We start from the raw sequence: 144,179 nt of genomic DNA on the forward strand, positions 1-144,179 counted from the left end.
TGCTGCACTGTCAGAGAGTCAGTACTGAGGGAGTGCTGCACTGTCAGAGGGTCAGTACTGAGGGAGTGCTGCACTGTCAGAGGGCCAGTACTGAGGGAGTGCTGCACTGTCAGAGAGTCAGTACTGAGGGACTGCTGCACTGTCGGAGGGTCAGTACTGAGGGAGTGCTGCACTGTCAGAGTCAGTACTGAGGGAGTGCTGCACTGTCAGAGGGTCAGTACTGAGGGAGGACTGCACTGTCAGAGGGACAGTACTGAGGAAGTGCTGCACTGTCGGAGGGTCAGTACTGAGGGAGTGCTGCACTGTCAGAGGGTCAGTACTGAGGGAGGGCTGCACTGTCAGAGGGTCAGTACTGAGGGAGTGCTGCACTGTCAGAGGGTCAGTACTGAGGGAGTGCTGCACTGTCAGAGGGACAGTACTGAGGAAGTGCTGCACTGTCGGAGGGTCAGTACTGAGGGAGTGCTGCACTGTCGGAGGGTCAGTACTGAGGGAGGGCTGCACTGTCAGAGGGTCAGTACTGAGCGAGCGCTGCACTGTCAGAGCGGTAGTACTGAGGGAGTGCTGCACTGTCGGAGGGTCAGTACTGAGGGAGCGCTGCACTGTCAGAGCGGTAGTACTGAGGGAGTGCTGCACTGTCGGAGGGTCAGTACTGAGGGAGTGCTGCACTGTCAGAGGGGCAGTACTGAGGGAGTGCTGCACTGTCAGAGTGTCAGTACTGAGGGAGTGCTGCACTGTCAGAGGGTCAGTACTGAGGGAGGGCTGCACTGTCAGAGGGACAGTACTGAGGAAGTGCTGCACTGTCGGAGGGTCAGTACTGAGGGAGTGCTGCACTGTCGGAGGGTCAGTACTGAGGGAGGGCTGCACTGTCAGAGGGTCAGTACTGAGGGAGCGCTGCACTGTCGGAGGGTCAGTACTGAGGGAGCGCTGCACTGTCAGAGGGGTAGTACTGAGGGAGTGCTGCACTGTCGGAGGGTCAGTACTGAGGGAGCGCTGCACTGTCAGAGCGGTAGTACTGAGGGAGTGCTGCACTGTTGGAGGGTCAGTACTGAGCGAGTGCTGCACTGTTGGGGGGTGTGTACTGAGGGAGTGCTGCACCGTCGGAGGGTCAGTACTGTGGGAGGGCTGCACTGTCAGAGGGTCAGTACTGAGGGAGCGCTGCACTGTCGGAGGGTCAGTACTGAGGGAGCGCTGCACTGTTGGATGAGCTGTCTTTTGGATGAGATGGTAAACCAAGGCCCCATCTGCCCTCTTAGGTCGACGTAAAGATCCCACGGCCACTCTTGGAATAAGAGCAGGGTTTTCTCCCCCAGTGTCTTACTCCCATATTTATCCGTTAACCAACATCTAAAAACAGATTCGGCAGCTTCTGTGGAGAGAGAAGCAGAGTTAACATTTAAGGTCAGTGACCTTTCATCAGAACAGGCAAAGATTAGAAATGTAATAGGTTTTCAGCCAATAAAGTGGGGGTGCGGCAAAGGAGAAGAAATGGGAAGGTGTTGATAGGACAGAGGGTCACAGAGAATAACTGACAAGGAGATCATGGAGAAAAGGCAAAGGGTGTGTTAATGGTGTGGTGAAAGACAAATCGTGAGTGCAGAGAGGGTGTTAATTGACAGAATAATGAACAGCCCTGGCCAAAAGCATAAACATAAAAAAAAACATGGTAAAAAAAGAAAAGAATGATGATACAAACTAAAATAAAATAAAAATATAAATAAAAAAGGGGTGCCTGTCATGCTCTGAAATTATTAAACTCAGTGTTCAGTCCGGCAGGCTGTAGTGTGCTAAATCGGTAAATGAGATGCTGTTCCTCGAACTTGCGTTGATGTTCACTGGAACACTGCAGCAATCCCAGGACAGAGATGAGAGCAGGGCGGGGTGTGGGGGAGGGCGGGGGGGGGTGTTGAAATGGCCAGCAACCGGAGCTCTGGGTCATGTTTTCGGACTGAGCGGAGGTGTTCCGCAAAACGGTCACCCAGTTTCAGATTTCCAGCATCTGCAGTATTTTGCTTTTATCGAAAAGCAGATTATCTGTTCATCATCTCAATTCTCTTTGTGGAATCTTGCTGTGCACAAATTGGGTGCCGTGTTTCCTACATTGCAACAGTGGCTACACTTCAAATGTACTTTATTAATAATGAAGCCCTTTGAGATGTCCTGAGATGGTGAAAGACTCTATAGGAATGGTGTTTCTCAATCCAACATCACCTGGTTGTTTCTTGATTCACTCAAGGGTGAACAATAGACTGGGAACAAATTCAACTTGTCAGCATTTGAAAAAAAAACATAATTTGAAATGTATTCTTTTCAGGTCCAGTTTGCTCAGGGCAATGAATTCATTCTAGAATAAATTTCATTCCAGAAAGAAATTTCTCATGCAGCAGAATCAATACAAATTCCTTTGGGATTGATCGGTCCTTTTGGCACTGAGCGCATAGGGCTGTGGCCTTGAATATCTTCAGAGTGTTTCTGAAACTCGGTGAACTTTAGGTGGGACCTGCAGAAAGTAAATATTTGCATGTGACAAGTCATTGTGTGTTGATGAGATTAGGGTTAATCATTTACTGCAATAGGTCTTGGAGCCAATCCCTTGAATCAGATTGAGGTCTTTTGATGACACCGTCAGGAAGATATGACAATCGAAGATAGTTGTCTTCTTCAGAATAGAAAGTTGAGTTACCCCCTTGTCATTTGGTCTTGGTACTTGAAGCAGATAGTGAGTTGATAAAAGAGTGTCGACGGATGTTGTCTTTGTGGACTTCCTGAAGGTATTTGATGAGGATCCACACAAGAGATGATGAGCAAATGTTAGGAATTAGAAAGACCTTTCTGAGCTTCTCAAGCCTGCTCCATCATTCTATTAGCTCATGGCTGACCTGCACAACTCCATATACCCACCTCTGCCGTGTCCTTGCCCACTCACTCAACCTGTCTATATCCATTTACATCTCATTGCTTCCTTCTCACTGCTCAATTTCCCAAATTTGTATCGTCAGCAAACTTGGATACATTTCACTCAGTCCCCTCATCTAGGTCATTAATATAGATTGTAAATAGCTGAGGCCCAAGTACTGATCCTTGCAGTACCCCTCTAGCTACAGCCTGCCAACCCAAAAATGATCCATTTATTTCTGTGCTCTGTTTTCTGTCCATTATCCAATAATCAATGTTAATATATTACCTCCATTCCCATGAGCCCTAACCTCTTATCGAATGCTTTTTGAAAATCCAAATACACTACATCCACTGGTTCCCCATTACCTATCCTGTTACTTACAACCTAAAAAACTCTTAACAGATTTGTCAAACATGATTTCCCTTTTTGAAGTCAGTGTGGACTTTGTCTAATTATATTATAATTCTCTAAGTGCTCTGTTTCCATGTCCCTAATAATAGATTCTAATATCTTCCCTACTACTGATGTCAGGCTAACATAGTTTCCCCTTTTCTATCTTCCTCCTTTCTTAAATAGCGAGGTTATGTTTGCTACCTTCCAATCCTCTGGGATTGTTCTAGAAACAAGGAAATTCTGGAAGATCAAAATAAATGCATCCAATATCACTGCAGCTAGCTCTTTTCAAACCCTCGGATGCAGGCCACCAGGTTCAGAGGATTTGTCGACTTATAGTCCCATTAATTTCTCCAGTTTATTTCTTTACAAATACTGGTTTCTTTAAGTTCTTTATTCTCGCTATACCCTTGGTTTCCCCACTATTTCCAGAATTATTTTGTGTCTTCTACTGTGAAGACAGAGGGCTGGATTTTCCCTCTGGGGGTGGGAAACAGGAGTCGAGACTGTTTCCAAGTCCTGAACCTGTCCCCAGGAGGAAACTGTCACTCATTGGGATTTTCATGGAGGCACCTGCTTAACTGGCATGGAGACAGATTCCCTGTCCCATTAAGGGTGGCAGGTGGGCTCTCGAAGCTAGAGAGCAAGTCAGAGACCTTCCAGCTTGAGAACAGCAGCAGTCTGCAATGGATGGTAAGTAACTGAGAGGGTGCTTCAACATGGAGGTGCCCTCTTACCAACATTTTTAGAACTTTAAATTAAAAAATGCTTCCTGCAGCCAGGACAGCACTGTGGGGGGACGGGGGAATCCCTCCACAGGGCGGCCTGTAGCTGCACCCGCACCTAGGTAGGCAAGGAGGGCCTCTAGACCTGCCTGGAGTGCTGGGTGCACACCACCGGTGCGTGAAACTAGAGGCTAACTGGAAAATTCTGGTCGGCCTCTTTTAATTAGAATTAAAAAGGCCCTCAATGTGCCTAATCGGTACCTGCCACATGGGGGCGGGTGGCACTGTGGGTCCCAATCCCGCAATCACTGAAATGGCCGTGCCAGGAATGAGTTCGGGAAACCAGCACACTGGCCGGCACCGTTATTTTCAAGCCCTGTCCACCTCTGTACCCAGCCCTGGTGGGGCCCGAAAATCCTGCCCGGAGTATTTGATTAATGTCTCTGCCATTTCCTTATTCGACATTACAATTTCTGCTCCGAAGGAGCCACACTTGCTTTTGCTAATCTCGCCCTTTTTAATTCCTTTCTGTGGTGCAGTGCTGTCCAAAACTGAACGTGTCCTCCAGATGACCTCAAGGCTCTGTACAACTGAAGCATCACTTCCTCATTTTGTATTTGAGATAAAGAACAACTTCCTATTTCCCTTTTTTTTTTGCACCTATGCAGTATGATGAACAGCTGAGGCCCCAGGACATATCACGCATCATATTCCACCAATCAGAGAACAATCCCTTTACCCGTACTTCCTGTCTACTACCTCCCAACCAATCACTGACACGTCACGAGGTTACCTCCAATAGTCTCATTTTTGCGAATAATCTCTTGTGTTTGTCAGCTGGACTGGGTATACAGGGCATCATTCAAAGATGATTTAGGATTCAGAAATATAGTAAACAGTGAGCAGGGCAGAGACAGGCTGGTGAAATAGGCAGTCACGTGGAAGACGATATTTAGCACTGAGAAATATGAATTGCACTTCAGAAAGAAGAATGAGGAGAGGCAATATAAACTAAATGATGGAATTCTAAATGGGGTGCAGGAACTGACAGACCTGGGGGTGTTCTCTGAAGGTGGCAGGACAGTTTGAAAAGGCTGTTAAAATAGCAATGTGGGCTCCTTGGCTTTATAAATAGAGTATAAAAGCAAGGAAGTTATGTTAAATCTTTATAAATCACTGGTTAGGCCCAGTTGGAGTATTGTGTCCAGTTCCGGGCACCACATTTTAGGAAGGATGTCAAGGCCTTGGAGAGGGTGCGGAGGGAGATTTACCACCAAGATACCAGGGATGAGGGACTTCAGTTATGTGGAGAGACTGGAGAAGCTGGGATTGTTCTCCTTACAGCAGGGAACGTTAAGAGGAGATTTAGTAAAGGCATTCAAAATTATGGCAGGTTAGTCAGTAACCAGAAGACACAGATTTAAGATAATTGGTAAAAGAACCAGAGGGCAGATGGGGAGGTTTTTTTTTACACAGTGAGTTGTTGTGATCTGGAACGCGCTGCCTGAAAGGGCGGTGGAAGCAGATTCAATAATAACTTTCAAAAGGGAATTGGAGAAATACTTGAAAAGGAAAAATTTGCAGAGCAATGAGGAAAGAGCAGGAGAGAGTGGGATTAATTGAATAGCTCTTTCAAATTCTACCCGTAGTGTATCCGCTGCTGTATTTGTGTCTTTTATCTAAGATGTTGCTGCCCACCATATTTTCCAATTTCCCTGTCCTTTTTGAAGACCCTATAACCAGGACGACTTTGCTCCAATTCATGCCCAGCCACATTGTTCATGGGATGTGGGTGTCACTGGCGAGGCCAGCGGTTATTGCCCATCCCCACTTGGCCTTGAGGTGGTGGTGAGCTGCCTTCTTGTATCACTGCAGTCCATGTGGTGTGGGTAGAACCATAGAAAAAGTTTGGCGCAGAAGGAGGCCATTCAGCCCATTGTGTCCGTGCCGGCTGAAAAACTAGCCGCTCAATCTAATCCCACCTTCCAGCATCTGGTCCGTAGCCTTGCCGGTTACAGCACTTCAGGTGCATAACCTGGTACCTTTTAAAAGAATTGACGGTTTCTGCCTCCACCACCGTTTCTGCCAGTGAATTCCAGACACCCACCACCCTCTGGGTGAAAAAGTTCTTCCTCATGTTCCCTCTAATCCTTCTACCAATCACCTTAAATCTGTGCCCTCTGGTAGTTGACCTCTCCGCTAGGGGTACACCCACAGTGCTGTTAGGAAGGGAGTTCCAGAATTTTGACCCAGTGACAGTGAAGGAACGGCGATATAGTTCCAAGTCAGGATGGTGTGTGACTTGGAGGGGAACTTGTAGGTGGTGGTGTTCCCTTGCATCTGCTGCCCTTGTCCTTCTAGGTGGTAGAGGTCGGGGGTTTGGAAGGTGCTGTCGATGAATATTATTGCCCTTTAAGCTGAATTTGTGCTTCCCAACACATTTTATTTCTTATGCATTTATGCTCAGAACTCTTATTTTGGTAACTGTCTCCACTGTGTCCATATGTATTATGAATCAGGTGTTTTGCACACCTTTTGACCTATCGTACACAATAGTCACTGATGATGTTTGGTAAACTCTTACATTGGCAACTTAAGACGTAATTTTTTAACACTCCTGCTTTATGAATAACATGTCTTTTACTATTACTGGCTGCAACTAGTTCCCGTTTTATTTATATCGCCTTTATCTCTTATTGTACTTTGACCTTTGTTCCGACTTCTCTCTTATCTTTAGGTTATTTTTATGACCACCAGGAAACTCCCCTTTCTTTATTGGTTTAATATCCTCTTGAAAGCCCTATTTATCCTTCCTGCCAGGACCTTGGCCCCAGCCCAGTTCATGTACAGCCTGTCAGAGTGGTACCACTCCCTCCTGTGCCAGTGTACCTTGGCTGCCTCATTCTCCCATGCCTTCCAGCCATGCATTCACATTCCTGATCTGGTTGTCCCTGTGCCAATTGGCGTGTAGCTCAGGTTACCCTTGAGGGCCTGCTTTTTAATTTAGCTCCCGATATTCTCTCAGCAGGACGTTCTTGCTGTTCTTTCCATGTCATTAATTGTGTGATAACAACTGGATCTTCCCCCTCCCTTTCCAGGTACCTCTCCAGCCTCTTTGATACTGTGGACAATGGAAGGTCAATGGATGTTATTTATATGGATTTCCAGGAGGCAGTTGATAAAGTCCCTCAAAAGCGACTGTTCACTAAAGGTGAAGCTGATTGAATTGAAGGCAAATTATTGACCTGTTTAGGAAAATGGCTGAGCGACAGGAGACAGAAAGTACGGATAATGGGCAGGTACTCTAATTGGCAAAATGTAACTCATGATGTTCCGCAAGGATCTGTCTTGGGGCCTCAACTATTCACCGTATTTATTAACGAGTTGGATGATGGAATAGAAAGCCAAATATTCAGATTTGCTGACACAGAAATAGGCGGCATTGTAAACAGTGTAGATGGAAGCAAAGATATATTAATAGATTAAGTGAATGAGCAGTGCAGGCAAATGTGGGTTCATCCACTGTGGGTATTTTCTAAAGGCTGTAAAGCTCAAAACTGTGCAGGTTCAACGAGACTTGGGTGGGGGCGGTCCAAGTACACAGATCATTAAAATGTCATGAACAGGTACAGAAAATAATCTAAAAGGCTAATGGAATGCTGCCCTTTATTTCTCGAGGACTAGAATACAAGGGGGTAGAAGTCCTGCTTCAGTTATACAAAGCCCTGGTTAGACCACACCTGGAGTTACTGGGAGCAGTTCTGGGCCCCACACCTTAGGAAGGATGTATTGGCCTTGGAGGGAGTGCAGTGTAGATTTACCAGAATGATACCTGGGCTCCGAGGGTTAAATTATGAGGAGAGGTTACACAAACTAGTGTTGTATTCCCTGGAATTTAGAAGGTTAAGGGGTGATTTGATTCAGGTTTCACAATATTAACTGATAAGGTAGATAGAGAGAAACCATTCCTGCTGTTTGGAGAGAGTAGGACTAGGAGACATAGTCTAAAAATTAGAGCCAGACCTTTCAAGAGTGAAATTAGAAAAAAGACTTCTGTACACAAAGGGTGGTAGAAGTTTGGAACTCTCTTTTGCAAATGAAAATTGATGCTTGTTAATTTTAAAACTGAACCATAGAATAATTACGGCACAGAAGGAGGCTATTCTGCCCATCATGTCCGTGCCGACCACAAAATCTAACCACCCAATCTATTCCCACTTTCCAGTACATGGTCCATAGCCTTGCCGGTTACAGCATTTCAGGTACATGTCCAGGTACCTTTTAAAAGAATTGAGGGTTTCTGCCTCCACCACTGATCCTGGCGGTGAATTACAGACACCCCCTACCCTCTGGATGAAAAAGCTTTTCCTCATGTCCCCTCTAATCCTTCTTCCAATCACCTTAAATCTGTGCCCCCTGGTAATTGACCTCTCTGCTGGGGAAAACAGGTCCTTCCTGTCTACTCTATCCAGGCCCCTCATAATTTTGTACACCTCAATTACGTCACCCCCTCAGCCTCCTCCGTTCTAAGGAAAACAACCCTAGCCAATCCAATCATTCCTCATAGCTGCAACTTTCAAGCCCTGGCAACATTCTTGTAAATCTCCTCTGTACTCTCTCCAGAGCAATTATGTCCTTTCTGTAATATGGTGACCAGAACTGCACGCAATACTCCAGCTGTGGCCTAACCAACGTTTTATACAGTTCCAGCATTACATCCCTGCTTTTGTATTCTATACCTCGGCCAATAAAGGAAAGCATTCCCTATGCCTTCTTCACCCTCTATCTACCTGTCCTGCCATCTTCAGGGACCTGTGGACATGCACTCCAAAGTCTCTCACTTCTTCTACCCCTCTCAATATCCCATTTATTGTGTATTCCCTCGCTTTATTTGCCCTCACACTTCTCTGGATTGAATTCCATTTGCCACTTTTCCGCCCACTCAACCAAACCATTGATATCATTCTGGAGTCTACGGCTATCCTCTTCACTATCAACTACACAGCCAATTTTTGTGTCATCTGCAAATTTCCCAATCATGCCTCCCACATTTAAGTCCAAATCATTAATATATACCACAAACAGCAAGGGACCCAACACTGAGCCCTGTGGAATGCCACTGGAAACAGTTTTCCATTTGCAAAAACTTCCATCGACCACTACCCTTTGTTTCCTGGCCCTGAGCCAATTCTGGATCCAACCTGCCACATTCCCCTGTATCCCATGGGCTTTCATTTTACTGACCAGTCTGCCATGTGGGACCTTATCAAATGCCTTACTAAAATCCATGTAGACCACATCCACTGCACTACCCTCATCAATCATTCTTGTTACTTCCTCAAAAAACTCAATTAAGTTAGTAATACATGACCTTCCCTTAACAAATCCATGCTGACTATCCCTGATTAATCCGTACCTGTCTAAGTGGCAGTTAATCCTGTCCCTCAGAATAGATTCTAACAAATTACCCACCACCGAGGTCAGATTGACTGCCCTATAATTATTTGGCCGATCACTCGCACCCTTTTTAAACAATGGTACAACGTTCGCAGACCTCCAAACGTCTGGTACCTCGCCTGTATCTAGTGAGGATTCGGAGATGATCCTCAGCGCATCCGCTATTTCTTTTAATGGCTTCCTTTAACAGCCTGGGATACAATCCATCTGGCCCTGGTGATTTATCCACTTTCAAGGATGTCAGACCCTCTAGTACTTCTTCTCTCATTATGCTTATCGTATCTAATATTTCACACTCCTCCTCTTTAACTACAATGTCTGCATCAACCCTCTCCTTTGTGAGATTGATAGATCTTTTTAAACCAATAGTATTAAGGGATGTAGGGCAAAATGGGTAAATGGAATTAGGTCACAGATCAGACATGATCTCATTGAGGAACAGGCTAGAGGGGCTGAATGGCCTACTCCTGTTCTTATGTTCCTATATCGCTTACCCTGACATAGGCTGGGATTTTATGGCTCCGAAGTGGAGAGTATTGGAGCTGGGGGAGGGGGTTGGGGGTGTAAAATTGAATTGCATTTTGTGTGCCCATTTGAATTTTTGGAGGAGTACAGGGGCCATGGGTCATTAGAGCCCCGGCAGGTACTTCAGAGCAGCAACAGGGCAGCAGCTGAGGTCATTGGGAGTTCACCTGCACAGGGAGGATGGTGCAGCGTGGAGGAGGGGGAGTTGATGAGCCAGGGATCTGGGGCTGAATCTCCATTGTGCCATCAAGTATGGGGGTTAAACGAGAGGGGGCTGAGAGGGGGGGAGGGACGTGGGCAGTGTTGAGGAAGCAACTGGCCCTTCAGTTCCCATGTGCCATGGGTGTCGTCCATTCAGGAGGCAGGTCCTCTAGTGAGGAGGACCTGAGAGGGAGGGAGGTGCGGGCGCATGGATCTGGTCAGCAGCAACCTCAAGGCCACCTGCTGGGACAAACATTGATGTGGAAATGGCAGAAGGCCACATTAGTGACCTCGTCGCCCTCTCCCAATGGCAAGTCCACACTGCTGACCGGGTGTCTTCTGAGACTGCTGGGCAGTTGGCCACAGGCTGCTGGGTAGGCTAGCCTTAGGTAGCACATCCGACCATGTCAACTGATGATGTGGCTGCCACACCAGTCCCTGCCTCCAGCTGGTGAATGGTCAGTAACCCCGCCTGCCATTAATTGGCCAGCTGGCGCAGGATTGCTCTAAGGGGATCGGGACGGGGAGCCCGAGCATCACCCACACCGGTCCCGCGTTCCCCTCTTCGCTGGGTCACGTAAAATCCTGGCTGTAATGTGGAGGCAATATACCATTCCTGGAATCTTGATCGTAACCGTGGAGATTACTCTGTATCCTCCTAATTACCCATTACCCTATACAACCTTTTTATTCAGCTCGTCTCCCACCCTGGACAGCCTCCTGCTCCACATTACTATTCTGGTCATCATCCCCTCAGCCTTCTTTCTTAACCCTGTTGGAATGGAACCAACATCTTCTGGACCTCCTTCTCTACCTCCCCTATGTTAATTTATGGGCGGCACAGTGGCGCAGTGGTTAGCACCGCAGCCTCACAGCTCCAGCGACCCGGGTTCAATTCTGGGTACTGCCTGTGTGGAGTTTGCAAGTTCTCCCTGTGTCTGTGTGGGTTTCCTCCGGGTGCTCTGGTTTCCTCCCACATGCCAAAGACTTGCAGGTTGATAGGTAAATTGGCCATTATAAATTGTCACTAGTATAGGTAGGTGGTAGGGAAATATAGGGACAGGTGGGGATGTTTGGTAGGAATATGGGATTAGTGTAGGATTAGTATAAATGGGTGGTTGATGTTCGGCACAGACTCGGTGGGCCGAAGGGCCTGTTTCAGTGCTGTATCGCTAAACTAAAAAACTAAAACTATTGTATATCAATTGTGTTTAATTATATGTTGGACATTAATTGGGGTTTCTCTTGAGCGCATATAAAGAGACACTTACTGAAACTGTGGTGTGGTTGAGTTAGGAGGTGTATGTTTGTAATGTTTCACTCTGTAAAGAAATGTCAGACTGAGTAAAGATTGGCTCCAGTACTATCCTTCACCAACTGGCTGTTTGGAATATAATACTTACGTATCCCCCTTCCCCTGGTTGTGACAGTCACACACTCCTCTTGCTGCCAGTGACAACCACATCACATGAAAGAATAAAAAAAAATACACTTTACTTAAACTAATCTCCTCTGTAGGTCATGACGCCATTTCTCCCTCAGTACTGACCCTCTGACAGTGCATCACTCCCTCAGTACTGACCCTCTGATAGTGCAGCACTCCCTCAGTACTGAACCTCTGACAGTGCATCACTCCCTCAGTACTGACCCTCCGACAGTGCATCACTCCCTCAGTACTGACCCTCTGATAGTGCAGCACTCCCTCAGTACTGACCCTCTGATAGTGCAGCACTCCCTCAGTACTGACCCTCTGACAGTGCATCACTCCCTCAGTACTGACCCTCTGACAGTGCATCACTCCCTCAGTACTGACCCTCTGATAGTGCAGCACTCCCTCAGTACTGACCCTCTGACAGTGCATCACTCCATCAGTACTGACCCTCCGACAGTGCAACACTCCATCAGTACTGACCCTCTGATAGTGCAGCACTCCCTCAGTACTGTCCCTCTGACAGTGCAGCACTCCCTCAGTACTGACCCTCTGATAGTGCAGCACTCCCTCAGTACTGACCCTCTGACAGTGCAGCACTCCCTCAGTACTGACCCTCCGACAGTGCAACACTCCCTCAGTACTGACCCTCTGACAGTGCAGCACTCCCTCTGTGCTGACCCTCTGACAGTGCAACACTCCATCAGTACTGACCCTCCGACAGTGCAACACTCCCTCAGTACTGACCCTCAGACAGTGCAACACTCCCTCAGTACTGACCCTCTGACAGTGCAGCACTCCCTCAGTACTGACCCTCTGACAGTGCAGCACTCCCTCAGTACTGACCCTCTGACAGTGCAGCACTCCCTCAGTACTGAGCCTCCGACAGTGCAGCACTCCCTCAGTACTGACCCTCTGACAATGCAGCACTCCCTCAGTACTGATCCGCCAACAATGCAACACTCCCTCAGTACTGACCCGCCAACAATGCAACACTCCCTCAGTACTGACCCTCCAACAGTGCAGCACTCCCTCAGTACTGACCCTCCGACAGTGCAGCAATCCCTCAGTACTGACCCGCCAACAATGCAACACTCCCTCAGTACTGACCCACCAACAGTGCAGCACTCCCTCAGTACTGACCCTCAGACAGTGCAACACTCCCTCAGTACTGACCCTCCGACAGTGCAGCAATCCCTCAGTACTGACCCGCCAACAATGCAACACTCCCTCAGTAATGACCCTCCAACAATACGACACTCCCTCAGTACTGACCCTCCAACAGTGCAGCACTCCCCCAGTACTGACCCTCAGACAGTGCAACACTCCCTCAGTAATGATCCTCCAACAGTGCAGCAATCCCTCAGTACTGACCCTCCAACAGTGCAGCAATCCCTCAGTACTGACCCTCCAACAGTGCAACACTCCCTCAGTACTGACCCTCCGACAGTGCAGCACTCCATCTGTACTGAGCCTCCGACAGTGCAACACTCCCTCAGTACTGACCGACAGGGCAACACTCTCTCAGTACTGACCCTCCGACAGTGCAGCAATCCCTCAGTACTGACCAACAGTGCAGCACTCCCTCAGTACTGACCCGCCAACAATGCAACACTCCCTCAATACTGACCCTCCAACAGTGCAACACTCCCTCAGTACTGACCCTCCGTCAGTGCAGCACTCCCTCAGTACTGAGCCTCCGACAGTGCTGCACTCCTTCAGTACTGACCCTCCGACAGTGTAGCACTCCCTCAGTAATGACCCTCCAACAGTGCAGCAATCCCTCAGTACTGACCCTCAGACAGTGCAACACTCCCTCAGTACTGACCCTCCAACAGTGCAGCAATCCCTCAGTACTGACCCTCCAACAGTGCAACACTCCCTCAGTACTGATCCTCCGACAGTGCAGCACTCCCTCAGTACTGACCCTCAGACAGTGCAGCACTCCCTCAGTACTGAGCCTCCGATAGTGCAGCACTCCTTCAGTACTGACCCTCCGACAGTGTAGCACTCCCTCAGTAATGACCCTCCAACAGTGCAGCAATCCCTCAGTACTGACCCTCCAACAGTGCAGCACTCCCTCAGTAATGACCCTCCAAAAGTGCTGCAATCCCTCAGTACTGACCCTCCAACAGTGCAACACTCCCTCAGTACTGGCCCTCCGACAGTGCAGCACTCCCTCAGTACTGACCCTCAGACAGTGCAGCACTCCCTCAGTACTGACCCTCAGAGAGTGCAGCACTCCCTCAGAACTGACCCTCCAACAGTGCAACACTCCCTCAGTACTGACCCTCCGACAGTGCAGCACTCCCTCAGTACTGACCCTCAGACAGTGCAGCACTCCCTCAGTACTGACCCTCAGAGAGTGCAGCACTCCCTCAGAACTGACCCTCCAACAGTGCAACACTCCCTCAGTACTGACCCTCCGACAGTGCAGCACTCCCTCAGTACTGACCCTCAGACAGTGCAGCACTCCCTCAGTACTGACCCTCAGACAGTGCAGCACTCCCTCAGAACTGACCCTCCAACAGTGCAACACTCCCTCAGTACTGACCCTCTGACAGTGCAACACTCCCTCAGTACTGACCCTCTGACAGTGCAACACTCCCTCAGTACTGACCCTCCAACAGTGCAACACTCCCTCAGTACTGACCCTCCGTCAGTGCAGCACTCCCTCAGTACTGAGCCTCCGACAGTATAGCACTCCTTCAGTACTGACCCTCCGACAGTGCAGCACTCCCTCAGTACTGAGCCTCCGACTGTGCAGCACTCCCTCAGTCCTGACCCTCTTACAGTGCAGCACTCCCTCAGTACTGACCCTCAGACAGTGCAAGACCCTCTCAGTACTGACCCTCCGACAGTGCAGCACTCCCTCAGTACTGACCCTCTGACAATGCAGCACTCCCTCAGTACTGATCCGCCAACAATGCAACACTCCCTCAGTACTGACCCGCCAACAATGCAACACTCCCTCAGTACTGACCCTCCAACAGTGCAGCACTCCCTCAGTACTGACCCTCCGACAGTGCAGCAATCCCTCAGTACTGACCCGCCAACAATGCAACACTCCCTCAGTACTGACCCACCAACAGTGCAGCACTCCCTCAGTACTGACCCTCAGACAGTGCAACACTCCCTCAGTACTGACCCTCCGACAGTGCAGCAATCCCTCAGTACTGACCCGCCAACAATGCAACACTCCCTCAGTAATGACCCTCCAACAATACGACACTCCCTCAGTACTGACCCTCCAACAGTGCAGCACTCCCCCAGTACTGACCCTCAGACAGTGCAACACTCCCTCAGTAATGATCCTCCAACAGTGCAGCAATCCCTCAGTACTGACCCTCCAACAGTGCAGCAATCCCTCAGTACTGACCCTCCAACAGTGCAACACTCCCTCAGTACTGACCCTCCGACAGTGCAGCACTCCATCTGTACTGAGCCTCCGACAGTGCAACACTCCCTCAGTACTGACCCTCCGACAGGGCAACACTCTCTCAGTACTGACCCTCCGACAGTGCAGCAATCCCTCAGTACTGACCAACAGTGCAGCACTCCCTCAGTACTGACCCGCCAACAATGCAACACTCCCTCAATACTGACCCTCCAACAGTGCAACACTCCCTCAGTACTGACCCTCCGTCAGTGCAGCACTCCCTCAGTACTGAGCCTCCGACAGTGCTGCACTCCTTCAGTCCTGACCCTCCGACAGTGTAGCACTCCCTCAGTAATGACCCTCCAACAGTGCAGCAATCCCTCAGTACTGACCCTCAGACAGTGCAACACTCCCTCAGTACTGACCCTCCAACAGTGCAGCAATCCCTCAGTACTGACCCTCCAACAGTGCAACACTCCCTCAGTACTGATCCTCCGACAGTGCAGCACTCCCTCAGTACTGACCCTCAGACAGTGCAGCACTCCCTCAGTACTGAGCCTCCGACAGTGCAGCACTCCTTCAGTACTGACCCTCCGACAGTGTAGCACTCCCTCAGTAATGACCCTCCAACAGTGCAGCAATCCCTCAGTACTGACCCTCCAACAGTGCAGCACTCCCTCAGTAATGACCCTCCAAAAGTGCTGCAATCCCTCAGTACTGACCCTCCAACAGTGCAACACTCCCTCAGTACTGACCCTCCGACAGTGCAGCACTCCCTCAGTACTGACCCTCAGACAGTGCAGCACTCCCTCAGTACTGACCCTCAGAGAGTGCAGCACTCCCTCAGAACTGACCCTCCAACAGTGCAACACTCCCTCAGTACTGACCCTCCGACAGTGCAGCACTCCCTCAGTACTGACCCTCAGACAGTGCAGCACTCCCTCAGTACTGACCCTCAGAGAGTGCAGCACTCCCTCAGAACTGACCCTCCAACAGTGCAGCACTCCCTCAGTACTGACCCTCAGACAGTGCAGCACTCCCTCAGTACTGACCCTCAGACAGTGCAGCACTCCCTCAGAACTGACCCTCCAACAGTGCAACACTCCCTCAGTACTGACCCTCTGACAGTGCAACACTCCCTCAGTACTGACCCTCCAACAGTGCAACACTCCCTCAGTACTGACCCTCCGTCAGTGCAGCACTCCCTCAGTACTGAGCCTCCGACAGTATAGCACTCCTTCAGTACTGACCCTCCGACAGTGCAGCACTCCCTCAGTACTGAGCCTCCGACTGTGCAGCACTCCCTCAGTCCTGACCCTCTTACAGTGCAGCACTCCCTCAGTACTGACCCTCAGACAGTGCAAGACCCTCTCAGTACTGACCCTCCAACAGTGCAACACTCCCTCAGTACTGACCCTCTGTCAGTGCAGCACTCCCTCAGTACTGACCCTCAGACAGTGCAACACTCTCTCAGTACTGACCCTCCAACAGTGCAACACTCCCTCAGTACTGACCCTCTGTCAGTGCAGCACTCCCTCAGTACTGACCCTCAGACAGTGCAACACTCTCTCAGTACTGACCCTCCAACAGTGCAACACTCCCTCAGTACTGACCCTCTCAGTGCAGCACTCCGTCAGTACTGAGCCTCCGACAGTGTAGCACTCCTTCAGTACTGACCCTCCGACAGTGCAGCACTCCCTCAGTACTGACCCTCCAACAGTGCAACACTCCATCAGTACTGACCCTCTGACAGTGCAGCACTCTGTCAGTACTGACCCTCAGACAGTGCAACACTCCCTCAATCCTGAGCCTCCGACAGTGCAACACTCCCTCAGTACTGACCCTCAGACAGTGCAACACTCCGTCAGTACTGACCCTCCAACAGTGCAACACTCCCTCAGTACTGACCCTCTGACAGTGCAGCACTCCGTCAGTACTGAGCCTCCGACAGTGCAGCACTCCCTCAGTACTGACCCTCTGACAGTGCAGCACTCCGTCAGTACTGAGCCTCCGACAGTGCAGCACTCCCTCAGTACTGACCCTCTGACACTGGGATGTGAACCCATAATGGAGGTGAGGGGGGAGTGTGTTACTGTCTGAGCCATGGCTGAAGTTACCTGACGAGTAAGAAACGAACCAGAACCTTCAGTGAAAACTGTAAACATTTATTAATTTTTTTTTACTCGTTTTATTTTTCCACACGGTACAAGGTCAAAATGTCTAATACAAGTCTCGAACCATCACCTAAGAAAGCACAGGACACGTGAATATACGGTATAATATAAATACATATCTTTTATATCTTTTCTTTCCTTCTAAAAAAACCGCAAACTGCTAATAATGGAAGGGCTAACCTCACTCCACAACAGCACAAATGGTCAGGATCAGAGAGGAATGAACAGGAATCACTCAGCCTTGCCCATTAACAACACGAGGGGGAAAATTAAAGAATGTTTCCTCTCCCTCCCCTAACACACTCATTGGAAACTCTTCTTCCACTTTAAGAGAGGGGAGAGAGAGAGAGGGAAGGGGGGGAGAGAGTGAGGGAAGGGGAGGGAGAAAGAGAGTTAGATAAGGGGAGGGAAGGGGAAAGGGGGAGAAGGGGAGAGAAAAAGAGGGTCACTCCCTCAGTGACAGTGTGAATTTCAAATGTTGAGTTGATGAGGGAGGGCACCCGGTCCTCATCTCCCTCCCCCACACTCTCATTTCAAGCCTTATTGTGGGCCAAAGGCTGGAGGGTCAGGGGTGAAAGTTCCTGCCAACTAAATCAAAACAAATCTACAAAAGAATAGAATTACCTGTCTGTACATGTCGAATTAGGAGACTCACACCTTCTCAATGTTTTAAAAATAAAAAAAATACACATTTTTTTAAAAGCTTATTCACTATTAATAGTGTAGTTTAATATCTACGTTCATGATGCAAAGTTTTGACACAAAAAAACCAGAGTAATGATAAAATGTGACAGTGAAGTTCTGGGCTGGTCAATATTTACAGATGGAGGAATAAGTCAACAGTTTCTGGGGGAATTCTTTCTGCGTGAATCAGATTTACATTGCCAGTGTCAGTCAGGATTTTCAGGTCAATGAGCCCAAATATAAAACACTGCAGCACCACAAGACGATGTATCTTCTGTTAATACACTTGTACGTCACCTTAAACATTAATCAAAGCAGCCAATTCCTTTATAACACTGTACAGTTCAGTGTAGTGCTGCTGCACTAGGGCCACATACAGCCCGACTTCCCCATGAGGTTGATGCCAGTGCAATTTCCATAGTATGCAAATACCTTCTCTCTCTCTCTCTCTCTCTCTCTGTGCGTGGATCTGAATGGTACCCTGTTCACACCAACTGTGAGCTGGATCAATGCCCGCTCCTCACCATCTCCCAGCAAATTTCCACTTGCTCCTGCATTGACCCTTTAATCTATCAGGTCCTCAATGCCCATCTCCAGACCCGAAACCCACTCAAGGTCGACAGAGAAAACTATAGTCCACCAACAAAAGATCTTCCAGATGTCTGACCACTCTGTGCCCAAGAGAATTACTGGGGAGGGGATTTTCACTGTAAGAGATTTCACCCGGACATGTTGGTGTTATGACCCAATGTGTGTGCTGAGCAAACTTGGTTTGGTAATCCATATTTAACCCTCTGAAAGTAACATATTTTTACAAGCGGTCAAACTAAAAAAAAACCCAAGTCAAAAATAGTTTTTAATACTTTCTCGTGCCCTTGTGAAATGTTCTCTGAAGCTGATTCAGCTGTGCAAAGATGAATGCATGGAGTGCAGAGATATGTAGAGGTCAGAGTCATGCTGTGTTATTAAACGCGGGAGTCAGGGTTGGAGTGAACTCAGGTGCGTGAGATCATGGAATGAGCCTGAGGTGGGGTAGGAGTTGGTGGGAATCTCTGGCAGTCAACACCCTATGACGATGGAGAGGGATTGGGATCGGGATCAGGAGGGCCCCTCCTCCCCCTCTTCCAGGCTCACTGGGATCGGCAACCCTGATTGGTTGGTATTCCTGGAGATTTTATCACATGACCTCCCAACACACCCAGTCAAATCGCCTTCCTTCCCCATCCCCCATCTGTGATAGTTTTAGAACTTATAAACAGATGTGTCGGAAGAAAATGAAGAAACACATCATTTCGTTATCAGAGTTGTCTTCACTTTTTAGCTAACTCACTGCTCACAACTGCGGAATCCTGTCTGTTTAATCATTCACTTGTCAGTTTGACAGTGTTAATATAAACAACTGGAGCTCTGAGGCAGACTCCCCACTGTCTCACTGATCTAACTGCCAAAATGACCCAATATTACAAGATGAGTAGCCACAGCCCCACCTTGTGCTTAGCCTGGAGTCTGAGGACTTGAGCAGAATATAACTCGTGGTGGTGTGAAATATTTATGCTCTGTTCACTGGGACTGAAATGAAATGAAAGTCAATCAGGAAGAATATGCTCTCCTTTGTCTCTGCAGTTCCTCTTCCCTCCTACAATCTCCAGACTAAAGCAATGCAGCAAACCAGTCATAAAGACTCCTCCTCGTCCTCCTCCACTCCCCCCGGCACCACTGCCAGCCTTGGTATTATCGTGCACTGTGACCCCTCACTTTGGTTGCTCGTTAACAAAAATTGATAATATTCATTCTGGCTGTGTCTAGACAGCTTGTGTATCAGCTGCATGCAATACTGGAGGGTGTGGACAGGTTGTGTTGGTGAAGGATGGAGGTGAGAGCAAAATTGGGTGCGTCTCGGTGTGATATCCCAGAGGGTTATGGCATTGCTTTCAATAACCGTCCCAGAATGACTGGATAACTTTATTTTCATACATTCTTGGGATGTCAGCGTCACTGCAGTTGCCCTTCTCTAATTGTGCTTGAGAAGGTGGTGGTGAGCTGCCTTCTTTAATATAACTGAGGGACTTGCTAGGCCATTTCAGAGGGCAGTTAAGAGGCAACCACATTGTTGTGGGTCTGGAGTCACATGTAGGTCAAATTAGGTAAGGGCAGCAGGGCTGAACTCATTCAGCTAATAGGTTAGGAATGGAGATTCATGTTTGGAGGCAACTGGAGAAGGGGAAGGGGTGTATTCCATCTTCAGCCAGTGCACAGAATGAGCTGTAGCAGGGCTGTATTAACCAGATGACCAACAGGCACCCTGGGCTGGTCTGCAAAGTGGGGCTAGCCTGTCTGACGGTCTAACGTGGATGCGAAGATGAATGAATGTTTTGGAAGTTTTGCTCGATTCTCTTGAGGCGAATCCGCGGGTGTTAGCCGTGAACCTCCCTCTCAGGAGAACAGTTGGCTGTTTTTTAAAAGCATGCTCTCGGGGTGAGGGTGTCATTGGCAAGGCTGGCATTCACTCCCCATCCCTAGTTGCTCCTCAAGAAGGTGGGGGTGGGTTTACTCTTTGAGTCGTTAAGTAGAGATTGTGAGAGTGTGGAAGGGGCCAGAACCAATGGGTTTAATTGGTGATCACTGTTGTCCAAAAGACAAAATCAGCTCCCACTGTCCAAAGACTCACCTTCTAATATTAAACCTCAAAAGCCATTCCCTTCTGTCCGGATTACTGTTAGACGGGGTGTTGGGGGGGAGACTGTGGGAGTCGGGGGAGGGGCAGGAACAATTTGGTAATTTTAACTAGGTGTCAGGATGGAACCAATACACGTACTCTCATCCACCCACTTTCTGTTCTGCACAGACAAGTAATTTAAAACAAAAATAAAATAAATGTTTGGATACCGGCCAATGATTTGAGTGGGATGAGCTCAATCTGCAGAACTATTAAACCCGTTGTTACAACAAATGCAGTGTGTACGAGAGAGCGAGAGAGAGAGAGAGACTGAGGGTGTCTTAACTCTATCCTGACTTGTATATCCAGTGATACAGACTAGAAGCACTGTGTGTGCTGCAACATCTACAACACATCGCAACAGAATGATAAAGCCGATAACAAGGGTATTACAGATTGAAAAATAGGCTTCATACAAAAAAAGAACAAGGGTTAGAAAATCTTCATTGGATGCCCTACAACATTGATACTGAAATCAGTATTGTTATATACACAATGAGTGTAGTTAAAAAAAGCCACAGGTACAATGTCAAATTATTTCTTTCACCACGCACGCACGCACACACACACGCACACAAAAAAACTTAAAACATTGTGCAACATATTTTTTTTAAAGTTTTTTGTAAATCTATCAACTGCAAGTCATTCATAAAACAGCCCCTGTTGCTAAAACCCCAGTGCACCTCTCTGCAATGGGACTACACTAATAATGGGTGGTTTGGTCCAGTGCGTCGTGGGTGAGGCCCCTCCCCTTGACAGCTGGGAGAGGGAGGGAAGGGGCAGGGGGAGAGAGGATGGGGTGGGGGGGAAACAGTGGATGGAGGGGAGAGGTGGGAGGAGGGGAAGGGGAGAGGGAGGGGAGGGGAAGGGGCAGGGGGAGAGTGGAGCGGGTGGGGGGGAACAGTGAGTGGAGGGGAGAGTGGGAGGAGGGGAAGGGGCAGGGGGAGAGTGGAGGGGCTGGGGGGGGGAACAGTGAGTAGAGGGGAGAGGTGGGAGGACGGGAAGGGGAGAAGGAGGGGAGCAGACACCTCTAATGCAACAGTGTTTTGAACTGAATTCCTGTTCCTTGAATATTTCACCCCCAAAAATTAAAAAAAAACGTAGGGAGGTGGTATCGGGGGCCCGATGCTTCATCTCCCTATCACATCACTGAGGCAATCGGGCCGCCTCGACCTGCTACCAGCTCTTGAAGATCTGTACATCAGAATAATGCGTTGAAGTTTATGAGGGGGAACAAGAGGGGGAAGAGGGGAATTGAGCAGGATCACCTTAATGTTGGAAAGACACCCAACGTCTTCTCACACAGTTTAGAAAGCAAGATCTAGCCTTCAGATTGGAGTGAACAGTGTTTGAAACACTTGCTAGTGATTGCTTGAACAAGATACGCAGGTTAGTTGCTTCCATTGTTTTATTTACTGTGACCACTGAAGAATTAGCCATTGAGTTCAGACCTAGGGTCTAGAGTGAGCACTGCTTTTGTGAATGGGCGGGGTATCTGGTCCTAGAAAGGCTAGAGTTTATGGCAAAAAAAAAAGCACAATTTTAGTCTCTCATAGAGAGCTTACATAGCAGTCTCTATTATTATCTGTGTGGGTTTTCCTACATCATTTCCTGCAGTCCCATTGGGACTGAGTGGAACTGTGGCCTCAGCATCCAAAGCTAGGTCTTTTGGTTTCCTTCCTTCTCCCTTGGGTGCAGTAAGCATCTTTATCCGCTGGAGGAGGGAGAACAGAGAGGCAGGAGGATTAGAACTGATAACAACAAAAGACAGACAAGTTCACAGCACATAGGAACAGGAGGAGGCAGCAAGTAATTAAGAAGGCCAATGGTTTGTTAGCTTCTATTGCAGGAGGATTTGAGTACAGGAGTAGTGAAGTCTTGCTTCAATTGTATAGAACCTTAGTTGGACCGCACCTGCAGTACTGTGCGCATTTTTTGTCCCCTTACCTTAGGAGGGATATTATTGCCATAGAGGGAGTGCAACGAAGATTCACCAGTCTTGTTCCCGGGATGGTGGGACTGTTCTATGAAGAGAGATTGGGGAAACTGGGCCTGTATTCTCTAGGGTTTCGAAGAATGAGAGGTGATCTCATTGAAACCTACAAAATACTTAAAGGGATAGACAGGGTAGATGCAAGTAAGATGTTTCCCCTGGTTGGGGAGTCTAGAACCAGGGGACACAATTTCAAAACAAGGGGGAAGCCACTTAGGACCGAGATGAGGAGAAATGTCTTTACTCAGAGGGTTGTGAATCTTTAGAATTCTCTACTCCAGAGGGCTGTGGAAGCTCAGTCATTGAATATGTTTAAAGTAGAGATTGACAGATTTCTAAATATCAATCACATAAGGGGATCTGAGGATAGTGTGGGAAAAGGCATTGAAGTGGATGATCAGCCATGATCATATTGAATGGTGGGGCGGGCTCGATGGGCTGAATGGCCTACTCCTGCTCCTATGTTTCCTATTCAGCCCCTCCAGACTGTCCCACCGTTCAATTAGATCATGGTTAATCTGCATCTTAACCTCATCTCCGAGCACTGGTTCCATATCCCTTTAATCCCCTTTAACTAATGAAAATCTGTCAATCTCAGTTTCAAAATTTTCAACTGACCCCCAGCCTCAACAGCTTTTTGGGGGAGAGAGTTCCAGATTCCCACTCCCCTTTGTGTGAAGAAGTGCTTCCTGACATCACCCCTGAACGGCCCGAATCCAGTTTTAAGGTTCTGCCCCCTTGTTCTGGACTCCCCCAACCAGAGGAAATAGTTCCTCTCTATCGACCCGATCAACTCCTTTAATCATCTTAAACATCTCAATTAGATCACCCCTTAAGCTTCCATATTCAAGAGTGTTGGTGACATAAGTATGGAATTATACAATCTGAAAGGTACTACACAAATGCAATTTCTTTCTTTCGTGCATAGGATGCAGAAAAAAATCTCCCTGAACACAGCATCCCAAGTGGAGCCTAGTTACAGCTCCAAATAGCTATAAGATAACTTCCAATCCTTTGTACAGCGGCCCTTTTGAGATAAAGGCCAACATTCCATTAGTCTTTTAAATTATTGTTCGTACATGTTCACTAGCCTTTACTGATTTCTGAACCTAAATCCCGAAATCTTTCTGCACACCAACAGTCCCTCACTTCTCATCATTTAGTGAATACTCTGATCTGTCTTTCTGAGGTCCGAAATGGATGACCTCAGACATTCCCACAATGAACGCTATCTGAGCATAGATCTGGGCCCAGATGTTGGGAGGGTCTCCTTTCCCCAGACAGTAGTGGGCCTCTGGAAAGTGTCAACTCTGCCTTCAACAGGGAGCTGGACTGGTTCCTCACTGGGGCAGAGGACACATCATATAGAGGCTAAGAAAGTGCTGCAAATACTCAGCAGGTCACTGACCTGAAACGTTAACTCTGCTTCTCTCTCCACAGATGCTGCCAGACCTGCTGAGTACTTCCAGCATTTCTTGTTTTTATTTCAGATTTCCAGCATCCGCAGTATTTTGCTTTTACCATATAGAAGCTAAGTGTTTTTATGGATAACTCTATATCTGTGGGATCTCCTGGACTGGTTTTGATCACCTGAAGGGGTTGGAAAGGAATGTTTTTCCATTATTTGCCTCTCCCAGGAGATTACATAGGGGCAGTGGGGGAGGTGGTGTTTATTGGTGAGGGGGAGGCTGGATGACGGATGTTTAGTCACAACAGAGGTGTTCAAAAGCATGCATAGTTTTAATAAACTGTTTCCAGTGGCAGGAGGGTCGGTAACCAGAGGACACAGATTTAAAATAATTCGCAAAAGAATCACAGGGGAGATGAGGAGATTGTTTTTTACACAGTGAGTTGTTGTGATCTGGAACGCGCTGCCTGACAGGGCGGTGGAAGCAGATTCAATAGTAACTTTCAAAAGGGAATTGGATAAATACTTAAAAGGAAAACCTTTGCACTGTTATGGGGAAAGAGCAGGGAGAGTGGGACTAATTGGATAGCCCCTTCAAAGAGCTAGCACAAGCACAATAGGCTGAATGGCCTCCTTCTGTGCTGTAAGATTGTGGGATGCCCCAGCCATTATGAAGTGTGGGACAGGCTTGATGGACCAGATAGTCTTTTTATGGCAATCATTTTTGTATGTTTGTATCTTTAGAAGAATATATTAATAGGATTAGATTAGTCGGGGTGAGGGGAGGCTCTAATGAAACATAAACAACAGCATAGACCAGTGGGGCCGAATGGCCTGTTTCTGTGCTGCAGATTCTATACAATTCTAAAATCCCAAAAGATGTTTCCATTGGGTTCCATTCTATCACCAGGTGGGAACCTTGTCCTCAGGGAATAAAAATCTAGCATCCATTAAAAGCTTACCTCAATTATTGGCCCATCTGAATGAATAATCTTGACAACCACTACCAGTGGGATGCATATCATGGAGGAAAGAGCCAACATCCAGCCCAATCCTTCTGCCCAGTCAGGGTACTTGTATATTTTGTTGTAGGTCAGTGGTGTGTACTTGGCAAGGGAGAAGATAAAACAGGCCTACATGGGAAAGAGCAAAAGAACAGTTTGTTAAAAACACTCTGGTGTTACCAAGTCAACAATCGCTAGGCAATGGATCTAAGTTAACCACATGCCATCAAACTGCTCCACCCCATCAGCTCTCCATTCTGGAGATCAGAAAGTTTGGGTCTGAATGGGCACGTTCTTGGATTCCTGATATAAGGGTATGAGCCCTGGGCTACAGCAGTGCAGTATTTAGCTCCCTGAATTGATGATTAACCAGAGGACACAGATTCGAGATAATCGGCAAAAGAACCAGAGGGGAGACGAGGAGAATTTCTTTTACACAGTGAGTTGTTGTGATCTGGAACGCGCTGCCTGAAAGGGCGGTGGAAGCAGATTCAATAGTAACTTTCAAAAGGGAATTGGAGAAATACTTGAAGGGGAAAAATTTACACGGCTATGGGGAAAGACAAGGGGAGTGGGACTAATTGGATAGCTCTTTCAAAGAGCCGGCACAGACACGATGGGCTGAATGGCCTCCTTTTGTGCTGAAAAGCTTCTAGGAGAACATGAGTTAAAAAATCCCACCGTGACAGTTTGAGAACTTCAGCTCAGTTAAAAGTAAAATATGGAAATTAAAATCTAGTATCGCAAAGCTTATTGGGTTGTTGTAAAAACCCAATTGGTTCACTAATGTCCTTACCCAGTCTGGACCAACATGTAACTCCAGTCCCACACCAGCATGATTGATTTTTAGAAGTTCTGGCAAGCCACTCAGTTGTAATTGGGCAACAAATGCCAGCCTTGCCAGTGATGAACACATACCGAGAATGAATAACAGAACAAAAATCTCTTTGTTGACTATTTTAACAGTCCCAACAGCTTTAAAATGATTTGCTTATAAACAGCCTAAAGAATTGGGCCAGTTCACCAGTACCAGCACAAGGAGGGTAATCCTTAATCAAAAGAGTCATATTGTATATTTGAGACCACATCTCGAATACTGTATGCAGTTTTGGTCTCCTTATTTAAGGAAGGACGTAAATGCATTGGAGGAGGTTCAGAGGAGGTTTACTATCTGGAATGAGCGGGTTGTCTTATGAGGAAAGGTTGGACAGACTGGGCATGTTTTCACTGGAGTTTAGAAGAGTGAGGGGAGACTTGATTGAAGTTTATAAGATCCTGAACGGTCTTGACAAGGTGGATGTGGAAAGGATGTTTCCTCTTGTGGGGGAGTCCAGAACTAGGGGAAACAGTTTTAAAATTAGGGGTCGCCCATTTAGGACAAAGATGAGGAGAAATTTTTTCTCTCTGAGGGTTGTGTGACTTTGGAACTCTCTGTCTCAGAAGGTGGTGGAGGCGGGGTCATTAAATATTTTTAAGGCGGAGGTGGATAGATTCTTGTTAGGCAAGGGAATCAAAGGTTACCGGGAGTAGATGGGAGTGTGGAATTCGAGACACAAACAGATCAGCCATGATCTTACTGAATGGCGAGCAGGCTCGAAGGGCCGAATGGCCTACTTCTGCTCGTATGCTTGTAAGTGAGAAATGCTACTATTAATCCATCCAGGCAGGAACAGCACGGGGTAGAAACAAAGTAAATCTACCTCTACACTGTCCCCATCAAACACTCCCAGCGCAGGTACAGTACGGGGGTTAGATACAGAGTAAAGCTCCTTTACTGTGTCTGAACCTCAGTCTAGGGAAGCCCCTCGGCTGCCTCGATGTAAACTATTTCCAGTGATGAGGTAGTTTCTGGGCAAAAGTGAGTCATGTTGTGTTGCGAAGCCAACATTAACTCAAAACTGGATTGAAATGGATCCAAATTCATTTCTTATGGGACCAGCAATCTGGCCTGGTTTAACACCCAGAGCTCGAGTCCCACTTCAGGGCTTCAGCATAAAAATCAAAGCTGACACTCACACAGTGCGGTACGGAGGCAGTGCTGCACCGTCAGAGGTGCCGTCTTTCGGATGAGATGTTAAACCAAGGCCCCGTCTGCCTCCTCAGTGAATGTAAAAGATCCCATGACCCTATTTGGAAGATGAGCAGGGGAGTTCTCCCCGGTGTCCTGCTCAGTATTTATCCCTTAACCAACATCACATAAACAGATGATCTGCTTCTTTTCACAATGCTGTCTGTTGGATCTTGCTATGTGCCAATTGGCTGTTGCGTTTCTTATGTTACAGTAGTGACTACACTTCAAAAGTACTTCATTAGCTGTAAAACGCTTTGGAACATGCTGAGGACGGGAAAGACACTATCAAAATGCAAGTTCCATCTTTCTTTCTGGCACTGCTTTCAGGCGATTGATCAGTGAAGGATTGAGTTGCTGGACTCACCATGCACAGTAGTGGAGTGATCACTGTCCAGCTCCACTTCATCCAAATCCCTGGCCTGTAGCCAATCATGTCTTCGATTGCATCATAGAAATTATCAGCTCCTGTTGTGGTTTGAAAGGAGTTATGTTATTAAACTGTGAGACAAGGGATAAGGTTACACACACTGCTTCAACCTCCCATTGCCTGAGCACCAGTGTCCACTGTCTGTTCTGGTAGCAGACACTGGAGGCCTCCCTCAGTCCATCACCACAAACCCTCTGACCAACACAGTCGGCAAAAGTTCAAACAACAATAGCTTGCATTTATACCCCTGTCCCTATTTAGTTTCCTTCTTCTTGGCTGGTTTCAGTTTTACTCTAAATTTTTCTCTTGCTTTTGCTTTCAGACAGCAGCTGTTCATCATTCTGCCATTCGCACCTCCTCGAGACACATCTTTTGTTTTTTTACTTGCCCTATTACCCCTCCCTTTGGTCTTGTACCACCAACTCTTTTGTCATTTACTCTCTCCTGCCCTGCACCCTATCACAGACCTACCATTTTGTTCTTCTTCCCATTCCGCCCCCCCCCCCCCTTCACTTGCTTAAAACCTATTACATTTCTAACTTTTCCCAGTTCTGATAAAAGGTCACAGACCTGAAACGAGCTGGATTTCCTGCTACAGGGAGGCTGCCTCCATTGAGATGGTGGTCTCTGCATGTGGTGGGGGGGCCAGCACACTGGCGGCTGAATGCAGGCTGCAAAATGGTCCCTAATTCTGGCCTTAAACATCTTTATTGGCTGCCCACTTCCATGGGGAAATTCCCTGGTGGGAGGAATGCGTCAGGGAGCCATCCTGAAGTGGCTGCCCCCATTTTCCAGACCCCTCTTGTGACCTCCTCTGTGTGACTGCTCTTCCTGCGTGCACACCTGTGTCCGAGTCTAGAGACCCATGGATCAAATGGAAGCCTGGCTGGCTTTACCCTGCCACTAGTCTAGGGATCACGGAGAACAGGTGCAGGGGCTGAAAACCCTGATCCAGATCCATGAACAGATAGAGCCTGGGATCTTCCTGGACAGTATCACAGTGGGCAGGAGATTTACCCACTGAGCCATTTGGGGAGCAGATACGTTGAAATCGAACACTGAAATTCAGCAGCCAAAAGCTGCTCGATTTATAGATTATCCAGGCAGTCCATATTAGATAATAAACTGCAGCATGCAGAGTCTCTGTTTTCATGCTAAATAGGGATGCCCCCCTCTGTGGGGAGTGTATTCTAGGAAATCCTGGGAATACCCTTCATGATCATACAATCCGCAAAATGAGACACAGACACAGTGGGATCTTTGGGCAGATTCACTAATCACTAAAAGTAGTGACACAAGTTAATAAGGCCATAAAAAACAAACAAAACATCGGGGTTCATTTCCAAAGCCTGAGAATTGAAAAACAGAAGTTACGTTAAACCTGTGTAGAATCTCGGTTAGACCACACTGGAGTACTGAGCACAGTTCCACTCTCCATATTACAAAATGAATGTCAAGGCACTGGAGAAGGTGCAAAAAAAATTTATTAGGAAGGTACTGGAACTGAGCGGTTACACCGATCAGGGAAGTCTGAACAGGCTGGGGATCTTTTCTCGAGAAAGGTGAAGGCTGAGGGCTGGCCTGGTAGAGGTCTTTCAAATTATGAAAGGGTTTGTTAGGATAGACATAGAGAAGATGCTCCCACTTGTGGGTGAGTACAAAACTAGGAGCCATCAATATAAGACAGTCACTGATAAATCCAATCAGGAATTCAGGAGAAACATCTTTCCCCAGAGAGTGGTGAGAATGTGGAACTCGCTCCCACAGGGAGTGGTTGGGGTGAATAGTGTAGATGTATTTAAGAGGAAGCTGGATAAACACATGAGGGAGAAAGGAATAGAAGGATATGGTGATAGGGTGAGATGGAGAGGGGTGGGAGGAGGCTCATGTGGAACATAAACACTGGCTCGGAGCAGTTGGGCTGAATGGCCTGTTTTTGTGCTGTAAATTCTATGTAATCATCCTTTGATGACCAGTTTCTGGTCAACATTAACAACTGCACCCTGAGCACTATGACTGAAAGCTCATTTAAAAAAAAACTAAATCCTCTGTTAAAATATTTCCACACCATTTAACTTTCCAGTGCTGTATTAACGGGGAATGTGAAACTCAGATGGAATATCATAAGGGCCAAAAATGGACAAGAGGGACAGCTGCACATCTGAGGTCAAAATATATCCTAATGTGTTCAGCAAAACTCAGCTTTAGTCGCGTCACAGAGTAAGTGTCCGGAATGGTGTTAATGTAAAATTAGAAACATAATGAGCTGATTCAAACATTGAATGTAATTACAGGGATGGAGATTCTGCAGAACCAGTCCTTTTTCCATTTATAAGAGAGTTGTGGGTTAAAACTAGCCCCAGCTGTCATGTGAATGCTGTGCAGGCACCATGAAGAATATTGGAAAACTATTCTCTCAGAGGGGGAGGGGGAGGGGGAGGGGGGGAGGGGGAGGGGTGAGGCCAAAGCTCTACCATACAGCCTGCCTCCACCTCCTCAGCCATATATCCTACTGGCCACAGCTTCCCCCCCCCCAAGATTCCACTCTCAATGCTGCTCTGTGATTAGCCACTGAGGGGGAACAGAGATTTTAGGCTTCCCTTCATTGCTAAACAAACTAGTGACCATTCCAGGGGAGTGAATTCACAGCTGTGCTGGCACACGGCTCTCAGTAATACTGCTTGTGTGAAGTTTTATGCTGATTTATATTGAATTCACAGCACAGAAACTATTCTCCACACGAGCCTCCTCCCACCCCTCTTCATCTCCCCCGATCACCATATCCTTCTAGTCCATTCTTCCTCAACCACTCCCTGTGGGAGCGAGTTCCACATTCTCACCACTCTCTGGGGAAAGAAGTTTCTCCTGAATTCCCCATTGGATTCATTAGTGACTGTCTTATATTGATGGCCTCACTTCTGGTTTCCTGCACAAATGGGAACATCTTCTCTATGTCTACCCCATCAGGCCAGCACTCAGAATTCTCTGTTCTGGAGAAAAGAGCCCCAGCCTGTTCAGTCTTTCCTGATAGTAATAACCTCCCAGTTCAGGGATCATTCCAGTAAATCTGTGTCCACACCAACTGTCAGAAACATCCTGCATAACAAGTCTAGATGCAGTACTTCCAACACAGCACGAGTGTTCAGATTCAATCACCGTATAACACTGGGGTACAGTACTGGTGAGGACAGGTCTGTCACTGTATAACACTGGGGTACAGTACTGGTGGGGACAGGTCTGTCACTGTGTAACACTGGGGTACAGTACTGGTGGGGACAGGTCTGTCACTGTGTAACACTGGGGTACAGTACTGGTGGGGACAGGTCTGTCACTGCATAACACTGGGGTACAGTACTGGTGGGGACAGGTCTGTCACTGCATAACACTGGGGTACAGTACTGGTGGGGATGGGTCTGTCACTGTATAACACTGGGGTACAGTACTGGTGGGGATGGGTCTGTCACTGTATAACACTGGGTTCAGTACTGGTGGGGACAGGTCTGTCACTGTATAACACTGGGGTACAGTACTGGTGGGGACAGGTCTGTCACTGGATAACATTGGGGTACAGTACTGGTGGGGATGGGTCTGTCACTGTATAACACTGGGGTACAGTACTGGTGGGGACAGGTCTGTCACTGTGTAACACTGGGGTACAGTACTGGTGGGGACAGGTCTGTCACAGTGTAACACTGGGGTACAGTACTGGTGAGGACAGGTTTGTCACTGTATAACACTGGGGTACAGTACTGGCGAGGACAGGTCTGTTGCTGTATAACACTGGGGTACAGTACTGGTGGGGATGGGTCTGTCACTGTGTAACACTGGGGTACAGTACTGGTGGGGACAGGTCTGTCACAGTGTAACACTGGGGTACAGTACTGGTGAGGACAGGTCTGTCACTGTATAACACTGGGGTACAGTACTGGTGAATACAGTTCTGTCCCTGTGTAACACTGAGGTACAGTACTGGTGGGGACAGGTCTGTCACTGTGTAACACTGGGGTACAGTACTGGTGGGGACAGGTCTGTCACTGTATAACACTGGGGTACAGTACTGGTGGGGACAGGTCTGTCACTGTGTAACACTGGGCTACAGTACTGGTGGGGACACGTCTGTCACTGTGTAACACTGAGGTATAGTACTGGTGAATACAGGTCTGTCACTGTATAACACTGGGGTACAGTACTAGTGGGGACAGGTCTGTCACTGTGTAACACTGGGGTACAGTACTGGTGGGGACAGGTCTGTCACAGTGTAACACTGGGGTACAGTACTGGTGAGGACAGGTTTGTCACTGTATAACACTGGGGTACAGTACTGGCGAGGACAGGTCTGTTGCTGTATAACACTGGGGTACAGTACTGGTGGGGATGGGTCTGTCACTGTATAACACTGGGGTACAGTACTGGTGGGGACAGGTCTGTCACTGTGTAACACTGGGGTACAGTACTGGTGGGGACAGGTCTGTCACAGTGTAACACTGGGGTACAGTACTGGTGAGGACAGGTCTGTCACTGTGTAACACTGGGGTACAGTACTGGTGAATACAGTTCTGTCCCTGTGTAACACTGAGGTATAGTACTGGTGGGGACAGGTCTGTCACTGTGTAACACTGGGGTACAGTACTGGTGGGGACAGGTCTGTCACTGTATAACACTGGGGTACAGTACTAGTGGGGACAGGTCTGTCACTGTATAACACTGGGGTACAGTACTGGTGGGGACAGGTCTGTCACTGTGTAACACTGGGCTACAGTACTGGTGGGGACACGTCTGTCACTGTGTAACACTGAGGTATAGTACTGGTGAATACAGGTCTGTCACTGTATAACACTGGGGTACAGTACTAGTGGGGACAGGTCTGTCACTGTGTAACACTGGGGTACAGTACTGGTGAATACAGGTCTGTCGCTGTATAACACTGGGGTACAGTACTGGTGGGGACAGGTCTGTCACTGTGTAACACTGGGGTACAGTACTGGTGGGGACAGGTCTGTCAATGTGTAACACTGGGGTACAGTACTGGTGAGGACAGGTCTGTCGCTGTATAACACTGGGGTACAGTACTGGTGAGGACAGGTCTGTCGCTGTATAACACTGGGGTACAGTACTGGTGAGGACAGGTCTGTCACTGTGTAACACTGGGGTACAGTACTGGTGGGGACAGGTCTGTCGCTGTATAACACTGGGGTACAGGTACTGGTGGGGACAGGTCTGTCACTGTATAACACTGGGGTACAGTATTGGTGGGGACAGGTCTGTCACTGTATAACACTGGGGTACAGTACTGGTGGGGCAGGTCTGTCACTGTATAACACTGGGGTACAGTACTGGTGAGGACAAGTCTGTCGCTGTATAACACTGGGGTGCAGTACTAGTGGGGACGGGTCTGTCACTGTATAACACTGGGGTACAGTACTGGTGGGGATGGGTCTGTCACTGTATAACAGTGGGGTACAGTACTAGTGGGGATGGTTCTGTCACTGTATAACACTGGGGTACAGTACTGGTGGGGACAGGTCTGTCACTGTATTACACTGGGGTACAGTACTGGTGAGGACAGGTTTGTCACTGTGTAACACTGGAGTACAGTACTGGTGGGGACAGGTCTGTCACTGTATTACACTGGGGTACAGTACTGGTGAATACAGGTCTGTCCCTGTGTAACACTGGAGTACAGTACTGGTGGGGACAAGTCTGTCACTGTATAACAGTGGGGTACGGTACTAGTGGGGATGGATCTGTCACTGTATAACACTGGGGTACAGTACTGGTGGGGACAGGTCTGTCACTGTGTAACACTGGGGTACAGTACTGGTGGGGACAGGTCTGTCACTTTATAACACTGGGGTACAGTACTGGTGGGGACAGGTCTGTCGCTGTCTAACACAGGGGTGCAGTACTGGTGGGAACAGGTCTGTCGCTGTCTAACACAGGGGTGCAGTACTGGTGGGAACAGGTCTGTCACTGTATAACACTGGGGTACAGTACTGGTGGGGACAGGTCTGTCGCTGTCTAACACTGGGGTGCAGTACTGGTGGGAACAGGTCTGTCGCTGTCTAACAGGAGGCACAGTACTGGTGAATACAGGTCGGTCACTCTATAACACTGAGGCACAGTACTGGTGAATACAGGTCGGTCACTCTATAACACTGAGGCACAGTACTGGTGAATACAGGTCGGTCACTCTATAACACTGAGGCACAGTACTGGTGAATACAGGTCGGTCACTCTATAACACTGAGGTACAGTACTGGTGAGGACAGGTCTGTCCCTGTGTAACACTGAGGTACAGTACTGGTGAATACAGGTCGGTCACTCTATAACACTGAGGCACAGTACTGGTGAATACAGGTCGGTCACTCTATAACACTGAGGTACAGTACTGGTGAGGACAGGTCTGTCCCTGTGTAACACTGAGGTATAGTACTGGTGAATACAGGTATGTCCCTGTGTAACACTGAGGTATAGTACTGGTGAATACAGGTCGGTCACTCTCTAACACTGGGGTACAGTACTGGTGAGGACAGGTCTGTCGTTATCAAACACTGGGGTACTGTACTGGTGAATACAGGTCGGTCACTCTATAACACTGGGGTACAGTACTGGTGAGGACAGGTCTGTCGTTGTCAAACACTGGGGTACTGTACTGGTGAATACAGGTCTGTCACTGTATTACACTGGGGTACAGTACTGGTGGGGACAGGTCTGTCACTGTATAACACTGGGGTACAGTACTGGTGGGGACAGGTCTGTCGCTGTCTAACACTGGGGTGCAGTACTGGTGGGAACAGGTCTGTCGCTGTCTAACAGGAGGCACAGTACTGGTGATTACAGGTCTGTCACTCTATAACACTGAGGCACAGTACTGGTGAGGACAGGTCTGTCACTGTATAACACTGGGGTACAGTACTGGTAGGGACAGGTCTGTCACTGTATAACACTGGGGTACAGTACTGGTAGGGACAGGTCTGTCACTGTATAACACTGGGGTACAGTACTGGTGGGGACAGGTCTGTCACCGTATAACACTGGGGTACAGTACTGGTAGGGACAGGTCTGTCACTGTATAACACTGGGGTACAGTACTGGTGAGGACAGGTCTGTCACTGTATAACACTGGGCTACAGTACTGGTGGGGACAGGTCTGTCACTCTATAACACTGAGGTACAGTACTGGTGGGGACAGGTCTGTCACTGTATAACACTGGGGTACAGTACTGGTGGGGACAGGTCTGTCACTCTATAACACTGAGGTACAGTACTGGTGGGGACAGGTCTGTCACTGTATAACACTGGGGTACAGTACTGGTGGGTACAGGTCTGTCACTGTATAACACTGGGGTACAGTACTGGTGGGGACAGGTCTGTCACTCTATAACACTGAGGTACAGTACTGGTGTGTACAGGTCTGTCACTCTATAACACTGAGGTACAGTACTGGTGGGGACAGGTCTGTCACTCTATAACACTGGGGTACAGTACTGGTGAATACAGGTCGGTCACTCTATAACACTGAGGTACAGTACTGGTGGGTACAGGTCTGTCACTCTATAACACTGAGGTACAGTACTGGTGGGGACAGGTCTGTCGCTGTATAACACTGAGGTACAGTACTGGTGGGTACAGGTCTGTCACTCTATAACACTGAGGTACAGTACTGGTGGGGACAGGTCTGTCACTGTATAACACTGAGGTACAGTACTGGTGGGGACAGGTCTGTCACTGTATAACACTGGGGTACAGTACTGGTGGGTACAGGTCTGTCACTCTATAACACTGAGGTACAGTACTGGTGGGGACAGGTCTGTCGCTGTATAACACTGAGGTCGCAGCATGTTTTCGTATATGACTGTTCCCGATGTGTCTGATCCCATTAAACAATTTCAGAGGAGACAAGGCCAGCAATAAGTTAATTGTTGGTGATATGAACTGTCCATTCAAGGTACAGATGAAGAGAATGAGACACTTACCATACACCCAAGCTATTGCAATACATTCAAAGAATGCCACCCAGAGAAGGCACATGCCGCTGGCTGCATAGTAGTCAAACAGCTGGAACACATACAACCCACCCTGTAACAAAACAGAGAACACAGCGTCACTCAGAATAAAGAGAAGAGGCCCTCCATCCATCTCCCCCTGCCTCCATCACCCCTCCATCCATCTACCCCTGCATCCATCACCCCTCCATCAATCTCCCCCTGCCTCCATCACCCCTCCATCCATCTACCCCTGCATCCATCACCCCTCCATCCATCTCCCCCTGCATCCATCACCCCTCCATCCATCTCCCCCTGCCTCCATCACCCCTCCATCCATCTACCCCTGCATCCATCACCCCTCCATCCATCTCCCCCTGCCTCCATCACCCCTCCATCCATCTACCCCTGCCTCCATCACCCCTCCATCCATCTCCCCCTGCATCCATCACCCCTCCATCCATCTCCCCCTGCATCCATCACCCCTCCATCCATCTCCCCCTGCCTCCATCACCCCTCCATCCATCTCCCCCTGCATCCATCACCCCTCCATCCATCTCCCCCTGCCTCCATCACCCCTCCATCCATCTCCCCCTGCCTCCATCACCCCTCCATCCATCTCCCCCTGCCTCCATCACCCCTCCATCCATCTACCCCTGCATCCATCACCCCTCCATCCATCTCCCCCTGCCTCCATCACCCCTCCATCCATCTCCCCTTCATCCATCACCCCTCCATTCATCTCCCCCTGCCTCCAACCATCTCTGTCTCCCTCCATCCATCCCCATTCCCTCCAACCATCTCCCCCTCCCTCCAACCATCTCCGTCTCCCTCCATCCATCTCCCCCTCCCTCCATCCATCTCCCCCTGCCTCCATCACCCCCTCCCTCCATCCACCCCACTCCCTCCCACCATCTCCCCCTCCCTCCAACCATCTCCCCCTCCCTCTATCTATCTCCCCCTCCCTCCATCCATCTCCCTCTCCCTCCATCTCCACCCTGTATCTCTACCCTCCCTCCATCTCCACCCTGCCTCCGTCTCCCCTTTCCATCTCCATCCTCCCTCCATCTCCCCCTCCCTTCATCTCCGCCCTCCCTCCATCTCTGCCCTCCCTCCACCCCCTCTATCTCCACCCTTCCTCCATCTCTTTAAAATTAGGGTCGATAGAGAGAAACTATTTCCTCTGGTCGGGGAAGTCCAGAACAAGGGGGAAGAACCTTAAAATCAGAGCCAGTCTGTTGAGGGGTGATGTCAGGAAGCACTTCTTCACACAAAGGGGGGTGGAAATCTGGAACTCTCTCCCCCAAAAAGCTGTTGAGGCGGGGGGTCAATTGGAGTTTTCAAGACTGAGATTGATCACGTTTTGTTGGGTAAGGGGATTAAGGAATATGGATCCAAGGTAGGGAGATGAAGTGAAGAGACAAATCAGCCATGATCAAATTGAATGGTGCGACAGGCTCAACGGGTTGAATATGACTTATTCGTGTTCCTTATTGCATTGCCGTTTGTGGGATCTTTCTGTGCACCAATTGTCTACTGCATTTTCATGCATAATGACAGTGACTAAACTTCAAAAAATGACTTCATTGGCAGTAAAGGGCTTTTGGCCCTCCTCAGGTAGTGAAAGGTGCCATAGAAATGCAAGTCTTTTCTTTCTATGGTGCGATATCCCTGTTTCAGGGTGTATCTGAGCTCCTGGCTGCATCTTCAACAATTTCATGAGTTCAGGTAACTGACAGCAACAGGAAGAGAATTCAAGGAAAAAAGATTCTGCATATTCTATTTGTTCAAACAGACACCGTCTCACAGATCCTCCCTCTTGTTACTGCTACACAACTGGAGCCAGCTCACTTGTGGCACTGTCGTGGTAACCAGAAGCAGCACAGAAAATCTCCATAGCTATAGGAGTTCCTAACTCTCCAGGATTGCCCAGGAGTCTCCAGGAATTGAAGATTAATTTCTAGGACACTGCTGCAGGCACAAAACCCTGGAGAAAAAGGATCAAAGGGGGGCTTTAAAACATTTATTAGTTAAAAATATTAGATGGGGGGAGTGGGCGAAGGCCATTTGACTGACAGTCAAGAATCATCCAATCAGGTAAGGAAGAGTCTGTTCTCTAGCCAATTGCAATGGGAAGGCGAAGCACCTTGAAGATGGGCGTGTTGGGCGACCAATGGTGAGAGTGTGGAGGTGGGGCACCGCGAGGATGGACGTGTCGTGTGACCAATGGCAGGACAGTGTGGGGTGGGGTAATCGGAGGCGGGAGGTCACGAGATGAAACCGCCAGGAGTGCGTCCAACCAGAGTTAGAATCATAGAAAGTTTACGGCACAGAAAGAGGCCACTTGGCCCATCGTGTCTGTGCCGGCTGAAAAATGATCCACCCATTCTAATCCCACCTTCCAGCATTTGGTCCGTAGCCCTGCAGATTACGACACTTGAGGTGCCTATCCAGACTCCTTTTGAATGAGTTGAGGGTTTCTGCCTCAACTACCCTTCCAGGCAGTGAGTTCCAGACCCCCACCACCCTCTGGGTGAAAAAAGTTTTCCTCATCTCCCCTCTAATCTTTCTTGCAATCCCCTGATTGACAACCCTAAAACCAGTTCAAGAGGATTTGGCGTTTTAGCTGGGTTTCTCACAAACAAATGCGAACGAACGAGGTGGTCGTGTAATGAAACCCGGAGACAAAGTAATAGATGAGAGAGTGGAGGCCTGTAAAGTACTTACTTGAGTCACCATAGCCAGCCCCAGCACGTAGCTGAGTGTGCATGTTATAGCTATGAAGATTTCCCGTCTGTAACCCTTCCTTAGGAAGGATGGGTAAAGATCAACGAGGGAAGTAATCTGCCCTTCAACCTCCACGAACTGTTGGAAAACAAGTCAAAGACAAAAAAAACACATCAGATGTCCTGTTCAATACAATCCATGGGTCACATTCCCAAGATTTACACCCTCCCAGGCACCTCCTGTGTCAATCTAAGCACGTCTATCACTCCTCTGGGATAATTAAATGGATGAGAGAGATTCTGTCCTGTATGAGGGAAGGGGAAAGGGAAAGACAAACTTTCCCGATTCAGTAAACCCAGATGCAACATACAAATATATCCAATCTCTTTTACCAGGGGTCCTATAGGGACTGGACACCCCTCACACTATTGGTCACTGCAACTCCCCCAACCTGCAGCCACTGAGACACGACAGGATTGTCAACCACTGGAAGGCATCTCTGCCGAATCCAGTCCTGCCGACACCTGATGTCCACGTATGCAGACGCCCTCCAACCAGGGTCACTGAATGAAATCCTGTCTGTTACCAAGTAGCGGGGAGAGAGGAGCGGGGGACAGGAGGGGGAGACAGAGGAGGGGGGGAGAGGGGAGTGGGGGACAGGAGAAGGAGTGGAGCAAGTAAGGAAGGGGAGGGAGGAGAAGACGGATGAGAGGAAGGGAGAGAGGAAGGAGTTGGGGAATGAGGGGAGTGAGTGGAAGATGTTAATAACAAAGATACGTGTCTGTCATGTCTTGCTGGCCATCCATGAGGAGGAGTGCTGGACTGGGCTCCATTCAGGTGCAGCAAGTAGGAGAGGGGTCACTTAATCTTAAATTGGAAGATTTAACATTAGCTCCAGCGACCCGGGTTCAATTCTGGGTACTGCCTGTGTGGAGTTTGCAAGTTCTCCCTGTGTCTGCGTGGGTTTTCTCCGGGTGCTCCGGTTTCCTCCCACATGCCAAAGACTTGCAGGTTGATAGGTAAATTGGCCATTAGCAATTACCCCTAGTATAGGTAGGTGGTAGGGAAATATAGGGACAGGTGGGGATGTGGTAGGAATATGGAATTAGTGTAGGATTAGTATAAATGGGTGGTTGATGGTCGGCACAGACTCGGTGGGCCGAAGGGCCTGTTTCAGTGCTGTATCTCTAAAACAAACCTGCAAACCCATTGTAATTAATACACCACAAGATAGTGCCAGAGTTAAATTTCATTTCATCAACGTCCATTTCAGTCAATCTCTTTATCGTCCAGGTGATGCATCTCAGTGCAGGGAATGGCTACAGCACAGGGCTAGATACAGAGTAAAGCTCCCTCTACACTGTCCCCATCAAATACTCCCAGGACAGGTACAGCACAGGGCTAGATACAGAGTAAAGCTCCCTCTACACTGTCCCCATCAAACACTCCCAGGAGAAAAAAAGAAAAAACGGGTTAGATCCAGAGTAAAGCTCCCTCCACACTGTCTCCTTCAAATACTCCCAGGACAGGTACAGTACGGGTTAGATCCAGAGTAAAGCTCCCTCCACACTGTCTCCTTCAAATACTCCCAGGACAGGTACAGTACGGGTTAGATACAGAGTAAAGCTCCCTCCGTACTGTCTACGTCAAATACTCCCAGGACAGGTACAGTACGGGGGTTAGATACAGAGTAAAGCTCCCTCTACACTGTCCACATCAAACACTCCCAGGACAGGTACAGCACAGGACTAGATACAGAGTAAAGCTCCCTCTACACTGTCCCCATCAAACACTCCCAGGACAGGTACAGCACAGGGCTAGATACAGAGTAAAGCTCCCTCTACACTGTTCCCATCAAACACTCCCAGGACAGGTACAGCACGGGTTTAGATACAGAGTAAAGCTCCCTCTACACTGTCCACATCAAACACTCCCAGGACAGGTACAGCACAGGGCTAGATACAGAGTAAAGCTCCCTCTACACTGTCCCCATCAAACACTCCCAGGACAGGTACAGCACGGGTTTAGATACAGAGTAAAGCTCCCTCTACACTGTCCACATCAAATACTCCCAGGACAGGTACAGTATGAGGGTTAGCTACAGAGTAAAGCTCCCTCTACACTGTCTCCATCAAATACTCCCAGGACAGGTACAGTACGGGTTAGATCCAGAGTAAAGCTCCCTCCACACTGTCTCCTTCAAATACTCCCAGGACAGGTACAGTACGGGTTAGATACAGAGTAAAGCTCCCTCCGTACTGTCTACGTCAAATACTCCCAGGACAGGTACAGTACGGGGGTTAGATACAGAGTAAAGCTCCCTCTACACTGTCCACATCAAACACTCCCAGGACAGGTACAGCACAGGACTAGATACAGAGTAAAGCTCCCTCTACACTGTCCCCATCAAACACTCCCAGGGCAAGGACAGCAAGGGTTAGATACAGAGTAAAGCTCCCTCTACACTGTTCCCATCAAATACTCCCAGGACAGGTACAGTACGGGTTAGATCCAGAGTAAAGCTCCCTCCACACTGTCTCCTTCAAATACTCCCAGGACAGGTACAGTACGGGTTAGATACAGAGTAAAGCTCCCTCTACACTGTCTCCATCAAATACTCCCAGGACAGGTACAGTACGGGTTAGATCCAGAGTAAAGCTCCCTCCACACTGTCTCCTTCAAATACTCCCAGGACAGGTACAGTACGGGTTAGATACAGAGTAAAGCTCCCTCCGTACTGTCTACGTCAAATACTCCCAGGACAGGTACAGCACAGGGCTAGATACAGAGTAAAGCTCCCTCTACACTGTTCCCATCAAACACTCCCAGGGCAAGGACAGCAAGGGTTAGATACAGAGTAAAGCTCCCTCTACAAAGAAAAAAGAAAAAAAAAGAAATAAAAAAAAAAGAAAAAGAAAAAGGAAAAAAAAAACCAGGGTTAGATACAGAGTAAAGCTCCCTCTACACTGTCCCAATCTCAGAAGAGTTTCCCCCAAAGTACCAGGGCTGATATTTTACTTTCCCAGCGTGCATATGTACTCAGGATTCAGGATCCAAACTCATCCCGATGGGACTCCCAACAGCCAGCAGCGACTTTCATTATCATCCTGCAGGATTGGATCGAAGGCCAAGTGTCAAAGGTTAAAGGGCAGAGTTGGAATGAAATGATCCTTCATCTGCTGTGAAATCTCAACGAGTTCAGTGCTAAGATGCAATAGGTATTTCTGACTGATCTGTCTTTTTATCAAAGTTACACCTTTAAGTAAATATTATTTACAGCCATGTGATTTAATGCCGTTTCTTTCTTTGATCTTTAAGGTTGATAAGGGATAGAGTCTGAGTACTAATCATACCTGATAACAGGTAAACACTACGGTGATTGGTATCTGGAACTTTTTATATAGCACCTGTTCTGAGTACACATCAGGAGATGACAACAGAGAAAAGTGAGGGTGGGGAAACATTGATAGCTTGGGTATCCATTACAGGCAGCTCAGAGGTCAGGGGATCAATTATCTCCTGTTGCTCCAGTACCATGGGGTATTGCTGTCCCTTTGACATGTTGCCCAAATGCATCCTTGCTCCGCCCGCATACGCTGAGGGAGACAGGAAGGGTTGGGATATTCGGCTGCAGAGGATTCTCACCTCTTATCAGCTGAGCAGGCTGACCAAGGCAGATTCAAATCAGCTCTAGGTACAAACAGCTCTCAACTGATCAAACATAACGCTCAAAAAAACAGAGAGATAGGGCAGCTAGCAATCACTTACCTGTTCGCACACATTAAACAGGATGTGATGTACAATAATTAACTCATACGCCAAGTCTCTCGACCAATCACCAGAAGCTTCTGATGCAAAAACCTTCAGACCTCCCAGATTTGCAAAAACCACACAGAGCTTTCGTTCTATTTTTATTTAGGAAGATTGTTGTATCTTGAATTTGGGTTCACACCGCCCCGTCTCCCTTTTCCCTCCCCGCAGCCGAGATAGGGAACTCTGCCAACAAGGTCAGCGAGAGATTGTCCTAAAGTGCTGACTCAGTCCCGGCACCCGCATTGTAAATCAATCTCCCTTTTGAAAATAATTACTTTTTCCCTCTCAAGTATCATCACATGACTGTGGAGATAGGAGAGGGGGATCTGATCTGGTCTGGTATTTATTTACTTTTTTGCCATTGGTTTGTTGAAAAAACTAAAACAAAAAGCTCACAGTGGAGACGGCGAGCAAGAGGGAACTTGAACCCGTGTGCGATTGAAAAGACCAAGCCGTGTGAGTTTGATGTTTGTGAGCAGAGGCTGTCCTATGTGGAGGTGTGCTACACCGATTTCACACTGACAGGATCAGAAGCACACACACACAGAGCTGTCCACATACAATGACATACACACGCATGTCTAAATGCACACGCATGTACATATGAGCCTATGAAGGACATACATGAGCACATGGGCAGGTGTGTGTGGGCACATGACGACCCAGAGACATGCGTATAGGCACACGCCAAACCAGACACATGTGTGGGAACACACACGACCCAGAGAAACGCGGGAGAGCACACGCTGACTCAGAGACACGTGTGTGGGCACACGGCAGCCCAGAGAAACGTGTATTGGCACACGCCAAACCAGACACGTGTGTGGGAACACACACGACCCAGAGAAACGCGCGAGAGCACACGCCGACTCAGAGACACGCGCGAGGGCACATGAAGACCCAGAGATGTGCGTGTGGGCACACGCCAAACCAGACACATGTGTGGGAACACACACGGCCCAGAGAAACGCGGGAGAGCACACACAGACCCAGAGACACGCTTGTGGGCACTCGCAGATGCAGAGAAACGCATGTGGGTGCACGCCAAACTTGATACGCATGTGGGAACACACATGACCCAGAGAAACACAGGAGAGCACACAGAGACCCAGAGACACGCGTGTGGGAACACACATGACCCAGAGAAACACGTGCGAGCACACGCAGAGCCAGAAAAACATGCGTGATGGACACGATGCCACCCGATCTGTCAGTTTAGTTGCGGCAATCAGTGGGATAAGATTCATTGCTAGCACTCCCTGCGACTGGGGAGGTGATAAGCTGCCCCCACTTCACTGACAGCAGACGACAAACTCCTGGTTTAAAGGTAGTTTTGGGGGGGGGGGGAGCGGTGATGTGAGAGATGGTGGTTAGGAACAGGTTGCTGCTGGGTGCGACCAATGTCCCTGAGCGAGCTGTTGGGCTGGGGGAGGAATCACAGACTCTATGCTGCAATCTAAGCCAAAGGTTAAATGGCAAAATCAGGTGTATGAAACACTGGGACAGATTCTCCATCTCTCAGTAAGGAGAAACAGTGCCGAGGAAAGTTACACGGCATAAAAAATCCCCGATGAGAACACAGCTTGGTGCGGGAGGGTGGGAAGTTCAATGGTTTCAGAACCAGATCGGAAGGTCTCTCTCTTTTCACAAGCAGAGAGAGAAGGAGAGAGGGAGAGAACCTCAACCCCCCCGCAAAAAAACCCACAACTTCACCCAGCTAACCGCGAACAGCTGGTTATTGCTACGTCATTCAGACACATGAACCCTACAAGTTCAAACTGACCTGACTGTCCAATCCAAGAAGCAGGAGCATAACGAAAAACAAGACAGCCCAGAATGTAGGCCACGGCATCATGCTCACAGCCTTAGGGTAAGCGATGAATGCCAGACCGGGACCTAGAAGGAGGCAAATGCAGAGAGATGGGGGGGTGGGGGTTTGAGGGGGGAAATAAGGGGGGAGGTGGGGAAAGGAGGGGTACAAGAGGCACTAAATGATCATGTAACTTCATATCACAGAATAAACACAGGTACTTTATATCACAGCAGAAACTCTTAAACAAAGCAAGCATGCGTGTCAACTTCCAATCTCACTTTTTAATTTGCAATGGGAAAATGCTTAGCCCAGGAATAAATAAGCCCATTTCACCTCCAACACCTGTTCATCTAATCCAGCTCGTGTGCAGCAGTAAAACCAGCACAGACCAGCTGGGCCGAATGGCCTGTGCTGTAAAATCCAATGTCATTTCAGGATGTAAGATGGGAGCTACATTGCACATTCACAATAATAAGGGTTTAACCTTTTTCCTAAAAAAAAATTGAAGAATAAAAATCTAATTTCCTCTTCCTGCATCAGAAAAGAATTCATTTCTTTGTTCCTTTTTGTGGTTTTAATTTGAACCGTGTGACAGATTAGTAAAATATCTACTCGGAGGTCAGGTTCCCAGGTAAGGAACATTCAAGAAACTCGCAAGGAAAGTGGGTTCAAAAAAAAAGTCCAGCATGTAAAACTTGAAGCCCAAGCGTCTTGGAAAATGATTAAATGGAGTTTCCCCAACCTCACCCACCCCACGCTCTCTCACTGTTGTGGTGTTTACTGGACCAAAAGGTTTGCAGTTCTTCCTTAAGCTTCCTGAATTGACCGTTAAAACGTATTGAATCAGCAGTTATGTGTTAGTTTGTGGTCAGCACGACAGGAGTCACGTTGTAATAATTGCAGTGGGTCAGTAGTGAGATGCCCTCGTGTGTGTGTGTGTGGATGCATGTGAGTGTGGTGAAGGTGAGTGTGTTTGTAGGTGAGTGTGTTTGAAGGTGAGTGTGTTTGAAGGTGAGTGTGTTTGAAGGGGAGTGTGTTGAAGGGGAGTGTGTTGAAGGGGAGTGTGTTGAAGGGGAGTGTGTTTGAAGGTGAGTGTGTTGAAGGTGAGCGTGTTTGAAGGTGAGCGTGTTGAAGGTGAGCGTGTTGAAGGTGAGCGTGTTGAAGGTGAGTGTGTTGAAGGTGAGTGTGTTTGAAGGTGAGTGTGTTTGAAGGTGAGTGTGTTTGAAGGTGAGTGTGTTGAAGGTGAACGTGTTGAAGGTGAACGTGTTGAAGGTGAACGTGTTGAAGGTGAGTGTGTTTGAAGGTGAGTGTGTTTGAAGGTGAGTGTGTTTGAAGGTGAGTGTGTTGAAGGTGAGTGTGTTGAAGGTGAGCGTGTTGAAGGTGAGCGTGTTGAAGGTGAGCGTGTTGAAGGTGTGTTAAAGGTGAGTGTGTTGAAGGTGAGCGTGTTGAAGGTGAGCGTGTTGAAGGTGAGCGTGTTGAAGGTGAGTGTGTTTGAAGGTGAGTGTGTTTGAAGGTGAGTGTGTTGAAGGTGAGTGTGTTGAAGGTGAGCATGTTGAAGGTGAGCGTGTTGAAGGTGAGTGTGTTTGAAGGTGAGCGTGTTGAAGGTGAGTGTGTTGAAGGTGAGCGTGTTGAAGGTGAGTGTGTTGAAGGTGTGTTAAAGGTGAGCGTGTTGAAGGTGAGCGTGTTGAAGGTGAGCGTGTTGAAGCTGAGCGTGTTGAAGGTGTGTTGAAGGTGAGTGTGTTTGAAGGTGAGTGTGTTGAAGGTGAGCGTGTTGAAGGTGAGCGTGTTGAAGGTGAGCGTGTTGAAGGTGAGTGTGTTGAAGGTGAGTGTGTTTGAAGGTGAGTGTGTTGAAGGTGAGCGTGTTGAAGGTGAGTGTGTTGAAGGTGAGTGTGTTTGAAGGTGAGTGTGTTGAAGGTGAGCGTGTTGAAGGTGAGTGTGTTTGAAGGTGAGTGTGTTGAAGGTGAGTGTGTTGAAGGTGAGTGTGTTGAAGGAGAGTGTGTTGAAGGTGAGCGTGTTTGAAGGTGAGCGTGTTAAAGGTGAGTGTGTTTGAAGGTGAGCGTGTTGAAGGAGAGCGTGTTGAAGGTGAGCGTGTTGAAGGTGAGTGTGTTGAAGGTGAGTGTGTTTGAAGGTGAGTGTGTTTGAAGGTGAGTGTGTTGAAGGTGAACGTGTTGAAGGTGAACGTGTTGAAGGTGAACGTGTTGAAGGTGAGTGTGTTTGAAGGTGAGTGTGTTTGAAGGTGAGTGTGTTTGAAGGTGAGTGTGTTTGAAGGTGAGTGTGTTGAAGGTGAGTGTGTTGAAGGTGAGCGTGTTGAAGGTGTGTTAAAGGTGAGTGTGTTGAAGGTGAGCGTGTTGAAGGTGAGCGTGTTGAAGGTGAGTGTGTTTGAAGGTGAGTGTGTTTGAAGGTGAGTGTGTTGAAGGTGAGCGTGTTGAAGGTGAGCGTGTTGAAGGTGTGTTAAAGGTGAGCGTGTTGAAGGTGAGCGTGTTGAGGTGAGCGTGTTGAAGCGGAGCGTGTTGAAGGTGTGTTGAAGGTGAGTGTGTTTGAAGGTGAGTGTGTTGAAGGTGAGCGTGTTGAAGGTGAGCGTGTTGAAGGTGAGCGTGTTGAAGGTGAGTGTGTTGAAGGTGAGCGTGTTGAAGGTGAGTGTGTTTGAAGGTGAGTGTGTTTGAAGGTGAGTGTGTTGAAGGTGAGCGTGTTGAAGGTGAGTGTGTTGAAGGTGAGTGTGTTTGAAGGTGAGTGTGTTGAAGGTGAGCGTGTTGAAGGTGAGTGTGTTTGAAGGTGAGTGTGTTGAAGGTGAGTGTGTTGAAGGTGAGCGTGTTGAAGGTGAGTGTGTTTGAAGGTGAGTGTGTTGAAGGTGAGCGTGTTGAAGGTGAGTGTGTTTGAAGGTGAGTGTGTTTGAAGGTGAGTGTGTTGAAGGTGAGCGTGTTGAAGGTGAGTGTGTTTGAAGGTGAGTGTGTTGAAGGTGAGCGTGTTGAAGGTGAGTGTGTTTGAAGGTGAGTGTGTTGAAGGTGAGCGTGTTGAAGGTGAGCGTGTTGAAGGTGAGTGTGTTGAAGGTGAGCGTGTTGAAGGTGAGCGTGTTGAAGGTGAGTGTGTTTGAAGGTGAGTGTGTTGAAGGTGAGCGTGTTGAAGGTGAGCGTGTTGAAGGTGAGTGTGTTGAAGGTGAGCGTGTTGAAGGTGAGTGTGTTTGAAGGTGAGTGTGTTGAAGGTGAGCGTGTTGAAGGTGTGTTGAAGGTGAGTGTGTTGAAGGTGAGTGTGTTTGAAGGTGAGTGTGTTGAAGGTGAGTGTGTTGAAGGTGAGCGTGTTTGAAGGTGAGTGTGTTGAAGGTGAGCGTGTTGAAGGTGAGTGTGTTGAAGGTGAGTGTGTTTGAAGGTGAGTGTGTTGAAGGTGAGTGTGTTGAAGGTGAGTGTGTTTGAAGGTGAGCGTGTTGAAGGTGAGCGTGTTTGAAGGTGAGCGTGTTTGAAGGTGAGCGTGTTGAAGGTGAGTATGTTGAAGGTGAGCGTGTTGAAGGTGTGTTAAAGGTGAGTGTGTTGAAGGTGAGCGTGTTGAAGGTGAGCGTGTTGAAGGTGAGTGTGTTTGAAGGTGAGTGTGTTTGAAGGTGAGTGTGTTGAAGGTGAGCGTGTTGAAGGTGAGCGTGTTGAAGGTGTGTTAAAGGTGAGCGTGTTGAAGGTGAGCGTGTTGAGGTGAGCGTGTTGAAGCTGAGCGTGTTGAAGGTGTGTTGAAGGTGAGTGTGTTTGAAGGTGAGTGTGTTTGAAGGTGAGTGTGTTGAAGGTGAGCGTGTTGAAGGTGAGTGTGTTGAAGGTGAGTGTGTTTGAAGGTGAGTGTGTTGAAGGTGAGCGTGTTGAAGGTGAGTGTGTTTGAAGGTGAGTGTGTTGAAGGTGAGTGTGTTGAAGGTGAGCGTGTTGAAGGTGAGTGTGTTTGAAGGTGAGTGTGTTTGAAGGTGAGTGTGTTGAAGGTGAGCGTGTTGAAGGTGAGTGTGTTTGAAGGTGAGTGTGTTGAAGGTGAGCGTGTTGAAGGTGAGCGTGTTGAAGGTGAGTGTGTTTGAAGGTGAGTGTGTTGAAGGTGAGCGTGTTGAAGGTGAGCGTGTTGAAGGTGAGTGTGTTGAAGGTGAGCGTGTTGAAGGTGAGCGTGTTGAAGGTGAGTGTGTTTGAAGGTGAGTGTGTTGAAGGTGAGCGTGTTGAAGGTGAGCGTGTTGAAGGTGAGCGTGTTGAAGGTGAGCGTGTTGAAGGTGAGTGTGTTTGAAGGTGAGTGTGTTTGAAGGTGAGCGTGTTTGAAGGTGAGCGTGTTTGAAGGTGAGCGTGTTGAAGGTGAGCGTGTTGAAGGTGAGCGTGTTGAAGGTGAGCGTGTTGAAGGTGAGTGTGTTTGAAGGTGAGCGTGTTGAATGTGAGTTTGTTGAAGGTGTGTTGAAGGTGAGCGTGTAGAAGGTGAGTGTGTTTGAAGGTGAGCGTGTTGGAAGGTGAGCGTGTTGAAGGTGAGTGTGTTTGAAGGTGAGCGTGTTGAAGGTGAGCGTGTTTGAAGGTGAGAGTGTTGAAGGTGAGTGTGTTTGAAGGTGAGTGTGTTTGAAGGTGAGTGTGTTGAAGGTGAGTGTGTGAAGGTGAGTGTGTTGAAGGTGAGTGTGTTTGAAGGTGAGAGTGTTGAAGGTGAGTGTGTTGAAGGTGAGTGTGTTGAAGGTGAGTGTGTTTGAAGGTGAGTGTGTTTGAAGGTGAGTGTGTTGACGGTGAGTTTGTTTGAAGGTGAGTGTGTTGAAGGTGAGTGTGTTGAAGGTGAGTGTGTTTGAAGGTGAGTGTGTTGAAGGTGAGTGTGTTTGAAGGTGAGTGTGTTGAAGGTGAGTGTGTTTGAAGGTGAGTGTGTTTGAAGGTGAGTGTGTTGAAGGTGAGTGTGTTTGAAGGTGAGTGTGTTGAAGGTGAGTGTGTTTGAAGGTGAGCGTGTTGAAGGTGAGTGTGTTGAAGGTGAGCGTGTTGACGGTGAGTTTGTTTGAAGGTGAGTGTGTTTGAAGGTGAGTGTGTTGAAGGTGAGTGTGTTTGAAGGTGAGCGTGTTTGAAGGTGAGCGTGTTAAAGGTGAGTGTGTTTGAAGGTGAGCGTGTTGAAGGTGAGCGTGTTGAAGGTGAGTGTGTTTGAAGGTGAGTGTGTTGAAGGTGAGTGTGTTTGAAGGTGAGTGTGTTTGAAGGTGAGCGTGTTGAAGGTGAGCGTGTTTGAAGGTGAGAGTGTTGAAGGTGAGTGTGTTGAAGGTGAGCGTGTTGAAGGTGAGTGTGTTGAAGGTGAGTGTGTTTGAAGGTGAGTGTGTTGAAGGTGAGCGTGTTGAAGGTGAGCGTGTTGAAGGTGAGTGTGTTGAAGGTGAGCGTGTTGACGGTGAGTTTGTTTGAAGGTGAGTGTGTTGACGGTGAGCGTGTTGAAGGTGAGCGTGTTGAAGGTGAGCGTGTTGAAGGTGAGCGTGTTTGAAGGTGAGTGTGTTGAAGGTGACTGTGTTGAAGGTGAGTGTTTGAAGGTGAGTGTGTTTGAAGGTGAGTGTGTTGAAGATGAGTGTGTTGAAGGTGAGTGTGTTTGAAGGTGAGTGTGTTGAAGGTGAGTGTGTTTGAAGGTGAGTGTGTTTGAAGGTGAGTGTGTTGAAGGTGAGTGTGTTTGAAGGCGAGTGTGTTGAAGATGAGTGTGTTGAAGGTGAGTGTGTTGAAGATGAGTGTGTTGAAGGTGAGTGTATTTGAAGGTGAGTGTGTTGAAGGTGAGCGTGTTGAAGGTGAGCGTGTTGAAGGTGAGTGTGTTGAAGATGAGTGTGTTTGAAGGTGAGTTTGTTGAAGGTGAGTGTGTTGAAGGTGAGTGTGTTGAAGGTGAGTGTGTTTGAAGGTGAGTGTGTTGAAGGTGAGCGTGTTGAAGATGAGTGTGTTGAAGGTGAGTGTGTTTGAAGGTGAGTGTGTTCAAAATGAGTGTGTTGAAGGTGAGTGTGTTTAAGGTGAGTGTGTTGAAGGTGAGCGTGTTGAAGATGAGCGTGTTGAAGATGAGCGTGTTGAAGGTGAGTGTGTTTGAAGGTGAGTGTGTTGAAGGTGAGTGTGTTGAAGGTGAGTGTGTTTGAAGGTGAGTGTGTTTGAAGGTGAGCGTGTTGAAGGTGAGCGTGTTGAAGATGAGTGTGTTTGAAGGTGAGTGTGTTGAAGATGAGTGTGTTGAAGGTGAGTGTGTTGAAGATGAGTGTGTTAAAGGTGAGTGTGTTTAAGGTGTGTTGAAGGTGAGCGTGTTGAAGATGAGTGTGTTTGAAGGCGAGTGTGTTGAAGATGAGTGTGTTGAAGGTGAGTGTGTTTGAAGGTGAGTGTGTTGAAGATGAGTGTGTTGAAGATGAGTGTGTTGAAGGTGAGTGTGTTTGAAGGTGAGTGTGTTGAAGGTGAGTTTGTTGAAGGTGAGTGTGTTGAAGGTGAGCGTGTTGAAGATGAGTGTGTTTGAAGGTGAGTGTGTTGAAGATGAGTGTGTTGAAGGTGAGTGTGTTTAAGGTGAGTGTGTTGAAGGTGAGCGTGTTGAAGGTGAGTGTGTTGAAGATGAGTGTGTTGAAGGTGAGTGTGTTGAAGGTGAGCGTGTTGAAGGTGAGTGTGTTGAAGATGAGTGTGTTTGAAGGTGAGTGTGTTGAAGGTGAGTGTGTTTAAGGTGAGTGTGTTGAAGGTGAGCGTGTTGAAGGTGAGTGTGTTGAAGGTGAGTGTGTTGAAGGTGAGCGTGTTGAAGGTGAGTGTGGGCCCATTCTCTGAAAACCAATCATTTTTTAAAAAAACCTTTTGACAGCCACAAGGGCCTCCCTTGAACTGGGAATGGATGGGGATGGAGGTGAGTGGGAGATAGGGAGAGGGGAGTGGGCAGGGAGGGGTAAGTGTGGAGGAGAGTGGGTGGGAGGGATGAGAGTGGGTGTGGAGGGGAGGGGAGGGGTGGATGGGGAGGGGGTTGTGGAGGAGGGTGGGTTGGGAGGGAGAGTGGAGGGAGGGGAGTGGTAGGGGAGAAGATTAGGTCGGGAGTGGAGTGGGTGGGAGGGGAGGAGAGTGGGTGGGAGGGGAGGGGAGTGGGTCTGGAGGGGAGGGGAGTGGGTCTGGAGGGGAGGGGAGTGGGTGGGAGGGGAGGGGAGTGGGTCTGGAGGGGAGGGGAGTGGGTGGGAGGAGAAGGGAGTGGGTCTGGAGGGGAGGGGAGTTGGTCTGGAGGGGAGGGGAGTGGGTGGGAGGAGAAGGGAGTGGGTCTGGAGGGGAGGGGAGTTGGTCTGGAGGGGAGGGGAGTGATAGGGGAGGAGAGTGGGTGGGGAGGGGAGTGGGTTGGAGGGGAGTGGGGGTGAATTGAGAGTAAGGGTGCGATGCTAAAATGAAAGCACCTTCAGTCTCCCCATGAATCCCCAGAAGTCTCCGGTGACCACGTGGAAATTTGTGCCTTGAGGCCACGATCCAAATCTAGAGATTCTGGGCTGGAAGTGCTAGAACCTTCTGTACAATTCAGCCGACCAGCACTAACTCTTGTTAATGGCTCACAACGTGATTGCAGTCAGTTAGTGAACAGACTTCACAGGTAAGCAACAGAGTGCTCATCCTTTCTTATAAAATACACTCACTGGGAAATAAACTTGCACAGAGGACAAAGATTGAAGGGAATTGTCAAAAGAACTAAAGCCAACATGAGGAAACATTTACTTTTACACAGTGAGTTGTTGTGATCTGGAACGCGCTGCCTGAAAGGGCGGTGGAAGCAGATTCAATAGTGACTTTCAAAAGGGAATGGGATAAGTAGTTGAAGGGCTCTGGGGAAAAAACAGAGAGGAGATGGGACGAATTGGATAGCTCTTTCATTGAGCTGGCACAGGTATGGGATGGTGTTGGGTGTGGGATAGTGTTGGGTGTGGGATGGTGTTGGGGTGTTGGGTATGGGATAGTGTTGGGTGTGAGATGGTGTTGGGGTGTTGGGTGTAGGATGGTGTTGGGTGTGGGATGGTGTTGGGTGTGGGATGGTGTTGGGGTGTTGGGTATGGGATAGTGTTGGGTGTGAGATGGTGTTGGGGTGTTGGGTGTGGGATGGTGTTGGGTGTGGGATGGTGTTGGGGTGTTGGGTGTGGGATGGTGTTGGGTGTGGGATGGTGTTGGGTGTGAGATGGTGTTGGGGTGTTGGGTGTGGGATGGTGTTGGGTGTGGGATGGTGTTGGGTGTGGGATGGTGTTGGGTGTGGGATGGTGTTGGGTGTGGGATGGTGTTGGGGTGTTGGGTGTGGGATGGTGTTGGGTGTGAGATGGTGTTGGGGTGTTGGGTGTGGGATGGTGTTGGGTGTGGGATGGTGTTGGGTGTGGGATGGTGTTGGGTGTGGGATGGTGTTGGGGTGTTGGGTGTGGGATGGTGTTGGGTGTGGGATGGTGTTGGGTGTGGGATGGTGTTGGGGTGTTGGGTGTGGGATGGTGTTGGGTGTGGGATGGTGTTGGGTGTGGGATGGTGTTGGGTGTGGGATGGTGTTGGGGTGTTGGGTGTGGGATGGTGTTGGGGTGTTGGGTGTGGGATGGTGTTGGGTGTGGGATGGTGTTGGGTGTGGGATGGTGTTGGGGTGTTGGGTGTGGGATGGTGTTGGGTGTGGGATGGTGTTGGGGTGTTGGGTGTGGGATGGTGTTGGGTGTGGGATGGTGTTGGGTGTGGGATGGTGTTGGGTGTGGGATGGTGTTGGGGTGTTGGGTGTGGGATGGTGTTGGGTGTGGGATGGTGTTGGGTGTGGGATGGTGTTGGGTGTGGGATGGTGTTGGGTGTGGGATGGTGTTGGAGGGTGTGTGGTGAGAGCGAGTTTAACGCTCAGGATCTCCTGTGTTGACTGTGACAACCTTTCAGAGAGGAAAAGACAAGGAGGTCACTGGAGAAAATAACCGGAGCGCTGGACCGAACACGGGTAGATAGTGAACACCTTCTGGAAGACTCGGAAATGCCCCCTCCCTTTCCCTCCCCACTCTCTCGACACCCCCTTCCCCTCCCCACATACAACGGAGGATGTCGGACACACCCTCGAGACAGTGGAGTGGAGATTGCTGGTTCAAGCAGAATGTGAGCTGGAAGCGGGGGGGGGAGGGGGGGCGGGGGCGGAGAAGCAGAGGTCATGGTTGTATGTTGGGAATGGGTAACACTTGGGGGTTGAATGGCAGGAGCTGTGAGGTGGAATGAACATTGTGGGGGGTGTGTTTCCAGAAAACATCTCATGCGAGATGTAATGTGTAGAGTTGGAACATTTAATAAAAAGTTGGTGTATTAACAGGGTTTGTTGTTCCTGGAATCATGCAGGGTTGGGTCCTTATTGTGAGTCCAATAAATTGGGAGGAAACTGAAAATTAATTTCCTCCTAACAATTCTGATTTTTCCGACTACTAGATGCAGCTGGAGTGCTTTGACATAAATCACGATTCATAATTCTGCACTCGTACAAATACTTCCCAAGATCAGGGAGGCTCATAAAGGGAAAAGTTGATGAAAGAGTTTTAAATCGCTACAATTCGATAATTGATTTCAAGGAAAGAAAAAAGAACCTCCATCATTGGTTTTGAATCCCATTTAATGTTTTCACATGTGCATTCTTTTATAAAGAAAGGAATCCATTAAAAAAAATATCACTGAAGCACATGCCATTAACTGCAGTGTGACTCGCTGGCCATGCTAGAGAAATTATCAGCATTATTATTTTTAAATGCTGCAATTCCTCTGTTGGCAATCATCTGTTTTTCTTTTGTTCTTTAGTATTAATCTTATCTCAGGGAGACCTCAGCAGACTGAGTGCAGGCTGTGTGACACTCAGTGTTTAACTGTCACCAGTTCAGGGTTTGAGAACCCGTTGGCTGCAGGTTAGAGATTGGTGAAGGATGCAGGTCCACACAGAAGCGCAGTATTCTATGCCAGGAACACAGCCCAAGTCTGGCCTAAAATTGTCCATTTCCCTTCCCCCAGAGTTTGCTGATCAGAGAGACAGCTTCACTGCAGCCCAACCCCTGGACAGGTGAAGAATGAGATAACTGCAGTGAATTGGAGAGACAACTATAATTCTTGCTAAAAAAAATGGAGAAAATCTTTCATGTTTTAGGGCTTTTACTGTGAACAGTTTTCATTCCTTTTGGGTGAGTTTTATTAATGATCTCAGTGATGGAACCCCAGTAACAGCCTCAAATACTCCCAGGACAGGTACAGCACGGGGTTAGATACAGAGTAAAGCTCCCTCTACACTGTCCCATCAAACACTCCCAGGACAGGTACAGCACGGGGTTAGATACAGAGTAAAGCTCCCTCGACACTGTCCCCATCATACACTCCCAGGACAGGGTACAGCACAGGGTTAGAAACAGAGTAAAGCTCCCTCTACACTGTCCCCATGAATGTACCTCAGAATGAATCTCACAAATGTAACCCCTACAGCTTCAGTTGCCCTTGTAGACACTGTGTGTGTTCCCCAATCTCAGGCCTCTCTGCTCAGGTCAGTTTCAAGCTCCAGTCCTTGCCCATTGAGCATTCTGCACTGAGATGGGAGTGAGATGGGAGAATGCCATGCACCAGTGCAGGCTAGACTGAAACACAAGTGGCAGAGACAAACAGAAGGAAGAGGTGGCCCCATCACTCCATCATATTACCATGCTAGCCCTGAAGGCAGGCAATCAAAGGTCCTCGGGGATTTTTCGGGAGGGCAGCCCCTGCTGTCTAACCCTGCAACCTACCACCAATTGGGAGGCTGAATTACTTGACTGACACACGCACAGAACTACAAGGAGTTGTCCAGTTGCTACAGACAACAGTCACAATTTATCCATAGTTGACACACTGCTGGGGAAAGGGATGACTGGACTCTCTTGAAGGTGCTGCCTCCAAAGAGTGATCCCACAGGCAGCAGATCACCCTCAGGTTCCAAGAGCCGAGTCAAGACTGTTGGGCTATTCTTCTATTGCTGGCATCACAGAGCCGCCCAATCCTGTCCTCACATTTCCCAGCAGGCGTGACTGGATAGTGCGGGGTGAGTGTTGGGGGGGGGGTGGGGGAAGGGGAGAATGGCAGCGATGCTGTTTCCCCCCATTCCTCTCTCCCTAACCCAAGGGGGTCATGGAGGAGAGCCCCCTCCAACTGCACCCCCCACCCCCAACCCCCCACCAGAAGCAGCTGCTGCCGGGGTTGGTGATCAGCTGGTTTGAGATGAGAGTAAGAGGGATTGGAAGCCGTCCGTAATGTTGCAGCAACACCAGAATGGTGCGGTCACACTGCCAGACAGAACCATGCGCTAGTTACTTATTTTTAAAAGTGTGCCAGCAAGTGGCACTGAGCAGGAGATGCCAACTGCCGACTATTGATGTGGTGCTAATACTGGCATCGCAGCCTTTCCCCTAGTTGCCAGAGGGAACTCCCTACGACCATCTAAATGAAGAGGCAGATGTACAGCACACTGGGGGTATACACCCCCTTATTAGCTGTTTGTCTGGTAACCCAGGCAGCAGGCACCTGCCACATTCAGTCAGACAAACTCTTGTGAGGTCAGATCAACTTATAAAGTAAAGCTCGGACAACGCATGCGATGAATTTATTGATTAAATAAAATCTCTTAAGTTGCGCAGTTTCATGATGGCGTCACTCGCGCCTGGTGCAGCTCGTACCTGACTCAGCTACATCCGCTATGTCCACCCTTTGTTCTTGAGCCATGAAGCCAAGGATGGAAAATATGGCGAAGCCCGATACAAAACTGGTGCCGCTGTTCAGACATCCCAGGAGCATACAGTCCCTATTTGTACATATGTCATAAGTGATGGATGGTGTTAATAAGGTGCAGAAGAGGACCTGCATGAACAGACCCCTTTTTCTTTTTGTTTCCCCATTACCCACCAACCCCCCCATAACCCCAAGTAATATTCTCCCTTCATGCCCTCACTTACCGGTAGCAGTTGTATTTGTATTTGTTGTAACTTCCCAGTGATGTCATCGCTCCCAAGCAGATTGCATAAGAGAAGAAGATCTGAGTCCCTGCGTCAATCCATACCTACCGAGAGAGAGAGAGAAAGAGAGAGTGAGAGAGAGAGAGTGGGACAGCTGATCAACCAAACACACACAGTACAGAGTCTCTTTATTGGCTGGTCAGTTTTCTCCAGCTTGTGTTGGGGTTCACCTCCTCAAGCAGTGTTCAAAAACATGCCAACCCCGCCACCCCCCCCCACCCCCCACCCTCTCTCACTGCCTTTTCCAAGCAGCCATTTACACACAGGAGTGTAGGCTGGCTATTTGACCATGGAGGGCTTCACATTGAATGGGAATCCCGTTTCCCCACCCACCATTAACTCCCCATGACCGGATAGTGATCAGGGTTCTGAGGCCAATAAGTAGCAATCCTTAAGTAAAAGCAAAATACTGCAGATGCTGGAAATCCGAAATAAGAACAAGAAATGCTGGAAATACTCAGCAGGTCTGGCAGCATCTGTGGAGAGAGAAACAGAGTTAATGTTTCAGGTCAGTGACCCTTCATCAGTAGCAATCCTTCCTCTGGCCAAGATTGATTAACTCAGCATGGTCTGCAGTTTGATACTGGGATCATTCCTGCCTATGAAAGTTGGTGCTATGCCAGGGAATGCTCTTACACACTTAGCCCTGGGCACCAGCCTCTCAATAGATCCTAGAAAGGTTGGGATCATTTCCTGTTTCATTAGGACTGACAGTACATCACTCTCTTGCCTGATGCACTCACCATCAGAGAATATGAAGGGAAAACACTTTGTTCCTGTGCAGGGTGGATTGAAGATGAGGGAGTGCATAAAAAAAAAGGCTGTTTGCAAAACCTTATTATATTCTTACATTACAGATACGTTTGTTAAAACTGCACATGCAACAGGAACATATCAACATCTGGGACTTGCCACGTTCATTGTGGGCAAGGTCTGTCTCAGTAATAATGGAACCTCGTCTGCACCCCAACAGGACACTTACTTGTGGATCACCAAGGCGTGTGATATCAGGATACAAATAAAACTTGATTCCCTGAGCTGCTCCTGGCAAAGTGACTCCACGGATCAACAACACCAACAACATCAGGAAGGGGAATGTCGCAGTGAAATAAACAACCTGTTCAGCAGGGGAGAAACCAGACAATATTATACATTAACAACATCATCTTGAATTCTTGGAGGGTTTTTTGGGACCAGGCCTCAAAAAAGCAAGAGGAGGGAGAACTGAGTTGGAGGAGCAAAGAGATTTGGGTTTCCATGTACAGAAATCACTAAGAGCTAGTGTACAGGTACAGAAAATAATCAAATGGAATGTTGGCCTTTATCTCAAGGGGATTGGATACAATAGTGAGGAAGTGATGCTTCAGTTGTACAGAGCCCTGGTCAGACCCCATCGGGAGTAACTGTGTTCAGTTCCGGTCAGACTCCATCGGTGGTAACTGTGTTCAGTTCTGGTCAGATCCCATCGGGAGTAACTGTGTTCAGTTCTGGTCAGATCCCATCGGGAGTAACTGTGTTCAGTTCTAGTCAGACCCCATCGGGAGTAACTATGTTCAGTTCTGGTCAGAGTCCATCGGGAGTAACTGTGTTCAGTTCCGGTCAGACCCCATCGGGAGTAACTGTGTTCAGTTCTGGTCAGACCCCATCGGGAGTAACTGTGTTCAGTTCTGGTCAGACCCCATCGGGAGTAACTGTGTTCAGTTCTGGTCAGACCCCATCGGGAGTAACTGTGTTCAGTTCTGGTCAGACTCCATCGGGGGTAACTGTGCTCAGTTCTGGTTAGGCCCCATCGGGAGTAACTGTGTTCAGTTCTGGTCAGACTCCATCGGGAGTAACTGTGTTCAGTTCTGGTCAGACCCCATCCGGAGTAACTGTGTTCAGTTCTGGTCAGACCCCATCGGGAGTAACTGTGTTCAGTTCTGGTCAGACCCCATCGGGAGTAACTGTGTTCAGTTCTGGTCAGACTCCATCGCGAGTAACTGTGTTCAGTTCTGGTCAGACCCCATCGGGAGCAACTGTGTTCAGTTCTGGTCAGACGCCATCGGGAGTAACTTTGTTCAGTTCTGGTCAGACTCCATCGGGAGTAACTGTGTTCAATTCTGGTCAGACTCCATCGGGAGTAACTGTGTTCAGTTCTGGTCAGATCCCATCGGGAGTAACTGTGTTCAGTTCTGGTCAGACTCCATCGGGAGTAACTGTGTTCAGTTCTGGTCAGACTCCATCGGGAGTAACTGTGTTCAGTTCTGGTCAGACTCCATCGGGAGTAACTGTGTTCAGTTCTGGTCAGATCCCATCGGGAGTAACTGTGTTCAGTTCTTGTCAGACTCCATCGGGAGTAACTGTGTTCAGTTCTGGTCAGACTCCATCGGGAGTAACTGTGTTCAGTTCTGGTCAGACTCCATCGGGAGTAACTGTGTTCAGTTCTGGTCAGACTCCATTGGGAGTAACTGTGTTCAGTTCTGGTCAGACTCCATCGGGAGTAACTGTGTTCAGTTCTGGTCAGACTCCATCGGGAGTAACTGTGTTCAGTTCTGGTCAGATCCCATCGGGAGTAACTGTGTTCAGTTCTTGTCAGACTCCATCGGGAGTAACTGTGTTCAGTTCTGGTCAGACTCCATCGGGAGTAACTGTGTTCAGTTCTGGTCAGACTCCATCGGGAGTAACTGTGTTCAGTTCTGGTCAGACTCCATTGGGAGTAACTGTGTTCAGTTCTGGTCAGACTCCATCGGGAGTAACTGTGTTCAGTTCTGACCAGACCCCATCGGGAGTAACTGTGTTCAGTTCTGGTCAGACCCCATCGGGAGTAACTGTGTTCAGTTCTGGTCAGACTCCATCGGGAGTAACTGTGTTTAGTTCTGGTCAGACCCCATCGGGAGTAACTGTGTTCAGTTCTGGTCAGACGCCATCGCGAGTAACTGTGTTCAGTTCCGGTCAGAACCCATCGGGAGCAACTGTGTTCAGTTCTGGTCAGACGCCATCTGGAGTAACTTTGTTCAGTTCCGGTCAGACTCCATCGGGAGTAACTGTGTTCAGTTCCGGTCAGACTCCATCGGGAGTAACTGTGTTCAGTTCTGGTCAGACCCCATCGGGAGTAACTGTGTTCAGTTCTGGTCAGACCCCATCGGGAGTAACTGTGTTCAGTTCTGGTCAGACCCCATCGGGAGTAACTGTGTTCAGTTCCGGTCAGACTCCATCGGGAGTAACTGTGTTCAGTTCCGGTCAGACTCCATCGGGAGTAACTGTGTTCAGTTCTGGTCAGACCCCATCGGGAGTAACTGTGTTCAGTTCTGGGCAGACCCCATCGGGAGTAACTGTGTTCAGTTCTGGTCAGACCCCATCGGGAGTAACTTTGTTCAGTTCCGGTCAGACTCCATCGGGAGTAACTGTGTTCAGTTCCGGTCAGACCCCATCGGGAGCAACTGTGTTCAGTTCTGGTCAGACGCCATCTGGAGTAACTTTGTTCAGTTCCGGTCAGACTCCATCGGGAGTAACTGTGTTCAGTTCCGGTCAGACTCCATCGGGAGTAACTGTGTTCAGTTCTGGTCAGACCCCATCGGGAGTAACTGTGTTCAGTTCTGGTCAGACTCCATCGGGAGTAACTGTGTTCAGTTCTGGTCAGACTCAATCAGGAGTAACTGTGTTCAGTTCCGGTCAGACTCCATCGGGAGTAACTGTGTTCAGTTCTGGGCCCCGCTCCTCAGGAAGGAGATATTGGCCTTGGAGGGGGAGCAGCACAGATTCACCAGAATGATTCCGGGGTTAAAAGGGTTAAGTGATGAGGACAGTTTGCATAAACACAGCTTGTATTCCCTTTAGTATATGAGATTGAGGGATTATCTAATTGAGGTGTTTAAAATGGTAAAGGGATTCGCTAGGGTCGATAGAGAGAATCTATTTCCTCTGGTGGGGGGAGTCCAGAACAAGGGGGAATAACCTTAAAATTTGAGCCAGACCGTTCAGGGATGATGTCAGGAAGCACTTCTTCACACAAAGGGGAGTGGAAATCTGGAACTCTCTCCCACAAAAAGCCTAAAATTGATAGATTGTTTGGGGGTGAGAGTATTGAGGGATACGGAGCAAATGGTGTTGAGATACAGATTGGCCATAGTTGAATAGAATAGCGGGTAAGGTGTGAGGGGCTGAATGGTCTCCCCCTAAGTTGTTATGAGCGACTAGGAGCAGCGTTAAGCTGGTTAGCCAAGTAGAGACTAGGGAAAAGAGTCTCCTGGCATTCCGATGTTGAGCTGCCAACATTGAATGAAGCCTTGGATCTGGCTGCCTTCTCACCCTCATGTCTGGGTGGAGGCCATTAGTGGCAGGGAGATGGTGAGAGCAAAAAGCTAGCAAATAGAGAGGTAATGAATCTGGTAAAAGACAGAAGCTTTTTGGTGAGCAGGGGCATGCTCGCTGAATGGATGGTAGGTTGATTATTCCCGGATTTGGGAACCATCCTGGCCTTGTGAGCAAAGCCAACAACAAAACAAAAGACTGCAGAGGATCATAACTTTCCACTTGTCCCAAACGACGAAGAGAGTCAGCAAGGACCTCGGGGTTGAATTTGTGAATTGATAAGACTTAGCATGACAGAATAGTAACAGGAAAGGGTTGGACTGACTCAGGAAGCAGGCTATTGGCACGGTGCAGATGTGAGATCATATGACTCTCATCAGTCTTCATCAATGTAGTCCAGGGTTGTCCAACCTTTTCACCTAGGGGGCCACATTACAAATTTTGTCCTACATGGGGGGGGGGCCAGTGAGACAATTTTGGAAAGATAAAGGTATTAAAATTTATCTTACTATTAATCAAAACAACAACAAAGCTGCATTTTTGTGACAAAGCTTTAAATGAGAAGACTAATTTATTGACTTACTTTCTCTTCACTATGTTGGACACTGTTTAGTGAGATACCTGGCATTTTTTTGCTTGCACAAGTAGGCAATGTGTGCCCACACCCTTGTTGTAGCGATGCAGAGTATTCTGGATAGATGTCCATCTGTCAGGAGTGATCTTGATCACTCTCTCTCTCTGTCCCCTTTCTCTCTCTCTCTCTCTCTCTTCCCCCTTTCCCTCTCTCTCTCTGTCTCCTTTCTCTCTCTCTCTCTCTTCCCCCTTTCCCTCTCTCTCTCTGTCCCCTTTCCCTCTCTCTCTCTCTGCTGCCTCTCTCTCTGTCCCCCTTTCCCCCCCCTTTCTCTCTGTCCCCATTCCCCCTCTCTCTCTCTGTCCCATCTCTCGCTCTGCCCCCCTCTCTCTCTGTCCCCTTTCTCCTCTCTCTCTGTCCCCCTTTCCCCCCCCCTCTCTGTCCCCATTCCCCCTCTCGCTCTGCCCCCCCTCTCTCTCTCTGTCCTCTTTCTCCTCTCTCTCTCTGCACCCCCTCTCTCTCTGTCCCCTTTTTCCTCTCTCTCTCTGTCCCCTTTTTCCTCCCTCTCTCTGTCCCCCTTTCCCTTCCTCTCTCTTGCTTTGTCTCACTTTCCCTCTCTCTCTGTCCCCCTTTCTCCCTCTCTCTCTCTTGCTCTGTCCCCTTTCTCTCTCTCTCTCTCTTCCCCCTTTCCCTCTCTCCCTGTCCCCTTTCCCTCTCTCTCTCTCTGCTGCCTCTCTCTCTCTGTCCCCCTTTCCCCCCCTCTCTCTCTGTCCCCATTCCCCCTCTCTCTGTCCCATCTCTCGCTCTGCCCCCCTCGCTCTCTCTGTCCCCTTTCTCCTCTCTCTCTCTGTCCCCCCTCTCTCTCTCTGTCCCCTTTCTCCTCTCTCTCTCTGTCCCCCCTCTCTCTCTCTGTCCCCTTTCCCTCTCTCTGTCCCCTTTCCCTTCCTCTCTCTTGCTTTGTCTCACTTTCCCTCTCTCTCTGTCCCCCTTTCTCCCTCTCTCTCTCTTGCTCTGTCCCTCTTTCTTTCTCTCTCTCTCTCTGACAGTTGCAGAGAGCGGGAACGCTCAACTGATGGTTGATTCTTTTTTTAAAAATCGCAAGTCAGTTTCACAGCTGACAGATCCTGACATTGGGAACAGCAGTTTCTGAACTTTGGACAGATTCAGAATTTTTTAAAAGGCCGCTGGAAAACCCCAAATCTGTATGACATACAGAAACTACTGTTCCCGATGTCAGGATTTGTCCGCTGTGAAACTGACTTGTGATCTTTCTTAAAAGCTGGTCTGGCAATGCGGAATTTCTCATCTCCAGTCACGGAGCCCTGGGGAGGATGAGGAACAGCCTGGGTACAGTTAACAGTCGTGGGATGGGAACCTTCGGCGGGCTGGATTCTAGCCTTCAGGCCGTATGTTGAACAACCCTGCTGCAGTTCTTGGGTGTGGCACCTTGTTTATTCGCTGAAGGAGTCAAAATATTTCTGAGCATTGTTTACCAAAGTACTAACTATAAATGTCTATTTATTTTAATCATTCACAGGATTAGGGGCATTGATTGCTGATAAGGCCAGCATTTATTGCCCACCCCTAATTGCCCTTGAGAAGGTGGTGGTGAACTGCCTTCTTATCAGTTGAATGGTTCATTAGGCCACTTCAGAGGGCAGTTAAGAGACAAACAAATTGCTGTGAGCCTGAAGGGCGTGGGCCGGGATGAGGATCTCCTCGTCGGTCTGCTCCTGGGCCTGGCCAAGGTGGCAATTCACAGGTCCAGGCTGCAGGCCGTCGGGGGGTCTGTCCTCCCCGATTGCCTGCCCCTCTTCCGCGGTTACGTTCACGCCCGGGTGTCCCTGGAGAAGGAGCATGTGGTGTCCGCCGGTACGCTTGAGGCCTTCCGCGACCGGTGGGCACCGCAGGGACTGGAGTGCATCATTGATACCGAGAATGGCATTTTAATTTGAGTTTTTTGTTTATTTATCTGTTTTTAATAAAGTTATTTTAAAATTATGCATATAAAGGGGGCCTGAGGAATAAAGGCCCCCTCGTCATGAAAAATATAAAAGGGGCCTGGCGTATAAAAGCCACCTTAAAGAAAAAAAAAGTTACAAATAGGACAAACTGCATAAGCACAGCAGATTTCCTTCCCGAAAAGGACATTAATGGACCAGATGGGATTTTATGCTAACCCAGTAGTTTCATAGTCACCATTACTGATACTAGCTTTTTATTCCAGATTTATTTAATTCACTGAATTTAAATTCTCCAGTTGCAATGGTGGGATTTGAACTCACGTCTCTGGTTTATTAGTCTAGGCCTCTGAATTATGTGTCCAGTAACATAAGCACTATGTGACAGTTCCCCAATCATGGGAGTTGCATGCACAAGTACACAGCACTTTATTTGGTTTAAGTGACAAGAGGCAGCTCAAGGCCATTGCAAGAACAGAAACACGGCTGACAGAGCTAAACACATTGCCAATAATTTTATTTTTATTAATATGATTTTCGTTTGAAGGACATCCTCCTCTTGCACTTCAAACAGAGGGGTTGATCTTAGTGTCCGTAACAACACATAGGGAAAAAATCTAAGCACACTCAGGACATTGGCAGCTGACACAAGGGGACGTAACGCAATTGTCCATCACTTTTTGCACCTGACACATCAGGGATGGGGAGGAGGGAATTGGTCACATTTAAGTCCTTTTTGGGCGAAAAAGTGTTGAATTGAACCCATCTCTGGCATTTTAAAGGAGGAGAGAGATGTGGAGAGGTTTGGGGAGGGAATTCCAGAGCTTGGGGCCCAGGCAGCTGAAGGCACGGCCAGCAATGGTGGAGCGATGGAAATCAGGGATGCTCGAGAGGCTGGAAAGAGAGGAGTGCAGAGATCTCGAGGGTTGTGGGGCTGGAGGAGATTACAGAGATAGGGAGGGGGGTATATAGCACCTTTCACAACCCCAGGACATCCCAAAATGTAGTCATATCTTGAAATGTACATTGCAAACCCAGGGGTTAACTGAATGGGAGTGGAGGGTGGGAGGGGGTCCAATTCTGGACTGCTGGAAAAAGGACCCTTGAGACAAACCTTCTTCAAAAAATTTTCAGCCTCACCTTCCCAGTCGATCGGACGCCCTTCCAAATGCAGAAGAAACAGATAACCCAGGCGGCCAGGAGACAAAGGGCCAGGTCCCACTTCAGAGAGCCCGCCTTCTCAATTCCGCTAGAGAGGCTCAACACATTCCGCCTGAGAAAACAAGAGAGACAGGGAGAGGGAGAAACAGGGAGAGGGAAGGAGAGAGGGAGACAGAGAGAGAGGGAGAGAGAAGGGGAGAGGGAGAGAGACAGAGAGAGAGGGAGAGAGAGGGGAAAGGGAGAGAGGGAGGGAGGGAGAGAGGGACAGAGAGGGCGAGAGAGGGGGAAAGAAAGAGACAAAGAGGGAGAAAATGGGAGGGAGAGAGAGCAAAGAGGAACAGAGAGGGAGAAAGGGAGAGACAGAGAGAGAGAAGAGAAGGAGACAGAGAGGGATAGCAAGAGAGGGAGGGAGAGAAAGAGGGAGAGAGAAAAAATACAGCAATATTATTCAGAGAGCATAAAAAAAGAGAGAAGCAAAGATGTGAAGTGAAGGCACGTGCCACAGTTCCATTCGGGCAGTGCTGCTGTTAACATGCTCACTGAAAGCAGGCGAGCATGCCACGGGGTTCCTCGGAAGGGTGAAAGCTGGCATGCAAAAAAAAAAACGTTTTCGGTAAAAATTAAAAAACAAAATAGCCAACGGCTACCTTTCAATTAAAACAACTTCCAATTTACTCTGTTTGCGACTTCGACATCACAATAAGGAACCCTGGCATGGTCTCGGAAAGTCAAGGATAAAGGAATATTAAGGATTCCCCATGAACGGAGTGAAATAGCTCCCGTCCCTTTCATCTACACGGTTTAGTGTTCGGGACCGCTGATTTGGCAGCTCGGGCACCCCTCTGCCCAGAGTACAAGGCACCGCCATGTGTTTACAAGTGGCACAGATGTAAACAACTGAAAGATAACAGTGAAAACACAAATAGTTGGACATACTGATCTCGAAATTCTGTGCTTATATTTGAAAAACATATTCCCTCTTAGTTTAAACAGCAACTTATTAAACTACACACATATATATATATATATATATATATATATATACACATATATATATATAATATATACATAACATTTCAATAACTCAGGGTGTCATTACTGGATTAATATCTCAGGCACCCATGACAGCATCAAACACTCCCAGGACAGGTCGAACCTGGGGTTAGATACAGGCCCCCTCAAGCAAAATAAAAGGGGCCTTGGGTATAAAGGCCACCTTAAAAAAAAAGAAAAAAAAAAGGGCTAGATACAGAGTAAAACTCCCTCTACACTGTCCCATCAAACAATCCCAGTGCAGGTACAGCACGGGGTTAGATACAGAGTAAAGCTCCCTCTACACTGTCCCCATCAAACACTCCCAGGACAGGTACAGCACGGGGTTAGATACAGAGTAAAGCTCCCTCTGCACTGTCACCGTCAAACACTCCCAGGACAGGTACAGCACGGGGTTAGATACAGAGTAAAGCTCCCTCTACACTGTCCCTATCTAACACTCCCAGGGCAGGTACAGCACGGGGGAAAAAAAAAAAACGGGGTTAGATACAGAGTAAAGCTCCCTCTACACTGTCCCCATCAAACACTCCCAGGACAGGTACAGCACGGGGTTAGATACAGAGTAAAGCTCCCTCGACACTGTCCGCATTAAACACTCCAAGGACAGGTACAGCACGGGGTTAGATACAGAGTAAAGCTCCCTCTACACTGTCCCCATCAAACACACCCAGGACAGGTACAGCACGGGGGGTTAGATACAGAGTAAAGCTCCCTCTACACTGTCCCCATCAAACACTCCCAGGACAGGTACAGTATGGGGGTGAGATACAGAGTAAAGCTCCCTCTACACAAAGAAAAAAAAACGGGGGAAAACAAACGGGGTTAGATACAGAGTAAAGCTCACTCTACACAAAGAAAAAAAAAAACGGGGTTAGATACAGAGTAAAGCTCCCTCTACACAAAGAAAAAAAAAAACGGGGAAAAAAAAAACGGGGTTAGATACAGAGTAAAGCTCCCTCTACACTGTCCGCATCAACCACTCCCAGGCCAGGTACAGCACGGGGTTAGATACAGAGTAAAGCTCCCTTTACACTGTCCCCATCAAACACTCCCAGGACAGGTACAGCACGGGGTTAGATACAGAGTAAAGCTCCCTCTACACTGTCCGCATCAAACACTCCCAGGACAGGTACAGCACGGGGTTAGATACAGAGTAAAGCTCCCTCTACACTGTCCCCATCAAACACTCCCAGGATAGGTACAGTACAGGGTTAGATACAGAGTAAAGCTCCCTCTACACTGCCCTCATCAAACACTCCCAGGACAGGTACAGTACGGGGTTAGATACAGGCCCCCTCAAGCAAAATAAATGGGGCCTGGGGTATAAAGGCCACCTTAAAAAAAAAGAAAAAAAAAACGGATTAGATACAGAGTAAAGATCCCTCTGGCCTCTCCCTACAATGTCTCCCATTGTCTCCCAGCCACTCCACTATTCCGGTGTTTTCACATTTCCCACACCAGCTTTCTCCTGCATCTTTCTTTAAGCATCCCCAGAAGCCGAGTAATTATTTTACTAGGATATATAATACATAGTTTGTGCTTTTTGCTCTGTAATTCAAAACTGTTCATTTCCATTTCAAAAATTCCCTCCAAATGTAATATCCAGCTCTTGTGTGAGAACACACAGGCTGAACAGTTTTAACAAGCCCATACATCCAGAGGGTTGATGTCAAGCCAAGAAATTCTCTGTTATCCAGTGACAACAACTGACCCCCTGTGTCTTTCGCCCCTTCCCCACACCCACCCAAGGATCCTGGAGGTTAGACCACATGGTATAATATATTCCAGTTGCTTTTAAGGAAACTATAAAAAAAAGAAAAAAAAACGGGGTTAGATACAGAGTAAAGCTCCCTCTACACTGTCCCCATCAAATACTCCCAGGACAGGTACAGCATGGGGTTAGATACAGAGTAAAGCTCCCTCTACACTGTCCCCATCAAACACTCCCAGGACAGGTACAGCACAGGGTTCAATAGAGAGTAAAGCTCCCTCTACACTGTCCCCATCAAACACTCCCAGGACAGGTACAGCACGGGGTTAGATACAGAGTAAAGCTCCCTTTACACTGTCCCCATCAAACACTCCCAGGACAGGTACAGCACGGGGTTAGATACAGAGTAAAGCTCCCTCTACACTGTCCCATCAAACACTCCCAGGACAGGTACAGCACGGGGTTAGTACAGAGTAAAGCTCCCTCTACACTGTCCCCAACAAACAAACAAAAAAACGGGGTTAGATACAGAGTAAAAAAAAAGGAAAAAAAAAAAAACGGGATTAGATACAGAGTAAAGCTCCCTCTGTACTGTCCCAATAAATACTCCTGGGCAGGGTAGAGCACAGGTTAGATGAGACAAGTAAGGAAGAAATTGAATTTGTATAGCATCTTCCATAGCCTCAGGATGTGATTGTTAAGATTTAGTCACTGTTACTATTCAGACATATGCCACGGGCAATTTGTACACAGTAATGTCCCACAAGAAAAAGAAGCAAAAAAGAAAAAAAAACGGGATTAAATACATGTTTTATTTATGTTTTTAATAAAATTATTTATTTTAAATGTATATAAAGGGGGCCTGGGGTATGAAGGTCACCTTAAAAAAAAACGAAAAAAAAATAGGCTTAGATACAGAGTAAAGCTCCATCTAAAAAAAAACGGGGTTAGATACAGAGTAAAGCTCCCTCTACACTGTCCCCCATCAAACACTCCCAGGACAGGTACAGTACGGGGGTTAGATACAGAGTAAAGCTAAAAAAGAAAAACAAAAAAAAAGAAAAAAAAAAAAACGGGGGTTAGATACGGAGTAAACCTCCCTATACACTGTCCCATCAAACACTCCCAGGACAGGTACAGCACGGGGATTAGATACAGAGTAAAGCTCCCTCTGCACTGTCCCCATCAAACACTCCCAGGACAGGTACAGCACGGGGGTTAGATACAGAGTAAAGCTCCCTCTACACTGTCCCCATCAAATACTCTCAGGACAGATATCAGGATCTAATGGTGGGTGAAAAGAAAAAAAAATGGAGTTAGATACAGAGTAAAGCTCCCTCTTGCTCTGCCTTAACATTCCTTGTGTGTGTCCACCTCCTGCTGCACCAGTAACATTTCTGTTTCCCACCCCAGACATTCTTGTAAGGGTAAAAAGCAAAATCTGTTATGAAAGCAGAAAATGGTGAAGACAAAGATTGGCTCATCAACATCTGTAAAGAGAAAGGAGAGGTTAATGTGTTGACTGCAGATCTTTGTTAACAGTAAAGAGAAGTCAAGAGGCTGTTCACATCTTGTAACAAAGTGAAGAAGCGAGTGCCATAAAATGGGACAAACACACCAGCCAGGAATGTGAGGTGTTCTCTGTGAAAGCATATTGGTTCTGCTGTTGGAATCGCAAACCAAAATTTGACATTTCAATATCTCACCCCAAACAAATAGTAAAAACTGAATTCCTTAAACTGGCAATATCAGAGAATGATCTGCAGCTTAGTGATAAAAACCCAACTGGTTCACTAAAGTCCTTTGGGAAACGAAATCTTGCCAATCTTGGCTGACAAGTGACTCTAGCCCCACACAACGTGGCCGACTGTTAGCGAACCTCGGGCAGCCAGTACTGGACAACACACAACAACCACCTTAGGCAGGCAATGGAAAGGCATTAAAGGCAAGACAGAAGTAAAAACAATTCCAAAAAAGAGAAAGGTGGACTGGGTGAACCAGGTCAGGAAGGTGAGTGACGCAGCTGAGGCTAGGAGGGCTGCAGAATTTCAAGGAGGATGTTGAGACCTTGATCCAGAAGCTTTCATTGACCTGGGTTTGTCACAGAGTGGATTGCCAAAGGCTGAAAGAGTATAACAGGAATGGGAGTGGGGAGAGTTGTTATGGTGAGCCACAGGAAGGACAGAATCACACTTGGGGACACAGTTGAGATGTTTAAAGAAAGCTGTTCACAACCTTGGGAGATTCCAACGAAATACTTTTGAAGTGTTGCTATTTTTTGCACAGTTTTTGCACAGTAAGCTCTCACTAACAGCAATGTGATAATGATCAGATGTTTTAGTGAAGCTGATTGAGGGATAAATAATGTCCAGGAGACTGGGGACAACTCCCCTGCTCTTTTTCAAAATAGTGGCTCAGGGATCTTTTTACATCCACCTAAGAGGGTAGACCGGGTTTTGGTTTAATGTCTCATCCAAAAGACGGCACTTCTGACAGTGCTAGCATTGGGAGTGTGTGCCTAGACTACATGCTCAGCTGTCTAGAGTAGGGCTTGTATTCACAAGCTTTTGACTCAAAGAGGTGAGAATGCTACCCACTGTGTCACAGCTGATACCCAATCTGTTTCTGGGTCCTCCAAGCTACATGAGGTCCCACTATGAGTGGCAGGTCTGCTGTAATGGAAGGTGTATATACAAAGAAAATTGCAGAAATAACGGGTGGCTTAGACAACGGTTATTGGGAAGAGGTGATGGGGCAGGTGTGTGTTGCAGTTGCATGGGAAAGTCAGTCGGGAAGGAAGGCTTTTCTGGCAAGGACCAGTCCTTCAGGAGACAGCTGAAAGTGAAGATACCTTTGATGGTGCAATAACTTATCAGATAGCAGAAATTTTAGCTGAGAGACAGTATGGGTAAGGGGGCCGACGCTGACAGAAGGGAAAGTCTTTAAATGTGGGCACCTGTCCAGCACAGATGAGGGAGAACCTGGGCTGTGGAAAGATGTCACCTCAGAAGGTCTAGTGCAAAAACTTGAAAGTGTTGCCCTGGAGATGGAGAAACAGAAAGTGTTGGAATCTTTACAGGAAAGAGTTGCAGAAACAGAATCCAAGCAATGTGTGGAATGTGTCAGCCTCGAATACAGACTGCAAAAGCCACAGTCTGAGATTGAGAGACGTGTCCTGGAAGGTGAGGGGAAACCCGGATGTAAATGTGGGGGATAGATCAAAGAATGAAGCAAAGTCAACAACATTATCAACAACCTGCATATATATATATATATATATATAGAGCACCCTTAATGCAGTAAAGCATCTCAAGGTGCTTCACATAAGCATAATTAGACATCAAGACACATAAAGAGACACTAGGATAGGTGACCAAAAGCTTGGTAGGTTTTAAGGAGCGTCTTAAAGGAGGAGAGAGAGGCGGAGAGGTTTAGGGAGGGAATTCCAGAGCTTGGGGCCCAGGCAGCTGAAGGCACGGCCACCAATGGTGGAGCAATGGGAATTGAGGATGCATAAGAGACCAGAATTGAAGGAACGCCGTTATCTTGTGGGGCTGGAGCAGATTACAGAGAAAGGGAGGGCAAGGCCACGGAGGAATTTGAAAACAAGGATGAGAATTTTAAAATCGAAATGTTGCTGGACTGAGAGCCAATGTAGGTCAGAGAGCACAGGGGTGGTGGGCAAACAGGCCTGAGTGCGAGTTATGGAAGTGGGCAGCAGAGACGAGTGAGATTCTCTAAATTGGAGTGAGAGCAGGAAGTGCCACCAACACAGCCAGTGTTATGTAGAGAAAGTGAGAGCGGTTAAGCGGGAAGTAATTGAGGCCGAGAACAAGTTTAGCCAAATGGAGGAGGTTGGTAGCCAGTGGGGATTGGCTGAGTCACTGCTGCAGGAAGATAAGGCGGGTTCTGAGAAGGTCACAGTGACGCATGGAGGGGTAGGTCGCCCACAAGGGGACAATGGAGTTAGAAACCTTTCAAAATTGAGCAGATCGCCAGGAGACAGGGACAGGAGTCCACCAGTGGTCTTACATGTGGCAATGAGTTTTGTGCTCTCTGCAGCTGAAAGCTGGTATTGATCTTACACTGCATCGATGCAGCGTGCATGATCATAGAATTGTACAGCACAGAAGGAGGCCATTTGGCCCATCATACCTGTGTCAGCTCTTTGAAAGAGCAATAATGGTTTACCCCTACGATCACAGAGGGGCATTGACTCCACGGGCAGTCACCATTGCAGCTGACAAGCAGGCTTTGTAGCATTCACACTAGGGTAGCACATTGGACAGCCTGAGCTGCCCAGAATGGCAGATACCCACTTTCACCAGAATTGAAGGAGTGTGGCCTGATCTTGGCTGGATTTCGGCTAAATGTGTTGTATAAAAAAGACATGAGAATGGAATTGCTGGCTTTCCTTACTCCCAAAATTCTGTCACAGGTGACGTGTGGTTGGTGCCATTGCAGGTCACGCAGAGAGAGAGGTTCTTCCTCAGCTTGTCCTCGATGCAGTGCGGAGTGTTCCATGTGTGGCCACATCTAGCCCAGGGCAGCTCACTCTGAAAGGTCTGGAAGAGGTAGTACAGTCCCCAGGCCAGAATCACGATGTAGTAAACATTCAACAGGGAGACAATGACGATGGATGCACAGCCAATTCCTAGCCAACCAAAGACACAAGATAATCTTTCTTTTTAACAAGGAAGAAAACAAATTAGCAACATTTCACCACCGGCCCACCTGTCCCTCTTTTGCACTCCAATCCCCACTTTCCTGCCCGTCCAGCTTTCTCTCCCAATCGCCATGAATGTCAAGCATTTCCTTAACTGCTCCCTCCCCGCCGAACCCCGATTCTGATCTAATTGGCAGTTCGTTCTGTGTGAATCTCAGGGCAGTGAGTGGGGGGTAATCCCTGACTCCCGCTGGGGTACAGAGTCACAGGTGCTGGCCACCTCCCCATGTGCTGATTCTTCCTGCTGTGAGTCCTCAAGGCAGGGAGCTCCAGCTGGATATTTGACCCTGGGGGCAGCACCGGCTGCCAAGGCCTGATTCTTCCCCACATGCCCAATAGGAATCACAGTGGATTGGGTTGAAGGCTGTTCTTCCCCCTCCTAAGATCAGAGAATCTCTGTAACTTGACAACAAGCAGTAGGTGCTATCATTTTATGGTTATGTTACTGGTTTAGTAACCAGAGGCCCGGACTAATGATCCAATAGAACTGGAGCTCACAATTCCAACATGGGAATTTGAATTAAAGTTTAAGCAGTTGGTATCACTAAATGTGAAATCTGGTCAAAATCCAACTGGTTTATTGATGTCCCTTGAGGGAAGAAAACCTGTCATCCTCACCCGGTTTGGGCCGATGTGTGACTCCAGCCCTCACACCTAGTTTGACCCCTAACTGCCCTCTCAGGTGACCGAGTGAGACATTCAGCTGTCAACACCAGCAGTTCAAGAAGAAGATACACCCCCATCTTCTCAGGGCACCTAAAGAATGGACAACAAGTGCCAGAATTGCCAGCGATGCCCGCATGCCAAGAATGAATTTTTACAAAAACAGATTGGGGGGTGGGGGGGGGGGCGGGGGTGAAGGGTCAATTTTAACCTCTCTGGACTGGGTGGAGCACTGATTTATTCGCACATAATATTACTCTCCACTGACTTCAATTGACCCTTCAAATTCTGCAGGAAGTCTTGACCCAGCGTGTTAGCTTGTGTCATTAATGGCTTAATTAAACCTTGGCCACAATTTTCTTTTATCTCCCTCTTGCCTTTCTCGTTCAATGGAACATAGGAACAGGTGGAGGCCACTCAGCCCCTTGAGCCCATTCTGGCATCCAATGAGATCATGCCTGATCTTATCTTAATTCTATCCACCCACTTTGGCTCCAGAACCCCTAATACCCTTGACCAGCAAAAATCCATCGACCCATCTCTCTTCATTTATTGATGATTTCTTCGTCACCCTCCTTCTGCCTTCCCTCAATCCTTCCCTCCACTCCTGCCTCACCACCCCTGAAGGAAATTAGCCTCGAGGTTATACTGAGTGTTGGAACTTACCAGAGAAAATAGGACAGAGTTTCTCCCAACAGGTGATGCCCCCTTGGGAAGTGTACTGACCAAGTGCTACCTCCAGGAAAAACACAGGCAGACCTCCACCAATCAGGAAGATAAAATATGGGATAAGAAAAGCACCTGCATGGAGAAAATATTCACAAATATCAATAGACGGAACTACAGCAAAAAAAACTTTCTTTTTGTTCTTTTTCATGAAAATTAAGTCAGACTGCAGCAAGCTGTGGTTAGGCCCCAGCTGGAGTATTGTGTCCAATTCTGGGCACCACACTTTAGGAAAGATGTCAAGGCCTTGGAGAGGAGGCGGAGGAGATTTACTAGAATGTTCCCAGGGATGAGGGACTTCAGTTATATGGAGAGACTGGAGAAGCTGGGATCGTTCTACTTAGAGCACAGAAGGTTAAGGGGAAATTTGATAGAGTAAATAAGGAAAAACTGTTTCCAGTGGCAGGAGTTTGAGTAACCTGAGGACACATATTAAAAGTAATTGGCAAAAGAGGGAGATGGGGGGGCAATGAGGAGAATTTTTTTATGCAGTGAGTTGTTGTGATCTGAACGTGCTGCCTGAAAGGGCGGTGGAAACAGATTCAATAGTAACTTTCAAAAGGGAATTGGATAAATACTTGAAAAGGAAAAATTTGCGGGTCTATGGGGAAAGATCAGGGGAGTGGAACTGATTGGATAGCTCTTTCAAAGGGCCAGCACAGGCATGATGGGCTGAATGGCCTCCTTTTGTGCAGTATGATTCTATAGCGTGGGAGGCTTTTGCAAATCTGATTTGAATGTAACAGTCAAATTGGATCACTCATATTTGGCCCATTTCAGGCTCAAAGTCATCCTTCTATCTAAGCTGCATTAACACACAAAGCCCACAGGAATCTACAGGGAACATAACCCCTACTCAGATGTCTATAGATAGTACCGTGGAATTATGGAAACATTTTTCCCATTCATTTGTAACAATCATTTCCAAATTGCTGAGGTAGCAAGCAGCAGCAGCTCACTTAACACATTATTTAATCTTCTGTTGAAGTCAGCCCCTCTCATCCACATGAAACAGCTAATACATTTGAGACTTTGTGTTTTCATAGAATCATAGAATGGTTACAGCATAGGAGGAGGCCATTTGGCCTATCTTGTCCGTGCCAACTCTCTACAAGAGCAACTCACCTCATCCCACTCCCCTTTCTTTTCCCTGTAGGCCTGTAAATCCTTTCTCTTCAGAAAATGATACAATTCCCTTTTGAAAGCCACAATTGAATCCGTCTCCACCACACCTTCAGGCAGTGCATTCCAGATCCTAACCACTCGCTGCGTAAAAAGGTTTTTCCTCATGTCACTGTTCCTTCTTTTACCAGAAATCAGTGTCTTCTGATTCTCGATCCTTCCGCTATTGGGAACAGTTTCTCTCCATCTATTGTGTCCAGACCCCTCCTGATTTTGCACAACTCTATCAAATCTCCTCTCAACCTTCTCTTCCCCAAGGAAAACAACTCCAACGACTCCAATTTATCCACGCAACTGAAGTTACTCATCCCTGGAACCGATCTTATGAATCTTTTCTGCACCCTCTCTAATGCCATAACATCCTTCCAAAAGTGTTTTCAAAGAGCTAATTAAATTTTCTGCTAATTGATCTGTTCAGTGCGGCAACAATGCAGTTCTACAGGGGGCGGTGTGTGTGAATGCCAGGGTCTGTGCTGCCTCCAGTCCTACAGGGGGCGCTGTGCGTTGATGCCAGGGTCTGTGCTGCCTCCAGTCCTACAGGGGGCGCTGTGTGTGGATGCCAGGGTCTGTGCTGCCTCCAGTCCTACAGGGGGCGCCGTGTGTGGATGTCAGGGTCTGTGCTGCCTCCAGTCCTACAGGGGGCGCCGTGTGTGGATGTCAGGGTCTGTGCTGCCTCCAGTCCTACAGGGGGCGCCGTGTGTGGATGTCAGGGTCTGTGCTGCCTCCAGTCCTACAGGGGGCGCCGTGTGTGGATGTCACAATCACCCATCACTCCCGTGCTACTTAGACATAAATATGGCAGCAGGTGCAAGGCCCCAGTTTCCTGCTCTGCCTGAAGCTCAACAAGCCCTTTGTCCCGGACCTTGCTGTTGAGTGGGGAAAGGCCGAGATCTGAGCACTACCTGGCTCTCAGGGCTAGTGACTGAAAAGGGACAAAAGCATTGTGCCATTTAACCATGAAAGACCCAACTCTGGGGCCTCAATCCCTGATCTGTGCCAGTAAATTGTCGTTCAGTCACCGTTGGATTCAGTCCTGCTGGAAAGTGCCTGTGCTTGGCCAGGACTGGAGGAGGGAGAGTGTAGGGGGCTGTGCTACAATGTATTACACAGTCGAATATCTACTGATGCACAAGGCCATGAGCTCATTATCAGAAAGAGGGCCAACAGTCATCTCCCCACCCCCCGCTGGGGCGACTTCAGATAAAGAAAGGAGACATTGGGGATTTTATTACTTGTTTTTAAAATAGAGTTTGCTGCTGACGACACAAGTTTGTGTTCTTGCAGCTCGGCGCCGAAGATTTTGTGCTTTAGCCACATCACCGATATCACAGCACGCACAGCCCAGGGGTGCAGAAAGGCCACACAACATGCCTAACTGGAATGCTGTTCACTCTGACTGGGAGCTATCTTGCAATTCAAATGGCTCCATGTTAAAGATTAGTTTATTTTGTCTCACCATTTTATTAGTAAACGGCCGAGATGTGACAAGGCTGAGGCTGGAACAAGGCCAGCTCTGCACTGAGCATGAACAGTTTCTCCCGAGATATACAACATATACAAAAAATATATAGAATTTGCTTTCCAATAAATTTAGCCTTGGGTTTATTAAGCACTTCATATAAAGGCATCACTTTGCACCACAAGAACTCCATAATCTAGCTCTGAACACAGAGTCAAACACCCTAAGGAGCAGCATCCAGGCTACAACAATTATCCTTACTTTCTAACTTTCCCTATTTCCGTTTATTGAACATTTTCTTGGAATTTTATCAATTTCTCTATTTTTTCCCAAAAAAGAGATTTAATTCAGGAAGAAAAAACATTGCTTGTAATTTATTTGTGAAAACTGGGGTCAAACTCCATGTCACGCACGAACTGAGGACATCGCCCCTTGTGTGTCCCCACAGTATTGCTTCTGGGGTCTGGGGCAAGCTGTGGGGTCCCGTTAAAGGGCACAGCTTGGTAACCATGAGGAGAAGCAGTCTGAATAGGCAGTAATGCTGAGGTTCCTGAGTGCCTAGTCACAGAGCGAGATTTCTGTCTTTTATTCCCAGCCTGTAATATCGCTGGCTCCTGCTGTCAGGAAAGAGGCAAGTCAACAACAATAACCTGTATTTATATTGCAACGCGAGCATCCCCAGGTGTTTCACAAGAGCATAAATCAGAGAAATTGACACTGAGCCACATGAAGAGACAGGAGGACATGACCAAAAGCTCGGTCAAAGAGGCTGGTTTTAAAGGAAGAGAGAGGAAGTCAATGTAGGTCAGTGAGCACAGGGGGGCAATGAACCCGCAGGATCAGGAACGTTACCCCATTTTTCTCTTCCCTAACCCAAGGAGGCCAATAGTAACACCCAGCTGAAATTTGGTAGCTGGGCCTGTGCTGATGTCTGATTCTGGATCCTCTCTGATCTGTATCACCCCTGGTAACGCCCCCTGGTTTCTCTAATTTAAAAAAAAATTACAGATTGAGTATAAGAAAATATTAACAATTTGGTGAAATTTTCCCCTCGTCACTAAGATATCCCTTTTTTATTTGTTAATGGGGAGTCAGTCCATGCTTATCTGGAGCTTTTCACCCTATCTGGACTAAATTAGAATGGCCTCTGACGTAAGTTGTACTTCATTTGCCTTTCAACGCTTGAACTTGTAACTTGAGAACCTTATCCGGAAGCAAAAGCTTCCAGCGTTACCCTGCGGCTGGCACAGGGCAGATAGTGAAGGCAGTCATTGGAAACCCTGTGCTTTGTCTGGCAGTAATCTGTACCTGAGAGGAACCCAATCTAGTGCAAATTCAGTTATAACAACAACTTGCATTTATATAACGCCTGCATAAACATCCCAGGGTGATTCACTGGATTTGTTGTCATCAGACAACAAATAACATCAAGCCAAAGAAGGAGACATTAGGACAGGTGACCAAACAGCTGCCCAAAGAGGTAAGTTTTAAGGAGATTCTTAGGAGAGAGTCAGAGAGGAGCCTCAGTAGGCAGGTATCCTGCTTTGTGATCATTTCATTAATGAGTTACACATTGTGAGGCTCTGTTAAACCCATTACACCATGAGCAGGAATCTGAAACAAGATCAAAAAATGTCCACAACGCACAAGCAGATCTGTCACCCTGTCGGAGAGAGCAGACCCAGAATAAAGCTTCCTGTGTACAGAGCTCTTTAATTAACGGGCACTTCATGGCATTGTAATCTAAACAGGTTAAGAATTCCTGCATTTGCTAGAAGGGGGGTGGGGGGTGGTGAATGTGAGAGTATGTGTGTGTGTGAGTGTGTGTGTGAGAGTGTGTGTGTTTGTGTGTGATTGTGTGTGTGAGAGTGTGTGATTGTGACAGTGTGTGTGTGTGTGTGTGTGTGTGTGTGTGTGAGTGTGTGTGAGTGTGTGTGATTGTGACAGTGTGTGATTGTGTGTGTGAGAGTGTGTGATTGTGACAGTGTGTGTTTGTGTGTGTGAGAGTGTGTGATTGTGACAGTGTGTGTGTGTGTGTGTAATTGTGTGTGTGTGTGTAATTGTGTGTGTGTGTGTGATTGTACGTGTATGTGTGTGAGTACGTGAGTGTGTGTGAGTGCGTGTTTGTGATTGTGCATGTGTGTGATTGTGTGTAAGAGTATGTGTGTGACTGTGTGAGTGCATGTGTGTGTGTGTGATTGTGTATGAGTGTGAGAGTGTGTTTGTGTCAGTGTGTGTGAGAGTTTGTGTGAGTGTGAGTGTGTGGGTGTGAGTGTGAGTGTGTGGGTGTCAGTGTGAGGGGAGTGCTGAGTATAAGGGCTATATTTGGACATCCTTTAAATAAACATTTCTACCGAGCTGTGTAGTTTTAATATTATTGTTCAATCATTGCAAAGCAAACACCGGAAACAACAGCAAGAAGAAACGAGCCTGTATTTTTTGAGACAGGGGCTCGCACTGACACACAAGCTGCTCGATCGGAACATCAAGTGAAAGCGTCAACAAGCTTAGCTGAGGTCCCTGAATGGATTTTTATTACCGAGAGGCTGATGGCTGCGTGCTGTCCTATATTTAGAACACTTACCCTTGCCATGTCAGTGTGAAGGACTATACAGTAAATTCATGCCAAGGCAGTGAGAGGGAGAAGGGAGAGGAGGTGGAGAGAACATCAAGCCAACATGACAGGCTGTTCACAGAGTGACTTACTCGACTGTGCTGATGTAATGTGTATGTGGGGGGGAGGGGGTTGCGTTTTTACAGATAGAATTGGAGGAAGCATGAAATAAACACCAGAGAGAAACCACAGTCACAGTTCCTAATTCGCATCAACGATTGCCATGGAAAATTTCCCAAAGGCTGGAACTTATTTCTCTCAGAGAGCTGACGTCTGCTTTGGTAAAATAGGGGAAACAGATCAGGAGATGCTGAGCAGGGTGAGAATGTAAATCTGTCACCGTCACCATTACCGTCAGTGTTGCTGTCAGCGCCAGTGTAACCGTTACCGTCACTGTCACCGTTACCATCACTGTCAGTGTCACCGTTACCATCACTGTCACCATCACCATTACCGTCAGTGTCGCTGTCAGCGCCAGTGTAACCGTTACCATCACTGTCACCGTTACCGTCACTGTCAGTGTCACCGTTACCATCACTGTCACCGTCACCATTACCGTCAGTGTCGCTGTCAGCGCCAGTGTAACCGTTACCGTCACTGTCACCATTACCGTCAGTGTCGCTGTCAGCGCCAGTGTAACCATTACCGTCACTGTCACCGTCACCATTACCGTCAGTGTTGCTGTCAGCGCCAGTGTAACCGTTACCGTCACTGTCACCATTACCGTCAGTGTCGCTGTCAGCGCCAGTGTAACCGTTACCGTCACTGTCAGTGTCACCGTTACTGTCACTGTCACCGTCACCGCTACTGTTACCGTCACCGTCGGTGTCACCGTCACTGCCAGTGTCAATGTTACCGTCACCAACACCCTTAGTGTCACCGTCACTATCACCATCACCGTGAGCGTCATCGTCACGATCACCGTCACTGTCACCGTGTGTCACTGTCATCCTCAGTGTTACTGTCACCGTCATGTCTCCCTCAGTGTCACCTTCAGCATTACCGTCACCGTGTCACCGTCAGTGCCACTGTCAGTGCCACCGTCAGTCACCGTTACCGTCACTGTCAGTGTCACTGTCACCATGTATCAATGTCACCCTCAGTGTCACTGTCACCATCAGTGTCACCGTCACCGTTACCATCACTGTCACCATCACCGTCACCGTTACCATCACTGTCACCATTACCGTCACTGTCATCATCACCGTCACCGTTACCATCACTGTCACCATCACCGTCAGTGTCACCGTCACCATTACCATCACTGTCACCATTACCGTCACTGTCATCATCACCATCACTGTCACCATCACCGTCAGTGTCACCGTCACCATTACCGTCACTGTCACCATCACCGTCAGTGTCACCGTCACCATCACTGTCACCATTACCGTCACCATCACCGTCAGTGTCACTGTCACTGTTACCGTCAGTTACCGTCACTGTTACTGTTACCGTCACCGTTGATGTCACTGTCACAGTTACCGTCACTGTTACTCTCACCCTCACCGTTACCATCACTGTCACCATCACCGTCAGTGTCACCGTCACCATTACCATCACTGTCACCATTACCGTCACTGTCATCATCACCATCACTGTCACCATCACCGTCAGTGTCACTGTCACAGTTACCGTCACTGTTACTCTCACCCTCACCGTTACCATCACTGTGCACAATGACTCATTCCCATCAACAAGCCCAGGCAAAGGATTCTGCCTCGACTTTCAACATCTATTTCCAACAGAGAATAAGCCTTTATCAGAAATCTCATTGTATCAAGAAGACAGGAACAGGAGGAGGCTATTCAGCCCCTCGAGCCTGTTCTACCATTCAATGAGATCATGGCTAATCTGTATTTTAACTCCACCTTGGGAGTCTCAGCAGCTTCAGGTGCATAGTGCTCCCAGAGCTCACATCATTTCTCATTTTGCACTATCGGGTTCCACTCTATCAAATATTTCATTCTACCAGGAGATTCCCTCTATATGATGTTTCACTGCCTCTGTCACCTGGAGTCCATCAGTAATCTCTCTGTTATCTAACAATTACTTTTGTTTCTCTTTTCATATTTTGGGTAATTTATGAGTTTAGTGGTCCTGTGATTTTGTGAGCTGGACTCTCTCCACTTGTCATTAACATCAAGCTCTCAACAGCTCAGGTAACAGCTATGAGTTTTACCCTGTGCCAGCAGATCAGCCCAGCAACTGAGACTAAACTCCAGCAGAACTCCACCAGCCAGCTGATTTCCACCAGGGCCCGTTGGGAACAACTGTTAATGACGGAGCCAGTGTAAGAACTCTCCATACAAGCCGAATCTGGATTCACAACATAAATATAAAACTATATGTTCCAATTACTTCCTCCCTGAAATCAGATAACCAACTGTAAGCTCAAGAATTTTCAGCAGAAGACTAATTCTTGTTTTGGTATCTTCACACTCTTCCCTTAGAGGATAGTGAGAATTAGTGTAAGGATTCACAGGCCGATTAACAAACTCACACTGGTGAATGCATACAGGGACATATACACAACTGGACAGACACACACCCTCGTATATACTGATACACACACTCTCATATACACAGACACAGGCCTTATAGAATCTTAGAATGGTTACAGCACAGAAGGAGGCCATTCGGTCCATCATGTCCGTGTTGGCACTCTGCAACAGCCACTCAGCTAGTCCCATTCCCCTGCCTTCTCCCCGTAGCAGTCCCAGCCCGACTGGCAATCCCAGTTATCTCAGTCATCACCTTGCACACTGGCTACACGTGAACAATGAGAGTGGATTCTGTTTTTCACACTTTGCCAAACTCTTAAAGACAATGCAAAGGTGCCTCATGGCAAATCTGGCAGCCTTCTCCTTCAGAATGTCACAAAGGCAATTTGTTCATGTAACGCTGTAATATGGCATAAATTTCACATCTCTGAAAACATACATATACTGACAGCAACCTTGTTCATAAATATGTCTTTGGGAATGCAGTAACTCGTCATGTAACTGAAGGTGGTGAGATGATGTACATCAACACCATGGCAACAACGGCAAGGGGATGAAGAAGAAAGCTGTAGACTGCAGGAAGATATCAATGGACTGGTCAGATGGGCGGAACAGTGTCAAATGGAATTCAATCCAGAGCTGTGTGAGGTAATGTATTTGGGGAAGGTTAACAAGACAAGGGAATACACAATAAATGATCGGATACTGAGAAGTGTCGAGGAACAGAGGGACCTTGGAGTGCATGTCCACAGATCCCTGAAGGTGGCTGGACAGGTAGATAAGGTGGTCTAGAAGGCATATGGGATACTTGCCTTCATCAGCCAGGAAGCAGAATATAAGAGCAGGGAAGTTATGCTGGAACTGTATAAAACACTGGTTAGGCCACAGCTGGCGTAGTGTGTACAGTTCTGGTCACCGCACTATAGGAAAGATTGCACCAGAGAGGGTGCAGAGGACAGATTTATGAGGATGTTGCCTGGACTGGAGAATTTTAGTTATGAAAAAGATTGGTTAGGCTGGAGTTATTTTCTTTGGAACAGAGAAGGCTGAGGAGAGACCTAATTAAAGTGTATAAAATTATGAGGGGTCTAGATAGAGTGGATAGGAAGGACCTATTCCCCTTGGTTGAGGGGTCCATATCCAGGGGGCATAGATTTAGGGTAAGAGGTAAGTGGTTTAGAGGGGATTTGAGGGGAATTTGTTTTCACCCAGAGGGTGGTGGGGGTCTGGAACTCACTGCCTGAAAGGGTGGTAGAGGCAGAAACACTCATAACATTTAAAAAGTACTTGGATATGCACTTGAAGAGCTGTAAACTACAAGGCTATGGACCAAGAGCTAGAAAATGGGATTAGGCTGGATGGTTACTTGTCAGCCGGCATGGACATGATGGGCTGAATGGCCTCTGTCTGTGCTGCAAATTTCTAGGATCCTATGAGTGTGTTAGAATAGTCAAGTCGAGAGGTAACAAAGGCATGGATGAGGGTTTCAGGAGCAGATGAACTGAGGCAGGCCCGGGAGTCAAGCCATGTTACACAGGTGGAAGTAGCTGGTCTTAGTGATGCCACTGATATGTGACTGGAAGCTCATCTTGAGGTCAAATATGACTCCAAAGTTGCAAACAGACTGGTTCAGCCGCAGACAGTTGCCAAGGAGAGGGATGGAGTCAGTGGCTAGGGAGCAGAGTTTGTGGCTTCGATCTTCCCAATATTTAATTAGAGGAAATTTCTGCTCATCCATTAATGGATGTCGGACAAGCAGTCTGATAATTTAGAGACAGTGGAGGGGTAGAGAGAGGTGGTGGTGAGGTAGACTGAGTGTTGTCAGCGTACATGTGGAACCTGTTGCTGTGTTTTCAGATGATGTCACTGAGGGGCAGTAAGTAGATGAGAAATAGGAAAGGGCCAGGGGGACTTGAGGGACATCAGAGGTAACGGTGTGGGAACAGGAAGAGAAGCCACTTCAGGGGATTCTCTGGCTGTCACTGGATAGATAGGAAACCCCATTCAGTCCATTGAAATCATTCTGCGCTGGAGTATGCCCATATATGGACTTTAAAGATTAGTCTAATGGTGACCATGAAACCATTGTCAATTGTTGTAAAAACCCATCTGGTTCACTAATGTCCTTTAGGGAAGGAAATTTGCCATCCTTACCCATTCTGTCCTGCATGTGACTCCAGACCCACAGCAATGTGTTCGACTCTTAAAAAAATGTTCTCTGAAATGGCCTAGCAAGCCACTCAGTTCAAGGGCAATTAGGGATGGACAATAAATTCTGGCCTAGTCAGTGACGCCCACATCCCACGAACAAATATTTAAAAAAATGAGACAAGCCTTCAGCTTGTTTACTGTAGCTGAGGCTCCATCCCCCTGCTTACATTCCATTGACACAGGCCTCACGTCTTGTTATCAGTTCACACTGGGCGAGCGAGTGCCAGAAGGACAAGTTATCTCAATATGTAGCTGGTGCCCCATCCGTCCCCACATCAGTGCCCAACCTCGAATGGTTTGAAACAAGCACCTCTTGGGATTTTAAACAGCGACTTTAACAATTCTGCCTAACATTCTTGCAAAGACAGAGAACATTCACAAACCACTCCTGCTGCTAGGAATCACTAAGACGGAGGATGAGCGCACAGTGAGGTCATATAAAGGAGGAATCTATGATGCTCTATCTTTGCACACTTACCAATACAAGTATTCCCCGAGGATTCCCAGTGCTCTTCTTTAACTTCTAGTGTTCTGCCCCAGGCACAATTCCTCCCCCCGCCCCCCGACCTAACTCACACAAGTCGCAATCGAGCCTCGGAGAAACCCATGCTTGGTGTCATCTACAGAATGATACAGCGCAGGAGTCCATTCGGCCCATCGTGCCTGTGCCAGCTTTTTGAAAGAGCTATCCAATTAGTCCCACTCTCTCTGCTCTTTCCTCAGAACCCTACTAATATTTCTCTTTCAAGTATTTATCTAATTCCCTTTTGAAAGTTACTATTGAATCTGCTTCCACCGCCCTTTCAGGCAGCGCGTTCCAGATCACAACAACTCACTGTGTAAAAAAATTCTGCTCATCGCCCCATCTGCCTCTACTTGTCTCTTCGTTTGGAGAGGACTGCAATTCCTTGTCTCTCGGTAATAAAATGAGTAAGCCAGCACTCTGCACTTTGTTAATGCTCTGTGTAAGAGGCCAGAAGATTCCAGGTTCAATTCCAGGTCTGTGTGGACATAACTGGTGTCGGCTGCAGTTGGAGGGTACAGCTGGGCTCAGAGCTTTGAAGATGCAAGCCCCTTTGCTCTGCAGTGGGTGTGCATGTGCACTGCCCCTGCAGTCAAATAGCCCAACAATGCTGACTGCCCAGGGTGAGGCACCATGCAGCAAACAAGTACCCACAAATATCTATGCAACAAAGAGTCAACAGATGAGGGGAGAACAGAGTGGAAAATAAAACAAAAGGTCAAGTTTGGCCAATAAACACCAAACTATAAGCCCTCAACTATTACAGTGACATGAAACATACTGTGATAGGGCATCCTGGGCAGCAAGGAGACTTTTTTCTGCAGTAAAGTTCAGGTGTCTTGATGGGAACAGTGTAGAGGGAGCTTTACTCTGTATCTAACCCCCGTGCTGTACCTGTCCTGGGAGTGTTTGATGGAGACAGTGTAGAGGGAGCTTTACTCCGTATCTAACCCCCGTGCTGTACCGGTCCTGGGAGTGTTTGATGGAGACAGTGTAGAGGGAGCTTTACTCCGTATCTAACCCCCGTGCTGTACCGGTCCTGGGAGTGTTTGATGGAGACAGTGTAGAGGGAGCTTTACTCCGTATCTAACCCCCGTGCTGTACCGGTCCTGGGAGTGTTTGATGGGACAGTGTAGAGGGAGCTTTACTCTGTATCTAACCCCATGCTGTACCTGTCCTGGGAGTGTTTGATGGGGACAGTGTAGAGGGAGCTTTACTCTGTATCTAACCCCATGCTGTACCTGTCCTGGGAGTGTTTGATGGAGACAGTGTAGAAGGAGCTTTACTCCGTATCTAACCCCCGTGCTGTACCGGTCCTGGGAGTGTTTGATGGGGACAGTGTAGAGGGAGCTTTACTCTGTATCTAACCCTGTGCTGTACCTGTCCTGGGAGTGTTTGATGGGACAGTGTAGAGGGAGCTTTACTCTGTATCTAACCCCATGCTGTACCTGTCCTGGGAGTGTTTGATGGGGACAGTGTAGAGGGAGCTTTACTCTGTATCTAACCCCATGCTGTACCTGTCCTGGGAGTGTTTGATGGAGACAGTGTAGAAGGAGCTTTACTCCGTATCTAACCCCCGTGCTGTACCGGTCCTGGGAGTGTTTGATGGAGACAGTGTAGAGGGAGCTTTACTCTGTATCTTAACCCCGTGCTGTACCTGTCCTGGGAGTGTTTGATGGGGGACAGTGTAGAGGGAGCTTTACTTTGTATCTTAACCCCGTGCTGTACCTGCCCTCAGAGTGATTGATGGGGGATGGTGTAGAGGGAGCTTTGTTTGTCGCTGTTGACCTTTACGACTTGCAGTTGCTGGCACAAGTTGACTTGTGTATTTTACTGAGCATTAAAGAGAACGTTAGATGGTCAAAGATCTGTATCAGAGTGACTGTAACTTTACTGCAGGTACACTGAGTTCAAAGGCCCAAATCGCAGCTGCTTGCTGAGACTCAACCTCAGCTGTAATCTTCCTTGGCAACCACAGAGTCCGTTATTCCCTGATGCTTGTTTTCTTTGACGAGAATTTCACCTCTCTTCCTCGATAAACTTAACGAGAAATCACAACTTGCATCAAGACACTTGAGCATGAACTGAGGCTGAGGGAGGCAGAAAGCTGGCTGCAGTCACATACAGTCTGCTTTGTTAGTGCATCGACTCGCAAGTCCTAACCACTATCCCTGCTCCTGATTTTTTTTTTAAATATCCTGTATGTTGTGATGTGTCTCCAAATCCTTCCCACTCCATGTGGTGCAGACTTCTGCCAGTCCCCAGCAGCAATGCGACTTTTCAAAAAAGCAAAGTTGTCATGAATTGTTCGGCAACGCTGCTTGCCCACCCCTCTTCTGAAGCACTGCCTGCTATTGGTGTGGGGATTTTGTCGAGGGGGGCAGGGGGTTAATAGGTCATTCACATCTCAGTTACGCCCCCCATCGAAAGGTGCCTGATGCAAGAGGTCATTTGTCGTGTCCAAGCCCAAACAGTGAGTGTTGGTTGGCTATTCGACCAAGTTGTGCCTCACAGTTGAACCCAGACAATGTGTTGTCAGACTATTCAGCTGGAGACGGCACCACAGTTACATCCTACTGGCCGTCATCCACCACCCAGGCCCACACTGTCCAGCAGGAGTCACTGAATTATGATCGGATGCAGGAATCCTGGGGTGTTTCTCCTCGCTGCCTGACCTCAATAGGTGAGAATTTTCTGCACCACTTTGGGTGGAACTGGAAATGATTTCTTGTATTTTTCTTTTTCTTGTATTAAGCAGCAGCACAGCCAGGCAGTGCAGGGCTTCACATCCCTTTGAGCTGCTCCCAGTCTGACTCCTCTCCAACCCTGTGTGCTTTTGGAAAGGGTTCTGGGTAGAAGCAGCTGTTATCTGACTCAAAGAGCGTTGCCGAAAGAGTACAGATTGTTTTCGAATTCACAAACCCACACACACTGACAGACTTAGACACACACAGATTTATACACACTCCCACACACATATTGTCCTGCCAGTACCCAACAAGGGAGAAATGGTGCCAATTTTCCTAATCCAGAGTTAGGGTTCAGGAGGTCAGGGGTTGGACTGACCAACAGCTTGTTATTTTAACCCTTCTTCAGGCCAAAGATATTGGAACATCGGATTGGTTAAGGAATCACCGAGCAGTAGCTGGGGAAAGGGTCCAGGTTTGAATTGATGTCCACTCCCCTCCCCCATCAAGAGAATGACCTGTGCACTCAAGACTTCAGTTAGCAGTCAGGCAGAGAATTATAGCAGCAAGCCTGTTGGCTCAGTCAGTTTGAGTGAAGGAGGCAGATAACATTGGGACCCCAGTGTCATGAATTTAGAGTCAGGAGAGAGAGGCACGTTTTTAATTCCACACAATGTGCAGTGAAATTGGATTGCTCTTTCAAAGAGACAGCACAGGCACGATGGCTGAATAGCCTCCTCTTGTGATTTCAGTTTGATTTCATCATCTCCCACCCTCCCTGATAACTCACAACTGTTTCCTCAAGATCAGCTTGCAATGAACAGGACAATGAGGCCGTGTAAACGATGCCGATTTCCTTTCTGAAAACATTCAGAGTGAGTTATGATGTGGGTGGACGGGAGACGAGAATGAATCTGGCTGCTGCTGCCTGGTTCTGGAAATCTTTGACTCATTCAACGGTGTCTGAAAACTGACACTCAAAGGCTCCTTGTTTGACACTGGGCGAAGGCAAAAGGCAAGCGGTGCCACTAAACACCCACCTGTGCCATGCAGGCGGTGAGGGACACTGGTGCCAATCCTGGAGCACCCTCAACTCCTCCTCCTCACATGACCTTTTGCAGAGAGGACTAGTTAAATATTGACTCAGCCTTGGAGCTGAGACAAGGGTGTGTGGAGGTGGTGGAGAGGGGGAGAGTTACTGGGGCCGGGCAGTCGAGCGGTTTACTGCCTCCTGGGAGTTGACCAATCTTTTGTTCACGAGACAACACTCTGGCAGACTGTGCGAAGGAGAACTCTTCACAAAATGGCTGCTCCCGCCCCCACCCCCACTGACCAGTAAGACTTGGAAACAAGGAACTCTCTGAATATTGCCAAAAGAGACAGAGAATAAATCTCACATTACAATATTTACAGCTACATGTCAACACAGTTTCTCTGTTGAAACCCTGCAGGATTACTGCCTGCTATTTAATTAACTGTGTGTGTTTTTTATCTTTAAGGCCTTGAAATTAGGCTTTTGAGTGTCAGTGCACAAATCTTCAGCCAATCCTTTTTCACTCGTAAAGTAAAAAAAAAACTTGCATTTCCAAATTACCCTGCATGACTTCAGGGCGTCTCAAAGCACTTTACGTGTAAACACTGCTGTAATGTAGGAAACATGGCGCCAATCTGCGCACAGCAAGAGCTCACAAAACATAATGTGATAAGAAACAGATAATCTGTGTTTCAGTGGCATTGGATGAGGGATAAACATTGGACTGGGCTCCTCTGCTCTTCTTCAGAAAAGTGTGGCATGTTTTACGTCCACACGAGAGAGCAGATAGGGCTTGGTTTGAAAGACTGCACTGACCTGTTTATATAACTGGGTTAGTGCCTCTGTCCAAATATTCAAAGGACTTTGCACGAACCGCTTTAGTGATCACTCCCTAATTTCAAAGCCTACACGTTTATTGTCTGGCTTGACATCAATATTGGCAACTGCACATCACAATTTGATTGAAACATACAAGATCCTGCAGGGTCTTGACAGGGTGGATGTGGAAAGGATGTTTCCCCTTGTGGGAGAATCTAGAACTAGGGGTCACTGTTTAAAAATAAGGAGTCGCCCATTTAAGACTGAGATGAAGAGAAAGTTTTTCACTCTGAGGGTGGTGAGTCTTTGGAATTCTCTTCCTCAAAAGGCAGTGGAAGCAGAGTCTTTGAATATTTTTAAGGCAGAGATTCTTGATAAGAAAGGGGGTGGAAGGTTATCGGGGGTACGTGGACATGTGGAGTAATCAGTTCAGCCATGAACATATTGAACGGTGGAGCAGGCTCGAAGGGCCGAATGGCCTACTCATGCTCCTAATTCATATGTTCGTAAGTATGGAATAAATAAGACTGCAATCTACCTCAACCTACTTCTTTCTATTCCACTATAATGACACTTAACGATTAAAGATCAGAGCACCAATATCTTTTCTCTTTTTCTGAGCGGCAAGAAAGACAGATCGGAATATTTTCCTAATGGTGAGTGACTAGGAGCTGTGCAGGAGCAGAGAAATTTGGGTTTCCATGAACACAAATCACGAAGAGCCAGTGCACAGGTACAGAAAATAATCAAAGAGACCAATGGAATGTTGTCCTTTATCTCAAAGGGATTGAATACAATAGTGAGGAAGTGATGCTTCAGTTGCACAGAGCCCTGGTCAGACTCCATCGGGGGTAACTGTGTTCAGTTCTGGTCAGACTCCATCGGGAGTAACTGTGTTCAGTTCTGGTCAGACTCCATCGGGAGTAACTGTGTTCAGTTCTGGTCAGACTCCATCGGGGGTAACTGTGTTCAGTTCCGGTAAGATTCCATTGGGAGTAACTGTGTTCAGTTCTGGTCAGACTCCATTGGGAGTAACTGTGTTCAGTTCCGGTCAGACTCCATCGGGAGTAACTGTGTTCAGTTCTGGTCAGACTCCATCGGGAGTAACTGTGTTCGGTTCTGGTCAGACTCCATCGGGAGTAACTGTGTTCGGTTCTGGTCAGACTCCATCGGGAGTAACTGTGTTCAGTTCTGGTCAGACTCCATCGGGAGTAACTGTGTTCAGTTCTGGTCAGACTCCATCGGGAGTAACTGTGTTCAGTTCTGGTCAGACTCCATCGGGAGTAACTGTGTTCAGTTCTGGTCAGACTCCATCGGGAGTAACTGTGTTCAGTTCCGGTCAGACTCCATCGGGAGCAACTGTGTTCAGTTCTGGTCAGACTCCATCGGGAGTAACTGTGTTCAGTTCTGGTCAGACTCCATCGGGAGTAACTGTGTTCAGTTCTGGTCAGATTCCATCGGGTGTAACTGTGTTCAGTTCTGGGCAGACTCCATCGGGAGTAACTGTGTTCGGTTCTGGTCAGACTCCATCGGGAGTAACTGTGTTCGGTTCTGGTCAGACTCCATCGGGAGTAACTGTGTTCAGTTCTGGTCAGACTCCATCGGGAGTAACTGTGTTCAGTTTTGGTCAGACCCCATCGGGAGTAACTGTGTTCAGTTCTGGTCAGATCCCATCAGGAGTAACTGTGTTCAGTTTTGATCAGACTGCATCGGGAGTAACTGTGTTCAGTTTTGGTCAGACCCCATCGGGAGTAACTGTGTTCAGTTCTGGTCAGGGTCCATCGGGAGTAACTGTGTTCAGTTCTGGTCAGACTTCATCGGGAGTAACTGTGTTCAGTTCTGGTCAGACCACATCGGGAGTAACTGTGTTCAGTTCTGGTCAGACCACATCGGGAGTAACTGTGTTCAGTTCTGGTCAGGGTCCATCGGGAGTAACTGTGTTCAGTTCTGGTCAGACCCCATTGGGAGTAACTGTGTTCAGTTCTGGTCAGACCCCATCGGGAGTAACTGTGTTCAGTTCTGGTCACACTCCATCGGGAGTAACTGTGTTCGGTTCCGGTCAGACCCCATCGGGAGTAACTGTGTTCAGTTCTGGTCAGACTTCATCGGGAGTAACTGTGTTCAGTTCTGGTCAGACTCCATCGGGAGTAACTGTGTTCAGTTCTGGTCAGACTCCATCGGGAGTAACTGTGTTCAGTTCTGGTCAGACTCCATCGGGAGTAACTGTGTTCAGTTCTGGTCAGACTCCATCGGGAGTAACTGTGTTCAGTTCTGGTCGGACCCCATCGGGAGTAACTGTGTTCAGTTCTGGTCAGACTCCATCGGGAGTAACTGTGTTCAGTTCTGGTCAGACTCCATCGGGAGTAACTGTGTTCGGTTCTGGTCAGACTCCATCGGGAGTAACTGTGTTCGGTTCTGGTCAGACTCCATCGGGAGTAACTGTGTTCAGTTCTGGTCAGACTCCATCGGGAGTAACTGTGTTCAGTTCTGGTCAGATTCCATCGGGTGTAACTGTGTTCAGTTCTGGTCAGACTCCATCGGGAGTAACTGTGTTCAGTTCTGGTCAGACTCCATCGGGAGTAACTGTGTTCAGTTCCGGTCAGACTCCATCGGGAGCAACTGTGTTCAGTTCTGGTCAGACTCCATCGGGAGCAACTGTGTTCAGTTCTGGTCAGACTCCATCGGGAGTAACTGTGTTCAGTTCTGGTCAGATTCCATCGGGTGTAACTGTGTTCAGTTCTGGTCAGACTCCATCGGGAGTAACTGTGTTCAGTTCTGGGCAGACTCCATCGGGAGTAACTGTGTTCGGTTCTGGTCAGACTCCATCGGGAGTAACTGTGTTCGGTTCTGGTCAGACTCCATCGGGAGTAACTGTGTTCAGTTCTGGTCAGACTCCATCGGGAGTAACTGTGTTCAGTTTTGGTCAGACCCCATCGGGAGTAACTGTGTTCAGTTCTGGTCAGATCCCATCAGGAGTAACTGTGTTCAGTTTTGATCAGACTGCATCGGGAGTAACTGTGTTCAGTTTTGGTCAGACCCCATCGGGAGTAACTGTGTTCAGTTCTGGTCAGGGTCCATCGGGAGTAACTGTGTTCAGTTCTGGTCAGACTTCATCGGGAGTAACTGTGTTCAGTTCTGGTCAGACCACATCGGGAGTAACTGTGTTCAGTTCTGGTCAGACCACATCGGGAGTAACTGTGTTCAGTTCTGGTCAGGGTCCATCGGGAGTAACTGTGTTCAGTTCTGGTCAGACCCCATTGGGAGTAACTGTGTTCAGTTCTGGTCAGACCCCATCGGGAGTAACTGTGTTCAGTTCTGGTCAGACTCCATCGGGAGTAACTGTGTTCGGTTCCGGTCAGACCCCATCGGGAGTAACTGTGTTCAGTTCTGGTCAGACTTCATCGGGAGTAACTGTGTTCAGTTCTGGTCAGACTTCATCGGGAGTAACTGTGTTCAGTTCTGGTCAGACCCCATCGGGAGTAACTGTGTTCAGTTCTGGTCAGACCCCATCGGGAGTAACTGTGTTCAGTTCTGGTCAGATCCCATCAGGAGTAACTGTGTTCAGTTCTGGTCAGACCCCATCGGGAGTAACTGTGTTCAGTTCTGGTCAGATCCCATCAGGAGTAACTGTGTTCAGTTCCAGTCAGACCCCATCGGGAGTAACTGTGTTCAGTTCTGGTCAGACTCCATCGGGAGTAACTGTGTTCAGTTCTGGTCAGACTCCATCGGGAGTAACTGTGTTCAGTTCTGGTCAGACCCCATCGGGAGTAACTGTGTTCAGTTCTGGTCATCGCGAGTAACTATGTTCAGCTCTGGTCAGACTCCATTGGGAGTAACTGTGTTCAGTTCGGGTCAGACTCCATCGGGAGTAACTGTGTTCAGTTCTGGTCAGACTCCATCGGGAGTAACTGTGTTCAGTTCTGGTCAGACTCCATCGGGAGTAACTGTGTTCAGTTCTGGTCAGACTCCATCGGGAGTAACTGTGTTCAGTTCTGGTCAGACTTCATCGGGAGTAACTGTGTTCAGTTCTGGTCAGACTCCATCGGGAGTAACTGTGTTCAGTTCCGGTCAGACTCCATTGGGAGTAACTGTGTTCAGTTCTGGTCAGACCCCATCGGGAGTAACTGTGTTCAGTTCTGGTCAGACCCCATCGGGAGTAACTGTGTTCGGTTCTGGTCAGAACCCATCGGGAGTAACTGTGTTCAGTTCTGGTCAGACCCCATCGGGAGTAACTGTGTTCGGTTCTGGTCAAACGCCATCGGGAGTAACTGTGTTCAGTTCTGGTCAGACTCCATCGGGAGTAACTGTGTTCAGTTCTTGGCCCCGCTCCTCAGGAAGGAGATATTGGCCTTGGAGGGGGAGCAGCACAGATTCACCAGAATGATTCCGGGGTTAAAAGGGTTAAGTGATGAGGAGAGTTTGCATAAACACGGCTTGTATTCCCTTTAGTATATGAGATTGAGGGATGATCTAATTGAGGTGTTTTAGATGGTAAAGGGATTCGCTCGGGTCGATAGAGAGAATCTATTTCCCTGGTGGGGGGAGTCCAGAACAAGGGGGGAAAACCTTAAAATTGGAGCCATTCTGTTGAGGGATGATGTCAGGAAGCACTTCTTCACACAAAGGGGGGTGGAAATCTGGAACTCTCTCCCACAAAAAGCTGGGAGTTAATTAGAGCTTTCAAGACTGAGAGTTTTGTTGAGTCAGGGTATCGAGGGATTATGGACCAAAAGTGAGTAAATGGAGTTGAGGTACAGATCAGCCACCATCCAATTGCTCAAGGATCTGAATGGTCTCCTATGAATGTGGACCAGGACTGACATGAAGAATTCCCGGCAATGAAAGCCATTGATCCTTGTTTGATCACAAACAATATTTACGGCATCAACTAGCAGGACTGCCTCTGCAACCCTCCAGCTCTTTCTGTCGCCAAATACTTTCTTGAGTATTGTGTCTGTCCTAATGAGTGCCAGACGAAAAGCTGTGACAGCATGTCTCTTTTCTCCAGCAAATACTCAAGTTCTGTACTACTAAGCAACTATTTAAACACTTTCTTGTGAAGAAGGTGCCCTCTTAACCTTTCACCACTGTCTCTGCCATGGTTGATTGGAATTCTTATGTGTTGTTAAGTTTGAGGTTTGTGTTTTGGGGGACGGAGGGAGGAAGGTTTTCACTGTTACTGAGGCTGGTGTGTACCTTTGGATGAAACCCAGGAAGGGGTGCAACAAGTCCGCAAAGCACTACCCCTGATTCCAGCCCCGTCAGGTTGTGTGTCGGGGAGGGGCAGCGTGACTGTTCATTCACTTTATCGAGGCTCAGCCAATCTATACACGCTGATGCAACCCACAGAGGTGAAACAGGCCATTTGACCCATCTGCTCTGTGTGGGTCTTTATGCTCCGGGGGAGTCTCCTCCTGCTCTGTCCCTCTATTTCCTTTGCCCTCATGAACACATCAATACTTCCCTTCAATGCACCAACATTCTTTACTTCAACCACTCCCTGTGGTAGTGAGTTCCACATTCTCACCACTCTCTGGATAAAGAGGTTTCTCCTGAATTCCCAATTTAATCTGGTAGTGGTGATCTCATATTTAAGACAAGTTCTGGTCTCACCTTCAAGTGAAAACAGTTTCTCCACATCCAACCTATCAAAACCCTTCATGTAACGACCTCCTTCAAGTTACCTCTTAATCTTTACTTTTCCTGAGAAAAGAGCCCCAGCCTCTTCAATCATCACCCTCTCAAATCTGCTGACATCCTGATAAACCTTCCCGGCACTTTCTACAGTGTTTCTATATCAGTTTTTTGAATCTGGGGACCAGAACTATGTACAGTATTCCAAGCGTGGTCTAATCAAGCTTCTGAACAAGTTTGATATTACCGGCCTGCTTTTGTGTTCTATTCTTTTAGGATAGTGAATTCAAGCAAAACTCCAGAGACTTGAACCCATAATGTAGGTACTGAGGGAGTACTGCACTGTCAGAGGGTCAGTACTGAGGGAGTGCTGCACTGTCGGAGGGTCAGTACCGAGGGAGTGCTGCACTGTCGGAGTGTCAGTACTGAGGGAGAGCCGCACTGTTGGATGGTTAGTACTGAGGGAGTGCTACATTGTCAGACGGACATGAGCTCAAGATGTCCTAAAGTGATTGACAGCCCAAGAAGTAGTTATGAAGTGCAGTCACTGTTGTAATGTAGGAAATGCGACAGCAAATTTATGTACAGCAAGATCCCACAAACAATAATGTGAGAATGACCAGATAATCTGTTTTCGTGGTGTTGGATGGGAGATAAATATTGACCGGGACATCGGGGTGAAATCCCTTCTGCTCTTCTTCGAAAAAGTGCCATGGGATCTTTTACATCCAAGTGAGACAGCAGATGAGGCCTTGCTTTAATATCTCATCTGAAAGATGGCACCTTCAACAGGGCAGCACTCCCTCAGTACTGCACTGGCAGCGTTAGCCTGGATTATTGTGCTCAAGTCTCTGCAGCGGGACTGGAACCCACAGTCTTTGAGCTCAGAATCAAAAATGCTGCCCACTGAGCCTGGAACATGAACCGGGGAGGGTGGGAGATCAGGACTTTGTTTACATCACTGTCACTGTTGTATACAGAATGGGGGAGAGATGTGAAGTTGAACTGTCGGTTTGCTAACACCTAGTTTCACACCAGCATACAGAGTCAATATCGACCTCAAGCTTTAGTAATAATGTATAAAAAAGAAAGTATTTGGAAACAGAAATCCATCATCCTAATCTAAACCGAGAGGATAATCCCTGAATATTATATAACAACTGACATCACCCACATCTGTTCACCAACTGTTCTGTTTAATCTGTCAGGCCATGAGCCAGGACACACTCACACACCCACTCACACTTAAACGTACAGACACACACCCACTCACACTTACACGTACAGACACACACCCACTCACACATACAGACACACCCACTCACACATACAGCCATACACACTCACACACACCCACTCACACTCACACATACAGACAGACACACCACTCACACATACAGATACACACACTCACACACACCCACTCACACTCACACATACAGATACACACACTCACACACACCCACTCACACATACAGACACACACACCACTCACACATACAGACACGCACACTCACACACACCTGCTCACACACTCGCACACACCCACTCACACTCACACATAGACACAAACACTCACACACACACAATCACTCTCATACACTGAGACACACTCACACACACACTCACATTCACACACACACACTCACTCATGAAGACACACACCCACTCACACTCTCAAACACCCACACACAGACACACACACTCACACATACAGACACACACACACCCACTCACACATACACTGAAACACACACACACTAACACACATGCACATTCACTCATACACACACAGACATTCACACTCACAGACACTCATACCCAAAATCATATTTACACACATATGCACACACACATTATAGAATCATAGAATGTTTCCATTTACGCCATCTCTCTGCAAGAGCAAACCACCTCGTCCCACTCCTTCGCCTTTTCTCCGTATCCCTGCAATTTTTTTCTCTTCAGATAATTATCCAATTCTCTTTTGAAAGCTATGACTGAATCTGCCATTCGCCTTAAATCGGTGTTCTCTGGTTCTGGATCCTTCTGCCAATGGGAAAGTTTATCTCTATCTACTCTGTCCAGACCCTTCATCATTTTGAACACCTCTATCAAATCTCCTCTCAGCCTTCTCTTCTCCAAGGAGAACAGCCCCAGATTCTCCAATCTATCCACATAACTGAAGTTCCTCATCCCAGGAACCATTCTCTAAATCTTTTCTGCACCCTCACTAATGCCTTCACATCCTTCCTAAAGGGTGGTGCCCAAAATTGAATACAATACTCCAGTTGAGGCTGAACCAGTGTTTTATACAGGTTTATCATAACTTCCTTGCTCTTGTACTCTACGCCCAGATTAATAAAGCTCAGGATAATGTATGCTTTATTAACCGCTCTCTCAACTTGTCCTGCCACCTTCAATGATTTGTTCACATATACCCCCAGGTCCCTCTGCTCCTGCACCCCTTTTAGAATTGTATCCTTTATTTTATATTGTCTCCTCCTTCTTCCTCCCAAAATGTATCACTTCACACCTCTCTGCATTAAATTTCATCCACCAGCCTGTCTCTGTCCTCTTGAAGTCTATCATTATCCTCCTCACAATTCACAATACTTCCAAGTTATGGGTCACTTGCAAATTTTGAAATTGTGAGCTGTACATCCAACTTCAGATCTTTAATATAGATCAAGAAAAGTAATGGCCCTAATAGGGGTCCCCGCGCAACTCCACTGTATACCTTCATCCAGTCCAAAAAACAACCGTTCACCACTATTTTCTGTTTCCTGTCACTCAGCCAATTTTGTATCCATGCTGCTACTGTCCCTTTTATTCCATGGGCTCTAACTTTGCTGACAAACCTGTTATGTGGCACTTTATCAAATGCCTTTTGGAAGTCCATGTACATCACATCAACCACATTACCCTCATCAACCTTCTCTCTTACCTCATCAAAAAAACTCAAGCAAGTTAGTTAAACACAATTTGCCCTTAACAAATCTGTACTGGCTTTCCTTAATTAATCCTCATTTGTCCAAGTGACTGTTAATTTTGTCCCAGGTTATCGTTTCAGAACCACCGAGGTTAAACTGACCAGCCTGTAGTTGCTGGGCTAATCCTCACACTGTTTTTTGAGCAAGGGTGTAACATTTGCAATTCCCCAGTCCTCTGGCACCACCCCTGAATCTAAGGAGGGTTGGAAGATTATGGCCAGTGCCTCTGCAATTACCACCCTTACTTCCCTCAGAATCCTTGGCTGCATCTCATCCAGTCCTGGTGAATTATCAACTTTTAAGTACAGCCAGTCTATCTAATACCTCCTCTTTATCAATTTTTAGCCCATACTATTCTTTCACTATGACTTGTGCAGCTCTCATCAACCCAACCCTCACCAACCCAACCCTCATCAACCCAACCCTCATCAACCCAACCCTCATCAACCCAGCCCTCATCAACCCAGCCCTCATCAGCACAGCCCTCATCCGCCCAACCCTCATCCGCCCAACCCTCATCCGCCCAACCCTCATCCGCCCAACCCTCATAAACCCAACCCTCATCAACCCAACCCTCATCCGCCCAACCCTCACCAACCCAACCCTCATCAACCCAGCCCTCATCAACCCAACCCTCATCAACCCAACCCTCATTCACCCAACCCTCACCAACCCAACCCTCATCAACCCAGCCCTCATCAACCCAGCCCTCATCAACCTAGCCCTCATCAACCCAACCCTCATCAACCCAACCCTCATCCGTCCAACCCTCAACAACCCTCTCCTTCTGTGCTGTAACCATTCTATGATTCCTGAACCCTCTCCTTATCCACTATTTCCGCAACCCTCTTCTCATCCATCCTGTCTTCATCCTCCCAGACCGCACCAACTGTAACCTGTGGGATGTGGTTTTCATTGGGAAGGCCACATTTATTGCCAGTCCCTAGTTGCCTTCTTCTTGAACCACTGGTAATGGTTTTTGAAACAACTGAGGGGCTTATTGGGTCACTTCAGAGGGCAGTTAAGAGTCAACCATGTTGGTGTGGGACTGGAGTCACATATAGGCCCAGACTGGGGAAAGACGGCAGGTTTCCTTCCCTAAAGGGACAATAGTGAACCAGATGGATTTTTATAACAAGCGAACAGCTTCAGGGCCACCAGACCATTTTAAACAAATTCTTGGCCTTCTGTGCTGAGATTTCAATTTGCGTTTACTGGATTAATCCAGGCCTCTGGATTATTAGCCCAGTAACGTAACCTACACACTACCATACTGAGACTGATGCTAGATCATTCCATCACTTAGCCCTGTGTGCACAGGGATTGGACCAATAGTGACAGCCATGACTCAGTGAGTAGAAACTCTTGTCTCTAAATCAGCAGGGCACAGGTGCAAGACCCACTCCAGAGACTTGCGCCTATAATCCAGCACCGTCAAAGAGGCTGTCTTTCAGATGATAAGGGATTGGCCATTTAGGATTGAGAAGAAATTTCTTCACTCAGTGTTGTGAATCTTTGGAATTCTCTACCCCTGAGAGCTGTGGCTGCTCAGTCAATGATTCCTGGGCAGTAAGGGAATTTGGGAATAAGGCAGGATAGTGATCTGATATGGAAGATGAGCCATGCTTGCATTGAATGGTAGAGAAGGCTTGAGGGGCTGTAAGATCGACTTTGGCTCCTATTTCTTATCAGCTGTTAATTGAGGCCCCAATCTGCCCTCTCAGGTGGACATAAAAGACACTATGACCACTGTTTTGAAATACAGCAGGGGAGTTTGAGTCCTGGGCCAATATTTACCCCTCAATCAACATCATTAAAACAGATGATCTGGTCATTAACACATTGCTGTTTGTCGGATCGTACTGTGCACAAATTGGTTGCTGGACTTCCCACATTACCACAGTGACTACACTTCAAAACTGCACCATCTGCAGAGGTCGCGAACATTTAACAGACTAGTTCTGGCCTCCGATCCACCGAGAGAGAGTCTGTCAAAAGTTAGACCTTGTTGACCAAAATAACAAAGTGTTGCCTTAACAAAAAGGTTAAAACTGCAAAACCGATAAAAGATTCTAATGGGTTGAAATAAGTCATTCAGCCATCTATTCTGTCACTGGTGATAGGAATTAGGATGGGAGATAAATGCTGGTCTGGCCAGTGAGGCTCACAATGCATGAATAACAAGAAGAACTTACATTTATATAGCACCTCTAACATTCAAAGGTGCTTCACAGCAGCATTATAAAATAAAATATAACACCGAGCCACGTAAGGAGTTTGGTCAAAGAGGTAGGTTTTAAGGAGCATCTTAAAGGAAGAAAGTGAGGTGGAGAGACAGAGAGGTGTAGGGAAGGTATTTCAGAGCTTGGGGCCTGGGCAACTGAAGGTACGGCACCAAATGGTGGAGCAATTAAGATGGGGGATGCTCAAGGCCAAAATTAGAGCAGCGCAGATATCTTGGAGGGTTGCCTGCTGGAGGAGATCACAGAGATAGGGAGGGAATGTGGAGGGATTTGAAAGCAAGAACAAGAATTTTTAAAATAAACACGTTGCTTGAATGGGAGCCAGTGTAGGTCAGCGAGCATAGGGACTTGGTGCATGGGAAGCAGAGTTTTGGATGTTCCCAAGTTTACGGAGGGTAGAATGTGGAATACCAGCCATGAGTGCATTGGAATAGTCAAGTGTAGAGGTAACGAAGGCATGAGTGAGGGTTTCAGCAGCAGATGAGCTGAGACAGGGGCGAATACGGGCGATGTTATGGAGGTGGAAATAGGCCGTCTTAGTGATGGTGTGAATATAAGGTTGGAAGCTCATCTTTGCATCAAATGTGACACCAAAGTTGTGAACAGACTGGCTTCATCTCAGACTGTTGCCAGGGAGAGGGATGGAGTCAGTTGCTAGGGAACAGAGTTTGGAACGGGGACCAAAAACAATGACTTCAGACTTCCCAATATTTAATTGGAGAAAATTTCTGCTCATCTGGTACTGGAAGTCGATAAGTAGTTTGATAATTTAGCAACAGTGGAGGAGTCGAGAGAGGTGGTGGTGAGGTAGAGCTGGGTGTCATCGGTGCACATGTGAAAAGTAACACTGTTTTTGGATGATGTCACCGAGGGGCAGCACATAGATGAGAAATAGGACGGGACCAAGGATAGATCCTTGAGGGACACCAGAGGTAACGGTGCGGGAGCAGGAAGAGAAGCCATTTCAAGTGATTCTCTGGCTATGATTAGATAGATAAGAATGGAACCGGGTGACAGCAGTCCCACCCAGCTGGACAACAGTGGAGAGGTATTGGAGGAGGATGGTGTGATCAACCGTGTCAAAGGATGCAGACAGGTCAAGAGGGATGAGGAGGGAAAGTTTAGACTTTGATAAGATGTGTTTCAGTGCTGTGGCAGGGGCAGAAACCTGATTGGAGGGATTTGAACCTGGAGTTCTGGGGAAGAGGGAACGGATTTGGAGGCAACAGCATGTTGAAGGACTTTGGAGAGGAAAGTGAGGTTGGAGATGGGACGGTAGTTTGCCAAGGACAGTGGGGCCAAGGGTGGGTTTTTTGAGGAGAATAAAAATAAAGGTGAATTCTTGATTCCAACCCTTGTGCTGTCACTGGGAGTTCAGTGTAACCTTGTGCTCAGCGTGCGAGATTTTCAGATTGGGGTTGCCATCAGCAACTCAATTGATGCAGGAGGCAACTAATAGACATGAAACCAAGTGCTGCAAACATGAAGTTTTGTGATATGAGCTCCCAGGTTGTTATACGAACATGCGAACATATGAATTAAGAGCAGGAGTAGGCCACTCGGCCCCTCGAGCCTGCTCCACCATTCAACAAGATCATTGCTGATCTGATTGTAACCTCAACTCCACATTCCCGCCTACCCCCGATAACCTTTCACCCCCTTGCTTATCAAGAATCTATCTACCTCTGCCTTAAAAATATTCAAAGACTCTGCTTCCACTGCCTTTTGAGGAAGAGAATTCCAAAGACTCACGACCCTCTGAGAGAAAACAATTCTCCTCATCTCTGTCTTAAATGCACGATCCCTTATTTTTAAACAGTGACCCCTAGTTCTAGATTCTCCCACAAGGGGAAACATCTTTTCCACATCCACCCTGTCAAGACCCCTCAGGATCTTATATGTTTCAATCAAGTCGTCTCTTACTCTTCTAAACTCCAGCAGATACAAACCTAGCCTGTCCAATCTTTCCTCATAAGACAACCCGCCCATTCCAGGTATTAGTCTAATAAACCTTCTCTGAACTGCTTCCAATGCTTTTACAACTGTCCTTAAATAAGGAGACCAATACTGTACACAGTACTCCAGATGTGGTCACAACAATGCCCTGTATAACTAAAGCATAACCTCCCTACTTTTGTATTCAATTCCCCTCACGATAAATGCTAACATTCTATTAGCTTCTCTAATTACTTGCTGTACCTGCATACTAATCTTTTGCGATTCATGCGCAAGGACACCCAGATCCCTCTGCACCTCAGAGCTCTGCAATCTCTCACCATTTAGATAATATGCTTTTTTATTCTTCCTGCCAAAATGGGCAATTTCACATTTTCCCACATTATACTCCATTTGCCAGATCTTTGCCCACTCACTTAACCTATTTATATCCCTTTGTAGCCTCCTTATGTCCTCTTCACAACTTACTTCCTACATATCTTTGTGTCATCAAAAAATTTAGCAACTATACTTTCAGTCCTTTCTTTTATATAAATTGTAAAACATTGAGGCCCATCACTGATCCCTGTGGCACACCACTCATCTCCAACTGGGAGCTCGACAACAGGTCTGTCTGTGTATATAGCAACTGCCAGAAACACCCATCCAAAAAATTCTACATTGAGTCCAGAGAAAGCATTGAACAGGGGTATAATAATAGTGGGGACAGGTCTGTCGCTGTATAACACTGGGCTACAGTACTGGTGGGTACAGGTCTGTCACTGTATAATACTGGGGTACAGTACTGGTGGGGACAGGTCTGTCACTGTATAACACTGGGCTACAGTACTGGTGGGTACAGGTCTGTCACTGTATAACACTGGGGTACAGTACTGGTGGGTACAGGTCTGTCACTGTATAATACTGGGGTACAGTACTGGTGGGGACAGGTCTGTCACTGTATAACACTGGGCTACAGTACTGGTGGGTACAGGTCTGTCACTGTATAATACTGGGGTACAGTACTGGTGGGTACAGGTCTGTCACTGTATAATACTGGGGTACAGTACTGGTGGGGACAGGTCTGTCACTGTATAATACTGGGGTACAGTACTGGTGGGGACAGGTCTGTCACTGTATAACACTGGGCTACAGTACTGGTGGGTACAGGTCTGTCACTGTATAACACTGGGCTACAGTACTGGTGGGTACAGGTCTGTCACTGTATAATACTGGGGTACAGTACTGGTGGGGACAGGTCTGTCACTGTATAACACTGGGCTACAGTACTGGTGGGTACAGGTCTGTCACTGTATAATACTGGGGTACAGTACTGGTGGGGACAGGTCTGTCACTGTATAACACTGGGTTAAAGTACTGGTGGGTACAGGTCTGTCACTGTATAACACTGGGGTACGGTACTGGTGGGACAGGTCTGTCACTGTATAACACTGGGGTACGGTACTGGTGGGGACAGGTCTGTCACTGTATAACACTGGGCTACAGTACTGGTGAGTACAGGTCTGTCACTGTATAACACTGGGGTACAGTACTGGGGGGGTACAGGCCTGTCTGTATAACACTTGGGTACAGTACTGGTGGGGACAGGTCTGTCACTGTATAACACTGGGCTACAGTACTGGTGGGTACAGGTCTGTCACTGTATAACACTGGGGTACAGTACTGGTGGGTACAGGCCTGTCTGTATAACACTTGGGTACAATACTGGTGGGGACAGGTCTGTCACTGTATAACACTGGGCTACAGTACTGGTGGGTACAGGTCTGTCACTGTATAACACTGGGGTACAGTACTGGTGGGGACAGGTCTGTCACTGTATAACACTGGGCTACAGTACTGGTGGGTACAGGTCTGTCACTGTATAACACTGGGGTACAGTACTGGGGGGTACAGGCCTGTCTGTATAACACTTGGGTACAGTACTGGTGGGGACAGGTCTGTCACTGTATAACACTGGGCTACAGTACTGGTGGGTACAAGTCTGTCACTGTATAACACTGGGGTACAGTACTGGTGGGTACAGGCCTGTCTGTATAACACTTGGGTACAGTACTGGTAGCTACAGGTCTGTCACTGTATAACACTGGGGTACAGTACTGGTGGGTACAATCAGTCACTGTATAACACTGGGGTACAGTACTGGTGGGTACAGGTCTGTCTGTATAACACTGAGGTACAGTACTGGTGTGGACAGGTCTGTCACTGTATAACACTGGGGTACAGTACTGGGGGGGTACAGGCCTGTCTGTATAACACTTGGGTACAGTACTGGTGGGGACAGGTCTGTCACTGTATAACACTGGGCTACAGTACTGGTGGGTACAGGTCTGTCACTGTATAACACTGGGGTACAGTACTGGTGGGTACAGGCCTGTCTGTATAACACTTGGGTACAATACTGGTGGGGACAGGTCTGTCACTGTATAACACTGGGCTACAGTACTGGTGGGTACAGGTCTGTCACTGTATAACACTGGGGTACAGTACTGGTGGGGACAGGTCTGTCACTGTATAACACTGGGCTACAGTACTGGTGGGTACAGGTCTGTCACTGTATAACACTGGGGTACAGTACTGGGGGGTACAGGCCTGTCTGTATAACACTTGGGTACAGTACTGGTGGGGACAGGTCTGTCACTGTATAACACTGGGCTACAGTACTGGTGGGTACAGGTCTGTCACTGTATAACACTGGGGTACAGTACTGGTGGGTACAGGCCTGTCTGTATAACACTTGGGTACAGTACTGGTAGCTACAGGTCTGTCACTGTATAACACTGGGGTACAGTACTGGTGGGTACAATCAGTCACTGTATAACACTTGGGTACAGTACTGGTAGCTACAGGTCTGTCACTGTATAACACTTGGGTACAGTACTGGTGGGTACAGGTCTATCACTATATAACACTGGGGTACAGTACTGGTGGGTACAATCTGTCACTGTATAACACTTGGGTACAGTACTGGTGTGGACAGGTCTGTCACTGTATAACACTGGGGTACAGTACTGGTGGGTACAACCTGTCACTGTATAACACTTGGGTACAGTACTGGTGGGTACAGGTCTGTCACTGTATAACACTGGCTTCAGTACTGGTGGGTACAATCTGTCACTGTATAACACTTGGGTACAGTACTGGTGGGTACAGGTCTGACTGTATAACACTGGGGTACAGTACTGGTGCGGACAGGTCTGTCACTGTAGAACACTTGGGTAAAGTACTGGTGGGTACAGGACTGTCACTGTATAACACTGGGGTACAGTACTGGTGGGTACAATCTGTCACTGTATAACACTGGGGTACAGTACTGGTGGGTACAGGTCTGTCACTGTATAACACTGGGGTACAGTACTGGTGGGTACAATCTGTCACTGTATAACACTGGGGTACAGTACTGGTGGGTACAGGTCTGTCTGTATAACACTGAGGTACAGTACTGGTGTGGACAGGTCTGTCACTGTATAACAATGAGGTACAGTACTGGTGGGTACAGGTCTGTCTGTATAACACTGGGGTACAGTACTGGTGTGGACAGGTCTGTCACTGTATAACACTTGGGTACAGTACTGGTGGGTGCAGGCCTGTCTGTATAACACTGGGGTACAGTACTGGTGTGGACAGGTCTGTCACTGTATAACACTGAGGTACAGTACTGGTGGGTGCAGGTCTGTGTGTATAACACTGGGGTACAGTACTGGTGGGTACAGGTCTGTCTGTATAACACTGGGGTACAGTACTGGTGGGTACCGGTCTATCTGTATAACACTGGGGTACAGTTCTGGTGGGTACAGGTCTGTCTGTATAACACTGGGGTACAGTACTGGTGGGGGCAGGTCTGTCACTGTATAACACTGGGATACAGTACTGGTGGGTACAGGTCTGTCACTGTATAACACTGGGGTACAGTACTGGTGGGTACAGGTCTGTCTCTGTATAACACTGGGGTACAGTACTGGTGGGTACAGGTCTGTCTGTATAACACTGGGGTACAGTACTGGTGGGTACCGGTCTATCTGTATAACACTGGGGTACAGTTCTGGTGGGTACAGGTCTGTCTGTATAACACTGGGGTACAGTACTGGTGGGGGCAGGTCTGTCACTGTATAACTGGGATACAGTACTGGTGGGTACAGGTCTGTCACTGTATAACACTGGGGTACAGTACTGGTGGGTACAGGTCTGTCTCTGTATAACACTGGGGTACAGTACTGGTGGGTACAGGTCTGTCTGTATAACACTGGGGTACAGTACTGGTGGGTACCGGTCTATCTGTATAACACTGGGGTACAGTTCTGGTGGGTACCGGTCTATCTGTATAACACTGGGGTACAGTTCTGGTGGGTACAGGTCTGTCTGTATAACACTGGGGTACAGTACTGGTGGGTACAGGTCTGTCTCTGTATAACACTGGGGTACAGTACTGGTGGGTACAGGTCTGTCTGTATAACACTGGGGTACAGTACTGGTGGGTACCGGTCTATCTGTATAACACTGGGGTACAGTTCTGGTGGGTACCGGTCTATCTGTATAACACTGGGGTACAGTTCTGGTGGGTACAGGTCTGTCTGTATAACACTGGGGTACAGTACTGGTGGGTACCGGTCTATCTGTATAACACTGGGGTACAGTTCTGGTGGGTACAGGTCTGTCTGTATAACACTGGGGTACAGTACTGGTGGGTACCGGTCTATCTGTATAACACTGGGGTACAGTTCTGGTGGGTACAGGTCTGTCTGTATAACACTGGGGTACAGTACTGGTGGGTACCGGTCTATCTGTATAACACTGGGGTACAGTTCTGGTGGGTACAGGTCTGTCACCAGGGGTGATCGCAATTTAATTAACTTAACCCTCGTTATAGAAATCTTCCACTGACTGAGCAGGTTCTGCTGCAACTTCAAATTCCATCCTCTGCTCCTAAAAATACTCGGCTGGATTTTTCTTTTAGATTTTTAGATTCCTGGGACATTGGGACCGGTTCTGGGGGAGGTGGGACCAGTACAAACTGGACAGGTTACACCTGGGCAGGACTGGCACTGATGTCCTGGGGGAATATTTGCGAGAGTGGTTGGGGAGGGTTTAAACTAAAATGGTAGGGGGATGGGAACATTTGCAAGGAGTCAGAGGAGGGGGTGATCAAAGAGAAGAACAAAAGACAGTAAGGGGAATAAGAAAAGTGATAGGCAGAGAAATCAAGGGCCAGAATCAAACAGGGCCACAGTGAAAAGTAGTGGGAAGGGGACAAGTAATGTTAAAAAGACAGGCCTTAAGGTTTTGTACCTTAACGTGCGGAGCATTCGCAATAAAGTGGATGAATTAATCTAATGGTGCGAGACCCCTTGGGGATGAGCAACCATCATATGATAGAATTCTTCATCAAGTTGGAGAGTGACGTAATTGATTCTGAGATTAGGGTCCTGAATCTTAGTAAAGGAAACTATGAAGCTATGAGGTGCGAGTTGGCCATGACAGATTGGGAAACGTTACTTAAAGGGATGACGGTGGAAAGACAATGGCAAACATTTAAAGAGCGCATGGATGAACTGCAACAATTGATAATCCCTGTCTGGTGCAAAAGTAAAATGGGAAAGGTAGCCAAACCATGGCTTACAAGGGAAATTAGAGATAGCATTAGATCCAAGGAAGAGGCATATAAATTCGCCAGAAAAACAACAGACCTGAGGATTGGGAGCAGTTTAGAATTCAGCAAAGGAGGACCAAGGGATTAATTGAGGAGAAAATAGAATATGAGAGCAAGCTTGCGGGGAACATAAAAACTGACTGTAAAAGTTTCTCTCGGTATGTGAAGAGAAAAAGATTAGTGAAGACAAATGTAGGTCCCTTACAGTCAGAAACAGGGGAATTTATTATGGGGAACAAAGAAATGGCTGACCAACTAAATGCATACTTTAGTTCTGTCTTCACAAAGGAGGACACAAATATCATACCAGAAATGTTGGGGAACACAGGGTTTAGTGAGAGAGAGGAACTGAAGGAAATCAGTATTAGTAGAGAAATGGTGGGGAAATTGATGGGATTGAAGGCTGATAAATCCCCAGGGCCTGATGGTATGCATCCCAGAGTACTTAAGGAAGTGGCCCTGGAAATAGTGGATGCATTGGTGGTCATCTTCCAAGATTCTGTAGACTCTGGAACAGTTCCTACAGATTGGAGAGTAGCTAATGTAACCCCACTATTTAAAAAGGGAGGTAGAGAGAAAGCAGGGAATTATAGACCAGTCAGCCTGACGTCGGTAGTGGGGAAAATTCTAGAGTCTAAGATGTTATAGCAGAGCACTTAGAGAACAATGGTAGAATCGGGCAGAGCCAGCATGGATTTACGAAAGGGAAATCATGTTTGACAAATCTACTAGAATTCTTCGAGGATGTAACTAGTAGAGTTGATGAGGGGGAGCCAGTGGATGTGGTTTATTTGGACTTTCCGAAGGCCTTCGACAAAATCCCACATAAGAGGTTAGTGTGTAAAATTAAAGCGCATGGGATTGGGGTAGTGTATTGCGATGGATAGAAAATTGGTTGGCAGACAGGAAACAAAGAGTAGGAATAAATGGGTCTTTTTCCGAATGGCAGGCAGTGACTAGTGGGATACCACAGGGATCGGTGCTAGGAACCCCAGCTATTCACAATATATATTAATGATTTAGATGAGGGAACTAAATGTAATATCTCCAAATTTGCAGATGACACAAAACTGAGTGGGAGGGTGAGTTGTGAGGAGGATGCAGAAAGGCTTCAGGGTGATTTGGACAGGTTGAGTGAGTGGGTTAATACATGGCAGATGCAGTATAATGTGAATGAATGTGAGGTTATCCACTTTGGTAGCAAAAACAGGAAGGCAAATTATTATCTGAACGGCTATAAACTGAGAGAGGAGAATATGCAGTGAGACCTGGGTGTTCTCGTACACCAGTCGCTGAAGGTAAGCATGCAGGTGCAACAGGCGGTAAAAAAGGCAAATGGTATGTTGGCCTTCATAGCGAGAGGATTCGAGTACAGAAGCAGGGATGTCTTGCTGCAATTATACAGGGCCTTGGTGAGGCCACACCTGGAATATTGTGTGCAGTTTTGGTCTCCTTATCTGAGGAAGGATGTTCTTGCTATAGAGGGAGTGCAGCGAAGGTTTACCAGACTGATTCCTGGGATGGCGGGTCTGACGTATGAAGAGAAATTGAGTCGGTTAGGATTATATTCGCTGGAGTTCAGAAGAGTGAGGGGGGATCTCATAGAAACCTATAAAATTCTAACAAGACTTGACAGGGTAGATGCAGGAAGGATGTTCCTGATGGTGGGGGAGTCCAGAACCAGGGGTCATAGTCTAAGGATACGGGGTAAACCTTTCAGGATTGAGATGAGGAGAAATTTCTTCACCCAGAGAGTGGTGAGCCTGTGGAATTCACCACTACAGAAAGCAGTTGAGGCCAAAACATTGTATGTTTTCAAGAAGGAGTCAGATATAGCTCTTGGGGCGAAAGGGATCAAAGGATATGGGGCAAAAGCGGGAACAGGCTACTGAGTTGGATGATCAGCCATGATCATAATGAATGGCAGAGCAGGCTCGAAGGGCCGAATGGCCTACTCCTGATCCTATTTTCTATGTTTCATCTGAGATCTCTGCAGTCCTCCACTTCTGGCCTGTTGAACATCTCCCATTTTCATTGCTCCACTGCTGGAGGCTGAGCCTTCTACTGCCTGGGCCCTCGGTTTTGGAATTCCCTCCTTAAACCTTCCCGCCTCTCTCCTCTTCTTTAAAACACTCCTTAATACCTGCCTCTCTGACCAAGCTTTTGGTCACATTTCCTAATATCTCCTTTTGTGGCTCAATGTCAAAACATTGGGATGTTTGACTACATTAAAAAGTGCTATATAAATGCAGGTTGTATTTGCTGTTTATGTCTAATATTGGCTGGCACACATGTTAACTGCACGAATGGATGAACTTGCCATTCAATTCAAAACCTCTCCGCACAATGAAAGGGACAAAAGCTTCACTAATCATGTCTCAGACCATGGGAGTCACTCCAATATAACGTTCCCATTTGGAATCCTGCCTCTCAGGGATACACAGGGCTTCCAATACAAGATAGCCACCTTTTGCTGAGCCAGACATATTGCGGCTTGCCGTGGCTTGTATAGATGTTTCTCATCGCCTCCACATCAAATTGTATTGAATTATACAGCCATTCGGCCCATCTGGTCTATGCTGGTATTTCTGCTCCACACGAGCCTCCTCCCACCCCTCTTCATCTCACTCTATCATCATATCCTTCTATTCCTTTCTCCCTCATGTGTTTATCCAGCTTCCTCTTAAATGTATCTATACAATTCCCCTCAATCACTCCCTGGGGTAGTGAGTTCCACATTCTCCCCACTCTCTGGGTCAAGATGTTTATCCCGAATTCCCTATTGGATTTATTAGTGACTGTGTTATATTTATGGCCCCTAGTTCTGAAGAAGTGGAACCATCTTCTCGATGTCTTTCCTATCAAAACCCCTTTATAATTTCAAGGACGGCATTACAATCTCTGATGTTTTTCTGACATGTTTCTAGTCGTCACTACAATGTAAATTTCTCTTGGGGCATCAACCTTTGTTACAGTTGCCTCAGTACCAACCCTGCACTCTCATTATTTGTATAACTGCGAGGCTTCATTGAGTCCTAACTTGTTATGAGCTGCGTTGTGTGAAGCACACAGCTGCTCCCATTCAGCCACCTAATGGTGTCAAGAGGGAATGGATGGAGAGAGAAATATTTCTTGTAGAATTTACATTAGATACAAGTAGGCCTCAATTGAGAACTGCTTCTGACAAACTCTATTATTTTGTTTTAGCAAATTGCAGCTCCAGTATTTTGCTTGTGTTATCATATGTAAATATATAGCAAACTGACTATAGGCTGGACCAGCATGACAAAACATCTTGAAGCAAAAGGAAACCCTTTGCAAGTTTCAATGACAGAAAAAAAATACAGGAAATGCTTTTGAGGTTCACCTTAGGTAATAAAACAGAACACAGGATCTGGGAGTTAAGGGAAGTTTGTGGGACTGTAAGGAAGTGGGAAAGTGGTTTCCCAAAGGGATTGGTCCTGGGCCACTGTTGATGAGGTAATAATGTGGAGGACTGCACCAAAATATAGGAAGACATAAACAGAGTGGGAGAGCATGATAGCAGGATAAAATGCCAGTTGAAGTTTTTTTTTTATTCATCATGGGATGTGGGCATCATTGGCTAGGCCAGCATTTATTGCCCATCCCTAATTGCCCTTCAGGTGGTGGTGATGAGCTGCCTTCTTGAACCTCTGCAGTCCATATGGGGCAGGTACGCAACCACCTACTCAAGGGCAATTAGGGATGGGCAATAAATGCTGGCCTAGCCAGCGACGCCCACAACCCATGAATGAATAAAAAAAAATTCAACTGGCATTTTATCTTGTTCTGCCATGTTCTCCCAGTCTGTTTATGTCTTCATATATTTTGGTGCAGTCCTCCACATTATAAAGTTTAATATAGCAAAGTGCGAGCTGGTTCATTTTGGCAAGAGGAATTAGGAGGCTGCTTTCCTTGGAAGGTGAAGAAAGTAAATGGTGTAGAGGAGCAAAGCCATCTGGGAATACAGATAGATAAATAACTAAAAGTAACGACACACGTTGATAAAGAGTGTAAAATACTGGGGCTGGTTTCTAAAGGAACAGAATAAAAAAGGTGGGAAGCAATGTTGAAATTTATATAGATCCTTGGTTAGACCACACTCAGAGGTACAGTTCTGGTCTGCAGACTGTAAAATGGATATTGGAACACTGGGCAAAGTACAGAAAAGACTTACAAAGATTATAGCAGAATTGAGAAGATGCAACTATCAGGAAAACAGAACAGGCTGGAGTTCCGTTCACTGCAAAACAGAAGACCAGATGGTGACCTGATAAAAGTTTTATTTTATTCTTTCTCAGGATGTGGGCGTCACTGGCCAGGCCAGCATTTATTATCCATCACTATTTGCCCTTGAGAAGGTGGTGGTGAGCTGCCTTCTTGAACCGCTGCAGTCCATGTGGGGTAGGTACACCCACAGTGCTGTTAGGAAGGGAGTTACAGGATTTTGACCCAGCGACAGTGAAGGAACGGCGATATAGGTCCAAGTCAGGATGGTGTGTGACTTGGAGGGGAACTTGGTGGTGTTCCCATGCATCTTCTGCCCTTCTCCTTCTAGGTGGTAGAGGTCGCAGGCCATCCTAGTCTGGGTATTGTATAATGAGAGAGGAATAATTGACAAACTAGTTGTGCGAGACCCCTTGGGGATGAGCGACCATAATATTCTTCATCAAGATGGAGAGTGACTTAGTTGATTCTGAGACTAGGGTCCTGAATCTTTGTAAAGGAAACTACAAAGGTATGAGGTGCGAGATGACTATGATGGATTGGGAAACGTTACTTAAAGGAATGATGGTGGATAGGCAATGGCAAACATTTAAAGAGCACATGGATGAACTGCAACAATTGTTTATCCCTGTCTGGCGCAAAAGTATAATGGGAAAGGTAACCAAACCAGGGCTTACAAGGGAAATTAGAGATAGCATTAGATCCAAGGAAGTGGCATATAAATTTGCCAGAAAAAAACAACAGACCTGAGGATTGGGAGCAGTTTAGAATTCAGCAAAGGAGGACCAAGGGGAAGATTCAGAAGGGGAAAATAGAGTACGAGAGCAAGCTTGCGGGGAACATAAAAACTGACTGTAAAAGTTTCTATAGGTATGTGAAGAGAAAAAGATTAGTGAAGACAAATGTAGGTCCCTTACAGTCAGAAACAGGGGAATTTATTATGGGGAACAAAGAAATGGTTGACCAACTAAATGAATACTTTGGTTCTGTCTTCACAAAGGAGGACACAAATAATATACCAGAAATGTTGGGGAACACAGGGTTTAGTGAGAGAGAGGAACTGAAGGAAATCAGTATTAGTCGAGAAATGGTGTTGGGGAAATTGATGGGATTGAAGGCCGATAAATCCCCAGGGCCTGATGGTATGCATCCCAGAGTACTTAAGGAAGTGGCCCTAGAAATAGTGGATGCATTGGTGGTCATCTTCCAAGATTCTGTAGACTCTGGAACAGTTCCTACAGATTGGAGGGTAGCTAATGTAACCCCACTATTTAAAAAGGGAGGTAGAGAGAAAGCAGGGAATTATAGACCAGTCAGCCTGACGTCGGTAGTGGGGAAAATTCGAGAACCCATTATCAAAGATCAGAGCACTTGGAGAACAGTGGTAGAATCGGGCAGAGTCAGCATGGATTTAGGAAAGGGAAATCATGCTTGACAAATCTATTAGAATTCTTCGAGGATGTAACTAGTAGAGTTGATGAGGGGGAGCCAGTGGATGTGGTTTATTTGGATTTTCAGAAGGCTTTCAACAAAGTCCCACATAAGAGATTAGCATGTAAAATTAAACTGCATGGGATTAGGGGTAGTGTATTGCGATGGATAGAAAATTAGTTGGCAGACAGGAAACAAAGAGTAGGGATAAATGGATCTTTTTCCGAATGGCAGGCAGTGACTAGTGGGGTACCACAGAGATCGGTGCTAGGACCCCAGCTATTCACAATATATATTAATGATTTAGTTGAGGGAACTAAATGTAATATCTCCAAATTTGCAGATGACACAAAACTGGGTGGGAGGGTCAGTTGTGAGGAGGATGCAGAGAGGCTTCAGGGTGATTTGGACAAGTTGAGTGAATGGGCTAATGCATGGCAGATGCAGTATAATGTGGATAAATGTGAGGTTATCCACTTTGGTAGCAAAAACAGGAAGGCAGATTATTATCTGAATGGCTATAAACTGAGAGAGGGGAATATGCAGTGAGACCTGGGTGTTCTCGAACACCAGTCGCTGAAGGTAAGCATGCAGGTGCAACAGGCAGTAAAAAAGGCAAATGGTATGTTGGCCTTCATAGCGAGAGGATTTGAGTACAGGAGCAGGGATGTCTTGCTGCAATTATACAGGGCCTTGGTGAGGCCACACCTGGACTATTGTGTGCAGTTTTGGTCTCCTTATCTGAGGAAGGATGTTCTTGCTCTAGAGGGAGTGCAGCGAAAGTTTACCAGACTGATTCCTGGGATGGCGGGAATGACGTATGAGGAGAGATTGAGTCGGTTAGGATTATATTCGCTGGAGTTCAGAAGAGTGAGGGGGGATCTCATAGAAACCTATAAAATTCTAACAGGACTTGTCAAGGTAGATGCAGGAAGGATGTTCCCGATGTTGGGGGAGTCCAGAACCAGGGGTCACAGTCTCAGCATACGGGGTAAACCTTTCAGGACTGAGATGAGGAAAAATTTCTTCACCCAGAGAGTGGTGAGCCTGTGGAATTTGCTACCACAGAAAGCAGTTGAGGCCAAAACATTGTATGTTTTCAAGAAGGAGTTAGATATAGCTCTTGCGTCGAAAGGGATCAAAAGGTATGGAGTGAAAGCGGGAACAGGTTACTGAGTTGGACGATCAGCCATGATCATAATGAATGGCGGAGCTGGCTCGAAGGGCCCAATGGCCTACTCCTGCTCCTATTTTCCATGTTTCTGTTTTTGGAAGGTGCTGTCTGAGGAGCCTTGGTGAGTTGCTGCAGTGCATTTTATAGATGGTACACACTGCTGACACTGTGCACTGGTTTGTTACCAAAGTTGAACCTTAAAAAGCGTTTCCTGTATTTATTTTGGTCATTGAAACCTCCAAACAGTTTCTTTTTGCTTAAAGGTGTTCTGTCATGCTGATTCAATCTATAATCACTTTGCTGTGTATTTATATATGATCACTGCTGCCATTGTGCACCGGTTGTGGAGGAAGTGAATGTTGAAGGTGGTGGATGGGGTGCCAATCAAGCGGGCTGCTTTGTCCTGGATGGTGTTGAGCCTCTTGAGTGTTGTTGAGCTGCACCCATCCAGGCAAGTGGAGAGTATTCCATCACACTCCTGACTTGTGCCTTGTAGATGGTGCTCAGGCTTTGGGGAGTCAGGAAGTGAGTTACTCACAGCAGATTTCCCAGCCTCTGACCTGCTCTTGTAGCCACGGTATTTATGTGGCTGGTCCAGTTCAGTTTCTGGTCAATGGTAACCGGCAGGATGTTGATGGTGGGGATTCAGCAATGGTAATGTTGTTGAATGTCAAAGGGAGATGGTCATTGCCTGGCATGCGCGTGGCAAGAATTGTACTTGCCAATTATCAGCCCGAGCTCAATGTTGTCCAGGTCTTACTATTTGCAAACACTGACTACTTCAGTATCAGAGGAGTTACGAATGGAACTGAACATTGTGCAATCATCAGTGAACATCCCCACTCTGATCTTATCATGGAGGAAAGATCATTGATGAAGCAGCTGAAGATGGTTGGGCCTAGGACACTAACCTGAGGAACTCCTGCAATGATGTCCTGTGACTGAGATGATTGGCCTCCAACAAACACAACTATCTTCCTTTGTGCTAGTTATGACTCCAACCAGTGTAGAGTTTCCCCCTGATTCCCATTGTCTCCAGTTTTGCTAGGGCTCCCTGATGCCACACTTTAAAAAAATTCATTCGTGGGATGTTGGCGTCACTGGCAAGGCCAGTAGTATTGCGTGTCCCTAGTTACCCTTGAGAAGGTGGTGGTGAACTGCCTTCTTGAACCGCTTCAGACCATGTGGTATAGGTACAGCCATGGTGTATAATTGGATAATTAGCTAAAGAGAAAAGATTTGCAGGGCCACGGGGAGTGGGAAAAGCGGAGTTTCTCTCAGAGAGCAGGCACGGATATGACGGGCTGAAGGGCCTCCTTTTGGCTTGTAACCATTCTATGATTCAGTGCTTGGTCAAATGCTGCCTTGAAGTCAAGGGCAGTCACTCTCACCTCACCTCTGGAATTCAGCTCATTTGTCCATGCTTGGACCAAGGCTGTAATGAGGTCCGGAGTCAAGTGACCCTGGCGACCCCAAATTGACCATCGGTGAGCAGGTTATTGCTGAGTAAGTGCCGCTTGACAGCACTGTTGATGACATCTTCCATCCAATGCTCCCTCTAATATTTTGGCATGCGTGCATGATTTATTTAAGTGCGTGGCCCTTTTAATTTCTTTTGCGAAGCTGCACACTCTTGATCCGTTAAAGGGGTCGACTTGTGCAAGGCTTTGCACGTACTGCTGCATGGCTTACAGGGAGCATTGCTTCTATCACTTTGCTGATGATTGAGAGTAGACTGATGGAGCGGTAATTGTCCGGCTTTTTGTGTACAGGACACATCTGGGCAATTTTCCACATAGCAGGGTAGATGCCAGTGTTGTAGCTGTACTGGAACAGCTTGGCTAGGGGCGCGGCAAGTTCTGGAGCACAAGTCTTCAGTACTATTGCCGGGATGTTGTCAGGGTCCATAGCCTTTGCAGTATCCAGTGCCTTTAACCGTTTCTTAGTATCATGTGGAGCAAATTGAATTGGCTGAACATTGTGTCATACTACACCCCCACCTGCCAAGAATGAGGCACATTAATTTTGTCATGAACATTGATTTTAAACTGTTACTGGAGTGAAGAAAGGACTTGTTAAACAGATCAGCTGTGACTGGAAGACATTTGCATATTAACAGACGGTAACTGGAAGGACAAAGGACCATTCCCTGACACATTCAACCCACAATGGACCTTGATCACCAGGTAGAGTGTGTAAGAGGAGCATTCCAGAGAGTGCGAAGGTGATACAATCCAAGACATGGTCAGACCAGTTAGTCACCTCACTAATCTGCTTGGCAACCTGGGGTTTTCTGATTTGTACAGTTTGAACTCTGAGTGTCGGTTTGTTCCTGGACTGAGAAGATCTCTCCTGTCTGCTCCCACCTCTTTCTCACAAGCCTCTGAATCCACTGAAGACACATGAACCCCAAGAGAGAAGTCTCTTACAGCGAACAAGGTTTAAGAAGAATTCTAGGCCCCAACGAAAAGCAAGAGCTACCCACAATCAAGGACTCTACAGTGAGCTCGAAGAACTGTAACAACAACTCTTCAGATATTACCTCAAACCTTTCCACTTTCTTTTTCTTCTGCTGTTTTCTGGCTCCATTTGCATGTCTCGCGTATACATGCTAGCATGGGCATGTCGTGTATTCGCAGGCGACGACCGAATTAGAGTTTAACATAGAAAATAGGAGCAGGAGTAGGCCATTCGGCCCTTTGAGCCTGCTCTGCCATTCGTTATGATCATGGCTGATCATCCAACTCAGTAACCTGTTCCCGCTTTCGCCCCATACCCTTTGATCCCTTTCGCCCCAAGAGCTATATCTAACTCCTTCTTGAAAACATACAATGTTTTGGCCTCAACTGCTTTCTGTGGTAGCGAATTCCACAGGCTCACCACTCTCTGGGTGAAGAAATTTCTCCTCATCTCAATCCTGAAAGGTTTACCCCGTATCCTTAGACTATGACCCCTGGTTCTGGATTCCCCCACCATCGGGAACATCCTTCCTGCATTTACCCTGTCAAGTCCTGTTAGAATTTTATAGGTTTCTATGAGATCCCCCCTCACTCTTCTGAACTCCAGCGAATATAATCCTAACCGACTCAATCTCTCTTCATACGTCAGTCCCGCCATCCCAGGAATCAGTCTGGTAAACCTTCGCTGCACTCCCTCTATAGCAAGAACATCCTTCCTCAGATAAGGAGACCAACACTGCACACAATATTCCAGGTGTGGCCTCACCAAGACCCTGTATAATTGCGGCAAGACATCCCTGCTCCTGTACTCGAATCCTCTTGCTATGAAGGCCAACATACCATTTGCCCTTTTTACCGCCTGTTGCACCTGCATGCTTACCTTCAGCGACTGGTGCACAAGAACACCCAGGTCTCGCTGCATATTCCCCTCTCTCAGTTTATAGCCATTCAGATAATAATTTGCCTTCCTGTTTTTGCTACCAAAGTGGATAACCTCACATTTATCCACATTATACTGCATCTGCCATGCATTTGCCCACTCACTCAACTTGTCCAAATCACCCTGTATCCTCTCTGCATCCTCCTCACAACTCACCCTCCCACCCAGTTTTGTGTCATCTGCAAATTTGGAGATATTACATTTAGTTCCCTCATCTAAATCATTAATATATATTGTGAATAGCTGGGGTCCTAGCACCGATCCCTGTGGTACCCCACTAGTCACTGCCTGCCATTTCGAAAAGACCCATTTATCCCTACTCTTTGTTTCCTGGCCGCCACCAATTTTCTATCCATCGCAATACACTACCCCCAATCCCATGCGCTTTAATTTTACACACTAATCTCTTATGTAGGACTTTGTCGAAAGTCTACTGAAAGTCCAAATAAACCATATCCACTGGCTCCCCCTCATCAACTCTACTAGTTACATCCTCGAAGAATTGTAGTAGATTTGTCAAGCATGATTTTCGTAAATACATGTTTAGTTTAATAAATTTCAACTTTTCTTCTTTCAACCTAAAGAAACCTGTTTGCGCTGGTTTCCTTGCTTTATCATTGGAAAGCGGTGAACAGGGATTCACAAAGGGGGTGCTAAAAACGTGGTGTGTTTAAAATTAAACCCTGTTACGGTAAGACCAGGTGAAGGCTAAGAGGGAACCCTAGGCACCTTTCTCACCTGGTCATAACAACTGGCATCTGTGATGCTGGGGACCTCAGGAGGAGGCCGAGATGGATCATCCACTTGGCATCTTGTCTTTTGCACTCATTTGCTGGGCTACCCAATCATTGAGCATGGGGATATTTGCGGCGTCTACTCCTTCTGTTATTTGTTTAATTGTCCACCACCATTCACAACTGGATGTGGCAGGACTGCAGAGCTTAGATCTGAACCATTGGTTGTGTGATTGCTTAACCCTATCTAATGCATGCTGCTTCCTCTGTTAGGCAGGCAAGTAATCCTGTGTATCTCGTTCCCTTTTAATTTTTTTATCTTTTGATTTACAAATAATGAACTGCAGTACATCGACAATACATTGAAGTCCCCCACCTAGAGTTCATTCTGTGCCCTTGCTACCCTTAATGCCTCTTCCAAATGGTGTTGAACATGGAGGAGTACTGATTCATAAGCTGAGGGTGGGGGGAGGGGGATGCGGTAGGTGTTAATGAACAGGTTTTGTTGTCCATGTTTGAACTGATGCCATGAGACTTCATGGGCTCCAGAGTCAATATTGAAGACTCCCTGGGTCACTCCCTCCTGACTGTATACCACTGTGTTGCCACCTCTGGTGGGTCTATCTGTCCTGGCGATGGGACAGGTTTTACCCAGGGATGTGTTGTAGCTTCACTAGGTTGACACCTCATTTTGAGGTATGCCTGGGTGCTGATCCATTGCATGCCCTCCTGCACTCTTCATTGAACCAGGGTTGATCTCCCGGCTTGATGGTAATGGTAGAGTTGGGGATATGCCGGGCCATGAGGTTACAGATTATGGTTGAGTACAATTCTGCTGCTGCTGATGGCCCACAGCACCTCATGGATGCCCAGTTTTGAGCTGCCAGATCTGTTTGAAATCTACCCCATTTAGCACAGTGGTGGTGCCACACAACATGATGGAGGGTATCCTCAATGTGAAGATGGGACTTAGTCTCAACAAGGACTGTGCAGTGGTCATTCCTACCAATACTGTCATGGACAGATGCATCTGCGACAGGTACATTTGGTGAGGATGAGGTCAAGTAGATTCTTCCCTTGTGTTGGTTCCCTCACCCACTGCCACAGTGGTAACTGAGTGGTTTGCTAGGCCATTTAAGAGTAAACCACATTGCTGTGGATCTGGAGTCACATATAGGCCAGACCTGGTATGGAAGGCAGATTTCCTTCCCTAAAGGATATTAGTGAACCAGATGGGTTTTTACAAGAATCCAGTCGTTCATGATCATCATCACTGAGACTAGCTTTTTATACCAGATTTATTTAATGAACTGAATTTAAATTCTCGAGCTCTGGTGGTGGGATTTGAACTCATGTCTCCAGATTACCAGTCCAATAACATGGCTACTACGTTACTGTAACAAAGTATTCTAAAATTATGAAAGGGTTTGATAGGGTGGATGTGGAGAAGCTGTTCCACTTGTGGGCGGGTCCAGAACAAAGAAACGGGAATATAAGATAATTACTAACAAATTAAATAAAGAATTTAGGAGGAATTTCGTTACACAGTGAAAGGTGGGAATGTGGAATTCACAGCTACATGGATATGATCGAAGCACTGATGTATTTGTGTATCGATGCATATGTCAGGGAGAAGGTAACAGAAGAATATATGGGGGCAGAACTGTCAAGAGTTAATTAGAGAGGGAGGAGGTTCACGTGGAGTGTAAATGCTGGCAGAGATCAGTTGGGCCAAAAGGCCTGTTTCTGTGTCATTCGATATCATTTCAGCCTTCACCAAACCTTGCTCTTCATCCTTGTGACTTCTGTTCCCAATACCATCACTTCTGGCGTGTAAAATGATCTTCAAAGTAAAGGGGTCTGCTTCTCATTGGAGTAAAGCTAGTTTGACAAACCTTATTTCTTTATTTCTTTATGAATGCACATCGAGATAACTTATGTGATAACATCCCTGCCTTTGTAGATCACTGTTGTCCAATAGCAACCGCTGGCTAGCCACAGGTGAGGCTGGGGGGTGGGGGGGGGGGGGTGGGGGAGGACAACATCATTTTAATCTCTTGCACTAGTTTTAGTAGAAAATGATTTGCATGTAATACAGGGAAACATAAGAGTCATTACGGCACAGAATGTGACCATTCAGCCCATTGTGTCCATGCCATCTGGATATTTACTCAATAAATATCTCCCATCTTTCAGTGATTGAGGGAGTAAAACAGCCACAACAATCAAAACACACTCACACTACTGCTCGTCCCACCATTTTACCGCATAGAAAGGTTAGATATAACATGGTGCAGGAATATTGAGATAACATGACCAAGGGCAATGCCTTATCACCAATTCTTTTATTTACTGGTCAGACCCGCAACTCAGCACATCTGGATTTCCAATTAACCACATGTGATTGGCCTATTAAACAACACCCAGTGCAGGCAGCCTCATCTGAAACAAGTTCAAAAACTGTTCCCTGAATAAATTATAAGACACCGTTGTACCAGGAAAATATCAGGAGGTGTTTCTGCCTATTACGTTCAGGTGATATGACTAGAACACCAAAGAAATGACATAATATTGAGCAAACCCTTCCCTCCCCAGAAGGAAAAAGTATGAAATAAAAGCTCTCCCCTTGCATTGGGGCTCTTTGCCTTTTGAAGGAAAGTTCTTACCTCCACCATTCTTGTAGCAGAGATAAGGGAATCTCCAAATGTTACCCAGTCCGATGAAACCCCCAGCGACAGATAGGATGAAGTCGAGCTTGTTGGCCCATTTCTCACGTTGTACCTTGCCATCTGCTTCGTCCTCGGGTCGGGTACCTGGACTCTTTCCGGGAGAGGGTTTGAGGGTGTCTTTGTGAAAATCTTTTAAGGAATGCATCTTTTCACCCCGGGCCATTCCTGATCTCACACACACACACACACACACATACAAGAGGGGAAGAAAGACAGAGGGTTTAATCAGCATTGTTGGCTTGAAAATGCAAGGAGTGCAAGTCACAAATCTGTATATAATCTGACTCAACTAGCCTTGTAAATTGCTGATCCGCCTAAAATATTCAAATGGAGATCAATCTGTGCTATTTTATTAATTGGAGTCTCACCCACCCACCCAAACCCCCATCCAGCCCCTGTCCAAAAGCCATCTCTTAAAACTTCACCCAATCTCCATTTTGTCTTTTTTTAAAAGAAATAATCTCTCCTTCATTTTATACGAACGTGGTCCCTCTCCCGGTGGCTAAATCCTAATCTCTTCCCTTAAATCCCTTATCAGGCGTGCAGTTTTATTGTTAAGAAGAGGAAAATGTGCTTTTTAATCTCGTTTTAAGCTAAGAACCTGGCCCCATTTCCGCTAGGTGCATCTAAGCCTTCTTCACAATGCATTTCAGTCAGTGGTGCCCCCCCCCCCTTCCCTCAGTCACACATGTTCCTGCTAAAACCTTCCAGTTCCCTCCATATCTCCTTCACCCCAATGCGATCTTTTGTTTTAAAAGAAATCGCTTATCTATGTTTCTCTGAAGAGTAAATTTTTGATTAAAAGCGTTAATATCTGTTTCTTTGTCTTGTGTTTTTACAAATAATGAAAGGCAGTAATTCGCTACATCGACAATACATACAACAAAAGCAGTACTGTACTCCGGGGAATAACGCCCTTACTCTCCGTCCAGTACACTTGTCCAGCCTTCTGTTTGAGAGAATAAAAAAAAACCAGAAAACAACAAAAAAACGAGAGAGAGAGAAAATACAACAGCGGGAAAGGAATCCAGCACAATTCGCAAAATAACACGGAAAATACATCAGTTTGTTTTCTTTTTAAAAAATACATTCCATCTAAATGCCCCTCGAATTATATTTTTAAAAAAACAGGGAAATGTTCCGATCAGATCATTGAACAGTTAAAAAGATCGCTAGGTATATTAAACCATTTCTTTTTTTAATGATTTGGTTTGTGATTTCCAAAGGTTTTCTTTGTTTCCACGACTCGGAAATTAACAAAAGGTTCGCCAGGTTAATTACAGCAGCTTCGAATTAATTCTCTACGATATTAATATCATATATCATTTGTCTAAATGCTGAGTTCCCTGCGTGATGTTGGGTTTAAAAAGCAATTTGCCTTGGGTAATAATCTCCAACACTCACACAAACCCCCAGGAATCAATTTTATACATTGCAGTTCACACAATTAAAATTCATTATTATCTAAATGTTTAACAGCGAGAATCTATCTTTCGCTCAAAAAAATGTCCCTGAATTGTTCTTGATTACCTGTGTCTGGGATCCCAGAAGCTGGAGGATCCCTGAGCTGCCCACAGATCTCTCGCTTACTTTACTGCCAACTGGATCCGTGACTGGAGATGGAGTCAATTTCATTTATATGGCCCTGTTCTTACCCGGCCCTCCTCACTGGCTTTAGCACTAACCTCATGCATGAGTGGAAAAACCCAGAGCAGAGCTGCCTCTCTGCGTCAGGACGTAAAATTGGCACGCTGCAGAGAAAGAGAGAGAGAAAGAGTGAAAGCAACCTTGGTAATTAGACAGAAGGGGGAGACTAGTAGTCCTGCTATGCACAGACACACATCTTCAGACACTCACACACACACACACACACAACACAACAGCCATCAAAGCCAATTGCATCTTACTCGCAGAATCCGACACACCTTCCCCGACCAGCACCCCGCTGCAGCTCAACCCAACCCTCCCTGCCCCTTCAACAAACCCCAAGATGTGCACTTTGCATTTAGGTAGCATGCATTCACATCAACTGTTTTCATCTCTTGCACTTTGCAATCAGTGCTATGTGTGTGTGCAGCCAGGGACTCAAAGTGGAGAGAGACAGGAACTGATCAAACCCTTATCCACATCCCCCCAACACTATCACACCACCCCCAGTTCTGGGGACTCCAGGGCACCCCTCTATTTATTTGTTCAGCTTGCAGCACTGTCGCCCTCATTGTTTGGGGGGTGAGGGGATGGGTTAATTTTAATTCTCTTGCAAAGAGGATTTCCTGCTGGCAGTCCACTAGTTAACCCCTCAGTGGAAATTTGGTCAGTGCACTGCTTTTAATACGATTGTTAACAAGTTTATTCTAATGGCTGGTGTAAGAATAGCAGACACAGGAGTTTTTATAACTGAACACAGAAAACAGGAAATCAGGCTGTGGGAGTGCACCCATTTTGTTTCACCAGGGACACCCATTTTATAAATCTCACTAAAACCTCCACACCATCCTAACCCCCAGCATCAGTTTCAGAAGGTTTCGAATTGGTCTCATTCTCATAGTAGCAATCACAACATCTTGCATTTATACAGCACCTTTAACATCACAAAATGTTCCAAATCCCTTCACAGGACCATAAACTGACAACATTTGACACTAAGACAAATAAAGAGACATTAAGGTGGGCAAAAAACTGAACAAAGACGTAGATTTTAAGGAGCGTCTTAGAAGAGGAGGGAGAAGTGGAGGTGTAGAGGGGTTTAGGGAGAGAATTCCAGAGCTTAGGGCCCAGGCAGTTGAAGGCATGGCCAGCAGTGGCGAAGCAATTAAAATTGTCGAGAGGCCAGAATTAGAGGAGTGCAGAGATCTCGGAGGGTTGTGGGGCTGCAGGACCTTCCAAACCCGCGACCTCTACCAACTAGAAGGACAAGGGCAGCCGATGCATGGGAACACCACCACCTGCAAGTTCCCCTCCAAGCCACACACCATCCTGACTTGGAACTATATCGCCGTTCCTTCACTGTCACTGGGTCAAAATCCTGGAACTCCCTTCCTAACAGCACTGTGGGTGTACCTACCCCACATGGACTGCAGCGGTTCAAGAAGGCAGCTCACCACCACCTTCTCAAGGGCAATTAGGGATGAGCAATAAATGCTGGCCTGGCCAGTGACGCCCACATCACGCGAATGAATGAAAAAAAAATGAGGTTACAGAGATAGGGAGGGTTGTGGGGCTGGAGGAGGTTACAGAGGTAGGGAGGATTGTGAGGCTGGAGGAGGTTACAGAGATAGGGAGGGCTGTGGGGCTGGAGGTGGTTACAGAGATTGGGAGGATTGGGAGGCTGGAGGAGGTTACAGAGATAGGGAGGATTGTGAGGCTGGAGGAGGTTACAGAGATAGGGAGGGCTGTGGGGCTGGAGGTGGTTACAGAGATTGGGAGGATTGGGAGGCTGGAGGAGGTTACAGAGATAGGGAGGATTGTGAGGCTGGAGGAGGTTACAGAGATAGGGAGGGCTGTGGGGCTGGAGGAGGTTACAGAGATAGGGAGGGTTGTGGGGCTGGAGGAGGTTACAGAGGTAGGGAGGATTGTGAGGCTGAAGGAGGTTACAGATATAGGGAGGATTGTGAGGCTGGAGGAGGTTACAGAGATAGGGAGGGCTGTGGGGCTGAAGGAGGTTACAGAGATAGGGAGGGCTGATGCCAAGGAAGGATTTGAAAATAAGGATGAGAATTTTAAACTCAAGGTGGTACTCAATGTGCACAGGGGCTGATGGGTGAGCGAGACTTGGTGTGCATGAGGATATGGGCAGCAGAGTTTTCAATGAGCTCAGGTTGATAGAGAGTGGAAAGTGTGAGAGTGGGCAGTACAGTACTGGTAGAGTCAAGTCTGGAGGTGACAATGGCATGGATAAGGGTTTCAGCAGCAGATGAGTTGAGACTGGGGTGGAATCGGGCTTTTCCAATGATGCAGACCAATCTATTGATCTCCTTCCTTTTCCTGTTTTGTTCAGCTGTGAAATATCAGTTTGCTGAGCTTCTCTCGAAGCTTGTGTGTTCAGTGGTTCAATGCGGGAGGGTCCATGCCATGCTAGGCCCCCACCTGCCAAGAATGAGACACATTAATTTTGTCATGAACATTGATGTTAAACTGTTACTGGAGTGAAGAAAGGACTGGTTAAATAGATCAGCCGTGGCTGGATATTAATAGACGGTGATTGGAAGGACAAAGGACCCTTCCCTGACACATTCAACCCACAATGGACCTTGATCACCAGTTATTGTGCGTAAGAGGAGCATTCCAGAGACTGCTAAGGTGATACAATCCAAGACGTGGTCAGACCAGTTAGTCACATGACTAACCTGCTTGGCATCCTGGGTTTTTCTGAATTGTACAAACAGTTTGAACTCGGAGTGTCTGTTCGCTCCTGGACTGAGAAGATCTCTCCTGTCTGCTCCCATCTCTTTCTCACAAGTCTCTGAATCCACTGAAGACACATGAACCCCAAGAGAGAAAAGTCTCCTACAGCGAACAAGGTTTAAGAAGAATACTGAGCCCCAATGAAAAGCAAGATCTACCTACAATCAAGGACTCTCCAGTGAGCTCGAAGAACCAGAACAAAAACTCTTCAGATATTGCCTCAAACGTTTCCACTTTATTTTTCTTCTGCTGTTTTCTGTCTCTATTTGCATGTGTGTATCGTGTATGCATGCTAGCATGGGCGTGTCATGTGTCTATAGGCATCAACTGAATTAGAGTTTAAATTTAAGTTTAATAAATTTCAATCTTTCTTCTTTAAACCTAAGAAAACCTGTTGGTGCTGATTTCTTTTCCTTATAATTGGAAAGTGGTGAACAAGGATTCATCAAGGGCGAGCTAAAAACAGTGTGTTTAAAATTAAACCCTGTTATGGTAAGACTAGGTGAAGGCTGAGAGGGGCCCCTAGACCCCTTTATCACCTGGTCGTAACAGTCCATCTATTGCATGATATGTTCACCCAACACCCCTTTCTGTTCAGTGGTTTCACTGGATGCTTCAAAGCCTATCGCACTAAAGAAAGGACTTCAATTTATATAGCATCTTTCACATCCACAGGACATCCCAAACAGCTTTACAGTCAATGAAGTACTTGGAAAGTGTAGCCCCTGTTGTAATATAGGAAACACGACAGCCAATGTATGCACAGCAAGATCCTACAAACAGCAATGTGATGATGACCAGATTATCTGAATAGTGATATTGGTTGAGGGATAAATATTGGCCAGGACACTGGGGAGAACCCCCCCTGCTCTTCTTCAAAATAGTGCCCCAGGATCTTTTACGTCCACCTGGGAGAGGAGACGAGGCCTTGATTTAATGTCTCATCTGAAATACGGCACCTCCAACAGTGCTCATCAGAACAAAAAAAGATCTAACCATTTACCTCATTTCTGTTTGTGGGATCTTGCTGTGTGCAAATTGGCTGCTGTGTTTCCTACATTACAACAGTGACTACACTTCAAAAAATATTTCATTGGCTGTGAAGCTCTTTGGGGCATCCTGAAGTTGTGAAAGGCGATATATAAATGCAACTCTGTCTTTCTTTGCACTTTATTCTGACAGAGTGTACTCGCCAGTCCTGATCATTTATCTGGCTTTTCTCCTTCAGGTCTTGACAGTGCTGGTATACATTTTCTGTACTTCCTGCCCCTCTGTACCTGAAACCCATATTATCTCCATAAATTATCTCTTCTTCCTGATTCAGCTACATTTGGATACATAGAAACATAGAGAAAAATAGAAACAGGAGTAGGCCATTCAGCCCTTCGAGCCTGCACCGCCATTCATTATGATCATGGCTGATCATCCAAACTCAGTACCCTGTTCCCGCTTTCTCCCCGTATCCCTTGATCTCTTCAACCATAAGAACTATATCTAACTCTTTCTTGAATATATTTAATGATTTGGCCTTCTTGGATTCCAAACTCGTTTTTTGAAACTTTCCGCTAATATTACGGAGTCTGTTTCAGTGTGCGTGGTGCCATGATAGCAATATCAATATATTCAATATGGACAAAAGTGATTTTTTTTTTGATCTTGCGATCTAGGCATTGCTGGCTAGGCCAGCATTTATTGCCCATCACTAATTGCCCCTTGAGAAGGTGGTGGTGAGCTGCCTTCTTGAACCGCTGCAGTCCATGTGGTGTAGGTACACCCACAGTGCTGTTAGGGAGGGAGTTCCAGGACAGTGACCCAGTGACAGTGAAGGCATGGCGATATAGCTCCAAGTCAGGATGGTGTAACAATGGGAGGGGAACTTGTAGGTGGTGGTGTTCCCATGCATCGGCTGCCCTTGCCTTTCTAGCTGATAGAGGTCGTGGGTTTGGAAGGCGCTGTCAAAGGAGGCGTAGTGAGTTCCTGCAGTGCATCTTGTAGATGGTGCACACAGCTGCCACTGTGCACCGGTGGTGGAGGGAATGAATGTTTATGCTGGTGGATGGGGTGCAAATTAAACGTGTTGCTTTGTCCTGGATGATGTCGAGCTTCTTGAGTGTTGTTGGAGTTGTACTCATCCAGGCAAGTGGAGAGTCAAGGGCATTCACTCTCACCTCACCTCTGGAATTCAGCTCTTTTGTCCATGTTTGGACCAAGGCCACAATGAGGTATGGAGTCGAGTGACCCTAGCAGAACCCAAACTTAGCAGCTTGCTGAGTAACTGCCTCTTGATAGCACTGTCGACGAAAGCTTCCAACACTTTGCTCCAGGAGGCAGTCAGAATGCTTAGGTTAAGCAGAATTTTCGAGTTGATCAATGGTCAGGGACAGGAGAGTGTGACTGAGAGTCAGGCAGGTATGTGGATCCAGAATGTAGAGATGGAGCAGATACAACAGGAGGGTGTGACTGAGAGTCAGGCAGGTATGTGGAAATGCGAGTTAATGTCGATCAGTGAGTACAGAGAGTGATAGGGGAATGGGACTTGGTGTGTGTTAATGTCGGTCAGTGAGTACAGGGGTGATAGTGGAACAGGACTTGGTGTGTGTCAATGTAGATCAGTGAGTACAGGGGTGATAAGGGAAGGGGACTTGGTGTGTGTTAATGTAGATCAGCGAGCACAGGGGTGATAGAGGAACGGGACTTGGTGTGTGTTAATGTAGATCAGCGAGCACAGGGGTGATAGAGGAATGGGACTTGGTGTGTGTTAATGTAGATCGGTGAGTACAAGGGCGATAGGGGAATGGGACTTGGTGTGTGTTAATGTCGGTCAGTGAGTACAAGGGTGATAGGGGAATAGGACTTGGTGTGTGTTAATGTCGGTCAGTGAGTACAGGGGTGATCGGGGAATAGGACATGGTGTGTGTTAATGTCGGTCAGTGAGTACAGGGGTGATAGGGGAACGGGATTTGGTGTGTGTTAATGTCGGTCAGTGAGTACAGGGGTGATGGAGGAACGGGATTTGGTGTGTGTTAATGTCGGTCAGTGAGTACAGGGGTGATAGAGGAACAGGACTTGGTGTGTGTTAATGTAGGTCAGTGAGTACAGGGGTGATGGGGTAATGGGACTTGGTGTGTGTTAATGTCGGTCAGTGAGTACAGGGGTGATAGGGGAACGGGATTTGGTGTGTGTTAATGTCGGTCAGTGAGTACAGGGGTGATAGAGGAACAGGACTTGGTGTGTGTTAATGTAGGTCAGTGAGTACAGGGGTGATGGGGTAATGGGACTTGGTGTGTGTTAATGTCGGTCAGTGAGTACAGGGGTGATAGAGGAATGGGACTTGGTGTGTGTTAATGTAGATCAGTGAGTACAGGGGTGATGGGGTAATGGGACTTGGTGTGTGTTAATGTCGGTCAGTGAGTACAGGGGTGATAGAGGAACGGGACTTGGTGTGTGTTAATGTAGATCAGTGAGTACAGGGGTGATAGGGGAACAGGACTTGGTGTGTGTTAATGTAGGTCAGTGAGTACAGGGGTGATGGGGTAATGGGACTTGGTGTGTGTTAATGTCGGTCAGTGAGTACAGGGGTGATAGAGGAACGGGACTTGGTGTGTGTTAATGTAGATCAGTGAGTACAGGGGTGATAGAGGAACGGGACTTGGTGTGTGTTAATGTAGGTCAGTGAGTACAGGGGTGATAGAGGAACGGGACTTGGTGTGTGTTAATGTAGATCAGTGAGTACAGGGGTGATAGAGGAACGGGACTTGGTGTGTGTTAATGTAGATCAGTGAGTACAGGGGTGATGGGGTAATGGGACTTGGTGTGTGTTAATGTAGGTCAGTGAGTACAGGGGTGATAGAGGAACGGGACTTGGTGTGTGTTAATGTAGGTCAGTGAGTACAGGGGTGATAGAGGAACGGGATTTGGTGTGTGTTAATGTAGGTCAGTGTGTACAGGGGTGATAGGGGAATGGGACTTGGTGTGTGTTAATGTAGGTCAGTGAGTACAGGGGTGATAGGGGAACGGGACTTGGTGTGTGTTAATGTAGGTCAGTGAGTACAGGGGTTATAGGTGAACGGGATTTGGTGTGTGTTAATGTAGGTCAGTGTGTACAGGGGTGATAGGTGAACGGGATTTGGTGTGTGTTAATGTAGGTCAGTGAGTACAGGGGTGATAGGTGAACGGGACTTGGTGTGTGTTAATGTAGGTCAGTGTGTACAGGGGTGATAGGTGAACGGGACTTGGTGTGTGTTAATGTAGGTCAGTGTCTACAGGGGTGATAGGGGAACGGGACTTGGTGTATGTTAATGTAGGTCAGTGAGTACAGGGGTTATAGGTGAACGGGATTTGGTGTGTGTTAATGTAGGTCAGTGAGTACAGGGGTGATAGGGGAACAGGACTTGGTGTATGTTAATGTAGGTCAGTGAGTACAGGGGTTATAGGTGAACGGGATTTGGTGTGTGTTAATGTAGGTCAGTGTGTACAGGGGTGATAGGGGAACGGGACTTGGTGTATGTTAATGTAGGTCAGTGAGTACAGGGGTTATAGGTGAACGGGACTTGGTGTGTGTTAATGTAGGTCAGTGTGTACAGGGGTGATAGGGGAATGGGACTTGGTGTGTGTTAATGTAGGTCAGTGTGTACAGGGGTGATAGGGGAATGGGACTTGGTGTGTGCTAATGTAGGTCAGTGAGTACACGGGTGATAGGGGAATAGGACTAGGTGTGAGTTAATGTAGATCAGCGAACACAAGGGTGATAGGGGAACGGGACTTCGTGTGAGTTAGGACACGGGCAGCAGAGTTTTGGATGACCCCCAAGTTTATGGAATGTGGGAGACCAGCTAGGAGTGTGTTGGAATAGTCAAGTCTCGAGGTAACGAAGGCGTGAATGAAGATTTCAGCAGCAGATGAGCTGAGACAGGTGCGAAGTCAGACGATGTTATGAATGTTGAAATAGATCGTCTTAGTGATGGCGTGGATATGAGATCGGAAGCTCATTTCAGCATCAAATGTGACACCAATGTTTGTGAACAGACTGGCTTAATCTAAGACTGTTGCCAGGGAGAGGGATGGAGTTGGTTGCTAGGGAACAGAGTTTGGAAGGTGGGCCAAAAACAATGGTTTCAGACTTCCCAATATTTAATTGGAGGAAATTTCTGCTCATCTGGTACTGGGCGTCGATAAGTAGTTTGATAATTTAGTAACAGTGGAGGAGTCGAGAGAGGTGGTGGTGAGGTAGAGCTGGGTGTCATCGGTGCACATGTGAAAAGTAACACCGCTTTTGGATGATGTCACCGAGGGGCAGCACGTAGATGAGAAATAGGACGGGACCAAGGATAGATCCTTGGGGTACACCAGAGGTAACGGTGCGGGAGCAGGAAGAGAAGCCATTTCAAGTGATTCTCTGGCTGCGATTAGATAGATAAGAATGGAACCGGGTGAGAGCAGTCCCACCCGGCTGGACAACAGTGGAGAGGTGTTGGAGGAGGATGGTGTGGTCAACCATGTCAAAGGCTGCAGACAGGTCAAGAGGGATGAGGATGGAAAGTTTGCCTTTGTCACAGTCACATAGGATGTCATTTGTGACTTTGATAAGAGCTGTTTCGGTACTGCGGGAGGGACGGAAACCTGATTGGAGAGATTCAAACATGGAGTTTTGGGTAAGATGGGAACGGATTTGGGAGGCGACAACACATTCAAAGACTTTGGAGAGGAAATGGAGGTTGGAGATGGGGCAGTAGTTTGCAAGGATGCTGGGGTCAAGGGTTGGTCATTCACGACTGGATATGGCAGGACTGCAGAGCTTTGATCTGATCTAAAAACAAGAAATGCTGGAACCACTCAGCAGGTCTGACAGCATCTGTGGAAAGAGAAGCAGAGTCAACGTTTCGGGTCAGTGTTCCGAAGAAGGGTCACTGACCCGAAACGTTACCTCTGCTTCTCTTTCCACAGATGCTGTCAGACCTGCTGAGTGGTTCCAGCATTTCTTGTTTTTAGATCAGATTTCCAGCATCCGCAGTATTTTGCTTTTATTTGATCTGATCTGTTGGTTGTGGAATCATTTAGCTCGGGCTATCACATGCTGCTTCAATTGTTTGGCATGCATCGAGTCCTGAGTTGTTCCTTCACCAGGTTGGCACCTCATTTTTGGGTACGCCTGGTGCTGCTCCTGGCATGCTCTCCACTCTTCATTGAACCAAGGTTGGTCCGCTGGCTTGATGGTAATGGTAGAGTGGGGGATATGCTGGGCCATGAGGTTACAGATTGTAGTTGAATACAATTCTGCTGCTGTTGATGGGCCACAGCGCCTCATCGATGCCCAGTTTTGAGTTGCTAGATCTGTTCCAAATCCATCTCATTTAGCACAGTGATAGTGCCACACAACACGATGGAGTGTGTCCTCAGTGTGAAGCTGGCACTTCGTCTCCGCAAGGACTCTGCGGTGATCACTCCTACTAATACTGTCATGGACAGATGCATCTGCGACACGTAGATTTGGTGAGGATGAAGTTCAGTAGGTTTTTCCTTCCTGTTGTTTCTGTCACCACCTGTCACAGACCCCAGTCTGGCAGATATGTCCTTCAGGACTCGGCCAGCTCGGTCAGTAGTGATGTTACTGAGCCACTGTTGGTGACGGACATTGAAGTCCCCCACCCAGAGTACATTCTGCGCCCTTGCCACTCTCAGTTTTTCCTCCAAGTGGTTTTCAACATGGAGGAGGACTGATTCATCAGCTGAGGGGAGGCGGTAGATGGTAATCAGCAGGAGGTTTGCTTGTCCATGTTTAATCTGATGCCGTGAGACCACATGGGGTCCAGAGTCAATGTTGAGGACTCCCAAGGCAACTCCCTCCCGGCTGTATACCACTGTGCCGCCACCTCTGGTGGGACAGGACATACTCAGGGTTGGTTCTGGAGGAGTTTGGGACATTGTCTGTAAGGTATGATTCGGTGAGTATGACTATGTCAGGTTGTTGCTTAACTAGTCTGTGGGACAGCTCTCCCAATTTTGGCACATCCTCAGATCCCCAGATGTTAATGGGAGGACGTTGCTGTGTGACTGTGCAGGATGTTTCTTTGTCATTTCCGGTGCCTAGGTCAATGCCAGGTGGTGTGTCTAGTTTTATTCTTATTTAACTTTTCTATAGCAGTTTGATACAACTGAGTGTCTTGCTAGGCCATTTCAGAGGGCAGTTAAAAGTCAACCACATTGCTGTGGGTCTGGAGTCACATGTAGGCCAGACCAGGCAAGGACGGCAGATTTCCTTCACAAAAGGATATTAGTGAACCTGATGGGTTTTTACAACCATCTGGTAGTTTCATGGTCATTATTACTGAGACTATCTTTTTATTCAGATTTATTAAAACTTATATTCTCCCAGTTGCTGCTGTGGGATTTGAACTTTTGTCCTCAGAATACTACTTGAGGCCTCTGGATTACTATTACAGCAGCATTACCGATATGCTACCATCCCAAGTTGGTGGGAGCGGAGGGCACTCACTCCATTGCTGGACTCAAAGTGGCCATTTTGCATGCCAAGTGTACAAGCAGAAACAGTAAGATGATTGGTGCAGCTATGTGACTCTGGAGGGCTTCACAGTCATGCTCCATCCTGTCTCCATTCACAGTTAACATCAATGCAAACACATACACACGGTTCCCAGCACACACGCACATACACATTTGCACAGACACACACAAGCGCGCATGTGCACATACATGCTTACTTATGCACACGCCCCAACGCGCACAAACATGAACGTAGATGGACACACACACTCTACAGTCATGCATGCACACAATGGGCTGGATTTTAAGAGCCCGCCATTGCTCCTGGTGGTGAGCTCAAAAAATGGCAGCCCACACGCACGGGCAGCACGCCGAAGAGCGGTCGCGATCTCCCGCAAGGCGACTCATTTAAATATCCGGGGCAGCCCCCGCCTCCAATCCTGGGGAGGGGGCAGGCTGTCAGACGGTAGCAATGACATCAGCTGCCTGTACGCGGGCGCTGGCACTATTTTTTAAAGGGCAGCCAGCCCTGCCGGAATACTTGAATTTTTAAAGTGAACCCACCCCCAAAATTTACAAAGTAAAATTGTAACACCTCTTTCCAACCTTCCCAATAAGGTATCTGCCCTTCACCCCGCCAAAACACTTACCTTTGAATTCTGACCTTCTCCCCCGCAGACTGTGCAAAGTTGAAGGGTCAACGCTTCCCACCATCCCGTACACCCCAATTACGATTATTTGACCCTGCTCTCCCTCCACCCTGCTGCACTGAAAATATTAACTCCCCCACCTCCTCCCCATCACTGTCACGCCTGCTTTCCCCAGACGGGGAATTGAAGGCGTGGGACAGCTGGCCGCCGTCAGGACATGGCAGGACTGAAAGATTACCGATAGGTATATTTAAATGAATTTGTTTTAATGATTTGAATGTGGAAATTGAGGTCCCGTCGCCCAGCAGCGGGGTGGGTGGGGGGTGCTGCCACGGAGCCTCGCTGCTGCCGGGACGATCGGCAAGGCCCTCCCGGCATTGGCCTCTGTGGCGGCCTCTGCGGGAACCATCTTCCGGCCCCACATGCCACGGAGCCCGACGTCAGCGGCTCAGTAAAATCAAGCCTAAGCACATCATGTCCTTATGCATGCTGACACACTCAGACACACACATGCTCATGTGCAAACAGGCACGCATGCACACACGTGCACCCAAAATCCTCAAACACACACAAAACAATAGTAACTTTCTAAAGGCAATTGGATACAGACTTGAGGGGGAAAATTTGTAGGGCAATGGGGAAAGCGTAGGAGTGAGATAATTGGATAGCTCTTTCAAAGTGCCAGCACAGGCACAATGGGCTGAACGGCCTCCTTCTGAGCCGGAAGGTTCTGCAATTCTATGATAGGTCATATAGTGACGGCAGCACTCTTGCTGTGAGTCACACGGTTGTAAATTCAAGACGCACTGTAGAGACAAGCACATAATACAGGCTGATACTCCCAGTGCAGTACTGAAGGAGTGCTGCACTGTTGGAGGGTCAGTACCAAGGGAGTGCTGCACTGTCGGAGGGTCAGTACTAAGGGAGTGCTGCACTGTCGGAGGGTCAGTACTAAGGGAGTGCTGCACAGTCGGAGGGTCAGTACTGAGGGAGTGCTGCACTGTCGGAGGGTCAGTATTGAGGGAGTGCTGCACGATCGGAGGCAGTATTGAGGGAGTGCTGCAGTGTCGGAGGGTCAGTACTGAGGGAGTGCTGCACTGTCGGAGGGTCAGTACTGTGGGAGTGCTGCACTGTCGGAGGGTCAGTACTGAGGGGGTGCTGCACTGTTGGAGGGTCATTACTGAGGGAGTGCTGCACTGTCAGAGGGTCAGTACTGAGGGAGTGCTGCACTGTCAGAGGGTCAGTATTGAGGGAGCGCTGGCTTGTCGGAGGGTCAGTACTGAGTGAGCGCTGCGCTGTTGGAAGGTCAGTACTGAGGGAGTGCTACAATGTCGGAGGGTCAATACTGAGGGAGTGCTGCACTCAGAGGGTCAGTATTGAGGCAGTGCTGCACTGTCGAAGGGTCAGTACTGAGGGAGTGATGCATGATTGGAGGATCAGTACTGAGAGAGCGCTGCGCTGTTGGAAGGTCAGTACTGAGGGAGTGCTGCAGTGACAGAGGGTCAGTACTGAGGGAGTGCTGCACTGTCAGAGGGTCAGTATTGCGGGAGTGCTGCACTGTTGGAGGGTCAGAACTGAGGGAGTGCTGCACTGTCGGAGCGTCAAAGAACAAAGAACAAAGAAAATTACAGCACAGGAACAGGCCCTTCGGCCCTCCAAGCCTGCGCCGATCCAGATCCTCTATCTAAACATGTCGCCTATTTTCTAAGGGTCTGTATCTCTTTGCTTCCTGCCCATTCATGTATCTGTCTAGATACATCTTAAAAGACGCTATTGTGCCCGCGTCTACCACCTCTGCTGGCAACGCGTTCCAGGCACCCACCACCCTCTGCGTAAAGAACTTTCCACGCATATCCCCCCTAAACCTTTCCCCTCTTACTTTGAACTCGTGACCCCTAGTAATTGAATCCCCCACTCTGGGAAAAAGCTTCTTGCCATCCACCCTGTCTATACCTCTCATGATTTTGTACACCTCAATCAGGTCCCCCTCAACCTCCGTCTTTCTAATGAAAATAATCCTAATCTGCTCAACCTCTCTTCATAGCTAATGCCCTCCATACCAGGCAACATCCTGGTGAACCTCCTCTGCACCCTCTCCAAAGCATCTACATCCTTTTGGTAATGTGGCGACCAGAACTGCACGCAGTATTCCAAATGTGGCCGAACCAAAGTCTTATACAACTGTAACATGACCTGCCAACTCTTGTACTCAATACCCCGTCCGATGAAGGAAAGCATGCCGTATGCCTTCTTGACCACTCTATTGACCTGCGTTGCCACCTTCAGGGAACAATGGACCTGAACACCCAAACTCTCTGTACATCAATTTTCCCCAGGACTTTTCCATTTACTGTATAATTCACTCTTGGATTGGACCTTCCAAAATGCATCACCTCGCATTTGCCCTGATTGAACTCCATCTGCCATTTATCTGCCCAACTCTCCAATCTATTTATATTCTGCTGTATTGTCTGACAGTCCCCTTCACTATCTGCTACTCCACCAATCTTAGTGTCGTCTGCAAACTTGCTAATCAGACCACCTATACTTTCCTCCAAATCATTTATGTATATCACAAACAACAGTGGTCCCATCACGGATCCCTGTGGAACACCACTGGTCACACGTCTCCATTTTGAGAAACTCCCTTCCACTGCTACTCTCTGTCTCCTGTTGCCCAGCCAGTTCTTTATCCATCTAGCTAGTACACCCTGGACCCCATGCGACTTCACTTTCTCCATCAGCCTACCATGGGAACCTTATCAAACGCCTTACTGAAGTCCATGTATACGACATCTACAGCCCTTCCCTCATCAATCAACTTTGTCACTTCCTCAAAGAATTCTATTAAGTTGGTAAGACATGACCTTCCCTGCACAAAACCATGTTGCCTATCACTGATAAGCCCATTTTCTTCCAAATGGGAATAGATCCTATCCCTCAGTATCTTCTCCAGCAGCTTCCCTACCACTGACGTCAGGCTCCTGGATTTTCCCTGCTACCCTTCTTAAACAAGGGGACAACATTAGCAATTCTCCAGTCCTCCGGGACCTCACCCGTGTTTAAGGATGCTGCAAAGATATCTGTTAAGGCCCCAGCTATTTCCTCTCTCGCTTCCCTCAGTAACCTGGGATAGATCCCATCCGGACCTGGGGACTTGTCCACCTTAATGCCTTTTAGAATACCCAACACTTCCTCCCTCCTTACGCCAACTTGACCTAGAGTAATCAAACATCTGTTCCTAACCTCAACATCCGTCATGTCCCTCTCCTCGGTGAATACCGATGCAAAGTACTCGTTTAGAATCTCACCCATTTTCTCTGACTCCACGCATAACTTTGCTCCTTTGTTCTTGAGTGGGCCAATCCTTTCTCTAGTTACCCTCTTGCTCCTTATATATGAATAAAAGGCTTTGGGATTTTCCTTAACCCTGTTTGCTAAAGATATTTCATGACCCCTTTTAGCCCTCTTAATTCCTCGTTTCAGATTGGTCCTACATTCCCGATATTCTTTCAAAGCTTCGTCTTTCTTCAGCCTCCTAGACCTTATGTATGCTTCCTTTTTCCTCTTAGCTAGTCTCACAATTTCACCTGTCATCCATGGTTCCCTAATCTTGCCATTTCTATCCCTCATTTTCACAGGAACATGTCTCTCCTGCACGTCAATCAACCTCTCTTTAAAAGCCTCCCACATATCACATGTGGATTTACCTTCAAACAGCTGCTCCCAATCTACATTCCCCAGCTCCTGCCGAATTTTGGTATAGTTGGCCTTACCCCAATTTAGCACTCTTCCTTTGGGACCACTCTCGTCTTTGTCCATGAGTATTCTAAAACTTACGGAATTGTGATCATTATTCCCAAAGTAGTCCCCTACTGAAACTTCAACCACCTGGCCGGGCTCATTCCCCAACACCAGGTCCAGTATGGCCCCTTCCCGAGTTGGACTATTTACATACTGCTCTAGAAAACCCTCCTGGATGCTCCTTACAAATTCTGCTCCATCTAGACCTCTAACACTAAGTGAATCCCAGTCAATGTTGGGAAAATTAAAATCTCCTATCACCACCACCCTGTTGCTCCTACATCTTTCCATAATCTGTTTACATATTTGTACCTCTATCTCACGCTCGCTGTTGGGACGCCTGTAGTATAGCCCCAACATTGTTACCGCACCCTTCCTATTTCTGAGTTCTGCCCATATTGCCTCACTGCTCGAGTCCTCCATAGTGCCCTCCTTCAGCACAGCTGTGATATTCTCTTTGAACAGTAATGCAACTCCTCCACCCCTTTTACCTCCCTCTCTATCCCGCCGGAAGCATCGATATCCTGGGATATTCAGTTGCCAATCATGCCCTTCCCTCAACCAAGTCTCAGTAATAGCAATAACATCATACTCCCAGGTACTAATCCAGGCCCTAGGTTCATCTGCCTTACCTACTACACTTCTTGCATGAACACAAATGCACCTCAGACCACCAGTCCCTTTGCGTTCATCATCTGCTCCCTGTCTACTCTACCCCTTAGTCACGCTGACTTCATTATCTAGTTCCTTACAGGCTTTAGTTACTACCTGCTTACTGTCCACTGACCTCATTTGGTTCCCATCCCCCTGCCACATTAGTTTAAACCCTCCCCAACAGCGTTAGCAAAAGCACCCCCAAGGACATTGGTTCCAGTCCGGCCCAGGTGTAGACCGTCCAATTTGTAATAGTCCCACCTCCCCCAGAACCGATCCCAATGTCCTAAAAATTTGAACCCATCCCTCCTGCACCATCTCTCAAGCCACGCATTCATCTTGACCATTCTTTCATTTCTACTCTGACTATCACGTGGCACTGGTAGCAATCCTGAGATTACTACCTCAGCGTCAGTACTGAGGGAGTGCCACACAGTCGGAGGGTCAGTACTGAGGGAGTGCCACATGGTCGGAGGGTCAGTACTGAGGGAGTGCCACACTGTCGGAGGGTCAGTACTGAGGGAGTGCTGCACTGTCGTAGGGTCAGTACTGAGGGAGTGCTGCAATGTCAAAGGGTCAGTATTGAGGGAGTGCGACACAGTCGGAGGGTCAGGACTGAGGGAGTGATGCACGATTGGAGGATCAGTAATGAGAGAGCGCTGCGCTGTTGGAAGGTCAGTACTGAGGGAGTGCTGCAGTGTCGGAGGGTCAGTACTGAGGGAGCGCTGCAATGTCGGAGAGTCAGTACTGAGGGAGTGCTGCAATGTCAGAGGGTCAGTATTGAGGGAGTGCCACACTGTCGGAAGGTCAGTACTGAGAGACTGATGCACGATTGGAGGATCTGTACTGAGAGAGCGCTGCGCTGTTGGAAGGTCAGTACTGAGGGAGTGCTGCAGTGTCGGAGGGTCAGTACTGAGGGATTGCTGCACTGTCAGAGGGTCAGTACTGAGGGAGTGCTGCACTGTTGGATGGTCAGTACAGATGGAGTGCTGCACTGTCGGTCAGTACTGAGGGAGTGCCACACTGTCGGAGGGTCAGTACTGAGGGAGTGGCACACTGTCGGAGGGTCAGTACTGAGGGAGTGCTACACTGTCGGAGGGTCAGTTCTGAGGGAGTGCTGCAGTGTCGGATGGTCAGTACTGAGGGAGTGCTGCAATGTCAGAGGGCCAGTATTGAGGGAGTGCGACACTGTCGGAGGGTCAGTACTGAGAGAGTGATGCACGATTGGAGGATCAGTACTGAGGGAGTGCTGCACTGTCAGAGGGTCAGTACTGAGGGCGTTCCTCATTTTCGGAGGGTCAGTACTGAGGGAGTGCCACACTGTCGGAGGGTCAGTACTGAGGGAGTGCTGCACTGTGAGAGGGTCAGTATTGAGGCAGTGCTACACTGTTGGAGGATCAGTACTGAGAGAGCGCTGCGCTGTTGGAAGGTCAGTACTGAGGGAGAGCTGCAGTGTCGGAGGGTCAGTACTGAGGGAGTGCTGCAATGTCAGAGGGTCAGTATTGAGGGAGTGCGACACTGTCGGAGGGTCAGTACTGAGAGCGTGATGCACGATTGGAGGATCAGTACTGAGGGAGTGATGCACGATTGGAGGATCAGTATTGAGGGAGTGCTGCACTGTCAGAGGGTCTGTATTGAGGCAGTGCTGCACTGTCGGAGGGTCAGTACTGAGGGAGTGATGCACGATTGGAGGATCAGTACTGAGAGAGCGCTGCGCTGTTGGAAGGTCAGTACTGAGGGAGTGCTGCAGTGTCGGAGGGTGAGTACTGAGGGAGTGCTGCACTGTTGGAGGGTCAGTATTGCGGGAGTGCTGCACTGTTGGAGGGTCAGTACTGAGGGAGTGCTGCACTGTCGGAGCGTCAGTACTGAGGGAGTGCCACACTGTCGGAGGGTCAGTACTGAGCGAGTGCCTCATTGTCGGAGGGTCAGTACTGAGGGAGTGCCACACTGTCGGAGGGTCAGTACTGAGGGAGTGCTGCACTGTCAGCGGGTCAGTATTGAGGCAGTGCTACACTGTTGGAGGATCAGTACTGATAGAGCGCTGCGCTGTTGGAAGGTCAGTCCTGAGGGAGTGCTGCAGTGTCGGAGGGTCAGTACTGAGGGAGTGCTGCAATGTCAGAGCATCAGTACTGAGGGAGTGCTGCGCTCAGAGGGTGAGTATTGAGGGAGCGCTGCATTGTCGGAGGGTCAGTACTGAGGGAGTGCTGCACTGTCAGAGGGTCAGTATTGAGGGAGTGCTGCACTGTCAGAGGGTCAGTATTGAGGGAGTGCTACACTGTCAGAGGGTGAGTATTGAGGGAGCGCTGCATTGTCGGAGGGTCAGTACTGAGGGAGTGCTGCACTGTCAGAGGGTCAGTATTGAGGGAGTGCTGCACTGTCAGAGGGTCAGTATTGAGGGAGTGGTACACTGTTGGAGGATCAGTACTGAGAGAGCGCTGCGCTGTTGGAAGGTCAGTACTGAGGGAGTGCTGCAGTGTCGGAGGGTCAGTACTGAGGGAGTGCTGCAGTGTCGGAGGGTCAGTACTGAGGGAGTGCTGCAATGTCAGAGGGTCAGTATTGAGGGAGTGCTACACTCTCGGAGGGTCAGTACTGAGAGAGTGATGCGCTGTTGGAAGGTCAGTACTGAGGGCTTGCTGCAGTGTCGGAGGGTCAGTACTGAGGGAGCGCTGCAATGTCGGAGGGTCAGTACTGAGGGAGTGCTGCAATGTCAGAGGGTCAGTATTGAGGGAGTGCCACACTGTCGGGTCAGTACTGAGAGACTGATGCACGATTGGAGGATCAGTACTGAGGGTGCGCTGCACTATCTGCGGCTCAATCCTGAGGGAGTGCTGCACTCAGAGGGTCAGTATTGAGGCAGTGCTACTCTGTCGGAGGGTCAGTACCGAGGGAGTGATGCACGATTGGAGGATCTGTACTGAGAGAGCGCTGCGCTGTTGGAAGGTCAGTACTGACGGAGTGCTGCAGTGTCGGAGGGTCAGTACTGAGGGATTGCTGCACTGTCAGAGGGTCAGTACTGAGGGAGTGCTGCACTGTTGGAGGGTCAGTACAGACGGAGTGCTGCACTGTCGGTCAGTACTGAGGGAGTGCCACACTGTCGGAGGGTCTGTGCTGAGGGAGTGCCGCATTGTCGGAGGGTCAGTACTGAGGGAGTGGCACACTGTCGGAGGGTCAGTTCTGAGGGAGTGCTGCAGTGTCGGATGGTCAGTACTGAGGGAGCGCTGCACTATCAGATTCAATACTGAGGGAGTGCTGCACTGTCAGAGGGTCAGTACTGAGGGCGTTCCTCATTTTCGGAGGGTCAGTACTGAGGGAGTGCCACACTGTCGGAGGGTCAGTACTGAGGGAGTGCTGCACTGTGAGAGGGTCAGTATTGAGGCAGTGCTACACTGTTGGAGGATCAGTACTGAGAGAGCGCTGCGCTGTTGGAAGGTCAGTACTGAGGGAGAGCTGCAGTGTCGGAGGGTCAGTACTGAGGGAGTGCTGCAATGTCAGAGGGTCAGTATTGAGGGAGTGCTGCACTGTCGGAGGGTCAGTACTGAGAGAGTGATGCACGATTAGAGGATCAGTACTGAGGGAGTGATGCACGATTGGAGGATCAGTACTGAGGGAGTGCCATACTGTCGGAGGTACTCTGTTTCAGATTAGACCTTGAGCCGAGGCCCTGTCTGCCCTCTTCGGTGGATATAAAAGATCCCATCGCGACTATTGGACAAAGAGCAGGGGAGCTCTCCATGGTGTCCTCCTCAGATTTTATCCCTCAAGCATTATCACTAATTACCTGGTCATTACACATTGTTCTCTGTGGGATCTTGCTGTGTATAAATTGGCTGCCCATTTCCTGCATTACAACAGTGACTACACTTCAAAAATAGTTCATTGACTGTGAAACAGTTCGGGACATCCTCAGATTGTGCAAGGAGCTATCTAAATGCAAATTCTTTCTTTCTATCCTCTTTTGCCTCAGGATAACTGCTGCCAGAGAAGTTGCATTTTCAGCTGATAAGATGAAAAATCAGCATACCCACGAGAAAGAAAGAGGGTATGGGTTCATCGAGGCAAAGTTCCAATTAAAAATCACTGTGGCGTAAGATCCCTCCTCCTCATCCCTCCGCAGTTCAGCAGAACTCAGGAAAAGACACTTTGGCCATTCAGCCCATCAAACTCACTCCTTGTACCATGTGTAGTTAACCCTTCCTGAACTCACCAGCTCTCCAGAGGGTAATCTCTATACAAATACATCCCTGAATACTCCCCCTCCAACTCCAGAATATGTACTGAAGTTATATTAAACTTGTATTAGAACCCTTAGGTCAGGCTGCACTTGAGTACTGCACACAGTTCTAGTCTCCATGCTATTAAAAGGACACAGAAGTACTTTAGACAGAATGATTTATACATATTGTAGCAAAACAGAGATTGTTGTTAATGGGAAAGATTGAAGTGGTAGGGGCTTTTTACTTTTGAGGATAGAAGACTTGGAGGAGACCTCAAGTGCAACTAGGGATGGGCAACTAATGTTGGTCTCGTCAGTGACGCCCACATCCCATGAACAAATAAAAAAAAAGTACTTTAAAATGTTGAATGGGTTGGACAGGGCAGATGTGGAGGGAATGTTTCCACTTCTGGAAGAATCCAAAACTAGGGTCCATAAATCCGCGAGAGTTCCTAATAAATCCAATAGGAAAATTAGGAGGAAATTCTTCACTCAGTGAGTGATTGGAATGTGGAACACGCTACCACAGGAAGTGGGTGAGGCAAATAGCTTAGATATTTGCAACAAGGAAACTAGACGAGTACATGAGAGAAAAGGGGATAGAAAGATGTGCTGAAAGGTTGAGATGCGGTTGATGCAATGGGAAGAAATATGTGCAGAGATGGGTTGGGCCGAATGGCCTGTTTCTGTGTTGAATAATCTGAGTGACATTTATCCATCCTCCCAGCTTTCCAATTCAACCCACCCACAGCTTGCCCACCCCCTCTCCTGACCCATCTATACAAGAACCATTCATGCCATCATGGAGAATTTGACCATCACAGTCCAATATTTGACCCAATAAAACCCACCACCCACACCCCATTCCCAACCAGGTGTTTCTCCAGCTCCTTTTTGCCAGGTTAATGCTTTCATGCTGGGAGTCTGATCCACAACTGGTGTTTTGTGATGGGACAGCTTCTCCACTTGAAGCCTGTTCATTTGACTTAAAGTGGTCGTGATCAAGGCATTGTGTTGTCAGAGTTTACCAACACTCTGGTTCCCATACCAACCGTGGGATTTACAGGCTGGCAAGATTGAGAAAGAAAAATCATTTCTAGAAAAGAACCAATAATAGTAACCTTCCCACCTGTCCACACTGGGTATCGTGTCCCCACACAACTGGAGGGCTGAGAGACATCTAACCAGCCTCTGAACACAATGGCAGAATCAATCAGGCAGCACAGAAGGAGGCCATTCATCCCATCATGACTGTACTGGCTCTTTCAAAGAGTTATCCAATTATTCCTACTCTGCCTGCCCTTTCCCCACAGCCCTGCAAATTTTCCCTTTTCAAGTATTTATCCAATTCCCTTTTGAAAGTTATTATTGAATCTGCTTCCACCGCCCTTTCAGGAAGCGCGTTCCAGATCACAACAACTCACTGTGTAAAAAATGTTCTCCTCAACTCTTCCCACCCTTGTTCATATTTCTTTTGCTAGTTATTGTAAATCTGTCTCCTCTGGTTACTGACCCTCCTGCCAGTTACGTTATCAAAATCCCTGATAATTTTGAACACCTCAATTGAATCTCCCCTTAACCTTCCAAGGGCAACACCAGTCTCTCTGTGTATCTGAATTCCCTCAGCCCTGGGACCAGTCTAGTAACCCTCTCCAAGGCCTTGACATCCTTCCGAAAGTGCAGTGTCCAGGATTGGACACAATGCTCCAGCTGAGGCCCAGCTAATGATGTATAAAAGGTTTTAACGGCATTTCACTAAAGAATTACCTTTAAAAAAATACCATGGCAGGTTAAAGGAAAGTTGCAAAGTAATGGGGAAGAAGAGAAACCCTTAATTCCCTTAATTGTCCAAAGGATTATATTCATTGATGTTTCCAGATAGATGGATCTGACTCAACTCCTAATCATCACCCTTTTGTGACATCACAATGAAAGCATTTAAGCTGAAAGTCTCCAGGTTTTGCCTCTCAATGGAAAGCAGCTTGCTCAGTAAAGACCATCAGAGCAAACTCGGAAATACCTGTTTTTGAAGTGGCCTTTGACCCCGAGTGGTCTGCTGATGACATAACTCATATTAGTGGCATCTGGTCCAGTGTGCTGCTGATGAAGTCATTCGTTGGGGGCATGGAGGACTTGACTGGACCCTTTATAAGAATAATTATCATTATTTCAGCTTGGTCTCTTCGATGACACAACCAAGGGAAGCCTCAGTGTCCTAGCACTCGATTGGCTGGTAAAACAGCCTTTGGATCCAGCTCTCGACCAATTGGGGGTCATGTTTCAAAGATGTGGGAATGCAGGCCAGCTCTCTGGAGGAACGGAAAGGTTCTATTTTATAAGCGATATGAATATGGAAGATCTAAGGCGAGGGCCTTAGTGCAAAATAGAAGGATTACATTGGATATACGCCACAGAAACAGGCCATTCAGCCCAACCAGTCCATGCTGGCGTTTATGCTCCACTCAAGCCTCATCCCATCTATCCTGATCTAAATCTCATTGTAACCCTCTATTCCCTTCTCCTTCATATGCTTGTGCAGCTTCCCCTAAAATGTATCTATATTATTCGCTCCAATTTTGGTAGCGAGTTCCACATTCTCATCACTCTCTGAGTAACAACATTTCTTCTGAAGGAATAAACAAGAAGGATAATGCCTCAATCCCACGCTCACTATGGGGTTTTCAAAGAGGGAATGAGAGATGGGGCTATAGCAGAACACTCCTGAGTCTCAAACCCTGAATTCTGCTGATTATAGCTCCTCATTGGATCATCCCCGAATGTGTCAGCTTATCTCAGGTTGTCCAGTGAGGTGCAATGACCTCTCCCACCTCCAGGCACGTATCCATTGTCTCTCGAGATAAGGAGGCCCAAAAGAAGTATCCTAACCCTTTAGTACCATCATCCCTGACTGAGTAGGTTGTGGTTTCTTGCTCCTCTCCAGCGCTGCAGCAGCTATTCCAGGCTGAGGTATGATGTCAAAGCCTGGTTGTTTACTCATATCAACAACCCATCCAATTCCTTAAATATTCACTTACTCCAACACTGGTGAACCATGGCAGCAGCGTATACAACCCACAGGACTCACTTCAACTCGCCAAGGCTCCTCAGACAGCATCTCCCAAATTTATGACTGAACTA

At 47.5% G+C, this 144,179-nt stretch overlaps 1 protein-coding gene across 4 annotated transcripts; it reads right to left on the reverse strand.

Moving 5' to 3' along the window:
* Positions 1-17,149: 17,149 nt before the first annotated feature.
* LOC137380288 (sodium- and chloride-dependent taurine transporter-like) lies at positions 17,150-121,501 on the reverse strand. Of its 4 annotated transcripts, none has more exons than XM_068052185.1 (15): positions 121,347-121,500; positions 120,698-120,765; positions 119,754-119,981; positions 72,543-72,677; positions 70,907-71,141; positions 63,703-63,835; positions 56,723-56,857; positions 55,681-55,784; positions 55,405-55,529; positions 43,791-43,903; positions 38,195-38,332; positions 35,459-35,561; positions 27,420-27,520; positions 24,943-25,113; positions 17,150-22,293 (listed from the first exon to the last, which is right to left on the reverse strand). In XM_068052185.1, exons 3-15 carry the CDS (start codon positions 119,977-119,979, stop codon positions 22,141-22,143), a joined length of 1,872 nt encoding a protein of 623 aa, XP_067908286.1. In that variant the 5' UTR covers positions 119,980-119,981; positions 120,698-120,765; positions 121,347-121,500; the 3' UTR covers positions 17,150-22,140. The 4 variants fall into 4 exon arrangements, with proteins under 4 accessions (XP_067908286.1, XP_067908287.1, XP_067908288.1 ...); XM_068052186.1 differs by having other exon boundaries at positions 120,698-120,762; positions 121,347-121,496; XM_068052187.1 differs by lacking the exon at positions 120,698-120,765 and having other exon boundaries at positions 121,347-121,496.
* Positions 121,502-144,179: the final 22,678 nt, after the last annotated feature.

The sequence above is a fragment of the Heterodontus francisci genome, chromosome 19 (assembly GCF_036365525.1).
Source record: "Heterodontus francisci isolate sHetFra1 chromosome 19, sHetFra1.hap1, whole genome shotgun sequence".
NCBI lineage: Eukaryota > Metazoa > Chordata > Chondrichthyes > Heterodontiformes > Heterodontidae > Heterodontus > Heterodontus francisci.

Coding starts and splice junctions, on each gene's coding strand:
- LOC137380288 (XM_068052185.1), bottom strand. CDS start 119,979: ATGGCCCGGGGTGAAAAGATGCATTCCTTAAAAGATTTTCACAAAGAC. Junction 55,785..56,722: donor CACGCCTTGGTGATCCACAA/GTAAGTGTCCTG, acceptor CTCTCTCGGTAG/GTATGGATTGACGCAGGGAC. Junction 22,294..24,942: donor CAGATGGGCCAATAATTGAG/GTAAGCTTTTAA, acceptor TCCCTCCTCCAG/CGGATAAAGATGCTTACTGC.